The sequence below is a fragment of the Haemaphysalis longicornis genome, unplaced genomic scaffold (assembly GCF_048455015.1).
Source record: "Haemaphysalis longicornis isolate Haplotype H1 unplaced genomic scaffold, Haemaphysalis longicornis Haplotype H1 scaffold_4, whole genome shotgun sequence".
Lineage (NCBI taxonomy): Eukaryota > Metazoa > Arthropoda > Arachnida > Ixodida > Ixodidae > Haemaphysalis > Haemaphysalis longicornis.
This window is the reverse complement of record NW_027526361.1, coordinates 62,185,363-62,329,541: the sequence shown is the minus strand read 5'-3', so window position 1 is coordinate 62,329,541 and position 144,179 is coordinate 62,185,363. Positions and strand designations below refer to the sequence as shown.

Here is a 144,179-nt window from a genome sequence, read left to right as displayed (position 1 = left end):
GTGTGTGAGAGAGAGAAGTGCGCTTTTTATTTGTATGTCGTCTTACGAACGAAAAGATTTGCTTTCGACGAATTGTAGGGTCCGCTGCAAAGCTAAAGACAACGTTCCAGGCTGCTCTGCTTGAAAGTGTCTTCGCTCAAACTTCCCGAGAAAGGTAGCATATTAACCCTTCCACGCAGCTGGTCTTAATTGATAATGAATCTAAAAAACCGCCTGTAAGATGCTTCTTTGTCCGGAAAGAAAAAAAAACGCATGCTGCGCAACGCTGCCGGTTTCTGTGGGACAGGAATGGCTTCTTTCTGTGTGAAGGAAGCGGCGGATCCATGCCTCAGCCCACTTCTCGCTAACTCCAAGAACGAGCGCATGAACCTGCTCGTGACGAGGGGCAGCGCCATTCAGGACCGCGTTCTTTGCTAGCCCGGGGATTGGGATTGCGACTTCGTTCATCATTCGGGGAAGAACGCGCACTCGCGTACGCACAGATCGAAACGCAGGCCAAGTCGATCAGTACCGTTTCCAGCAGTATACGTGGTTGTCTTCACCCAGGCGTTCAACTAGCGAATGGGGAAGTTAGAACGTCACGCTCGTGCTCTGGCCATACATAAATGACGAGCCCAAACGGCACTAGACACTCTAACTTGCAATGGGTTAGGTTAGGTTAGATGCAGGGCAATAGGAACGTTATGCCAGTTGCTTCGGAAGAAGAGTTAGAAGTTTACTCTCTTTCTCCCTCTCTCGAATGAATGACTGAATGAATGAATGAATGAATGAATGAATGAATGAATGAATGAATGAATGAAGACCGAAGAGTTAGTGCTCAATTTCAGTGCGAAATAACTGGTAGCCCAGCAGCCGGATTTAGTTTCCGTCGGTGTGAAGCCTCTTCTGAGATAGCGAAATGAACAAAAGACGCTGCCCGGAGTAAATTGTGAACTGGGTTCTCTGTTGCAGAGCCGGTGCCTTATCGTCTATGCCACGCAGGCTGGTTGTTCTCCTCCACGAGAAAAGTGCTGAACGTTATGCCTAGGCATCGCTCGTTCATCAACGAGCGATGCCCAGGCATAACGTTCTGGGTTCTCTGTTCTCTGTTCTGGGTTCTCTGAACTGGGTTCTCTGTTGCAGAGCCGGTGCCTTATCGTCTATGCCACGCAGGCTGGTTGTTCTCCTCCGCGAGAAAAGTGCTGAACGTTATGCCTGGGCATCGCTCGTTGCTGCTGAGCAGTACAGGGGAGAGAGGAAACGGTTTAGTTGCAATGCTTCCTGACCGGACAAAGGAAAGCAAGGAGGCGTGTAGTTGCTTCCCGTGCACTGCAGAGCCTCTTAGGAAGAACGCCCCTTCGACACTTGCCGGCGGGATTGAATAGCCTCGCATTTTCGCCACGTCCAAAATACTTTACACCATGCCGTACTTGGCACTTTCGGAAAAGTAAAACAGTCGACTTGAAGATTTAAACCAACAAGGAACTCCAGCAGTACTGGACATACGTATCGATGAACTCACCAACCCATATCTTATGCATGGAATCTCAATCCGACTCACTCGCCGGGCCAGCCTGGTTTATTTAGCGGCTTTAGGGAGGGCTGTTCTCAGCCTCGTATACGCTACGAACCACAACCTCTACTTCTTCCTGGCCTCCAACCCTCTCGGACGACAGAATAACGCGAATGTAGAGACTAAACCGAAGAGGCCGACAACGTTACGAGCTGATATTCTTGCCATCGACAGCTGCTAGCCACCCCAGTCGCTACACCTTGACGACTGTACGCATGCACGCAGACTGTAAAGCAGTAATACGCACCCACAAGATCCTTCGGGCACTGCATTTATATAGCGCGGGGCCACCATTCATATAGCGCGGCCACCATTTACACTGCATTTATATAGCGCGGGGCCACCAGGACATGCAGGACTGGAGGGAGATGTACTGGTTAACCGGCTGCCGTGCGAAAAGGCAAGTGAAAGTAAAAGAAGCCTTCCCTGGAATTTCCCTCTAATTGCTGTTGAGCCCGGAAAAAACCTCAATACCTTGATTCTGACGAAATCGCCACGAACCATAATCAAGCCGCACGGAAGCCAGCGCTCCCAGCTTAAGTTTCGTTAGACAAGAATTTGGCCTCGCATTACCAACTTCTTTCACACCCTGGCTAACGGTCACCGTATGTATGCAGACAGCCTATACCCACGCTCGACGCAGCATATCCGCCGCGGTGGCTCAGTGGCTAAGGCGTTGCGCTGCTGAGCCCAAGGACGCGGGTTCGATTCCAGGCCGCGGCGGCCGCTTTTCTGATAGAGGCAAAAAGCAAGAACGCCCGTGTGTGCGAGATTTAGGCGCACGTTAAAGATCACCAGGTAGTCAAAATTAATCCGGAGCCCTCCACTACGGCGCGCCTCATCGCCTGCGTTGCGTCAGCACGTTAAACCCTACAATCAATCAATCAATCAATCAATCAATCAATCAATCAATCAATCAATCAATCAATCAATCAATCAATCAATCAATCAATCAATCAATCAATCAATCAATCGACGCAGAATAAACGATTTGAAAAGAAACGGTGCACCTGTCAACAATGCCACACCGGAGCTACACTCAAAGTCACTTGTTGCGAGGCTCATCCGTCCTTTTACCGTTGCCGAGCCTGAGCGCAACATGCCTTGCCATGAAATCGCGTTTGCTCTGCAGCAACACGCCTATGCTTCGCTGTTCCGAAAGCCAGTTCCCAAAGCGTTATATTGTATCCGTTGCGAATGCATTCCCCTTTGTGAGACGGAGTGTGCGCGTTGACAGCGAAGACAATTGGAAGAATCAGTGCGACGGGAGACAGACTGAGCTGCAGAACTTCGCGAGGAGCCAACTTTTCAGCGTCTGATGCGGGCGCGCGTTCAGATTTAGCACGGCATGCGAAGGGTACTGCATCTGCCCGCAATGAGTGCCACAGTGCAGCGCGGAGTTCCCAGACATTTTTGTGCGCGACACCGACCCTATCTATAGCAGTAGCTGCGAGAATCGCAGAGAGGACTTCGGAGCGGCCGAACCGAATCAGTATTTTACTGCGGAGCATTATTTAGTTATCTACACCGCGGCAATCTCTCTCTCTCTCTCTCTCTCTCTCTCTCTCTCTCTCTCTCTCTCTCTCTCTCTCTCTCTCTCTCTCTCTCTCTCTCTCTCTCTCTCTCTCTCTCTCTCTCTCTCTCTCTCTCTCTCTCTCTCTCTCTCTCTCCTTGGTAACTGGCCTTATAACAAAAGAATGAACCTTGTCAGCGTCACGTATGCGCGGAGGAGCAACAGTGCACACTTTTTCACATTCGCGTCCTCTCGAAAGGAAACAGAGAACGCATGCGCACTCTGTGCCCGCAGCAGATTGCCTGCGGCGTTAGGAGCCAAACCCGCGCTGCTTATGCACAGATCGGTAGTGCGCTCTTCGTGGCATTCGCACTTACACTATGAAGCAATCACTCAAAAACGACGCAAAAGTGGGGCGCTGCAGTCGCACCCGTGTCAACGGATGTGTCGCAAATCATTTATAAAATCTGACCTTGAGCTATCCGTCGCGTAGTGGAGATGGGATTTGGATGAAAGTCGGACCACGTGGTTTTGGTTTGAATACACTTCTCGTCCGAAAACAAGACAAGGACGTAAAAGGCGCACGTAGGACTGTCTTTAAATTCCAAGATTTCAAGTCAGCGAGCGTACAATGTACATCGCTCTTCGTCTTTGTCTTCTTTCCATTGGTGATTTAATTGTACTTAAGGCAAGATGGGGCTTTTCGGGCTACCACTACGAGCGAAGAAGCTCGCCGATAGGAAACAGCGCCTGCAGACGATATGCAACAAATCCGTACGGGGAGCGCAACGGCCTCTGCTCTTCTTCACATTTCGCGCAGGACGCTGCGCATATACTGCAGACAACCACCGCAGTGGCTACTGCAATTTTTGTTAGGCTAGAACGCACGCACGCGCGGACGCACGAACGCACACACGGCGGTTACGATGAGCGGCAATTCGAGCTGCTCAAGCCTCTTCCGCCGTGGCGTACTTTCAAATTAACCTCACCCGCGACCGGGCCTGGCGCGTCGCCCATATAACAACGTTGAATGAAGCTCTAAGCTCACACAAAGACGTAACAAGGCGCATCTAGAACGTTCTACGGTCCATCACCCATTCTTAGAACTCTTTTCCAGCGCTGCTGTTTCCCTTTCCCGGCGCACGCTCGCCAGCTCGCGCCCCGATCTTCTATACCACCGGTTTTCTGAACGTTTTTCCCTACTGCAGACGTATTAAAACATGGAGATCTAAGGATCTCACCTTAATTTTTTTTACCTTTGCAGGTCAAGAGGCACACGTTCCAAATTTGGTCCTCTTCACCCAGAGCTGCCCGGTGTCCACCTGTGTTCTGGGTGCCGATCGTACACTCCGTGGTGCGCTTTGCTCACTTGCCAACGAAAGGTAAGAGGAGCGCGTTTCTTGTTTTGTGAGGGCTCGATTTTTTTTTTTTGCCAGCAATGAATGCAAGGCTATTAAAACTCCTCTTATGATGATGCGGAGACGGGAGAGATTGCCCATGGATGTCGTTGCAGACTTCCTGGTGGCGGTAAGATAAGCACAGGCAATTAAAAAAAATCCCCTGAACTCCGAGGGTTCTGTTTCATCCGGCAGTCGATAAAAATGAGTTCATTTGGTTACAGGAAAGAACAAAACTTATTTAAAGAATCCGTGGTGACCGGACAAACCACGAAACACTTTCACCGAAGATCACGGAAAAGCCGACTTACTTTGAGATTAAACTATTCGCTGCATTTGGTGCGAGACGAATGCACTTTTACGGAGGTAGTCAGCAATTTATGGCATTGAATGCACCGTATCAGAAAGGTTGCAGTACGTTTTCTGCGCGGGCGATATTTGGCACACAGAGAGCTTTTACATTAGTACTAACAACGAAATGACTTCGTCATTAGCAACTGACCATAGAGATACGGTGGATGGCTTCCACCTTTCTGATACCTAGTGCTACCATCTCTTACACACGACATTGAACACAAAGCAGGGTATGACCTCCAGCGCTAACTTCACAAGAAAACTTTGCAAAACAATCAAGAACAATGCAGAAAGCAGCGTATGTATGTATGTATGTATGCATGTATGTATATATGCATGCATGCATGCATGCATGTATGTATGTATGTATGTATGTATGTATGTATGTATGTATGTATGTATGTATGTATGTATGTATGTATGTAAGAAAAGAAAACTTTGAACAAGGTAAAAGCACGATTGTTGCCAACGTTTCAGCAAAGAGACGTTCAGCAAAGAGACTCGCTTTCGTCAAAGCAAGTCTCTTTGCTGAAACGTTGGCAACAATCGTGCTTTTACCTTGTTCAAAGTTTTCTCTTCTTGTGTTGTCTACCATCTTCAAAAGTTCAACTGCTCCCTGTATGTATGTATGTATGTATGCATGTATGTATGTATGTATGTATGAATCTATATATACGTATGTATGTATGCATGTATGTATGTATGTATGTATGTATGTATGTATGTATGTATGTATGTATGTATGTATGTATGTATGTATGTATGTATGTATGTATGTATGTATGTATGCATGCATGCATGTATGTATGTATGTATCTATATGTATGTATGTATGTATGTATGTATGTATGTATGTATGTATGTATGTATGCTCGCATGTACGGGCCGGTTTCGCCCCTGCGAGTGTGTCATGCTTGATTTGGACTGGAATGGACTGGCCCGCACAGCACGGATGACCTTGCGAAAGGATTCAGCTACCCTTACGAGGGCACAGGGACCAAGAAGCTTACCAAAGTCTCAATAGAAAGAAAAAAAATTAAACCCAGTCCGTAACGTCCATGCAGGCGCGTTAATCAAAGAGCTGTCTGTCTTCAGCCGTACGCAATCATAAAACAAAAGGTTTCGATTAGGATACCGTGAAAAAATTTCGCCACCCATCCGCATTTTATTTTAAAAATGTTGACTTTTCGTTCCTTTTTTCGTCTTGTCCCGGCTGTAATTACTGGGCGATTCGCGTTCGCTGCCCGGCGCCGAACCACCATCATACGCAGAAGGCATCGGCTTGGAAAGGTTGACACGCAAGACTTGTGAAATTCGGCCGCGCGGGCACGTGCACATTCGTGAAATTCCAATCAAAGCTCACCGACGTGTAATGCCGGGCTGTACATATTGGCCGAGCAGTCGCCTACCATGTCGCCTGATGTAGTTGACGAAAACTCGCCGACTGGTCGTCACCGAGCGACTGCTGCTGCGGGACCGGGCGGTGCAAATCGAATCCCTCTCCCCAGTCCACGCGCCAGAACTCTCTCGGAACTGCAAAGTTTCCGCGCACAGAGAAGTCGGAACGTTTGTCTATATGCACGCTCGGACATAACCGTTTACTCTTCCAGACTGCGCACATGCATAGCCCGCGTGTTCGTCGTCGCAGAAGCGGTGGACGCACTCACAGTGCAAACAGCTCCGTCATCTCTAATTTACGCGGGGCGAGATGATTGCATAGGGGCGGCTTTCTAGCCGCGAGCTTTAATTTGAGGCCACGGGACGGGTTTTGGAGCAAAACTTTCTACCTCCAACAGCCAACAGTTCCGTCGTGCGCCACAAGAAACTCCCAACCAGGCTAAATAAAAGTACTGGCACCTCCAGGGATAGAACCTGTGCCCGAAGACAAGCGGAGCGAGTGCACGTCGTCTTAGCGGCTAAGGTACGCCCACACGTGGAGACGGGGACACAGACGCTGGTTTTAATTCAGCGGCTGAGAAGAGGGAGGGCGCTTTAGAGGCGACACAGGAAACGATAGTGACGGGGAGGCAGTGAGAGATTACGCAGTAGCCGCGCGTGCCGCCCTCACCTCATCCCTCGACAGACATTCCTCTCAGTTTTCTTTCTGTCGACTCACGGCCGGGCTAGCGCGGCGGCGTCCGCCGCTCTACAGCCCGGCCGTGGACGACGCTGCTACGTTCGGGACCCGCCCCCGCAGATCCCAGGTAACGGCTAAAGGCCTTCATTTCATCGTAGGCTGCCATGGGGAGAGTACGCAAAGTGAAAACTGCAGAAGAAGAGCGGGAACACAAAGCTCGACTAAAGGGACACCGTCTCTCGAGAGAGCGCCGTAAGCAGGATCCGACACATGCTGCTAGAGCCACGTGTGTGAATCCAAGTGATGTCGCATGACCAATTGTTGTGAGCGTCGTTTACAGCTTTGCTTTCCAACCACCTTCACAGCGTGGATTGGAGCCAGCATTGCTCATTGCTCATGTATAAGAAAGGACAGGGTGCTAGAATCGCATGCACGCTCAAGCGGTGGCGTACAAGTATAAGGGACCGCAGAACGCGCCGAGTAGCAGGCTTTCTTTTTCATACGAAAACTTTAAATGGCCCATTGAGCGAAAAACCGGCGTCCGCGTTGGCGTCGGCCTCTGTAAGAGCAAAATGGTTTGGTGGAAAGCGTTCCATAGCACGAGGCGTTCCATAGCGCTAGCTTTTAAACTCGACAGTAGCGAAAGGCGGCCGGCCACCCAGTACACCGCAGATGAAGAAAGCGGATAATGATGATGCATAAGCTTTTATTGAAGCCCAGTCCGACTTCATTTGTGGAGGCTGACCAGTGGGGAGTCTCCTTAGTCCAGGAGACCCTGGCTCTGGCTGGCTCGAGTCTGTCTCACCAGGTTAAGCTGGGAGCCGGGTTCAGAGGTGGACAGCTGCGCCGCCCACTGTGAAGGGGAGGGGTGCGGATTGGGAGGGTGGTCGGGTGTGTGGGGGGCATTGCCATACTATGTGATAGAGTGTACCCCTTTCGGGGCAAAGCTTGCACAGGGGTGAATGGGAGGTGAAGATCAAATGCCAAAGTGTCTTGTGAAGGAAAGTCCGGGGGGTTTGAAGTTGACGGAGAGCGATTTCATCAGTCTTTGTTAGACAGGGGTGAGGTGGAGGGAAGGTGCGGCGAGAGAGCTTGTAATGTGTGAGAACGTCGTTGTAGGTGAGTGGGGGGTGGGCACCCAGGGTGGGGGAGTATGGCAGGCGGCAATGGCCCGGTATACCACTTCTCGGGCCGCGTCGTGCGCCGCTTCATTGCTGGCCAACCCACAATGGTCAGGAGTCCAGGAGCGGAAAAACGCTGCCAAACGAGCGAGCATACAGGCAGCGCAATATACCCTCGTCTTCAGCTCTCCCGCTACACCGCCGCAGTAACGAGCAGTAGGGCAACATGTAAAGAGACATCGAAGCCATTCGAAAGAGTTAAGGCAAATCACGAGGTAAAGACGTCTCTATCCGCAACATTACAAAGCCCTCCGAAAACATGAGGCGTAAGCAAGACGTCTCGGACGTTCCACTGGAAATTCATGCTTTCACATTCACAATTCATAAAAAGCGCTTAAGAGTCATCGGTCCTTCTTATTTAAGGGAAACTCAACTGATCACATTCCTATGGAACTTACTAATTCGTCATTCACGGGTTAAAAAAGCATCGTGTACTACTAATAAGAAAAGTTTTACAAATTCATGGGAATGTTCCTAACGGCCTCTTTTGCTTCTTTTAGAAATATACCACATATTTACAAAATTGATTTGAGTCGAGGTGCTCATGTTAGGGCACCAGCCCGGTGGGAGGCGTCCTTAGTCCGGGAAGCCTTGGACTACCCTGGCTATCCGTGCCCTCTTCACCAATCGTCGCTGGTGTGAGAGGTCGGAGCTGGTCAGCAGCTCCACCCACTTCTCATAGGTAGGCGTGTGGGTAGGGGATTGCTGGCACTCCCATACCATGTGGTACAGGGTGCCTTTTGGGGGGCAGGATTTGCACGTGGTAGGGTACAGGGTGGTATACATGCCACGCAGAAGGGTGTTATGTGGGTAGGAGTTAGTCTGCAGTCGACTGAAATAAAAAATAAACAAGAAATACATTTTAGTTTATCTAGTTTTCATTCGATGGCGCTAGTGGTCTACCATGCAAGTTCTATTTTTTTGTTTCAGTACACAAGTGACATATATCTAAAAAAAACCGACTAGGCCGTTATGCACACTTGTATGTATTTCTAAAACGTTTCGTATCAGTGCACAAGTAGCATTAGCATGCAGTAACATGCAGTAGCACTTTCCATAGGAATGTTAACAAGGGAGTCCCCCTTAAAGCGGTCGCCTTAGGAACGTGTCACGGGTAGTTCGTTTCTTGAGCAGAGATTGGTTTATTTGTATTGTTTCAGCCTCGTGAGGTCGGGGCCCCAATTTCAAACGAAGCTCAGTCTCGCCGCATTATGTCAGGCACAGGGGAGGTCAGACTGCGACCAGCTGAGTGAGGTCGAAGGTTTTGCCTCATAGCAGCACAAACGAGCTTCCGCTTGAGTGAGGCCGACATCGGAGCTGAAGTAATTAAAGTGCTGTCGAAGGTCCGTGTGTATGCGCTTTGAACTCCCCCTTTTGGTGACTTTTTATGGCGCATTATTAGGACAAGAACTCCTTCGCGACGAGGACGCTATAGGTCTGTATCAGGAGTTCGCGATATTTATCCGTGACATTTTATAATTATCTATCTGGATAATGACTCGAGCAAATTGCCCTTATGCTATACCACCCGTGCTTTGCAGGGCCCTTGTTTACATGTCGGAGCGAAAGCCAGGGCGCAGTAAAATATGCCTAGTTACCACAATATCTGGGACAGTTTCGGTCGGAACCCGCAATGCCCCCAGGACATCTGGAACGCTTAGAAAAACGCGCGAAAATTATTGCCCGAATTACTTTACGGCAGTACGTTTCGCAAGTTGCTGCTGATGGTTCCAAATCAATTTTAATGCTTAACGATCAGTACAAAGGGTGTTTCACATCCAGAAAATGGATTGCGTTCCGAGTGTTAGTGTAAATCTTCCCTTGTAAAAATTATCACGCTATTCTAAGTTCAATGGTGCTTCGTTGGAATAAAATGGAGCACGTTTTCGAGGTAAATTTTGCAATTAACGTAGTTTTAGCACTCAACCGTTTAATATGTTTGAGCTTGATGTGGGATTGAGTTTGAATGTAGGTTGGAATGACGTCTGTGGTTTTGAACGGATGTCGAAGTTGCGACGCCTTAACGGGCCTCAACTTCTGTGATCCAGATGGGCAGCGTGGCTGAGCTCGAATTGAGGACGAGTTCAGGACGAGTTCAGGACGAGCTTAAATTGTGGCCCATGCTCTTCTCCGCTCATGAAGTGAGCGCCATCGAGAGTAGTTTCACGAGTACAGAGCGCATGCGAACGCAAGACTGCGGGCTCAAGACCGAGCCGGAAGTACCAAGCGATGTGTGATTAGAAAACCTCTTCCCTGTACTGCCCCAGCGCAGGCGTAACAAAGCACACATCCTTCCCCGAGGGGTCGCTCTACAGTAGAGCAATACCAGAAGTTCGAGAGGACACTGCAAAATAGCGGCAGCTCTGAAGCTTCCCTTCAATAACCGCGGGCAAATATTGATCGCAGTCTGCTTCCTTGTCCAACCGCCGAGGCTATAAAACGAATACAAGGGATACTAGAACTATGAAGGAATTAGAAGAAGGAATTAGAAGGGATATCTAAACTATGAGGTTGAATGAGCCCAATTTGTACACGACCAAGCGGATTACTTGAAGAGTGGGCCTCGCCTACGCCATTCGTTCAGACTCCCCGCTTAACGTAGGCGTGTAAATGTCGCTTACTCTGAGTGAGGTCGGCAGACCGACTTCTTGGCCGCACAGCTCGCTTAACATCTGCCGAACGTGCGACCCACCGCAGGTCGTCGACCCCCAGCAGGGCGAGCCGGTAGAAACGCGCCACCGATGAGTTACGATCGGCCTTGGACATGGCGGCCCCGGGACAGCACACGCCAGTGGCACATTGAGACACACGGGTTACACGACTACGGAACAGCTGCGCACGCGGTAGCGTTGCAACGTGTTTTCAAACCACTTCGGATGCGCGGCTGCGGGGGACGGGTACGGGCATATGGCGGACATTGGACACGTCGCTGCCGCCCTTCGAAGAAACGGTTAAGAACAAGCTGCGTCCCTGCTGCGCCGGCCTGTGCACCGCTTCGTTCTGCCCAGAAAATCGGCAAAGGAGGTGGTTAAATGGTAGCAGAAGCAGAACTCTTTTATTGAGAGGGAGGGACCAGGGCCATTGGGGAATGGGAGTTAGGAAAGGGTCATTCTGATCTTTTCGCGTAAATGTGGCGATGAATCTGCGGTCAAAGCCAGCCCAAGATGCACCGCTCACGCTGGGCCACTTTCGATAGAAAAGAGTAGGATCAGATGTAATGAATGTCTAACTCAATGTCGTATGTGATTGGTGAAAAGAAGCGGCATCTTTACAACAAAAGGACAAAAAAAAATAACAGTGGAACTTACCTAGGAAAGCCGTCCAGTGCATAAAATGCGGAAATGAACCACCTGGCTGTATACAAGAGGACAAGCAAGCAAGCAAGCAAGCAAGCCGGCATTTGTGGCTTGGTGCTCAGAGCTTTTTTTTTTTTTTTTTTTTTTTTCATTCTTGACCGATTCTGGACGTGGGAATCTGCCCTGTGTCGATGCGGAGCAGTTTTCTTTTTACCCCCAAGTGACCCTCCGAATTTTCTGGTAGCCGAATGACCTCAACAAATCCCGTTACCAATGTCCCGTACGTGGGTAACAGCAACAGTGTTACCTTTTGCCTCTCCTTTCTGGCTGTTCTGCATATCCTGTGGAGGGCTACAGGGTAATAAAACGTCTCGATGAGCCAACGCGGTCTACGAAAAGCCTGCTTCAAGAAATGATTGCTTTATTGCGCAGTGTTTATCAGCATTGAAGCGCTTTACTCGACTGGTTCCAGTGCTTCTATCGCTGTACGTCAATGTCGGAGTTCGATCTGATATTTTGACTTCCGCCGTAGCTTCGGTTTTGTTTTTGTACCACCTGTATTTTGTTGTCGGTGTCTTTTGATAAGTGATTCTAATTCCCTCCTGTTTTTTTTTTTATTCTGCTGGGGGCGTTTGCGTTGCATTTACTTTCACAGAATAAAATCCACGCGCGCACGCACGTACGAAAGTGTCTAAGATACCTTGGGTTTTGCAAAAGCGCTTTATACTATGCTTAAAAAGGCTATAGAAAGCAAGTGCCGGACGACAGAATTAAGCACGAAGATCAGTGGACTATAGCCTGACACCGCAAGCTTGTAATAAAAGTACGGTCACTCGATCAAAGTATTCCCGTAAATTTTTGCTTTAGTTCCCGCATTTTTTCTTCCTTTGCAGCTTCGCGATGCGCGTATACACTGTATAAATCTGCGTTCAGTAACCTCTTAATCTTGCACACGAGCGTCGCCGACTTTCACCTCACACACGGCACGACACGGGTACAGTATCGAGAGCGCGGTTGTCGCCAACGTTTCTTGTAGAGACGCAAGCTTCGCACTTTTGTGTAGCAACGACGACTCCCTTCACGGTGAATAAGCAGTTAAAAGATCGGTGAGACTGAGAGCACTGCGGTAATATTGGCCGGAAAGCACTTTCGCGGCTTCCGTGTCGCCTGGCTCCGTCGGGTTCGTCACATCCGCGCACACCGAACCTGTGTCTTACATTTTGTTTCTGTTTGGGATAATTCGGTCAACTTCGAAGTTTGCCCCCGCAGCGCGTCTCTGATCGTCCTTGCCTCCTGGACGCCTGTGCATCGAAGATCCCAGCTTCTTTGAATCGTGTACGACTTGCAGGCTGCAACTGCACCATGAACAAAATCAATGCTTTGTCTGCTTGAACAGCCTTTAATACTGCTTCATTTTCTCTCCGCCATTTTTTTTTTCGCCTCCTGCTGAGTCCGTGGAGAAGTCGACTGCACGTGTGAAAGTCTTAAGGGTTCATTTGCATGGTTTCTCCAACAGAAAAACCCAGGTTTCCCTTATTTTGTCCTCATCTTACAATACGCCGGAACTTTACACCAAATCAGCCCGAAAAGTCACCTCTTTCCAGCAAACGCTCGTGCGAAAGCCATTCGTCCAGACTCCAAGAATCCAGCCGGGGTCCCTGCTTTCCAGTCCCAAGAACAGTCTCCCCCCTTCCCCGGTGACGAATGTATGTGCTTCTTAACGCCATTGAACTGTCACTTCAAATTATGCGCCTTCCGTTTCCTTCTCGCGCGCAGGAGCAGAACACAAACAAATAACAAGAAATAAACAACGCATGCTGAAAGCCCAAACGACCGAAAGTTCTCACGGTCGCGGCTTTGCGAGAATACTGCGCGCGGTGTCACTTTGATGCAGCACCTGCGGTGGGTCCCATGACTGTTAGTCCGCACAGCGCACTACCATGACCGACTTGAGGAACCGCGATTGCTTGATAGTTTCAAGCAACCGTTAGGTGCTTCGATCCGACTTGCGAAGGGGCCAAAAAGCTTGTTGCGTGCCATGAGCTGTCAAACACTTTGTCCGTTTGTCCGCCGACGCCTTCCGTCCCGGTCGCCCCGGGCCCGTCACTCTTAAATTTCTTCGTCCAGCTGGTCTTCACTGATTTCGATGCACGAGGCGAGTGTCCTCGCCTTCGGTAAAAATGGGAAAATGTTTGAAGGGGTAGCCCGAGGCTTTCGCGGGAGCGGGAATACGACAAAGACGAGCTCGGAAATTGTTTTTGGTGTGTAGCAATACTGTTCTTAATTACTGCAAAGCACCGGCTGATTGAGGTCTATGGATTAATTCCTTTACCCTCTCCAAATACGTATCCCAAAAATTTACACTGTATCTACAGGGCGCTTTCACTTTCAGAAATGCATTTTCGTTTACTTTTTGAGCCGCTGTGGCTCAGTGACTGGGATGTTGGGTTGCTGAGCCCAAGGACGCGGGTTCGACCCCGGCCGCGGTGGCCGCTTTTCAGATGGCGACGGAAAGGTAGAACGCCCGTGTGTCGAGGTTTTGGCGTGCGTTAAAAAGCCCCCATGTGGTCAAAATTAATCCGGAGCCCTCCCCTACGGCGCACTGTCGCTTTGGCGCGTAAAACACCCAAAATTTGATTGTAACAGCGGAGCTGTTGTACAAGCCGTTAGTTCGGTGTTGCAGAAAAAAAAAATACCAAGAAAATGCAGAGCGCTCGTGAGCGCATGCGTCGCGGCGGCCGCCGAGCGTTCCCTGCAGGTGCAGTGGCTTTAGGAAAAAAGAGAGAAGAAAACCGTTAAAACCCACGAGCGATAAAATGCCGAGCGCTGGTGAGCGCTGGCCTCGTGGCGACCGCCGAGTCCCCGGCTCGCGAAGTAACTTTAGCAAGAAGAAGAAAAAAATCCAGGGGTGTCGTCAAGCGCTATACCGCGCATGTAAATGCTTGGGATGAGGAACACGACGATATCGATGCATACGACGATTACTACTAGCACAGTGGAAACAACGACGGAACATGTAAACAATTTCAAACTTGCGCAAATGCGTAGTGACGTGTCCTTCAGTTCTCACGTATAAAGAAATCCTGCAGCTTCGCTATGGTTTAAACCTTGCGCGACTTAGTGCATGCTTCGCCAGTTGAGATGGGGAAAGTCTACAATTGTGAGAATGGATTTGCATCCACAACTCGTCGCGAAGAAGACGGCGACCTCTCCGATGCATGTGACGACGATTACTAGCACCGCAACTATGCAAATAAACAATGATACTGAAACCTAACTAGGATAGCTGTGTCCGGCAATACTCACCTACAACAGCTGCGCCATTCAAGTCTTGCACGTGAGTGCAAGCTTCCCTGAATTTTGGGGGGGTAGCAGTTGAGTTTGTTCAAGCACTCCCGGCCAGTTGAACACATTTTGGTCAGGCAGGTCACAAAACATCTACGCTATAATGTATGCGAGCTGCTCTAACATATCGACGTGATGCTACTTTCGTTAATAACATTGTCTGGACGATTTAACCTTTTTTTTTCTTTTCTTTGCGTCAGCCACGGGCGCATTTCTTTCGGGCCAAAATCCTGAGGTTCTACAACAAAGACTGGAGCTCTAATGGGAAAGCCACGAGAACAGCTCACGAGACATATTCTTCCTCTGCTTTACGTCCTTGCTACGATCACGGGCTTCCGCCCCAAAGATAATGCAAGCATCCTCGAACTGAGAGGAAGACATCAGTTTGTGAAAAATGCCCGTGTAATCGCTTCCTCTGCAACGTAGAACGTTCGAAAGCGATAGCATGTGCGAAGTGTGCTTGTTTTCCTTGGTGATGCGACGATCCCAATTTTTCGCCCGATATAATTGTCAACGAGCAACAGACGCTTGTGTTCCTTTTCCGATCGATTCGACGGTCATGAATTTGAAACGATGAATTTGAAACGTAAAAGTTGTAAGCCATGAATTTGAAACGTAAGCCATGAATTTGAAACGTAAAAGTTGTAAAATAGTGCGCGACGTGACACCTGATCGTGGTTCCACGTGAGTAGAAGAAATGAAGCTTGTCGAAGTAATTTGCGCCAGAAGACAAAAAAAAAAAAAACGGAAGCGATGAAAGGGACGGAAATACGATGTAGCAGTAACAGCGACAAAAAAAAAAAAAAAACTGTAGACCCGTCACATGAAGTATGGTACATATACTCCGAGAATGCAAGCGCCTTTGGCCAGGGTGTTCCTTCACAGTACTTATTTTACAATAACGGTACACTAAAACGGACGCTGAAGGAAGGTGCAAACATCGTCTAATCGCTTTATTAGCTGACTAAATAGAGCGGGCACCACACGTTCTTAGCTTTTCTTATTCTTTTTGTTCTTCCTGATAAATGTGCGTTTAAAAGTACTGTTTCTGTTGAACCATTCGCATCAATGCATTATTATGAGATGCAAATTATGCCCCAACAAAAAATGCCCGGAATAACCATGACCCGTCTGCATGCGGCCTGATGATGCGACAGCATCAGGACGCATTCAAAAAAGGGTGCGCCATCATTGCTGAAGTTTGAGAGGTTATCACAAACGCCTTGTGGTGTAGCGCCTGCTTAAAATTTTCAAAATTAATCTAAGGCGCCGGACTTCGTCCATGAAGTTAAGTGAAATGCTGCGTGGACATAACAACGAAATGCATTCTCAAATAAGCGCTGACTTTCGCATCACCTATGCGTCACTCGAAAAAATTCACAGCGAATTAAGTTCATAGAGTCCAGCGTCACTCGCTTGAACGAGATCCTTTTAGTGAGTTTTATCAGCTCAGTATGGTTCATGACGATTTTCTTTGCTGACCTCCAGCGTGCAATAAGGCTTCAGTAGTGAGCGCATAATCGTCGTCATAGCCATCACCATCAGTTCATCAGTTCATCATTTTCATTTTTTTTTTTTCCCGTATCCGGTGTAGCAAGCTAGGCGCCTCTGCCAGGCTAACCTCACCAGTACCATTAAAGACCATTCTCTCTCTCTCTCTCCAGCGGGCTTCATAAGTATGAAAAAGTTCGTGCAAGTCATAACGAAATTGGTCAGAAAATATGAATATTTGAAACGTGGAGAAGAAACGGTGCAGATATCGTTACCATTAGGGATGTAGCTGCCACACTGCCGCGGTTCGTGATACACCAAGGAACCAAGCTGGACACTGGAGTTCGCTAAACTGGAGTCAAATGACTCATTAGGATTGGTGTTAAATCTTTCAGTGCGTGGAGACATCATATTACTTTGGATTATGCAGCTGTAAGTTTAACAGAAAATTGTTCGGGCTGTAATTAACAATTAAGCCGAAGGAACTGAAGCTACTTGTCTCCAAGGGTTCTTTGATGGCGTGCATTCGCGTTGCTTTGCCGCTTCTCGTTGAAGCGATGCGCCAGCGAGGGAGAGCAAAGAGAGCAACGCCTCCCAACGGATCGAATCCCCTTGTAGTACGTCAAGCTTACTGGCCGCAGAAAATTGACGCCAAACGCACAAAACATTATTTTCGTTCTTTATTTTTTATTTACACTAAAGATTGCCACCTGTGAATGTGGCACAGTTTCCGCAACGCCGGCTTGCACACGCCGTTCGCAATCGCCAACACACAGTTGCACATCACGGCGGAAATTCGCAAATTCACAAATTTTTTCAATTCGAAACAGCGCTTAAAAAGACGGCGCGCAACGCGGGGTTCCGCGCACGGTATTCTTAAGCGCTGTTTTGGCATCAGAATCCCTCTGTGTTGTTCAACGAACAAACGAACGAATCACTGGCACTGAGGTCTAGTTGCGGATAAAATTCTCCCGCTATAACGCATGCAATGCTTGTTCCATGCGCGCAGCGATGCATAGCAATGACACACTAACATCCTCCTTCGGGACTCCATACAGAATTAACGCTGCACAGAGCGTCCCCTTGCGCGCATTTTTTTTTCTTTTCCGTGCATCAGCTCCGTTTGCGGTACGGTTGCTATCATCGCAAATGGGTATTTCTGCGATTGTGTCGTCCCAGCAACTACGGTAGCAGAAAGTTAAAACAGCCAATATATTTACAACTGTACACAGGGCAGTTGATACTGCGGGACCTTTCGCGTGTGATTATGACACGAAAAAGATTCCGCCTTGCGTAATCTCAGGGCCACAGTTGGTCGGTCGAAATGGCGTCGCGATGGGCCCTCTACAAATGTACAAGGCTCTCAGCACACATAATATTCTACGTTGCGAGCTCAAAATATGCACACACACTCAAAATTTACATGCAGTGAACAAAACGCCAAAAATATCTCCAAGGCGTCACAAAATGAACTTCGTCGATCGAATTCGTGCATCCCGTGGAAAATACACTGAAAATACACATTTTATATATGACGTACCGCGACAAGATGGTGCCCGTGAAGCAGCTTTGTTTCAACTTCGTTTCAGCTTTGTTTCAAAGCCGCCGCGCTCAATGCACTCAGAGCGTTGCGTACACCAGAGTGCGGATCCTTTTACACAATTGGTGTTAGTTGTAAGAGCTTCCGCCACCCTCAAACCATTCTGGACACAATGTAGATGCACAGCGCGCAACGGAAAACGTCTCAGCGACTGACAGAGGCAATTGTCGCAGCGCACGGAAGAACTCCTCGTCACAGCGGGACCTGTCGCGTTCGCTCGGCACGCGAAAGCTCTCGTTGGGCGGCACATTAAAGGAGAAGAGGCACAGCGTTGGGCGACGGTTCATCTAGTGCGGACCAGTTAGCACGCAGCAGGCATTGTCTAATTCGAGGCACGGGTTCGGGATGACCGAAAGAAGGGGGGAGGTTGCGGCTCGGTTTTCACCGTATGCACTACACGAATGGCGTTCAGGGGGTGAGACTGGTTTAGTTGGGATTAAAGTAGGACCAGGAGAGGTTGCGTAGGAGGTGCCAGCCCCAAACGCTGTCTCCTTTATCGCCTCTCAACAGCAATTTTAGACAGACTCTACGAGAAGTAGTACACCCTAGTGAACACGGACGGAAGCAGTCGGCGACGGTGCACTCACCGGCAGTGGCCCTGAAGGCGGAGTTGGTGGACACGGACAGCGCGGCGCCCGTCGGCCCTCGGAGCAGGGGCCCCGACGGAGGCTGCGGCAGGGGCGGCGCTCCGGGGTCCGTGGGCAGCACGGGCTTGACGTCCTCGTCGGCCGGGATGCGTCCCAGCATCTCGTCCTGTGCCTGAGCGCGGCGCAGCGCCACTTGGGCCGCCATCACTTTTTGGCGCTCCACCGTGAGGCGGCACTTGGGGCTGTCGCACTGGCGGTACCGGCAGTAGCGCTTGTGGCCGCGGATGGCGATCTTCAGCCCGTGGTTGCGGCACCGGGCGCACGTCGGACGCCGCGTGGTCGGCACGCCGTTCGACGCCCCGTGCCGGCGCCTCCCGCCCCCTCCGCCGGCACCCGGGTCACCCGAGGGTGCCGCCGCCGTATGCGTTTGAGGCGGCGGCACGGCTTCGCCCAGGGCTACGACGCCGGAGTGGTGGCGGGGTGGGTGCCGCAAAAGTTCGTGGCTGGGGTGACGCTGGGGCTGCTGGTGGCTGTGGTGCCGGATGTTCATCATCCCCGCGTTCGACGGTAGCGGGGCCGCTCGCTGCGGCAGGTGGAAGGAGTACGCCGTCTTCGTTCGCGCGGACGGCCGAAGCACGTGGTGGTCCTCGACGGAAACGGCCGTGGTGCTGAGAGCACAGCGCCGAGGGCGCGATCACAACTTTCCCAGTGGTTTGTCTTCCCTCGTCAACAGGAGTGTCATGCGAGCGTGCGGCCAGCCTCGCGTGGGAAGTTTCGCTCTCCGTGAAGCCCACAGTCGCTGCCACGTCTTGGTCGAGAGAAGAGGGCGTGTGCGCGCGGAGCGGCGGCGTGAGGGGCTGTTGCTGCGCCTTCGCCGCCCGTCGACGGCGTGCTCTTCGCTCGCTCGGCTTGGTGGGCTCCGCGAGCGCTTTTCCAACACCGCGCGCACTGAGCGCCTGGATATCACGTGGCCGTGCGCCTCGCGCGATGGTGGCGACCACTGGGGCTGTCCGCTCAAGCTAGGAGAGCGCCGGTGCCACGCACTGGGCGGTGCGGCGGCGGGCTTTCGGCAGCCGAGGTGCGGCGGGTTAAAAGGAAGGACGTGATTAGAATCCCAGCCGTCGGTCAGCGTCGCTCGTTTCTTTCTTGTCTTTTTGAACCGAACTTGCTCGAGCTTTGTGACCGGAATGTAAACATCCGAACCCTTACTGTTTGCACCTGAATTAAATAATGCGACTCCATGGGAATAACTCTGACTCGCACCGGGATATGGGAACCTAATAAATATATAATCAAATAAACCGGTATCAAATAATTCGACTGATTGATTGATTGATTGAATATTTTTATTCCACAACGAGCCCGTAAGCCACAGAAGGGGAGAAAGGATCATATTGAAAGGCTAAGAGGGTGGCGCGTTCTCGTACCTTCCGTAATATGTGCCATCTTGGTAGGTTTGTCAGGCGGGCCTCAGATTGCTTGATGGAGAGCGCTTGTCGCGCAGTGGCCTAAGAGCAACAGTAGTTCGCTACGGGCAAGTAAATAATAAGATAATAAGATAAGTACATTCACGTACACTTAGTTAGCTCGTTAGACCACTCGGTATGAAGCAGACTTGCGCCAACCGATATGACCATCGCAGTAACCCAACGTCACACAGCTCCACTTTAAGTTGAACAGTATTTCTTTAGAGACCTACAAAAGGCATTGCATTACTTTTGCTTAATTTTTGTTGCTGGTCCCAGGTGTTTTCCACGCACTCTCGTGCCTGCAGTTTCGGCAGCTCATGAAGGGAAAAAAGAATGTTAGACTGACTGTAAAGTAACTGGGAGTAACTAAAACACCGTATACTGAGAGTAGGTAGAAGTAGGTTTAATACATGTTTAAGGTGTTTTTTATGTTCGTTATCCGGCATTTTGAGGCAATAGGCCTTAAACGAACGACACCACTGAGAACGGATATGCAGATATATATATATATATATATATATTGTAACAGAGATAGTGGCCGTTAGCAGGCGCGCCAGTGTGGCCAAAGAGGTGTGTGCTCAACGGAGACCGAGGCTGACTGTCAGGTGCCGTCAATCCCCCAACTGGGTCTATGTGCAAGGCTCAGTCATCGGAGCAGCCCCATCGAGAACGATCTTGCTGAGAGACCTGCGCGTAGACTCCCGAGCCAGCTTGGCCTCTGGCACAACCAGCCCCCGTTACCACGCTCTAGCCGTTTGCTAATAAGCCTCATTATAATACATATATATATATATATATATATATATATATATATATATATGTACAGGGTGATCACAGTTAAGTCGACAGATTTTTAAAAAATAGGCGCTTAGATGTACGTTAAGACCACCACTACAATGAGGTTATGCGCCAAGGGGGACACAAAATGAGGTGGTAACTATTGATGTCGGGGGATTAATTAACTAAAATTGAATAATTAACTTTTTAGTGGTTCAGTAAGCAGGCATGTTTGTATTGAAGAGTTAGACGCAATCTTGTTTCTACGCAGTCTCATTTTGCAGAATTCTTCTAGCGCATTCGTACTCCGAGATATCGAACTGCTAAGCTTAATTGCCGCTCGCATGATTACGCATGCTAGACAGTGAAGGCCGGCGCAAAGCCCCTCCCTTTTGTGACGTGCGTGTTGTGTACGGTGGTTAGTTTGTTAACGGGGTGGAGCCATAGGCAAAAGTGATTGCTGGCACCCTTTCAGTCTTGGCTGGCGTTATCGCAATCTGCAGTAGGCGGAACCGCTATCGAAACACAGAACAAAAGGGAGGAGCTTTGGCGTGGTCTTCAGTGTCTAGCATGCGTAATCATGAGAACGGCAATTGAACTTCGCAGCTCTATATCTCGGAGTACGAATGCGCTAGAAGAATTCTGCCAAATGAAACTGCGTCAAAACGCGATTGCGTATAACTTTTCAATACAAACATGCCTGTTTACTGGAGACACTAAAAAGTTAATTATCGATTTTAGGTAATTAAGACAGCGACATCAATAACTACGACCTAATTTTGTGTTTCCCTGGGCGAAAACCTCACTGTAGAGGTGGTCTTCACTGAAATCTACGGGCCTAATTAAAAAAAACTGTCGACCTAATTTTGATCACCTATATATATATATATATATATATATATATATATATATATATATATATATATATATATATATATATATATATATATATATATATAGTTGCAGCGCATGCTTTACCCATTGTGCTCTGCAAGTATGTATGACTGTTGGCTTAAAAATAAGCACGAAAAAATAAACGGTACTGTCGAATCAACACGCCAAGGTACATCACTTTCAGGTAGGCAATGAAGTCTTGGAAACGGTCACCGAATACGTATATCTTGGGAAAGTCATAGCTGGTGATGCAAACCATGAACGGGAAATCACCCGCAGAATAAGCATGGGGTCAGAGTTTGGTATGAACTCCAACATCCTGCCTGGTAAGCTTCCTCTGTCACTCAAAAAACTTATATTGAATGATAATAAACCCGCTCTTGCAGCAATGGCTTACGGGCAGAAACTTGGGGTCTCATCAAACGAATTGAGAAGAAACTTAGATCGGCACAACGGGCCATGGAACACCGAATGCTAGGGGTCACGTTGAAGAGCAGGGAAACAGCCGCATGGGTTAGAGAACAGACCAAGGTGGAGGACATTATAGTTCCAATTAGGCGAATGGTCATAGGCTGGTCACGTAATGCGAATGAGGGACAGCAGGTTGACCACCTGCTTGACAGAGTGGCTGGCCAATATACCACAGACGCAATATATATATATATATATATATATATATATAGTATAAGTAAAGAGTCGGATACACAGCAAGAACAATAACAAACAATGTTTACTTACGTAGCGGCAATGGGACTTGCCTTCATCAGAGTAAAGTTACATGATTATGGTGTCGCAAACATTGAACACATTTCTTATATAGGTTTGCATAAAACTGTAAGAAGGAATGGAAAATGTTTCGCAAATGGAGAGTGTGCATACAGTCAGGCTACGCCTACGTTACAACATCAACCAACAAACAACAACAACAAAAAAAAAAGTGGGGGGGGGGGGAGCAAGAGAGAGAAAAAGGGGTCGTGTTAACAATGCAGCGTTCAAGGTTGCACCATGACGGGTCAACGTATGCCGCGCGGGCTGCAAGTTCAGACAATGGGGGAAAATGGTCAACCGCGGTTTGTAAAGAAAGGGAAGAGTATACAGCAAGGTATTCAGTGGCTGGGGAGACTGGTTCTAGGGGAAGCGAAGATGGGTGTGCCCCCAGCGGATGAAGAGAATGGATAGGGGGCACAAAAGAGCATTTCACAGAAGCTAGCAATCGAACAGGAAATAGGTAGGGTCACAAAAGGTTAAACATATATATATATATATATATATATATATATATATATATATATATATATATATATATATATATATATATATATATATATATATATATATATATATATATATATATTTATATATATATATATATAGATTGCGAGAAGGGCTGTCTTTGGTTGCCGTAGCAAATAGTAAAATAGCAAATAGTCTATACATGCTGTCGATAATCTGGCTGCAGAATAATCCCCTATCTAAATTGTAAGTTTCTGTGTTGTTTAAACAAGTAATCAAGCTATTCTTATTTTATTTATTCCCTTCCTGGGGTGTCCTCACAGGCGGCATATGCCACAAACAACATCGAGGCGCCCGCCGCCGTTTACTCCAACAAAGGACCCGCGCGACTCCCGCGTGCGGTTAGGGGATTAGTTAAGCCCCTTCTCCCTGGTTCATGGTTAGGGACGTCCCTGTCGGCTGCCCGGGCAGGGCAGAAGAATAGAGCTAAGAATGATGAATGGCGCTCGCCCGTCCTGCCGGTAGGCAGAATCGTGCATGCTTTGAGCCACAGTGCGGAGATCGTACCTACACTCTTAACGAGCCTGCCTGTTTGTTTTGTAGGGTTGGCGTCACTGAGATATGTGTGCGGCTGCGACCGCTTCCTGTAAACTCTTCCCGTAAGGTCAGTGACCATTAGAATTCTGTGCCTCCCAGTGATGGTGTGAGAGCGTCCCTGTTACTGCTTTGCGCTTTCGTTTCTTAAGCAGAGCGGCCCCCCTCTGAAGCGGGCGCTACCTGTCACTCGTTCTACAAGCTGACGAACGATGGAGGACATGTTTCTTGAAAGAGTTGTGTACTCCTCTCTCTTTTCTGCATGTTTAGGTTTGTTTGTGTTTTGCGTTTTCTTTTTTTTTTTTTCTCTCTTTTTTGCAAACCTTCACCTCACCTCGCCTAGAGCGTGTTTGTTGCTACCTCTCTCCCCAAATCCCCCCTCTCTCTTTTTTCGGCGTCGTTGGACGACGAGCTTATAAATACGTGCACAGAAATACGAAATGTTGTCTTGAGAAAGATCGGCATCCGATCGAAACGTCGACCAATAAACAGTTTTGTTAGAAGCTATACCCATTTTTTACTATATATATATATATATATATATATATATATATATATATATATATATATATATATATATATATATATATATAAAACCTCGGAAAGCAAAAAAGGGGAGGATGTGGTAGGCCATTGAAACAGATAAAGAATTTGGAAAGACAGAAAGAAAGTGGACGGCGGTACTTTATCACACTCTTCCATCCCTCAGCCCAACTGCCCCTCATGTGGTATCCGTGCCAAAGTCCCCCACTCCATGTGGGGTTGCCCTCTTGACCAAGTCCCTTCAATCACCTCTGACGATTTGTGGGAGGGAGCGCTGGGTAGCTGTGACCCGGGAGTCCAAGCCTCACTCGTGGACAGAGCTGCTACTGTCGCTGCCACACTCGCACCGGCGGCCACAGCACTCCTTTAACCTATTTCCTCCAAATTAAAGTTTACTCTCTGTATCTTCTTTAAAAATGTGGTCTCACGCGAAGCGCCGCTCAGCCACGTCAGCGTTCTGAAGCACGTGCCGTTCCGCGAACGCACCTTTCGTTGTCGCCGTCATTTTTGTGGCCCCACTTTATAGCAGACGCTCTCGTGACAAGGAGGAGGAGGAATAAACTGTATTGCAGTATGCAATTTAGCGGCGGTTGGTGACTTCGGAAGCTCGTTCTACCAAGGCTTTCTGGACCCCGGGGTCTGAGCCGCCCAACGCCACCTCACATTGACCAACAGAGGGGATTAGGGGTAAGGGGTTTCGAGGGCACGCCCACATATCGTTGCAGATGGTGTCGACATCTCTGCAGTGGGGGCGTAGGGGTGATAAGGGGTATATGCGATAAAGGTGTGCGCGGCACGGAATGGTATTAGTTTGAAGGATCCGCCACAAGCGTTCTTCCATTGTAGAAAGTGAAGAGTGTGCTGGAGGGTATTTCTGGCGGAGGGGGTGGTAGTGCACGGTGATAGCCGCGTACGTAGTAAGGCTATCTCGAGTGGATTGCGCTCCGTGGTTAGGGGTAACAGAAGGGCCTGCTCGGGCAGTAAGATCTCGAGCTGCTGTATGGGCCGCCTCGTTACCCCATAAGCCAGTGTGGGCAGGTGTCCACACGAGCTCCACGGGCGTTTTGGGGGGATTACGAAGAAGAATTTTGAGAGCTTTGGCTGATATGCGCCCCTCGGGCAAAGTTCCGTATAGCAGATTGTGAATCGGACAAGATGACTTTTGGGTTAGGGCTCTGTAAAGGGTTAGCGCTATTGCCGCTTCTTCCTCCTCAGTAGGTAAGTAGGTGCGGATGGTGAGAGATGTGAGTTGGGGGGGGGGGGGGGGGGGGGAAGAGGGGGGGGGGGGGGGGGGAGGAGTTAGGACTGTTGATGATCGCCAAGGCATAGGCTGTGTGGTTTCGGTAGCTAGCGGCATCCACATAGTGGGTTGTCGGTTTGATAGGGTATTTTTCTGCCAGGTAAAAAGCGCGTTGCTCCTTTCGAGCGACGTGGTTGGTGGGGTGCATTTTGCGGGGTAGCGGCCGGGTTAGGATATTGTCTCGAATGGTAGGGGGAATCGGGTGGCCTGAATTAGTGAAGATGGGGATGCGGATGGGTAATCGGCGGAGAATTGTTGGTCCCGCAGGGGATGATGATAGACGGGAGTATTGATTCATTAGATGGGCTTCAATAAATTCCTCAGCGTTATTGTGGATACCAAGTTGTTCTAGTTTGGCAGTGGAAGTGTTGTGAGGTACCTGCAGGGCTACTCGGTAGACTTTACGCAACAGGCGGTTTACTTTGTCAAGTTCTGCACGGGTGGGATTGAGGTACGGGAGGGAGAAGGTGAGGCGACTGATAATGAAAGCTTGAATGAAGCGTAGGCGTTCCGCCTCCTTGAGGCCCTGATGCCGGGGAGTGATGCGTCGGAGAAGGCTAATGGTTTGAGTGATTTGGGCGTTTAGTTGAGAGGTATTGGGAGTTCGCGCGATTTTGTTGTATTGAGAGCCCTAGTACCTTTATCTGGGGCACCGTTGGAATTTTGCTCTGGCCGAGAGTCATAGGGATGGTAGGAGGGCTGGAGGGTTTACCGCGAGGCGGGGGGGGAGAATTGAGAGCTCGGATTTCGCTGTGCAACAAGTGAGCCCTGCTTCAGTCGTGGCAGCGAGGATCATGTTTGCACAGGTTTGAAGTGTTTCTTCAATCTGGGCATAGCTTCCTCCAGAAGTGCAAAGGGTAATGTCGTCCGCGTACAAACTGTGTCGAAGGTAAGGTATTTGAGAAATCTGCTGTGGGAGTTGGGGGAAGGCTATGTTGAAGAGCAAGGGTGACAACACTGCTCCTTGAGGGGTTCCTATGGATGGCATTTTTATTGGTGCGGAGGCGACATCTCCCAGGTGAAGCTCCGCGGTACGGTTGGTTAAAAAAAAAGCGGATGTAATTATAGGTCCGGTGACCAACTTTCAGTGCTTCAAGGTTGCTCAGGATTGAGGTATGGGAAACTTGGTCAAAAGCTTTTTGAAGATCAAGAGCTAGAATGGCGGCCGTGTCCATTCGGGAGGGAGGGGTAATGATGTCATGATGAAGTTGTAGGTGGACGTCTTGGACTGATAGCCGCGAGCGGAAGCCAAAGATTGTGGAAGGATAGGCGTTGGAATCGTCCAGGTATTGAGTAAGGCGAGCGTGAATAATATGCTCAAGGACTTTGCCTATAGACAGGAAGTGAGAAATATAGGCAGGAGATGTTTGAGTGCGAGGGGTTTGCCAGGTTTAGGTATGAAGGATATTTGAGCATGTTTCCATTCGGGAGGGAGAGTGCCGGTAATCCAGAAGTGATTATAGTATTTGGTGAGAGTCGCTATAGAGGAATCACTGAGGTTTCATAGAAGTTTATTCGTTATGCCGTCCGTGCCGGGAGCTGTGTTGGTGCAGATATTGAGGAGTGCTGCGCGTACCTCAGCTTGTGTGATTTCTCGATCTAAATCAGGGTGTGGGTGTCCAGAGTAGTGGGGCGTGATAAAAGTGGGGCCCTGTGCGATGTACGCCGCGGCCGGAATCGAACCCGTGACCTCATGCTCAGCAGCACAAGATCTTGATATTGTGAATGAACAACCTGCCAGGCTGTATGAAAAAAAAATGTTACGGTGACGTCGAGTAGGCGAGTAGAACAACCAGATTTTTCCTGGTAACGTATGACTTCAGGTATATCGCTGCCCGAGGACGCCAAAAACATCCAGTGACAAAAATCTTGGCGAATTCTTCGCACAAAAGACAGATGATTTTTCTGGGGAGTAACAGAGAATTCTCCCTGTCCAAACTTAGGCCAACCGAAAGTTGCACTGTAGCGCGTTGCTTTTGGCGCATCTTACACCATGCCGCCCCAAGTTTGGGACTCGCACGGTATCAACTGAGGAAACATTTCCCTGGCACCATCCTGGGCAAACTATTCGCACTAATTGGCGGTTGTGTACTGCGATGTAATCGCTGCAGGGCCGTTGCACAGAATTGCAGGCTGCGTTCCTTTTTCAGACAACAACACCTCGTGACGTTTCCGGAAGGTGAGTTGGCCCTTCCGGAAAGTTGAGTTTACACGGTTTTTAGAGGTGTCGAGCAAAAGGGTTATTATTCATGCCAGTTTTTGCAGACCTATGTCCTTGGGGATATTTGTTGTTAGGTTTGGTGATTTCTTGGTTAGAATTGGTTGTTTTGCGCCACAGTATTCGTTGTGGCATTAGCACCGCCCTTGTACCGTTTGTTGTATTATTGTAGCGAATGCTTTTGTACCGTTGTTTCCCTGGCTTGTTGACGTTTTGGTTGTAACGATCTCTACATTGTTTGTAGGCTAATATTTTGTTTGTAATCACCTTGAAATTGTTTGTGTGTTTCTGTAAGTTTCTGTAACTGCTAGCCTTCGGGCTCTGTTAGTTTGTAAAAACAAACGCTGCACTTGTTTAAGCTTCTGATTGTTACGTTGTATCATTGATACTAGGGTTTTTTGATAAGAAATTTATTTTTTCAACCACCTTCGTTTCAGCCTACATTGGTATAGAACAGTCGACACGAAGATGCGTGGCGGGACACTATGCGTTGCGCCGCTGAGCACGAGGTCGCGGGTTCGACTCCTGGCCGAGGCGGCCGCTTTTCTGATGGAGGCTAAAAGCAAAAACGCCCGTGTGTGCGAGGTTTAGGCTTACATTAAAAATCTCCAGGTGGTCAAAATTAATTCGGAGCCCCCCACTAAGGCGCGCCTCATCGCCTGCGTTGCGTCGGCGCGTTAAACCCTACAATCAATCAATCAATCAATCAATCAATCAATCAATCAATCAATCAATCAATCAATCAATCAATCAATCAATCAATCAATCAATAAACAAATCAATCAATCAATCAACTTCCGCCCTTCTCATTATCTAATGTCGTCTGGAGCACTGCTAAGGCTACATGATGTTGGTGGAATGAAGCAATGGTGGATGCGACAAAAAAGAATAGTGCTGTTCATAAATAAAATCATCCATACTTTGAAACGCCGGCAGCAACAAGTTCGCAGGGAGAACACAAATACAAGCTTCAATTCCAAAATATTCTGGTTTCAGTTTTTCAAGTAACACGCGTGTGCGGCGTAGGCTGGTATTTGAATAACAGAGGTCTTGCTTGCGTAACGGCGTTTCCGTGTTCGATAGATGTACGCGTAACCGTGTTGACGCCCTCGGTCCCGCGGAATCAGTGGGAGTTTTTAGGGCACGTGCTTGAGCTATAGCTGCTGTGCCTGCAGGTTGCGTACAACCTTGTCCGCTCACCAAAAGTAGGTGGATGTGAGCTGTGAGAGAGAGAGAGAGAGAGAGAGAGAGAGAGAGAGAGAGAGAGAGAGAGAGAGAGAGAGAGAGAGAGAGAGAGAGAGAGAGAGAGAGAGAGAGAGAGAGAGAGAGAGAGAGAGAGAGAGAGAGAGAGAGAGAGAGAGAGAGAGAGAGAGAGAGCATTTGCCTCGCAGCTCTCATATTTCCCGCGCTGTGAGAGCCCTGTACAATGCGCCGTATGCGGTTTGGGCCAGAATTAGCATCAAACCGAGCGCTTTCAGTCTCCATGCTCTGCAATGACCACTTTCAAGTCGAATTTAGTTAGCGCATAACAGGCTCTCCAGGCTGGCAGCATTTTGGTCTGTGAAGATGCGAAGGGCACGTTTAACAGAACGCGTTAACCACTCTAGTGTGGCTTTCGGCTACGCATCAGCGCAAACTGGCCAAGATGACTATCACATAATAAAATTTAGCCTCGAACCTTTATTTCGAAGTGTGGACGCGAACGACATGAGCCCGAAGCAATAATACGAGGCAGAAAGCGCAAATTTCTTTGTGCTGACATTCTTACTACTCTGTTGGCAGGGTCCGGGATGGGCGATAGTGATATTATCACAGTTCAGTGTTTGCAAGACCAATTGTTTCTACTGATGGCTGCTGCAGCCGCACCGTGTGCTTGCTGACACAGAGGCGCATGGGACAATAAAGGACGAGCGGTTAAACGTAACGCCGACCAGACACACAGTCGATGTCTGGCAGGGTACGTATCTTCAGTTAGCAGCGCCCGAGAACGTTCTAAAATAGCTCTTTGGGGGTGTTAGTTCCGGAATAGTCGCGTTAATCAAACGTCAAACCAGGAGGCTTCGACTTTGTTCCTATTCTTAGTGTGACGCGACGCAGCTTGAGTGCAGAGAAAACAGAGTCGTCGTCTTTCGTGGCCAGAACAGCGGGGTTCCCTTTTAGATGCAGAGCATCTGATTCACTCGCCTTGTCCCTCCGGCGTCGTCGTCGTCATAGCCGCGGCAGACGCGCTAGGGCCGGCGCATGTGCAGTACTCTCTCTTCCGCGGTTTCCTCTCCTTCGGGCGCGCTGCGCATATAACCGGTGTGCCGTTCTCCGGCGAAGCAACATCCACGCTTGGCTCAAACACCTAGAGTCCACGCCGCTTTACAAGTACGCCAACGTCGTCATCGACTGGGACCGGCTTACGCAGTCCCCTCAACGTTATGCGCGCTATAAAACGCGGTGCCTGCGCCGCTCCGCTCCATCGTTCCAGCGCCGTTCCTCCGCTGCCCAACGCTGCAACGTGAACCCCCTATGCGTCGCATCTACACAGGGGTTCCCGCAAGGGGAGGTGGGAGTTTTTATTTCTATTTGGGTATACGCCTTTCACCATGCAGGAATCAAGCTGAGGTCCTCCTAACAAGTGTTCTTAGAAGTTGGCGGGACCAGATTCCTTAGAATTGTTGAAATATATGAAATTATGATTAATTAGGTGCTCGAAATTTCCCTGCTGAGCCCAGAAGTCTCTTGCGTTGTGATTCTTTTCTGTTTTGTAATACAGCCGACTCCAGTTAATACGAAGTCTACGGAGACCGCAAAAAACTTCCGAATTTCCAATTTAACAAAAAAAAAAAAAAACATAACACCAGCATTGTTATTAGTCCGCAACACGTTCCTCTTCTTGATTTCGTTAAGAATCTCGACTGCCATCGCCAAAAGGTGACCGGCAAAAAGCGCAAAGGCTCACGGGTACGTCGCCTGCTCCCGCCACTTCCGTTTCGAGACCTCTCCTGGCCTTCCGTACGCCGGCGGCTTTCACGCGTGTGTGTGCGTGTTGTTTATCTTTCATGGTGGTCAGCGCGAACGGAAACCTTCTTGTAGGACGAATCCTTGTTATATCTCGTTGCGCGATGCATGAGAGGAGGGTTTTTTTGTTTTTTTTTTCGGTGGAAACCGAAACAACAAGCGCACACGCGCGTGAAAACCTCCTGCGCACGGGAGGCCAGGAGAGATCTCGAACCGGAAGTGGCGGGAGCAGACGACGTACCCATGAGCCTTTGCGATTTTAAAGACGACAGACTTTCTTGAACTACTTTAACGCAGAAATTTTGGTCTGTCTGTGACTCGATTCAGCCACCCGATCAAAGTGAAACGAAAGCTGCGCAACAGTCTTATATACTCACAGCCAAATCTAAACGTCGTGTTAGTGTTCAGACTTGTCAACATTGTTAAACAAGAACAAGACATTACGGTTATATAAAGCAGGAAATCAATACATGAGCGATAGTTGCAGTGTTCCTTTATTTAAAAAATTATGGACGCTGGTTTTTGCGATAGCAAATAAAATACTACATGAACGGCAGAAAGTCGCCGCCTGCTGATGCCAGCGCTACCTCCTGGCGGCATTTAAGAAATCAAACGGCAATAGCAACGAAAGGTTCCACCAGATGCGATCCACGCTTCGCTTGAAACGCTCGTGGAGTAGGGCAACGTGGTTCTATAAACGCTGTAGTAGGGCGCCTCAATTCACGTGTACCTCCGCCGTACGGCAGCGCTGGCATCGAGACACCCGACTTGGAGAAGCGGAATGCGGTAAATTTAAATTCACTTGAGCGAACCTCTAGCGCGTTTACCTTGGGAGGAGCGCGGCGGAAGAGGAACAGAATGAGAGGTGAGCGGGAAAGCGACGGGAGGCATTTACTCGTCAGGGGCGCCAGCCGACTATCGTCTTTCGTCGACGTTTGCAACAAAAGGAGCAGATACGCGGCCATTTTTTTTTACCGGTGGCCTTGGAGCCATGATTCGATCGTGCAACACGAGTTGCTATGATAGTTGAGACTTATCGCAAAAGTAGAAGCCTGAAGCGTCCAGCACGCAAACTGCTCACACGGCGCTGCGCACAACAAGGAAGGTTGAGGACCTAAAAAGAGGGGGACGCTTACGCAGGGGCGAGTCTCAACTAACGGCCGCTGTATCGACTGCGCGCTGCCTCAGTTGGGACGGCGTCGTCATAGTCCATACGGCGGCGTATTGGCGCTAAAATTTGGAATTTAATCGTGAAATGACGGTCACCTCGGCGCTTTTTAACAGCGAAGCTGTTCAGCAAACCGTAATTTTTCGTGTCCGCAGTTAAAAATACCAAGAAACTGCCGAGCGCGCGCACGTGAGCGCGGCCTCGCGGCGACCGCCGAGCGACACCGCCGCACGTTTGTCAAGCCAATCATACCCACTCAGGGAGATTAGCCAAGATTGGCCAAAAATACGACTCCGACGTTCGCCGTAATCGGGGCAACACTTTCGCTATCGTGGACTTAAACCGTCGGGATGGTCGTGAAGGTTGCGTACAGCTTCGTTACCTTCAAGTCTAACGCCTTAGTCTGAGCTTCGGTCATTTTTTATTCAAAATAACTTCCAATTACCCGATATTGGCAGTGAGATCTTTGAGTGGCGCCCCCTGGCTCTGACGTCGGCTTAGGGATTCGCGCCGCTGTCGTCTGCTACACTCCGCTTGTGAGGGGCAACAGTGCCTGGGCTCGAAATCGCCCACTTCGTTGCTGTAGTGCGTTAAAAAGCTTATTTCTAGCGACTCAGTTATTTTGCCAGCTTCTGACGCATCTGAATAATTTTAAGCTGTATCCCCGACAAGTTTGCAACACACGAAGAGATAGAGAACTTTCTTCAGCTTATCGGTCAGAAGATCGTGTGTAACTCGTTTTTTCTTGCTTATTCGCGAGGATCAGCGATCAGATCTTCTCGATAAGTATTCATAATACGTAGGCTTCCCTGCAGTGTATTTTTGAGATGCACTACGTACCAAGCAGCGGCCTGTACATGCTCATCGCACAGCAGGAAATAAAGCGGCTTTCTTCTGTTTCTTTCGTTGTTGTCTTGTATCGGATTAATGTTTCTTGCTTTTTTTTTTCTGCCCAACGCATTATTTTTCTGCGCGATCACCAACTTCTTATTAGGAGGTTCCGGGATGTTTGGGAGCCTCACAAAAGTCGTGTGGATATTTCCTTCATTTTGTATGGCATACATTTCCTTCTTCACAAATTGGCTTTCATTACGGCTGCGTGCAAGAAGGTGAATATCCGCAGCGTGCTTTGTTTATTCACAGGCAAATACAATGAGAAGGTTTGTGCTACGCCACCGCGATCGCGCCCTAAACAACGTGGTCCACAGTACTCGAAGGCGGCTTTTGTGCTCCGAATTTCTATCGTAATTATATCGTTATCATAACGAACTGACTCTCAACTCGAACAATGATGACATGATTACGGTGTTGAAGGCATGATATACTCGCTAAGTAACGTAATAAATAGTATACCTGCATATGTTACAAGACTCGAAACCGAAGAAGAATTCCAAGTAGCTCTTTATTGCTTTTCAACCCTTCCAGGCGCGAAGAACAAATCCTATTCTACTCGGGATGGCGTTTTATGGTTTGAACAAAATTACTTTTACTCTCTTGTCCTGGACTGAGGACCCGGCCCACTAACCAGATCGATTTAATTTTAAGCAAAGTTTTCCCCCCTCCCCTTTACTCCTCCTCCTCCTCTTGAGTGCAGTTTTCCTATAACGCATATCCGAATATCGGGAAGATATGGCTGTGCAAAATGTTCTGAAATATTCCTCCAGGTCTTAACAAACATATATGCGTTACTATAAATTTAACGAAGACGTGACTCGTTTTGCTCAATAAACCTCCATACTGGTTAGATGCATGGTATAGAAACAGCACGCGCGTATATACACACTGGGTTATTTGGAACTCAACCTACAGTTTTTGCAGTCTATAGTGCATGTCGGCAAACTTTCATGCCTTGACAACGTAAAGTGATGTGATAAAACGCGTTCGAGCGTTCGGCAAGGTTGAAAAAACTGTTTTACCTGACATATGATTACCGGGAATCGTGATGCCTTCTACCAAAGCCGACAGCACTGAAGGCCTAGAATTTGTTTTGGTCTTCCATTTTCGCTGTTGTCGGTTATTAGCAGCTGACTGTTCCTTTTGTTCGAATGCTTACATGAGAAGCTGACGCCTAGCTCCGACTCTTCGCGCTCCGGACAGGACTGGCTTCGCAAGGAATGGGGTGGCGCCGGCAATGTTTCTCCCGTAGCGGTATCCAAAACTATACTTTAATTGACACCATGAGCTAGTGTATGCGATTTTAAGCCTATTATTATGATAGAAAGTTACCCACACGCCAATTATGGTGCGGACAAACATCAGACGTTGACCGAGCGCAAAGAAACAGCAGGGCGAGCGATCCTGAGTGAAGCAGACGACAAATGCGAGAATCCCTAAGCTGACGTCACGGAGGCGCGCTTCGCAGCGCCGCTTGTGTTCGCGCTCACCGCCAATAATGGTTTTCAGCTTCGAATTATTGAACTATTCTCCCCATTTAATTGCATGTAAAATTGCCGATACCAGAACACCAGTTCCAATTAACCTTAAATTATATGTATGTATGTATGTATGTATGTATGTATGTATGTATGTATGTATGTATGTATGTATGTATGTATGTATGTATGTATGAAATAAGAATTGGCAGTCAAGAAGACCTCGGAAAGCAAAGGGGAGGATGTAGTAGCTCAAGATAAAGAATTTCGAAAATAAGAAAGTGGAGAAAAAATGCCCGCCAGGTGGGATCCGAACCCACGACCTCCAGAATACCGGTCTGGTATTATGGAGGAGGGGGAGGAGGAAATAACTTTATTTAGTCCAAAGAGGAGGCCTATTCAGGCCCGTGGCGCCTTAGACGACGGCCAAGATATCTTGACTCCTGGCGGCGTCTTCGGCCCTTTGGACGGCCCACTGCTGGATGTCAGCGTTTTCGCTGTGTAGCACGGTCTCCCATTGCTCTTTACTAGTTATAATAAATGTGCCTTTGGTATTGCTAAAATCTTTCTTCTGGACACTGGGGCATTCCCATAACATGTGAGTCAAGCTCGCAATTTCGGGGCAGTGCTTGCATTTGCCGTCGTGTATATCCGGATGGAAGTGCCTGTAAAGGCCTGGATTAGGATACGTGTTCGTCTGGAGGCGTCTCCACGCGACTTCTTGCTTCTTAGTAAGCGAGGGGTGGGCAGCCGGGTAGGTTCGTCTTTCCCCTTTGTAGTGTTCGAGCACACCTCGGTAAGCACAGAGGCGATCCTTGGCGTTGTCCATTGATTGTGAGCCGGGTTGCGGGGGCTCTCGGTGGGTAAGTTCTCGAGCAGCCTCGTTGGCCCGTTCATTGCCTTCTAGTGCCGCGTGTGCGGGCGTCCATATCAACGTGGTTGTGGCATTTTGGTTTGTCTCGCGGCGGGAAAGAACCCTTAGCGCCGCGCCGGAAATTCTTCCTCGTGCGAAATTGCGGATCGCTGGCTGGGAGTCGCTAACGATTTTCCGCGCTTGGGTCGTTGCTAGGGCTAGTGCAATGGCCAGTTCTTCGCCCTCCTCCGGGTGTTTGGTTCGGATGGAGCAGGCGGCTAGAACTTTGCCCGAGTGGTCAGTGACGACCGAAGCCATAGCTCCACGTTGTTCGTAAGTGGCCGCGTCTGTATAAACGACGTGCGGATCCTCCTGAAGTTGTTTCTTGAGGAAAAAAAAAAATAAAACACCTGAACATAAATACCCCAGAAAGTGGAGGCTAAAGTAGCCCCGCCGGTAGCGTAGTGGTTATCACACCAGACCGGTATTCTGGAGGTCGTGGGTTCGGATCCCACCTGGCGGCCATTTTTTTCTCCCCTTTCTTATTTTCCAAATTCTTTATCTTGAGCTACTACATCCTCCCCTTTGCTTTCCGAGGTCTTCTTGACTGCCAATTCTTATTTCTGTCTTATTTTCAACGAGCCCCTCATTTCCTATTCTGATTCGCTACATGTACGTATGTGTGTATGTATGTATGTATGTATGTATGTATGTATGTATGTATGTATGTATGTATGTATGTATGTATGTATGTATGTATGTATGTATGTATGTATGTATGTATGTATGTATGTATGTATGTATGTATGTATGTATGTATGTATGTATGTATCCGCGTATGTTCGTGTGTGCGCACGCATCGTCACGCAGTTAGGCAGAAATGGTGGTTAGGCAAAAACTTTCACGATCTACAGTTGGTACGAGCTTGATGTTACTACCTAGCAAAGCCCGGGCATAATGAAAGGAAGTGTCCGCAACAATGTCATAGAAATTTAGCGTACCTTTCCGCCGTTTACGGCTACTTTCGAACGGCTCACAGGCAGTGGAAGCCCGTGCCAGATGTCGCCTGATTTCGTAGCCGCAACTATATTATCGCCTGTTTTATGCATCCGCGTGTGCGAGCGGGAAGGGCGACATCCGTGCATGAATTCCTTTCTTATCTATTCGAAACAGGCGCCAGTAGCCCGGCCTGGCGTATGTCCCGATCGCGACCTTCGGAGGGGGGAAGACAACGTTGTACGTGCAGGCCGCATCCGCCTGGATTGCTAAACAGCGAAACGATTCGCCACTGATCAGTTACTTTTGGTCTTCCTCGTAAGAAAGTGTCACAGCTGGCCGCCATTTGGAAGGCGAAGCGGATTCACAGGGCAAGCTACGGCTGCCTCAGATCCTTAATTTCCGTCGTTGCAAACCGTTGCGACGAATGAAGAATTTCAGTTTCGATTGATTAATTGTAGGGTTTAGCGCGCCGACGGAATGTAGGCGATGAGGCGCACCGTAGTGGAGGGCTCCGGATTAATTTTGACCACGTGGCGATCTTTAACGTGTGCTGAAATCTCGTACACACGGGCGGTTTTTGCTTTTTTCCTCAATCAGAAAAGCGGCCGCCGCGGCCGGGAATCGAACTCGCGTCCTCAGGCTCAGCAGCACATCGCCTTAGCCACTGAGCCACCGCGGCGGGTGAATTTCCGTTTCACTTTCACTTTATTATCGTACATTATAATATGTGCAGCGCATGATTATTAGTATTAATGAAAGGGGTCGCGAAGCGGGGCATTGCAGAGGGACCTCTTGTAAATAAACTACGGAGTGAATACAAAGTAGCAATAAGAACAGAAGGAATTTGCAAAAGATGCAGAGTCAAAGCTGGATATAACGAAGCACGCTGGATATAAGTGCAGGTTTTCGTTACATGCCGGTTTCGAGTTAGGGCCTGCCTGAATGCAGCAGAAACAAAACCAAAATGCAAGACATCAGTGATGCTGAACTCACCCTTAAAGGATTTATTTTGCAGTGAAAAACAGCGTGATTTGTGCGTGCTGCTTTCTCACGAACTTTGTCACTACACAGGACTTCAAAGAAACTGTCACTTACCCGCGTATTCACAAACGCAACATAAGTAACACTTTTGTGTTTTCCCACTTTTCGGCGCCTTAACCCGTTTCAAGAATCAAACTTATGCTTAAAGGGACAGACAACCGATTTTTGTCGAGTAGATGTTCTTTATTTCAAATGAAAGGGCATCCTGTAAGGCACCTTAACGAGATACGGTTTTGCTGATAACGCCCCAGAACTTTTTAAATCGAAATTTTTAGATCTACGAGCCGTATGTGTCCTCCCAAAAATCATGTTGGCAACCAGTACATACAGTAGCGCGGCAACGCACTTTTGTCTGTATGCGAGATGAAAAGCGAAATTTAAAAACTTGTCCCCAGTTAAAAAAAACTGTGAATGGCAGGCTTTCTTATTCCTTTATGTGTTTTTTAAATTCACTAGTCTATTTTGCACGAAGGAGCCATCTGTTGGGATGGACGATAGCTAGAATCTGGCTTCACGCTGTGGAGGTCGGCAGTTCGATTCTCCCCGGGTGCGTCCTGTTTTTTTTTTGTTGTTGTTTTAAAGCTGCCGTTGGCGTATTTGGAAACTGAAATCGAACATTTTGGCCGAAGAAACGCCCCTGACTAAGGCAGAATCGTCAAAGCGCCTTCACTGGGTCTGTTTACTGAACGCTGCCGTTGATTCTGGGCATGAAGGCTCAGTTGGCCACAGTGAGAGCAAACCCAGCGGCGGCGGGCTGCGTGTCGTAAAAAATTTCAAAATAATGTTAAAAAAATACATATACAATTTAAACTTATACAAATATTTGTGGTCAAAGAATTTCAGTGAGTGAATAAACGCTTCAGCAGTCACAGTAGGTGCTAGGTTTGTAGGTCACGTGAACGGTACACATACTGTATAGTGTCAAGCTTCTACACTACGTAGCGCTACCCTTCTTACGATTTCAGAAAGTTTGGTTCCAAATTAAAAATTTTTCCGCCAATTTGTTCATCGATTGCTTGTGGTTACCGGGCTATAAAAAACGCTGGCTTTCATTTGGGATAGAAAACATGCACTTGACAAAAATCGGTTGTCTGTCCCTTAATAAAAGTTTTCCTCTCTCTCTCTCCCTTTAGACACCGTTTCGTTAACGTGATGCTATTTGCCGCACTCATAATTGTTGAGAGGATGCTAGCTGGGACACTTTATAGGGGTGCCGACGTTCTTTTTTCTCGCCGCAGGAGACAGCATTTAAAACTGCGAGCTTGTCTTTAGAAGACAAAACTTTTTTGTTTTCTGGCAGCACTCACCACCGACGAACCGACTCTACAGAAAGCTGTAAAGACGCGACACTACACGCCGGCAGGCACGCGTAGCACCTATAACCGACACCCGCTCACACTGGAAATGCACGGTAGTTCGCGCTGCGGCCGTAGTTCGCTAAATTGGAGCATTTCTGTAGCATAGTTTTTTTATAAAAACTGCAAGAAACAGTGGCTCATCAGCGTAGCGAATTCGTTGCATGAAGGTTACCCGCCGCAACGCCTTCGTTACATAGAGGGTTGCGCCACATGTGTTTCAATGGGGCTGAAAATGGGGGATTGAAAAACTTCGTTAACTTCAGGAATTCGCTAGATAGAGGTTCGTTACATCCAGGTTTTTAACTGTAGTGTTAAAATAATTGCAACAGTAAGCCGAAAACACAGAAGCTTGATCATAAATATAACTCCAATCACTTAGTTTTAGGCACAAGTACAAAGATTCGCGGCGAAAGAAAAATTGGCGAAGCTTCTGCAAAGTCGCGCAAGGCTTTAACCATAGCGCAGGTGGAGAATTTCTGTTTATGTAAACGCTGAAGGACACACCACCACGCATTGCATTAGGTTTGAAAGGGTTTAAATGTTCCGTCGTCTCATTTCACTGTGATAGTAGTAGTCATCGCCGTATCCATCTATATCGTCGTCTTCCTCATGCATCACTGACGAGCCCGGATCGTTTTGTCCGCAAGCTTTCACATTCCTTCCAACGTGGAACGCGAGTCAGCACGCGCTAGAACCGGCGGCAAACGAGCTTCGCGAACTAGGCGTCTGTAGCGCGAGCTGTCTTGTGCTCCCCTGGGCGGGTACGCACGCCAACTGTTTTCTTGATATTTTGGCGAGCGCCGCGTGGAAGCCTGGACGGCTCCGGGCGCTCCTCGTGAAACGCGTGCTCAAGGGCGCGGTAAATGGTGGGAGTAACTATGACCCACAGTTTTCTGATGACGCCGCACACATTACGTCCAGCAACAACAGCTCCGCTGTTAATAAAAGTATAGAGCAGAGGAAAGGGAGAACAATGTCATGTGATACAATAAGCCAAAAGGCGGGGCTATTGAAGGATAAATTTAAGAAGTGACTCTCTGAATGATGAACAAGTAAGGTATTTTTAGCGTTAGGAGGTAAATTATTCCAAATTTATTGGCAGCAAAACTAACAGTTGGTTTGGGATAGTGAGTTATGACTTTAGAGGTCAGAGTACAGGAGACCATCACTGCGCTCGCAAATGAATGTTTGCTGTTTATTTCAGTATGTTGTAACGCTTGTTTTTTGGTACTGTGAAATCGCTTCTAGGGTGCTTTTTATTTTTTCGTAGTGGTAATTTTTTGGGCTGCTAAGATCAGCGCAAAAGCACACGCACAACTTTCCTATATACTTTCCATCGTCCGCGGGAGCCGCTTTTCAGATGGAGGCGAGAAACGAAAACGCTCGTGTGTCGAGATTTCGGCGAAAGTTGAAGATTCCCAGATGGTCGATTTTAATCCGTGACCCTCCACTACGGCGCGGCTCAAAGGCTGTGTGGCGTATGTCCAAACGCTCTGCCGCACAGCTCCCCCTCCCCCGTGACGTGTGTTACGTCACGTTGCGCGACGCAGAATGTTAATTAAAGATGCTCATAAGCTGCATGCCGAATCTAACAAAGCCTAAACGATGGCAGATTACCTTAATAGAAACAGCGCATAAATTTTGATCTCAGAAAACGTTTTTCCAATTAAAGCAAGGGTTAGACCCGCCGAGGTTTGAACCCAGGCCGTCAACGCCAACACCAAGAATTCTACCCCAAGGCCGCATAGGCCGAATGGCGGCCCCTTGTTAGCAGTTGCACAATAGAATAGCGCGCGAAGGGACATGTTACATAACACGTTTCACGTGGGCTAGCGGGGCAGCGAAGCGTTTGGAATTGGGTGTTGCTACGGCGCAGTACACTTTCAATGTAAAATAAAAAAAACTTTCCATCCGACCGAGTAGTAGTAGTAGTAAATACTTTATTTCGCCCAAAAGATTTGGTGATTGCTCCACTCAGTTACTCACTCGCTCAGCGTCCACCTCTGGCATCACGGCCCTTTTTCTATCCCACAGCTAGCTTTGCGCGCAGGCGGCGACGTCTATATTGGCGTCACTTAGATGAAAAGAATCTGTTGATGCCTCCTGACCTCCTCCTAATCAGATGCTGTATGTCGAGAAGAAAAAAGACGGGCGATTTAATTTCGTTGTGTATTTTAGGGGTGAAATAAGCACCTTGGGGGCTAGGGCTGTTGGCGCCTCATGTCGTCGTTGTCAAATGTCTCATGTCTCCTGTAGTATTCTCCTGTAGTCACGGCACTAAAACACCGGGACACTCGTTTTGCGACGCATCGGGCTAGAACGTAACGCGCACTAAAGGAGCACACCAGGACACTCGTTTTTCAACACCTCGCGCTAGTTCTTGGCATACTTCTTAGCTTGCTGGCATACTTCTTAGCTTGCTGCGGCGTGTGACACGAAGACAACTTACGGCCAGTCTGTCTCTATTTTAATTGCTTAAATCCGGTTCAACGCAAGAGAGGGCGCCACCGCCTCAGCAAGCGCGCTTTTAGATGCGACTGCATCTCATTCACTCGCCTTGTCCCTCCATACGGCGTTGTTGTCCGTCCACAGCCCTCCCCCATTCTCCTCGCCGCGCGAGCTGCGCTCTCCGCCGCTCACCCCTCTCCTCTCCGATAGCGAACACTCTCTCGCGAGGGGCATTGGATTGGATTCGATTGGCTTGGCTTGGCTTAAATTGGATTGGATTGGATTTGGATTGGATTGGATTGGATTAAAGTGGATTGTGTTGGATTGTGTTGCGTCATAGCCGCGCCACGTTGCGTTATAGCCGCGGTCGTTCCAGCACCGGCGTTCCGATTTCCATCGATGCGTTGAATGGAGCCTAACAATTCTGATATCGCCCGCGCACAAGGCCGTCATCGTTAACGTTACGCCGCGTGTTAAATAAAGAATACATCATACGCGTTCCTCACACGTTTCACGCAATTAGAGAATCGACCCAACGGAAACACCAAGTGAACCCCCAAGATGCGTCGCATCTTCACAGGGTTCCCCTCGCGGGAAGGTGGGGTAATTTTTTTGATCCTCCCACCGGCGCTTCTCCGGCGCCCAATCAAGGCACGCCGTGTGGCTAGAGACAGACTTATAATCTTCGAATACACTTATACACGGCGTGCTTCGCCCCTCCCCTGGTTTTACCTTAGTGAAGATGGCCCGGGAATTTTTTAATGAACATTTCAAGTCTGAAGCCGAATTCGACAAGTAGAAGCTAGGTTTTAAGTAACGCTGCCTAGTATGGTGGCATTACAAAATATGCTACAGAAGCGTATCGTACGATCCGAACCGGAGTCACAGCTTGGCGCGTTTAGTCGAGATTGTTTCATTACCTGTCGGCGTGTTGTAACCGGGCCACTGTGAACTGGGCAAATGTGTAAAACTGCGGCAGAAAAATGTGGCACCGGTAAATGTCACATTTCGTAAGAACAAGTTGTTTTCTGGATCTGGCACTAGACACTATGGGGGTCAAGCAAAAAACACGGGCTTGAAACGTAATGCTTCCTAGGCAGAATTTTGGCAGCCGAGTTTAAAATGTCTGCAATGTCGGCTTGCTTTGATCTGTTCATCATCATCATAATCATCGTCGTCGTCGTAGTGGTATATGGCGGTGACTATTGAGCGTACGCGTCATTTTCTTTCCATCCCTCGACTAAATTCTACCACGTTTTCCACGCCACCAGTCAGGAGAGCCTAAGCGAATCTCCCTCTCTCTCTTGTTGCTCAAAAGTTCACAATATTCAGCATTATTATTTATAAAAGGATCGACATTTTGGTGAGTTGGTACTAGTTATGCATCTTGAACGGCAGCGCAAAAACAAAGACAGGAGGGAAAAGAAGAGCGTCGTCCTGTCGTCTTTCTTTCCCTGTATTTGCTAATTACGCTGCCGTTCAAAATGCATTACTGCTTATTTTGTCGGAAGACATTCGTTGTGTTCCTCTTCCGTGCATGCAACGCGAATCGGTGCTCAACACAGACGGCACGCGCAGGTCGTCTTTCATGTCTATAGGGAGCATCGTGGAAGGCAAACGCACCGAATCCCCCCCCCCCCCTCTCTCTCTCTCCCTCTCTCTCTCTCTCTCTCTCTCTCTCTCTCTCTCTCTCTCTCTCTCTCTCTCTCTCTCTCTCTCTCTCTCTCTCTCTCTCTCTCTCTCTCTCTCTCTCTCTGCAGCGATGAAGGAAACGTCCCGTATGTGGGGTCACTTGCAGTGAGACGTGCTTCTACATTCGCTCAAACGTACACACGCAGAGACGCACTCGCCCTCTCGCAAGCAGATTCCGATCCCCTCTTATACATACCATACTGGGTGCTTCGCCTAAGGCCCGAGCAGCAACCCCCGACGCGCAGAGAGCCGCGGCTGCAACCACCCTCCCCCATCTCGCTGTCTGCTTGGCTCCGTCGGCGCACGACGCCTGCCGTACGATGGACTTCGTCCTAGGTGAAGAACCGAAACTCAAGAAGGCGCTCTTTCTTCGCTACGGACGGCTTCGTTGGGGAACTCTTAAGTGGATCCCTCTCGGTAACTTGACCTCCCAACTCAACCGCTAGGAAGCGAGAACCGCAGCAGCAACATCGTCCTACGCAGTTTACGCGGGTCCCAGAAAAGATGTTTATTCTCCTGGAATTCACCTCATATATTACTCGGCGAGAGTTGCAGGCGTCGAAAGTTCGCCGGCTGGTGCACCGGCCGGGGTTCTTGGTGGTTCAGAAAGGGAAAGTGCGTGCAGCGCTCAGGGAAGAAGAAAGAGCGGTTCTCAATACGAGGATACGGTGTCTAGCAAGCACGATGTGCGCAGGACGTGAAGACCACGTACACGTATTGTCCTTATTTATATCTATCCGTCGGCTTATGCTCCTATTCCCGTTTTGCCAGTGTTTCGACGGTCTGGTAATTGTTCCTCGGGAGTGAGGAATAACTTCACCCACACCGAGCTTGGACCGTAGGCGCGAAGCACCAAAAATACAAATAAGAACTTTTTTGTTGAAGTGGTTTGCTCACTGGCAGCATAAACTGCTCGCTACGTGCTTTTCTTTTCTTTTTTTTTTTTTTTTTGAGGGGGAGGTAAGGAGGAGAAGCGTCATGGAAAAGAAGCGCACGAGGGCTATAGTAGCCACTTCTCCTTCGCTCTGTGTTTGGGGTCTTGCTTTGTTCATGAATCCACGCAAGAATTTGTCGGCGCTGATGGCCAGTGGAAAGCGAAGAAGGAGGAGGAGAGTGCACGTGGTGCCACCGAGTGGCCGTCCACGCGCCCCAGGCCCGATTCTCAGCGCGTGCTGGCCTGCTGGACGCAGTTCGTTCTCCCAGACCTCTGCAAAGCGTCTCGATCCCGTGACCGCGTCTCCCGTTCGCACCTCGACGGCATCACACGCAAACCTCGCGGAGATTTCATCCAGCGTCGCGGCCTTCAGAAATCGGCGTTTGGAGCTGCCTCATTCGTACAGGTAAGCACCGTTTACATACTGTCAGTGGTCTCCCGCAGCTGAGAACTAGCCCGTCGAAATGGCGGTGTTCCATTTAGGCATGGAAGCCGCCGAATGTGTCCACCATTTTGAGCATCGCTTTAAGCGTCGCATGCCGACTTGTTAAACACAAAGGTCCCCTTACCTGCGTTCAGCACATGAGCATTTCGAAGTATAATGAAGCCGCCAGGTTGATTTTATTGTAGTTGGCGCGCCCAAAGCTCATTTTGAGTGACAGGGTTCTTAGTACGTCTTCCAGCCGCAAGCGTAGGGGTACGGGGGGGGGGGGGGGGGGGGCACTAACACTATCACCTCCTGCTCTGCCTATCGTCCCTCCTTCCGCGACACATCATTGTGTGGGAAAACTGGACCAGGCGGCAGGCCAGCCTACATCCTAGTGGCCGTAGTACTCATGCAAATTTATTATTCGTTCGATCACTGTTAAAGCGCGAGTTTTTCGAGGCGAGCAGATGACCAAAAATATTAAGAGCCCTTCCACTTTGCGAAGGTGGATGACCAGCGGAGCTTTTTAGCACCCGACGTGGAGGTGACACATACTTTACGAGGAAAGGTATGAGCAAATTTTATTTCGCTTCAGCGTGGCCGGTGGTCATCCCTAAGAAAGTATTTGTGCGTCTCGAACGCGATACATATGTATGCAACCGTAGCCGTAAATTTTGGCGTGGTTGAACGCGGTTGAGCCAAGCTTACCCGCGTTAAGCGATAGCTCGGTTTTCGGACTAGAGTGCGCCGCGAACGCGCACACCATTGCATGGCAAGACATAACAGACGCTGTCCCTTTATGGTTGAACACCCAGTGGCGTTGCATGCAATCAGCGCCTTATTTCACGCGCAATCACTCACTCCCTCCATCCCCCTCTTCGCAACCCTCCCCTTGGAACGAACGAGCGATTAGACGTCGACATGGAGAACTGTACGTTCGCTGCTTGACTTACGCTTTCTTGAAGGTCTGACGAACGCTGCCCGGCGTTTCCTGGGTTTGTACCTAGGATGTACCCGGTGTATTAAGCTTCGCTTTAAGAAGGCGCCGCCACCAGAAACGCAGAGCATTCCGCGAGTGGCAGACGATAATGCAGACGATAGTAAGTTTTTCGTCCCCGGCCGTGCGGCCACCTGTCTGCACATTGAAAGCGTGTCAAAGTGGTCCTCTTTCTTCGTGAGTTATGAGGCATTGGTGCGATTAGTTTTATTTGTAGATGTAACAATTTTTAAGGTTGGGCATTTAATGTACGCGCCTGAATCATAGTGTTTTTTTTTTTCAGTTGTGTCCATCGTAGTTGTCTTTAATGCAACCCAAAGAGCTACTACGCTGTGCTACTTAATGGCGTTTGTGTACGGAAATTTAACTGACGGCGTGTGAAATAAAGTTGCGTAAAGGGTTCATTGGCATGTTCTTGAATCTTTGGTTTTTGCATTGTTACTTGTGCGCAAAGAGTTCTGATGAAGTGTGTAAAATATGGAATTATAGATGATCACGAGGATTTACAGAGCCTGTTACTTATAAAAAGCAAGGTCATCGTGGAACTACTTCAGAGATGGATGTACCTTTCTAGTACAAATAAACGAACATTTAAAATAAAAAAAAAATAGCTGTCCTAAAGAAACCCTGCTTGCAACAACTGCTCACTTAACTATTTGCATATAAAGAGGTTAAACGCATCGGAAATACGACAACGTTGAAAAACTAATTGATCCTTAAAGTTCTGCCCCTGAGTATGCAGATTTGGTGGAGCCGCTGCTCGTCTATGACAGCGACGATCATTGTGCAGTTCTCAGCAACCTCTACGTAACTATGTTATGTAAAGAAAAATAAAAGAAGATACATTGTAGGAAAAACGAAGAAAAAAAAATTCTAGCTTGGCATCAGCCCAGCTTTCAGTAAATGGGAGTCAAAATATCTTAGAGAACAGTATACATAAAAAGCAAGACAAAAAAAAAACTGGTTTCGAGCATACATTCGTTAGCAACAAATCCTGCAGTTTACTAAGCTGCCAACTTAAATGCAAGCTGCATAAGAGTCGAGATACATCTTTTGAATTTTGAAGAGGCGCGCATGTGCTTCGCGCTTAATACCTTTATGAAATCAAGCCCTCTTTACCCTATTTGCCCCATCGGGTCTTCTGTGTCTTCTAGGCTGTCTATTTATGACATGAACATATCGGGCAATGTGTTTGAGTAAGAAAGAACTCTGACTACAGAGAGAGCATGTAATGTTGTGATCGCAAAAGCTGGTTTTATTTTATTACAAGTGCGTCCGTAGAAAATATAGCGTGTATTCTGCATTTATAGCGCATAAATTAAGGTTCATAACTGCATGGACTTCGTAAATGTCTGATGTCATTTGAATTCATGTAACCCAATACCTGCCGCAGGTCACCATGAATCCACCCAAAAATCCACCGAACGGCGCATCGACGACTCCTTCTACGAGCCTGGCGACGAATTTTGTTCCGAGTCAGCCGTTAAATACCCAGATAAGCATGACCATGAATGCACCAATCAATATTGCCATGAATCAGCCGGTGATTCCACCCGTCAGTTTACCCATGCAGTCCCCAAGGCCCATCCAGAGACCGCTAGCACCCCGACTAACAGGGGAAAGTGCACCTCGGCCACCTGGCATGACGGCCCTTGTCGCCAGACCGGTACAAATGCCCGTGGCGAGACAGCTGCCGCCGAATACGCTCCCGTTGCAGGCGGCGAATGTCATGCGTGGGACTTTCCTAGTCAAGACCGACGATGGCCAGTTGCAAGTCGTCAACATGCCTGGTGGCGTGCAGGCTATAGCGTCCGTGGGCCAGGAGACATTCCGGCTGCCTTGCCAGCCCTGTTCACGAGGGGCCCGATACCCCCACCAGCTGCAGCAGGGTACGCATCGAGTCGCACCGACGCAGCAAGTGGTGCAGCGGCCCACCGCATTGGCCATGGCTCCTCCGGGAATCGTATGCGCCTCGCAGTCCCAGATCATGCCGCCGCCGCCGCCGCAGATGCCACCTCCGCCCGCGAGCACTCCAGTCAAGATCGCGTGTGCCCCCACCGGCGTTCGCCAACCACAGCAGCTGTCTGTGCAGACGTCCACCGGCGGTGTCCCCCCACCCGCCGCCAGCGGCTCGCTCATGTCTCCCAACACCGCCAAGCGCAAGTGCAAGAACTTCCTCTCGACACTCATACGCCTCGCCAGCGACCAGCCTGCGCAGACCGCCGCGAACGTCAAGGGCCTCATCCAGGGCCTCATCGACGGCGCCATTCCGCCCGAGGACTTCACCAAGCAGCTAGAGCAGGAGCTACATTCTTCGCCGCAGCCCTGCTTGGTGCCATTCCTGCGCAAGAGCCTCCCTTACCTCAGGCATTCCCTGATGACCAAGGAGCTGTCCATCGAGGGTGTCCGTCCACCTTCGCACGCGGCCCTCGCCTTGCCGCCTGCGGCGGCGTCCATGGCTCGCAGCTTGCAGAAGGGAACCGCGGGCAGAGCTCTGCTTCCGCGCAGTGCCGCCGCCCAGCTCCAGATGATGCCGCCCCTCGCCGCTGCCCAGCTAGGCGGGCCCATCAACCTACAGGGACTACTGGCTCAGCAACAGCGGTTCGCCGCGGCTGTGCGGCCCACGGTCGGCGCTCAGGGGGTCCCCAAAAGCATCATCATGCCCAAGCCCACCGCCTACTCTTCTTGCCTGGCCCCGGCGGTGCTGCCTTTCAACATGGCGGTATCTACTGCCGCTTCCATAAAGAGTACGATGCCAACCGGCGGAGGTGGCAGCTCCGTTAGCGTGAAGGAGAAGCGAACGGTGGGTTCGCTCGGAATCGACGATGACATCAACGATGTGGCCACCATGGGAGGCGTCGATCTCACTGAAGAGAGCCAGAAAAGCACCTCGACCGCCGTCGCTGGGGAAGCGGAGGCACGGTCGTGCAAGGACGAGAACTTCCTCTCGACCGCACCGCTCCAGCGCAAAATCGGCGCAATAGCGGCGCGCCACGGCATCAGCGAAGTTCCGGACGTCGTCGTCGCGCTCGTGTCCCACGCGACGCAGGAGCGGCTCAAGACGCTGGTGGAGAAGCTGAGCATCGTCGCCGAGCACCGTCAGGAGAACATGCGCAACGTGGCACGCTGCGAGGTGACCGGGGACGTGCGGCAGCAGCTGCGCTTCCTCGAGGCGCTCGACAAGCTCGAGAAGCAGCGGCACGACGAGGAAGAGCGCGAGATGATCATGCGGGCCGCGCGCAGTCGCTCGCGGGGCGACGACGCCGAGCAGCTGAAGCTGAGGCAGAGGGCGCGTGACCTGCAGAGGGCCGAGATGGAAGAGGCGAGGCAGCGCGAGGCCAACGCCACCGCGCTCATGGCCCTGGGACCCCGCAAAAAGCCGAAGACTGAAGGCGCAACCGTGCACACGCCCATCGTGTTGAGGCCGAGGCCGAAACGCGTCAATGCACGAGACCTGCTGTTCCTCCTCGAGCAGGAAAAATCCACCTTCAACAGCGACTTACTCTACAAGGCCTACATGAAGTTTTGAGAAGACTTTGTCTTTCCTTTCTTTCTTTCTTTCTTTCTTTCTTTCTTTCTTTCTTTCTTTCTTTCTCTTTCTTTTGCTGTGGAAGGTTTTTGCACCAGTGACCACTGTTCTATAAAGGGTTGGTGCCGTATGCGGTCTCCTGTCTTACTTCTCGTGCAATAATTTCGTACTCGCGGCTTATTCTTCTCAGCTTGTGCGTCTACAATACGAATGACGAATATGTGGAGCCGTACCGCTATGATTCTGGTAGGCACCAGGAGGAGGTTCCGGGCTCTAAAGATTTGTAAAGCGCAAAAAGAACTGCATGTCCAAAGTAAGCGGCAGACTGTCAATGCCTTGACCGTGAAATGTGTGGCTTTAAATGCGACAGCATTAGTTTCTAGGTTGGGTGAAAATCGGGCGTCGTCTAGCCAATAGATGGCGCACTAAATGGCCGACGGCTCTAAGACTAAAAAAAATGATACCAAAGTTCTCAAGGAATCTCTTATAAACAAAGCGAAGCGATTGAACTGAAAAAAAAAAAAAAAAATTTCGGGCCACATCGTGGTGTGCACAATAAACGTTTATTCCTCCTCCTCCTCCTCGGGCCACCCCACTAACGTCAAAACTGGGAAGGGGCGAAGCAAGCACTGTAAAAAGTGTATCCTTGGTGCTTTGGCGATTTTTCCCACGGAGATGAAACCGTTGGATATAGAGGTATGCAGTAAAAGTCTCGTGTATTTGAAGCACGAAGCGTCGAGGAGGAGGAGGAATCAACTTTTACTGAGCCCAAAAAGAAATCGGTGGTGCATGCTGGCACCAGACGGGGTGGTTCCCTAGTTACGGGACCCATAGGTTCCCAGCAGCTCCTGTCTGTCATTGCAAGCTGAGTCGACACGGCGGGACTGGCGAGAGCGAGGCGTACACGAGTGTTCCGGTGTTCTTTTAGTAGAGTTTCATAGAACTGTTATTGTATGAAACTCTGTGAGTGTTTAGTTCTAGCGCGAGGCGTAAACAAGTTTCCCGGTGTTTTAGTACCGTGACTACATGAAACAACGCTTACGACGACGACAAAGGCGCCAACAGCCCGAGCTCCTAAGGGGCTTCGCCCCTAAAAAAAAAAAGGGGGGGGGGGGGGGAGGGTCAATTCTCGATATTGAAGCCCGGGCGACCCGGGCGTCCGGAATGCATGCATCCCCGAACACCAGCCAAGATTGGTGACTTTAAAAGGCGGACCTAATTAACGTGTTAAAACCTTCTATGTGGCAATAAGGAGAGTAGCAAACTAATTCCTCCCAAATGTCCTCCTTACTTGGCGATGCGTGTATGTTCTGACTCGTAGTAACGGAGGAAAGAAGAAAGAAAACGCGAAAGAAAAATTGTGATGATGGTTATATTAATGAGAGAACAGGTTCGGAAATATGACAGTAACGCTTTAGCAATCACTACATCATAAGGCGCGTTTAGGACGTATTTTCTTGCTATCATGTTAGTTGTTTGCGTTTTTTTTTTGTTTGCTGACGCACTTTCTTTAAAATGGAAACGACACCCACGCCTTAGACTCAGAAGCAGTTTTCCTGCCAATGCGCCTACACTCTTAACACTGTCAATGATCGCACCCTGGTCAGGGCCAGGCCGGGCCATTTCCACTAACCGGGCCATTTCCACTAACGTGAAACCTGGGGAGGGGCGCAGCATGCAGTGTATAAGTGTATTCTTGGCGCCTTTGTGTTTTTGCCGACGGAGATGAAACCGTTCGGGGTAGAGGTATGTATACAGCTTTGGTGTAAAAGACTCCTGTCTTTGAAGCACGAATCTCTCTAGCGTGAGGTGTGAACGAGTGTCCCGGTGGTTTTTTTTTAACACGCGTTATGAAGCGCTCCAGCGCAAGACGTAAACGAGTGTCCCGGTGGTTTTTTTTTGTTTTGTTTTGTTTTGATATGCGTTACGTTCTAGTGCGAGGCGTAAACGACTTTCCCGATGTTTTAGTACCGTGACTACATGAGACGACGATTACGACGACGACGACAGGACACGCCAACAGCCCCAACCCCTAAGGGGGTTCGCCCCTAAAACATAGTTATGAGTCGTTAACTGCTCGTTACCATTCAAATAATGCCATCAAACGGAACTGAAGGCTTTATTACAATCACTCAGTCAGGTTTCTTGGCCGTGTCTTTGGTCAGCGACCACCAATCGCACAAACAAAAATTATGTGACGTCATAGAGACCTCACCAGAAGGCGGCAGAGGAGTCGCCACTGCTTCAAAAGTTTTCTTAATATCTTGATTACTTCTTTCAAGTTCGCGATAAAATTGGTATCGTTGTTGTCGGGACACAGCCGTCTTTTTAATAAACCAAACTTGTATTTCGTCTTCATGTCCCTATGAGGCAGTTTGGCACCCCTCCCAGTTTGGAAGAAATTAACGTTGTCTGTGCTTCCTAATTTTTTAAATGCACCCCCGGTGGCCTGAATAACGCGATCTCTATGCATTTAGAGTAATAGCGACGGGCTCCACTTTTCACGTTGAAAGCATAAATACCGGATGCTAAAACGAATGAACAAAACGGGAAGGGAAGAGTTATTGCTTTCCGAGCAGCTTCAACGTCTTGTTTAGCACGAAAAGAGTACGATGAACCGGCAGCAGCTGCCGTTATTCTCGATTTGGAAAGATTTGAGGCGTAAACGCGTTTTTCGTCAGCCAAAGAAATTAATTTGCGCCGGTTGCGTCATGACTTCAGTTTGGGACGATATTTATGGTGTCATTTCTCTCTACCGTTTCTCGTCTGCGCCTCGCTTTCTCAGCGTACCGTATTTTTCTCTGTGTAACATAATCAGGTGCTAGGAAGATTTCAAAGAGAAGAGAATGTGTTGGAGAGTTTTACACCGTCGTGTGCGATGAGCGGACGTACTATATTGTTTCGAGGGGGGCTGTTTCGATTTGATCGGTTCGTTCCGCGGTTCTACCCTAGTGCTTTCTTCAACCCTGATGTCCGAACTCCGGGCGGGTGCGCGATGTTTTGGAATACGCGTGAAAAGTAGGGGAGAAAATAGAAAAAAAGCCGGTAGAGTTACTTGTTCAGCAACACAGAAATGTGTCACATATTATTGAAATTATTATATTACACTTCATGTGAGTGCAAAAGAGAAAGAAAACGCAGAAACAACTTGACTCTTCACAATTTTCACGCCAGAAGGAAATACGTCCGGGCCTTAGATCCACCGCCAGATCATGCGTAACCTGTATAGGGAAGTCTTTCTATACATGATTGAACCAGAAGGTTAACCAATGGGCGCCTAAGAATGAACTATTCGCTGGCTCTGAACAAGAACATGCTATACCACATATTTGTTCTGCAATCATCACCTCACTACAGTGAAAAGGTTACTATTTTATGCCTATTCTAATAATAGACTTGTTTTTGTCCCGAAATGTGGATCACACATTTACGCCTGAATTTGGTGCCGTCCATCGTTACGCACAAAGAGCACTGCACGAAAGCCAACTTACGGAATGGATTTCAACAAAGGCACATCAGAGGCCTCAAGAAAAAACGCTTCCCGTGGTCTAAATCGGATCTCCATTCCGGCATGGTTTGGTTTGGGTCGTGTCAAGGATTGGGTTGGGGTGGATTGCCGATGTGCTTGGGTTGATTAGGGGCGGGTTTGGGTATGGTTAAGGGTTGGTTTGGGGTTTTGAGTTTAGGTTTGGTTTTTACTTTCTGGTGACAAGCTTGCCGCGCACCCATGTTATTTTTAGGGAAGGGGTTGGTTTTAGTTGAGATTAGCGCCCACCTATTTGGAGCGCGAGTTATACCCGCGGAAATACGGTATGCACCCATACTCCGTTTTCCTTCGCTCGCTCGCACTTGTTGCTCGAACCAAGGCGCTATAAGCACTCGGTTCACAACAGCTTCTCAAACAGAAGGTGTTACGATTCATTTCTTAGACTCTTTCTCTTTCAAGACAAGTTCTTTTGTCTCGGTTTATGGGCGTGCAAGAGTTTCCTGTTGCTTCTAGGGCCACTTATCTCCACATATGAGAAATCGTCTGCGCGTGCGGCGTCTTCTCTCTAGCCTTTTTCACCACCCCGCCTGTACGTTCGTTTTCTTCCTGTCTGCACAGCATGTCGGCAGCCGGGTAATGCCTCTGCCTTTCCACCGAAAGATATCGCTTTCCTTTCCATTTCAGTCGCTGCAATGCATCCGCGCTTTTCTTTTACGCTTTGGTGCGCTGTCCGTCGCTGCTTGTGCGCGTGGCTCAAGTTCGCGGGCCAGTGGAACAACGAGGCGAATGATGAAACCGTATCTCTTTTTCGCATCTTCGCTGATGCGTACACGATTTCCCACCGTCCCTCCTATCCTCACCGAATACTCGTTCGAAGCGACGCTAGATAATCAGACTGTCATTTTCTTTTCTCTTACCCTCCCTCCCCATTCCTTTCCCCATCGTGACCAGTGGTCATCCTTTTCTATTAAAGGTTGTCTCTCTCTTCCCAGGTTTAGAAAAAACTACAAATAATGTAAAAGAATGCGCACAAACTAGGGAGTGCTTGCTGCTAAACTCGAGACTTCATTTAGTGACTCAGTCCGCGCAAAATTACACCCGCTGCGATGCTGTTCCCACAATTAAATACGTTTTTTTTTTCCTTACCTCCTGCCGTCGTTTAGAATTGTCAAATGTGTGACGTTAATCGTTTATTTTCTGGTTTTTGTGGGTAGTACCAAATAAAATAGAACTGCTTACAAGTGGCTGCAGTTATTCTTTGATGGTTTTGGGGTCTTTATTTGTTGAATAAGGACAATTTGATTGTGATTTTAGCGAGTTGGTGAACGTTCGTGAATGAAGACCAGCGCTGAAAGTTGAAGATCGTTTCTGTTTATTTGTTTCTATGATTACCCGCCACGTGACAGACTGATGTATGTACATTAGCATTATTTCTTTCCAAAATAAACTACAGTAGAGTCCCGTTAAGACGAACTCGGTTAAGACGAACCCCATGCTTAAGACGAACAACACCTTTACTCTCTTGTAACGTCCACAATGCAAAAAACCTCCGCTTAACACGGATTTCTGGTAATAAGAACAAATTATCATGGTCCCTTTGAGTTCGTCTTTACGAGAGTCTACTGTAGTTGTGAGTGCAGCGCTGTCCTGCCTACTTCTCGTTCTTTCTCGTGCGGTGTTTTTTCGGCGATGATTTTCGTCATGAAGGACCATTGGATTAATTTTCACTAATTTTGATACGCCGTCGCAAAAGGTGAATTTTATTTCTGTCACTGCTGTTTCCCCTGCCCGCGTAAATACAAGCTCAAAAGTTTGTAAAGTGCAGACCTTGTTTTTCATACAGGAGTTCGCGCATGACAATTTGGTGTAAAAGAGTAAACCAACCAGAGACTCTTTATCAACCCCTGGACTTGTTCTAGTTCTGCACACACACACAAAAAAAGCAGAATAGCCAACCCGAAGATGCTAAAAAGATGCTCGAAGGGTTTTTGTCCTCATTACGACAAGTAGGTTGTCATTTGGCTTTGGCAAGGAGCAATTAACCCAAACATATTCTGCTTCACTTGTTTTAAAGGGCCTCCAACACAGCTTTCAGTCGTTTCGGTTTAAACAAACAAACAAACATACCAACAAACGAACAAACGTAGACGTTAACATCCTCTACGGGTGAACTGGCATCCCGTCGTCAAACTTCGGAACCAGGGCTGTGCCTGTTGGCACCTCGGAACTGATGTGTTCCCCGTTACCCCGAAGCTGGCTTGTATTTACTTAAATAAAAATAGGCGCCACACAGTCACCGAGAAAAGGCCACGTACTTCCTCTTTTTTTTTTGTTTTGTTTTCCAGGGCGCGACCAGTCGCCGATGTCATGTTGCCATTAGGAGATCGTGCATCGGGGATCGAAATACATTTTTACGTTCTTCGCGGATTTTCGCGTCACTTGCAAATGGAGCTACCGGGCCAGGCATCTTCGATCTGCGCTTCGTCAACCCCTCCTTCGGTTCCACACAGCCGCGCACTAGGGCAAGGCGAACGCGCTGTTCTGCGGCTTAAAAGCACGCCGCGTCTTCTCGAGCGTTGCGCACACTCATCTGCAGCTGTCGCGTACAAGGCAGTCATGCACGAAGTAAAAATAAGTGAGCTCTTATTTTATATATATATAAGTGAGCTTATATATATATAAGTGAGCTTTATATATATATAAGTGAGCTCTTATAAGTGAGCTCTCACTCTTTAGCGACAGTTTCATTAGTAGTGAACCTTGTGTGAAAAAATACATATTATGAGTGATTTCTTGTTTTTCTATTTTCTGTTCGTACTCGCTATTTTTTTTTCTATATCTATTTTTCTATTTTCTGTTCGTACCCTGTTATGACCCTCAAGCGAGGGTTGACAGTATAAATAAATAAACAAACAAGTAAATAAATAAATAAATAAATAAATAAATAAATAAATAAATAAATAAATAAATAAATAAATAAATAAATAAATAAATAAATAAATTTGTTCGCTTAGATAGGAGCGCTCTAGTTGTCGTTTATGAAACTTACGCCCGCAAATGCTTGTGTATATTTCTGTACTTGACACGGGAATGGTGAGATAGCGCAAAGAATCCTTGACAAGGATGATTCACAGATTTCCCGCTGTGCCAGGCGCTATAAAAGATGCCGAGGGTATACGCTTCAGCCAAAAGGGCCTAAAGTCTATGAGTTCCTCGTCGGATACTGGAGATCTTGAAAGCTGAGTTCCTACTTGCGTTATCGATATCTACCAGTGTCTACTTCGTTGCCGTTCGACAACTGTCAGAATCCTCCATCGATGATCTGATTATTCTGGGCTTTTTCCCATTCCAGGAACATTTGAAGGTTACGGTTTTTCGGTTTTGACCTTCCCCAAGCAGACCGTCCCGAGCGTTACCCTTGGACGTTTTCTGGGGTTGCTGCTTTCGGTACGTAGCGAGAACACGAAACTATAGTTATGACGCATCTAGAACGTGTTAGGTGATATTTTGGGAGCACAGGTGTTGATATGTAAAGACCCTGAAGGTTGGTCCATCGCGCGGTATTGTATGCGGGCTTCGTTAAAGCGTCTTTTTGGGGGGTATGTATGGCATATGGACAAAATATGTCAAAAATTAGTGTGAGTGTGACAGCTGTAACATTATCGTGTGTATTCCTTTATCAGCAGGACAATATAATCGATCCGCACTTGTTTATATGCCGTGGCTCATGTGTGAGACAAATGATTTTCTCATTCGAAAACCGACTAACACTGCGCATATTTCGCTATCCTCCAGATTAAACGGCGTTGTACGTAGTCGATCCAATAGCTCGCACTCTAACAGGCGCGCCCGAACCCACCCGTCGCGTCAACGATTAATCCTCATTTATAAATGCTTAGAGTAGAATTTGTCTACCACGTGGCTAAAACTAATGGATTACATTTTCGCTCCCCCGCTGAAACAGAAGATCTATAATACCGTTGCTCGGGTTGTCTCCCACCGTCCTCCTCGTCACTGCATTTTTTTTTTTCAGACACAAACTTTTTCCCATAAACGTTGCCTAACTCGCGTTTTCCCATAAAAAAGGTTGTCTAACTCGAAGTTGAAGCGAGCGGCAGCGCGCCTGCAAAGCTGGTCGGCGTTTTGTGGGCGAACAAAAAAAGTCTACATTCAATCTCTTGGCTCTCTCTTTATTCGCCGAAACGTTAAACTTCAAACGCAGTGAACCGGCAGCTGGGAATCGGGTGCACTGCTGAGGGTGGTTTCTGGGGAAACTCATTCATCAGCGTTATGCGTGGCTAGCGCGCGAGAAGCTCGTTACTCGCCAGGCGACTCCTTCGTCTGACTCTCTCACTGTCGATTCCAAGCAGTACAAAGCTACCAACTGCGCTGGCTCTGCCTGATATTGACTGACTCGACAAACCGCCTGTTTTACGGGAAGTCCGACAGCAGTGAAGCTATTTCATAAACTTGCAGGTTATTCCCCTTTATGCGTGTCCAGCGTCTATAACTGCAAAGTGAATTGTAGTATTGAGAAACGCGCCGAAGCCAAGCGTAGAAGTGAACAATGAGGTGAGTGAAATACGGCGTGCCTGTAGATGCCCGTTAAATCTAGTCTCTATTAAAATTTTCTCTTATAAGTGCGATTTAAGGTGTATTACTGCGAGAGAAATCAGCAACATCGGGTAGATATGATTATATATTGATAGGATGGCTCTAAGATGAGCCCCGTGTGGTTGTATATGACAGTATATCTTCAAATGCGGTACGCATTTCATGACGATGTATTTTGTACGTTGTTGAAACCTGTGTTTTCTGTTTCCCGCTTCTGTGATTACTCTATGGCTGAATGAATGAATGAATGAATGAATGAATGAATGAATGAATGAATGAATGAATGAATGAATGAATGAATGAACGATGCAGTGAGTGCCTAAGTATAGCCGAGTTGAAAAAAAAGCCGCGTAGCTTGACTGTGTTTCCAACCAAGTTTTCATCAATCCTCATACATAACCACTGATGTGGCGCTCTTTGCCCTAGTTGGCCTTGCGCCATAAAAATCCAAACGTCATCATCATAAGCTTTCATCAAACTCAAACGTACTTTGAGATCCTAATAGTGCAGTACTGATTGTGTAACTTCGTAACAAACTTGTTTCGCTGTAGTCTGGTGCTTCCATTGTAGCAGAGTATTTTCGTTTCTTTGCAGTGCACTCCAACAAATACCCATCGGTTGTACCCTGTTGTGCACCAAATGGTTGCATCCTTATAATCTGAAAACTTCGTCGTCTTCAGGTAATTAATTTTTTGTGAGGTTTCCTTCCCCCAGATTATTCGCATAGGGATATCGAGCTTTTGTTTCTAAGGGCAGTGATGTTCCGTGCGGGGAATTTTCGAGTGTAAATTTGGACAAAAAGGGAAAAGGAAATTTTTTAATAATTTTCAGGGAATTTTAGGAATCGTAGAGTAAAAAGTAAAATTAATGTCGGCAATCCGGACGTCGCATCATTTATTACTCTTTTTTTTTTCTTTTTCATTCCCTAAACACGTCGTCCGATTTGTGTTCAAATATCCGCAGTGGTGTTCCCGCAAGCCACAAGCACCTAAGACCGTTTCCAATCCAGTTCATACAACAGGAGGGAGCATAAAGGAAAAAAATATTCCATGCGGAACAGCTAGTAAAGCGTGAAGCGATGGCGGATCAAGGGCTGAAGCCGGTTCGCATGCGTTCCTGCGCAATATCCAAAAATGTATTTCGGGTATGCTTTAGTCGGCGTTCTTTCGACAAGATATGGCTCCAGCGGTGCCGGAGCTGATCTAAAATTACCTCAATTACCCAACAATGCCTCGTTCTTATTCATACGGGCAGTTCAAACTTAAAAGTTTAAAATGCAAAGTAAGGATTTGGTACAAAACGTGAAATGCATAGTCAAATGCTACTGAGCGGCAGATGTCGTGAAATGTAGTTGACGCTTAAACTCTGATTCTCTGGACGGCGTCTGTGTCCGGAAGACTACGCAAAGTAGACATAGGTGGCGATGGTTAACACCCACAACCGGGCCGGAAACCACGTAATGATTTATCTGCTGCAAAAAGAGAATGAAGGGAAACTCGCAGGGAATTATGGAGAAACCTACGGGGGAAAATGCTAAAAATAGGGAAATTCCGAACCTAAAAATGGGTATTTTTTCTCCCAAACACGGAACATCACTGTATAAGGGGGCTAGAAAGGTTGAGTGCTGTGCCATGGCGTAATTGCGCACAGCTCTTCGAGAAATGGCGATTGGGCAAGGAGCGCCGGGAGGCTCTGTACCTGGGACCACGGGAGGGGGCCAACAGGGTTAATACCCAGGAAGACAGGAACTGGGAATCAGACTAAGTGAGCGGCCCGAGTATACCGATGAAATAAGAGCGCAGGGAAGAGCAACAATGGTCAAGTATTCTACGAGAAGTCCAAGTTACTCGGGCCTTGTTGGATGAGGGAGAAGCCCTCATACGGAGTATTATTAGGGGGCTGTCGTTATATTTAAAGGGACCCTGCAACACTTTCGATAAACGCTTTCACTCTTTCGTTCGCGTCTAGAAGCACTTCCAAAGCTAGTTATCGCCGGCAAGGAGCGGCACTACGTGATTTGCTCGTCGCACCAGATACGCCTTCCGTTTCTGCTTTGTTTTTGTGGCTTTCTTTTTTAAGGTGCTATCGAAAAGCGTTCATTGCTGCAACTGAAGGAAAACTGGCCAACAGCTGCTACATGGCCTCAGTGACGTAATTCAGGCCATCGAAGAACGTCAAGACCGGGAAAGAGACAAAAATCTTTTGAGTGAGTTTCCAAGTTATCTGATGGGCATAGAGCAGCAATTTTTGGCTGAGGTACTTTGCGATCCCCTAATCTAAGTACTGGGTGTATTGGGTGACTAACGTCTGAAAGAATTTAGCATTTCAAAAAAAAAAAAAAAGTTGAAGAAAGTGTTGCAGGGCCCCTTTAAGGGTGCCCTGCGCCCAAGGGCGTTGATGGAGCGGCAGAGTTGCCCCGATCCTGGCGGCGTTTTTCCCGGTCGTCAGAAAAGTGATCCGAGAAATAGCCACACTGCTTTCCCTAGCTGTGCCATCGTTAGCGTTCTAGACTGCTGCCTTTCTCTTCTGTGTGCGGACGTATGCGTACACACACACACACACACACACGCACACGCACACGCACACACATGCACGCACACACACACGGCTTCCCGATTAAGGAGTAGAAAGGCTGCACCCAGAGATCTCGGTTTCTTCCGGCACGTATTTTTACGCCTTGATGGGCCGGCAGCGACGACAAATCCTGCGAGTGTCACGAGCGCAACGCCTTCATACTGAAGGAAATAAACGAAGTGGTGCCGGTCAAGCCCCTGCCGTGCGACTGGTTGCGGAATATCCATGCCGGGGCGCAAACATTGACCTACTCGCCGCCTCTAATACCAGTGTGAAGCCTAACCTCAAATTTGGGCAGTGTAGCAAATTGACAGAAAATAAGAAAAAGGGCAGGGAAAGACACCGAAGCGTGACGTGTTGTCGTGATGGAGACGGGAGGAGTGCGGAGGGAGAAGCAAAGCTGCGTCTCGCATAGACCAATATGCGAGATTGGCCATCCCGGAATGAGACTCGTCCCGGACAGTTCTGCGGTGTGGGGATTTTGGTAATATACAAAGCTTGCCTGTCCGTCCTGGCAGCTGGCATGAAAGCCTGTATGCAATACTCCTTTTCCGTGATAAGCGTGTTATAGGAGGAGGAGGAGGAAATAACTTTATTTGGCCCAAAGGGGAAACTTTTTTTTTTTTTTAAAGCGATAACTTTTTTAGTGGGACCGACGACGCGCTGCCACAGAAAACTAATGCATTTCCTCGTAGACCACTTGGGGGACCGAAAAGCTCCGATAATATCTCTGTACACCCGGCGTGTGCGTGAAACCGGGACTCCATTGTGTCAAAACGGCTGCTTGAAAATCGCAAAAAAGAAATGGTTGTAGATAAGACAATACACGCATCGATCATGAAGAAGGAGTGCAGTGGCATACCTTTATCTCATAAACCACGTATCGGTATACATTTAGATCGTTCGTAGATGCGTTATCTTGGTGCGCGAAAAATCGTCGCATGGGTTCGTCTTCGTTTGAGATTTGGGCCTTTTAAGTTTTGACGATCGATTAAACGTTACACTTTCAACGAACGTTCGACTCACTTTTGACGCACTTTTGATGTGAGAAAGCATTTGCGCTTTTCGCAAGGATGGGGAAGTTTTTAGTTTCTCGTGTAATGTAAGAACACACAGCTGCCCTGTAACTATAGGTTTATTGCATAAAGCTCGCTTAGGGGACCTCCCATTGGGAGTATTTACCGCAATTACCTGTGACTGCCTTTCCTTTCCTATCTACCTTCCCAGGCCATTCTTCCCAATACCCCCTGGTACCAAATTGTGCCAGCGCACGACGTGGCGTCTGAACCAAGAATAAATGCAATTTACCACCTCATCCACCAGTCCATAAGTGCCGACTGGGTGACTACAACGTTACTAGAACTATGGGTAGCTACGCGTTCATTTCGCCTTCGCAGGAGGGGGGTATCTGTAACGCGCGCCGAAATCTCTTGACACCGGCCTTTTTTCAGCGTTGGCTGCGGTGCCTCGAGCGCTGCTTTCGTGTACTAGAGCGTTCTACTACATAATATCGATCTCTGCTTAACTGCACGGCCACGAGAAATTGAAAGACGAACACTGAAATACGAACAAGAACACACAAAGAGCCCACTTACTTTGCAAGACAAATTATCGTACGGCTCAGTCGTAAGAATGAAGGGCTACAACTCAACGTCCCTTGCCGAGATCAAGCAAATATTTTACCCCCGGGAGCAATAATTCTGCACTTCAGGTGTTGTGGTTCATATTTTAGTTTATCCGTTTGATTGCTCTATGACTGTACAGTCGGCAAATCTCTAACTAGCGTTCGGGAGCGGCGACTTTTCATGTGTCCGCGGCGTATGACGGAAGCAAAGTTGCAAACAGGTGAAGATTAAGTGAATGCTCAGCAACCGCGCTCAGCTGAGCCCACCGTCTGCTAGGCTGTTCCTTCCTATTGATTGATTGAACGACATTTACTGAGCTTCAAATAAAGAATGGTGCGCGCAGGCATCAGACGGGGTGGTTCCCTATTCGCGGGACCCATATGTGTCCAGTAATTATTCTCCTCAAGCAACTAGGTGTTGCTGAATGGCGAGAGCAGAGCTGGACATTGAGGTCTCCCATCGCTCGAGCGGGTTGGGGTTGGGGGAGGGGGAAGGGTGTAGGGGGTACATACGACAGAAAACGCGTATGTACAGAGTATGATAAGGGTGTACAGAATACACGCATATCAGAGTGTACAGAGTGTACAGAGTACAGAGTATGACAGAAATGCGTGGCTGTCGATTCAAGAGCTACTGAATAAAGGCGAATGCGACCCCGCTACCTCTTGTGTCCTCTCCCTCCCTCTTCCTCTCCCCCATTTGAAGAACCGCATATATCCGTCACGTGGCTTCAGCTGCTCAGATTTGTCGATGTGGCTGGTTTGGAACGCGCATAGAGTCTATGAAGCTGTTTTATTTGGTTGCATGCCTCCCGGCCCCTAAACGTTCAGAGGGGACAAAAGTTGTGGAATTTTATTTTGCTATGCCTCGTTGCTCCTCTCAACCTTTTTGACCCCTCGCAGCCCTCGTTCACGGGTTCGTATTCAATAAGCGAGTGGTCGAGTCAACAAACAGTCAGTGAAAGCTTGATACGGGAAAAATAAAGAGCATTGACCTAAGAGACGTCGTGTAGCGGCTCACCTTTCATCGTCAGTCGTTAAGCCTAATCACGAAAAACCGTATTTTGGGTCAAACGGTCATTGTATGTATAAGTGCGGCCTGAGTTGACGTGTGAACTCATTTGACCGAGCCCGAATTCGAACAAACTAGAGCCACTAGATAAGCTTAGCTTATTTAGTGTCTCAAGAACAAACCGCTCTAACCGAAAGCGAGGTCCTTATGGAACTCTAAGCACTGAAAGGTGAATGTAGCTGATAGTTTCTCAGAAAGCAGGAAAACTACAAGAGGTTTAGGCACAGCATTCACAAAGTTGATTTGGCAATAATGAGTTGTCATGCACTACAAAATGCATACATTATTTTTGTTTGAGTCCTTACAACTGCATCTTCACGGAGGCTAGAAGCCTCAACTTTGCGCGTGCTTACGAGCCACGGAATTTAGGAGACGGCAATGCGGTAATGAAGCGCGGATAGCACCACGATGGCACGAACGAGGCGGCAGGGGCTGAGCCCTGTAACCTCGGCGTCTTGAATCGAGACCGAAGGACTGGAACAAGAACTGCGATGTTGTATTCGTTGCGCTAACACGGCTGACCACTAACGAGGCAAGGCTTACGAGGCAAACGAGGCTAAAAAAAAAACATGGAGGAAGAAAAAAACAAAAACAAAAAATTCCCCCGCATTTCCCCGAGGGGGAGAATGTGAAAGTGCGAATGCACGGTTGTCGGCCCGCTTGCGGCGCTTGCGCTCGGCCCCCGCAGCCCACCGCCTCGCCGCCTTCTCTTCCATCTCTTCCATCGGGTTTGTAGTATCACGTGTACACCACGCAGTTATCAAGCCGCTATAACGCCGCTGAGTCGCCAACGCACGCCGCTGACGACGTAGTTTGAATGCGTTAAAGATATAAGGCGCGTCACTAACACTGATATCAGCGTCGCGTCCGTGGCTTGGTCGGTAGAGCGTCGCGCTGCGGCCGCAAAGTCCTCGGATCGAAACCTGGCGCCGGATGCTGTTTCTTTTTAAAATATAGAGGAGCACTGCGGACGCCGCCGCCGCCGCCGGCGGTGGATGGTTTGGGGTCGCTTATAAAGTGCATTCGCACTTAAAACGAAATAGCCGGAATCGTGAAAAACCGATTCTCATGGCAATGGGTTTCAGAAGTTCCATTTCTGGTTCCGTTTATACGGTGACGCGGAAATTTTAGTTCCGATTACCGCGGGTTTTTTTACGTTACATGAATACAAAACCAACCAACTTACAGGCTACTGTTCCGTTTAAGCGGCAATTCCGTTTAAGCGATTTCTGTTTATCAAGATTCTACTGTATAGAAACCTAAACACCTTAACTGCCCACCTATATACTGATCCATTGCTCTCAACCTCCTCTCAAAACATATTTTACTCTGCGCTTCTCGAACTTCAAACGACGCCCAGCCCATATCTCCCTGCACTGCTTCGCTAGTTGTTTTTCCATGCGCTCCTAAGGCCATGTTCGAGGAAGGCGGGCTCTGCCGCCAAGCACACGGCGAAATTCACGGCACTACACCAACTTGTAGCACGTGCGCAAAGGGTAGCAGCGCGCTGAATAGTAACAGAACGGTAACAGTAATAGTAACAGTAACAATAACAGATTAATGGGAGAGGCCTTTGCCCTGCAGTGGGCATAGATAGGTTGGGGATGATGATGAATGGTAACAGAACGGTGGTGAAGAAGCGTTGATCTCATTTTTGGTGCAAAGTGCACGCGGCGGACGTAGCGCGTAGAATACAGCATACAGGAGTCACCTATTTGAAGATTACTTTCTCGCTGAGAATGTCGTTGATATCAACCGGTAAATTTGTTGGGAAATTTCCTCAAAACATAAGCACGTCTTTTTTCATAAGTGCAGGGGGCGCGAGAATGAACTAATGTGCGTTTACGCTTCCTTTTTGCCAAGTTGTTAATGTCAGACTGGTCTTGCTTGGAGCAGTTGCACTACCATTTAGATGCACGCAGCTCCAAGGTTTAATTAACAGCGGTCAAAAACCTGAAGTGCGACGGCAGAAGACTTCTTGTTTGCGGGGTTTACATTTGATTGACGGGAGGAGGAGGAGGAAAAACTTTATTGTGAGTATGGTGATGTGGGAGTGGCTCCTCAGTCCGGGAGACCATGGGACGACTTTGCTGTCGGGTGTAGCGACCTTTGGCAGTGCAGTTTTGTGCGGCGCCGCGATATCCAGTCGCGTCGAAGCGCTTGCTCTTCCGAAATTTCATGCTATTTTAACAGCGGATCTGTTGTTACTCACCGTAAGTTCAGGGTTTGTGCGCGCCGAAAACTCCGCGCGAGGAACGCTATCGCGCAGGTGCCGTGCACATGTTGCAATACCCACTCGACAACGGAAAAACACGTGATATCGGCCGCCCCAACACTCGAGAGGAGCGTGCACATGCGCTCAGTATCGTACAAGAGAGCCCGCGCGCAGCGTCTTCGCAGTTCTCGGCATGGCCCGGCCGCGGATTGTTGGCGTGACCTACGAAGAATCTGCGATCCGAAAGGCAGGGCGTGGCACGGAAACTGTGTGCCCGTCAATTCTCACCTACAACAGCTTCGCGATTCAAGTCTTGCGCATGACTGCAAGCGTCCCTGGATTTTTTTTTTTTTTTTCTCATTTGGGCCAATACGAAAATCCAGAGCTGTCAATACGGCGAACTTCAGGCATCGTCTCACTACGGCGAAGAGTCGCATTACGGCTGAATGTTTGTTACAGCTGAACGTCGCGATAAGACTGACAGTCACTACGGCAAAAACTACTTACGGCTACGTGTCCCAGCACGGCGGAGAGTCTCTTTACGGCTAGGTGTTGCATTACGGTGCAACGTTGCGGTACGGCGGAAGGGAGACTGTTTCCCTACGGCTGAATGGGCATTACGGCTCAATTACCGCTACGGCTGAAGAGCGCTGCGGGAAAAGTTTAACAAATCCGGACCACTCGTTATGTCAAACTGGAGCATTACCCGAGAGTCAATTACATGTTCTGGGAACGGTACCGGTGGATTTCAAGAGGCGATCGCTTGTTTGTCCGAGAGAGAGAGAGAGAGAGAGAGAGAGAGAGAGAGAGAGAGAGAGAGAGAGAGAGAGAGAGAGAGAGAGAGAGAGAATAAACGTTTATTTAAATCAACAGGTGGGATAGCACTGAAGCTCGAAGGAGGCGTCGTCAGTCCAGGATGCCTTGAGCGCGGGCAGCATCGACAGCCCTTTGAGCCAGCCGAAGCTGGTCGTCCAGGCCTGTGCTCGTCGAGGCGCTCTCCCAAAGCTCACTCTAAAACTGGAACTTCGGGCTGAAGTTTTTGTGTACCACCATCTAGTTTTCTGTTCTATGATAATGCCGAATTTAATAGTGCAGTAAAACTTAAGATGGGTTTATTTAACCTGGCTTTGGGGACACAAGCGTGCTTTCTGATTCGCAGAGTTCCCTAACAAGAATTTTGTTGCAAAAAGTAGTCGTAACTTTCATTCTAATAAATTCATTTACAACCATATTACATAACCTTTTGGCGCTTAAAATGCATAATGACAAGTAAAATTTATGCAGTTTAGTGTGTCAGAAGTGCATTTACTGCAACTATATCAAATGTTTTGCTCAGTACAGTAAATTAGCTGGCAATAGTCATAGTGCCCAAAGTTGGTTTGGAATCAGGCCACTTAACGATCCCTCTGTACCCACCGGAGTGGCTCCGTGCCTAAGAAGGAGGAGGAGGAGCAGGAGAAAACTTTAATAGTGTGATCGAGATGGTCAGTGGGCGGGGTCCTCAGTCCAGGGCCCGTTTGCCCGTACGCATAAGTTCTCGATTAAGTTCCCGCTTACGAATAAGACGCCAATAAGTTAAAGTCGGCCACGGCAAATAAGCCGGTTGCCAAAAAACCCGACGGAAACGCTACCTTAACCGAGCGTTTATATCAGCTTCGGGCAAACGACATATTACCTAGACATGGCTAAAGTCGTAGTTGAGAACTTATTTCCACACTTATCGCGTTTGGGCAAACGGGCCCAGGACTCCGTTGGTGCGGCCGTCTTCGCCGTTTCAGCGAGCCAAAGCTGCTTACTTAGGTCCGAGCTGGCAAGTTCACTCTCCCACTGCTCGTACGTAGGATGAGGAATTGGTGCAAGGTCTGGGTTTAAAGGGCATGCCCAAACCATATGGTAGAGCGGTGTTGGGCTGCCTCAGTGCCTGCACAGGGGTTAGTATAATCTGGGGTGAATGGCGTGCAGTTGTATGGGGTGTGTAAATGTGTTTGTTTGGAGTTGCGGGAGGGTGACTTCTTGTTTTTTTGTTGTTGTTGTTATTGTTGACTCTTCTGCCGGTGGCGGGAAAGTTCGTCGTGTGAGCATGTAGTGTTGGGTTATGTCGTTGAAAGAGAGAGATAGAGAACGATCTTTAATTAAGTCTGGCGATGTTAGCCGGGCTGAAATGGCTAACTTGCTACGTCAGTTGATGACGGGAAGAAGAGGATGGCGATGATGTTGGAGAACTTTATGCGCACAGAGGCATTGAATTATTTAGCGACATTGCTCTAAGCCCAGGTGTTGCAGGTACGTGATCAGAGCTTTTGTAGCCCGTGAAGCACGTTTGGGACATGCCCACAGTCCTAAAACGTCTTTTAATTGAATGTCCACGGAAAGCGGCAGTCCCAAAGACACTGCGAGGGACACTCTTTGCGCACTAAATCGAACACATTCACAGAGCAAGAGCTCGGGGGTTTCTCGCACATCGCAGTGAGGGCAGACTGAAACTTTAGTCCAAAGTTTCAGTTTTATAGTGCTCCGTACAAACAAACACCTCTTGAAATCCACCGGTACCTTTTATTATGACCTTCCCGGAACTTGTAATTGACTCTCCGCTAATGCTCTAGTTTGACACAGCAGTGGCTCGACAATGTTAACTTTTCCTGCTGGACTATGCAGCCATAGTACACATTCCGCCGTAATATACATTCAGCCGAAGTGAAGCAGTCTCCCTTTCGCCGTACCAGGACGTTCCGCCTTCATGCACCAGTTAGCCGTAAAGAGACTCTCCGCCGTGTTGGGACACTTAGCCGTAAGGCACTTTTCGCCGTAGTGAGACTCTCAGTAGTATTGCGACTTTCAGCCGTAACACGCATTCAGCCATAATGCGAATGTCCGCCGAAGTGAGGCGATGCCCACGGCAACACGGCGCTGCCGATGGTGGCGCTGACACAACGGAGCAGCGCGCCTTCTTTAGGTGTCGCACGCCCCCTATAAGATCGGACAGTGACACGTTACCCCTGCCTCGCGTCAGTGGGAAGTTCAAGGAGCGGGATCGTTCATGATAAGCGGCAGTGACGGGTCAGTACACGGCAGAGCGCACCTTTATTTGTTCTCTTTCAAGTTTTACGCCATTGCGAACTCGGGTGATACTTTATGTGTTGCTACCTGGGATGGAAGCGGGATTCCTTACTCTGCGAAAAAAAAAAAATATTCCTTTACTTTTGGTCGAAGGAAACGTTAAACCGAACCTTTTAGGGTGCAGGCACCTTGGGCTTTGGTAATGCACTATAAAAAGAAGAAAACTGGCGCCAGCGCGAAAACGACGTTGTCGGAACTATCAATCACTTGTTGTGTTTCGGACTATCAGTACTCAACCTAGTCCCTCTACGTCTAAGAGCCCCTTCATTTTGTAGTTAAGAGTAACATCAGTATGGCATTTGATGTTGGCTTGAGTTGTGTCGGATTAATTTTCTCTGCTGTCTTTTCTTGGGTGCATGCTGGAAATTCCGTTCCAATATGCGCCGTCGAAACTAGCCCTCAAGCTATTTTTTGCAGTCTACTATTCAAGCAGAAATAAATCTTAAGAGGCGAATGAATCAGTGCGGGGACATTTCTGGTCCTGATTAGGAATGACTGCTCTAATTTATCTGTTCAGCGCGTTTTCGATCTCCCAGTGGGATTTTTCTTGAGAAGAAAACTGCATTTTGGGAACATAAACATTTTTGAGACTGGCAAATTTCCGGTGAGAAATCGGGTTTAGCCCGAATTAGTAATACAGAAGTTTCGGCTGGTTGCTTGAATATCATGACTGCAGTGGGGAAGGGCACAATCAAGAGAAATGAAGGGGATGTACGGAGCGCTGGATTCCAACTGAATGTTTATTAAACACGGGAGCTCTTATATAAAGGTAAAAAACCACAAACCGGTGTTTTACGTCTATATAATGGTTCCTGTGTTTATTAATTTAATAAAAATTTAGTTATAACTAAGCGCCGCGTATGTCCCCTTTCTTGTCCTTGTGTGTGTCATTCTGCGCTGTTTAGCCCAATGGATTAATAAAAGTCGCTTAGGGGAAAGGAGAAAATATTGTAGGTACCAAGGTGTTGAAGTTACCATACCTAAGCCAGGATATTTTGGCGTGCCGTGATTTGTGCTCCGGGGTAGGCAGGCTGGAATAACTATCCTTATATAGAAAAGAAACTCGGCGAAATTTCTCACTCGGATGCAGATCTAGTGCGACAGTTCTTATTTGGTAAATGCATGCTGCTGAGAGCCATGTAGCGTATGACTAGACACTAACATGCATCGTATTGTTACTTTTAATGTATACGTAGGCGCTGAACTCCGCTGAACTGTCATCGGAAATCTCCATTGACCAATTGAAACTTTGGCGCAGCGTCTTGTGTTAGCTTTCACCCAACAGTTCTAGCCGCATCGGACGGATACACTCAACACTGCAATTCTGCGTTTAAAAAGAAAAGAAAAAGCCAATTTGTACCTTCGTGTTCAACAGAGGCACAAAAAGCGACTCGTTCGTAGAGCTTATGAGAAACTGCGAGCAGGCTTGCACCAACAGCAAAATGTGAAGACGGTGCCTTCAGCGAGCTGTTATGAATCGTCTCCCTGTCACATCGCCATCACTCAGATGGACGTTGGAATGTCGCTTTCGATTTTTGAGCGCTCAAGTTTGCCGCCGGAAAAGAAGGTAGTCAAGGTCGTCGGGACACGGAATAAACGCTCGCAACCAACTCAGCCGAGAGCACAGCTCCTGGCGCCACCTCCCGATAACAATGCAAAGCATGCGCCTCCTCGCCAGTTCATATTTTGTTTTAATCCTTACAGAAGCCACCTTACGATTACACAAGGAAAAAGTGTGAGCATTAGAACGGCATGCCAGGCCGGCCACATCTTTTTCCTTAGAGCACACTGTCAGGAGCAAAAAAGACTAAGTTCTGCCACGTAGCAATCAGCCAGCGACGAACCGAAGGAGGGCGTTGCCTATGGGACGGCTGCGTATACAGCAAATCGATATTAACTGATTGAACGTTGTTCGACGAGGTATTTGTCTTACAGCAATGAAAAGAAGAGGAAAGGGGGCACGGCGGCGAAATCACGATCTCAAAAAGAAATTGCACAAGCCACCCTCTATAGCTTTAAAAGAGGGGTAGGAGTTTTCGCGACAAGAAAATACCTATGTTTTGATTATTTATTTCCTGCTTTATGGGTACAGCGGCGCTGTTATACTTTTTCGCAGGTCCACTAAAGATGACAGAAAGATATAATCTCATACAAACTGTTTTTCAAAGGTAATTTAAGACCCATCGCTGGCCTTTCAGTGGCTGCTCGGGAAAATCCTTCGTAAATGCACCTTTTCACCTGTCGGTCACAGAATGCGTCACGGCCCTATTCATCACAGCGTTTCACAAGAGCTAATGCATACCCCCACCCCAAGGGCGACATGCATATCTCACACACGGGACTACTTTATCATGAAAATCTTTACCTCTATGGTGATTTTTTCCCACTGGTTACGCCATTATGAGTATTACTAGCACGCTCTCCTTTTGTGTCAAACATGTTTAAATGGGTTTCCTACCCGTGAGATGTGCAATCAAGTTGCTGCGTAAATAGCGCGTTAGAGGTCACAGGGGCGTCAAAAACAAAATAATGCACTTGCAAAATTTTTGTGGAAAAAGTGTCTCCCTCTTTACTTGATTTATTTTTTTTCCTTCCATGCTGCTATTGATGAAGTTAGAAATTACGAGTCACAAGAACCCAGTCGTGTTTCCATGGCGAGTTCTAGAGGACTCCGTCTTGTCTTTTCTAGATCGTGCGCATCGCTTTCACTCGAGGATTAAAGATTTTAGAGGACCGTAAGAAAGTCGTCACACCATTTTCGGAGCCTTAGCCCCATTCTGTTTCACTGTAGCACATGCTAGGAAAATTTATAGCTGAACGTAGAACTGAACTGATGCAGTTACTTTTGTGGGAGCAACCTTTGAAAGGACTCCCGCACATCACGTCGTGCCATCGCGTAGACATCTTAATGTGCTCATTTCCCTCTCTGTCGCGCCGTGTCGTCGCCACGCGCAGAGGTCTGATTAAAAGTTGCACAACCAAGGTTACGACCGCGCTAAATTTGACCTGATTCGCGTTACAACACGCCGCCTCGAGAAGCCCCACAGATGCAGTGCAGTCTCGCGCGAGAAATGCAGTGGTGGGCTGCAGACGGCGATCGTGGGATCGAAAAGGGAAACCTCCAAGATCGATCTTCGGCAGCCAGCAGCGTTAGTCCCAGTATAGTTGAGTTAGTCTTTCCTTGTGCCTGCAAAGGGAAAGTTAGTCTTTCCTTGTGCCTGCAAAGGGAAGAGCGCAGCCCGCGCGCCCACTTTGCCCATTTTTTCTGAAGCTTTCAGTAGAGGCAGTCACCGCGTTCCAAAAGATGCGTGCACAAGCGCAGGCCGCAGGACCGAATTCTTCCTCGGAAAAGACTGCATGAAATACAAAAACCTTGTTTTTACCTGGCTCTACTAACGAGCGTCGGTGGGAATGAAAAATGGTCAAAATAAGCTGGTCTTCTTTCTCGACTACTTTCTTTGCATACTCTTTCGGAACCCTCCTGTTCATTACTCACCTGTACGATGAACGCCGAGAGCTTTTGTACAAAACTGTTGGTCGCAGTAAGGACGCATTAAGCAAAAAGTATACAGAAAGCACTCACCTGATGAGCTACTGTCTGCTGATAGCAAGCGCTCTGTCTTGCCACATTTGTGGAAACTTGCCTTCGAAAGTTCAATTTCGAAACATGGCGAGGCCATGGTTTGCGCAACCGTGCTCGTTATATTTTGGTGACACATAGGACAGGCTCGGTAGTTGTGTCCTCCAGTTTTATGTAAGCAGCAATGTGTGCTGACTTGAAGCTGTTACAATCGCCATGATGTCGCCAAGCTGTTACTTGAAGCTCTTACAATCGCCATGATGTGACAGTCTATACGTACAGTTTTCGTCTCACACATCTATAGAAATTAAACGGCGCCATTTCTCGCTCACTCCTTTGCTGAAGTTTATTCAATATTAACTTTCAGGTCACGCGAGCTAAATGCATTTTATAATTCGTTCCGTCTGCTGCAGTGCTTGACTACAAAGTTTCAAAGTTAGACCATTATTCGAGAAACTACGAAGTATTGCGAGAAAGGTGTGTAAACCTTCTTTTCCTCAGCTTCGTTTCTTTTTTTCCCCTTTGCGTTTCAAATCTTTGCTTGCCAACTTGGTTCCAATCGAATATTTCTTATTCTGCTCATGTTCGTGTTTTCTGTCTCTGTTTTTAAAGCTATATCTGTCTCGCCATGAAAATAAAAATCTGTTGGAAGTTAGCGCGTGGCCTCATTTGTCATGTCCATCGTCTGAAAATTTTCACGCTTAACGGTGGTTGAATATGAAGTAAACACTGGCTAGAAGCCACACGTTTTGAATCTTTCTTGTCGCTTAATTCTCCAGAAACGAAAGCAAAAATGTGTACCTAATTGCAGCAAATTAAACGCGACGGCAGTTGTCGTGACGCCCCTGGCGAACTTTCTAAGCCTCCTCCACGCTTTGGGAAAACCCGCCGCGAATTTAAGAGGACCGTTGCAAAACCCGGCACTCCGGCATGTTAGCCAACGGGCACTCCGTGAAGCACGCACGCTGGTATACGGGGGAACACTCCTGCGGGCGCTCCTCTGAAACCGATAACCACTCGTATTTTGTAAAAGAGTAACAGAGTAGAGTAACAGAACTACTCTGGAAGACATTGTCCCGCCTAGCCTTGTGGGAGTTTTGAAACAAGGCTGTTGTTCCACCCGTAAAAGGGAGATTTGAAACATGGTGTTTGGTGGCGTCGGCTTTCTTAAAGAAACAACACTAGCGCCACCTACATAGTCACATGGCACCTCTTAGCCGTGTTTGGGGCGCGTTCGGTTTCCTCGACTGTGAGGCCGTCGGTTTGGAATCAAAGAATGCTACCTCGAATGTGCCGCGAGAGATACAGGCAGACAATGTGCGCGTCGTGACCTGTGAGTGTTTAAGTCTCCAGTGCACTGTAGAGTATTACACGGTAGCATTCGTAACGCGATGTCGGCTAGCCGGGAATCAAATAGCTTATGCACTTGTGAGCGACGTGAAGTCATCAGATGTGAACGCGTCGCAGCGCGCACGAGTAAGGAATCAGTATCAAAAGCAACGTGTCGACTGGTCAGCACATTTTTCTCCTTTTCCTCGCAATTTTTTTTTGGGTTCGTTTGACTTTTTTTTTTTCTCCGACCTTTATCGTTATCCATATTACAAATACACAGGTAGCACAATACACGCCGTCTTCCGAGGACTTGAGAGCAGAGGCACGACGTACATGGGGAGGGAGATAGATGGCGAGTCATGTACGCACGGCACAAACGGGACAACGACGAGCTACAACAGCAACAACAGACAGAATCAACAGCACCACCAACGACCACTGGTACAACAGAGAAGCACCGACGAACAACGAACGCCGTTCGAGAAAGATAACCCAAACGCGCGAAAAGTTCGCTTAAGCACCCGAGAGAGGACGGTATCGAACTCTGCGTTAAGAAAATATTACCACAGCACGTTGAAATACTCGCGCACAGACTGCGAGGTGTCTCCCTCCTCTTCGTTTAATGACGGCCCTCTGGAGGGGACGCTGGCAGGGTTAGAGCGCGGACAACCTAAACGAGACATTAGAAAACTATAGCATGAAAGTGTGTTTTCTTGTGTTCGTTTTTTTTTTTCCTTCTGAAAACGAGGTAGCGGTAACTCGCCAATAAAGTGTGAGTAACCTTAACCCATGTGGAGGCGGGGTACAGGTCTTGTTGCGTAAGTTGCGTGTTTGTGACCAAACATACGTCAGAATCGAAATTCAATTTTCGCTTTCGTTACGAAGATTAACCGCATCGCCGCTAGTATGAGCCCTTGATTCGTTGGTAGGTAAGTCGATAGTTATGCCTGGAATTTGCGCACACATCCACGGTCGACGGGAGCATAATGAGTATACTCTTTAAATACTTTCGCTCGACGCAGCAGACAGATATAAACTATCTACCTGTCCCGGATGTGCGCGGGTTATTGTGGGAAAGCGCAAGTAAAGCGAACATGTGAACTCCGTCGCGGGGTTTGGACACCCGCCCGCCATGTCGGAGGTCCACTGTTCACTAATGATTACGGCAAACCTAGATTAGTAGAATTTGTGGTCATCGCATGTGGGTACTATCAGTTTGTTCTTGTTGGCTTGCGAATACTCAATTTGACTGGTGCAGAAGTTCCGGGCTTCTGAAGTCAGGTTGTTTCTCGCATTTGTAATTCAGCCGAAACGTCAGACAGAATTGGAGCATTTACCACTCACGAGAAGCAACAAGACTGACACGCTATTGTGCAATAGAAAGAATAAAACGATACTGTTATAAAAAATGGTGCACGGCATTCATGGCCACTTTGAATGTTAACATATACAGCCGATCGCTGATAGCATTTTCTTTAACGAGATGTCATTAGAAGCCAGCTCGAATCGCCGAAGGCGGCGTACGACTGAAAAGATGAAGACAGTTCACTGAGTTTGCTGCCCATGTAAAATGATCTTTATGGAGGTGCAATCGTTACTTTAAGGTCAGCGGCGCGTAAAAACTTCGACTTTACACTGGCACCTTGAGCGGGCAAAGTGTTGTGAAGAATGCAGAGTCCTTGCTTTGTTTTGATTAGCAATTGAGTAACCCTAGACAAGTCACACACAAAGTTCTTGCCGTGTTTCTTTTGATTAGAAATTGAGTAACCATAGACCGGCAATATTCTGAAGTGCCAACCAACGCCAGTTGAAAATGGCTGAGCCGCCTTCAAGTTGATAATTATAGCTGTACCCCAGTCATTCCTACGCACTGGCGGCGTTCATATCGAAAGCTGTGGCCTAATGTCCGGTAACCCTTATGTGGTGGGGCTCGACTAGACGGTTGTGCTCGGCTGTTTTCTTTTATTGCGCCCTCCATATCCTGGGAGAAAGCCGCCCGCTCACTTTTCACACCCCCTTCATTCTAAAATAAGTGAAGGCGTTATTAAATAGTTAAATTTATTAACTCACCATCTCACTTCTCCCACCTCTTTATGTGCTTCCAGGTGCTTTGAAAGGTTTAAGAAGGGCTGATCTAACTGGGCGGGCAGTTTTTGTTCGCATGGAAAAAAAAAAACTAGTGTCACTAGATAAGATACCGAGTACCTTCACTGAGGCAAGCATGTGAGCAACGGCGGCCATTTTGGTGGTTATCAGTGTTGCCAGATTGCCGCTTCTGCGGATATTTTTGGCGAGGTCATTTGTAAACAACACTGCTGAAGACGCAGCAACACGGCAGCTTCGGGCACACTTCTGCAGCTGAAATGCTGCAGAGCACCTTATCTTTGATTCGCGTTCGGAACGCAGCCGCAGAGCAGGGAGGATAAGCTGAGACTACCCCAGTTGACCGACAGAAAACGCGTAAGAAACAAAATGGCGGTGCCCATGAACCGTCCCAGGTTAAACAAACGTCACGTGATACGAACTGACCAATGTTCATGGCGGCAGCACGGAACAATAGGAGAAAAGAGTGCCGATACTCTGTAACCTTATCTAGCGACACTAGAAAAAAGAATTCGTCACCCGACGAAAAGTTGACGCGCGTGCGCAGATCTTGTCGAAACGCGAAGGGCTGCTGCTTAGAATCTGGCTCTCGTAAACTTGTTGAAGGACTCGCACGTTATCTGTGGAGTCTAGACTAGCCGCGTCGGCGCTATGATGTTGCACAAACTTTCACTATTTGTAGTACCCTGTAGTATGGCGCAGAGGGGGTCTGGAAGCACAATCAGCGCTTCTTTACCAGCACGCATCTTTAATCATAGTTGTAGAGCATGGTGGCAGAGCTTCCATCTGAATACGGCGTAAAATGAACTTGGCGAAAGAACAGAAACACTCTTAGACAGTTTATGCTCAATTTAAAGCTCTTTTTCTCCAAATTCGTTTAACAAAGGGATAAAATTGTATGTCATGAACAGTGTATTCGGCAAACCACAGACTAAAACTATGGAGATCGAAGGTAAAAATGTATGGCTAATATCTCATATGCCTCTGCTCACAACTTTATAGACTTACTACCTTCATCGTTTTTTCCCTACTGCTTGAACACGCAAGCGCACGACATCGGATACTATTACAGCTGTGAGCCAACGAAAACCGTTTCGCGTATGTGCTACAATGCGTGCAATGCTCTTTTTAGAGCGTGTAATTGACGCGGGATAACTCCACGTCACCCGCTCTGCGCGCTCGCAAGTATTCGTCGTGACCTTCTTAGACTACCCTGGATAGCAAACAATGGGAAGGGCTCATGTACTTCAGGTCAAAGAGAGAAAAGTGTACAGAACTATCTTCATTGCGGATTTCGCTCGAAAGGGGAGTAATACTTACCTCAAGTTACAACCCTGCGCGTCACGCATTGACACATACATTTGCGTTATTGCACTTTGTACAAAATACAGACACTCCAACTAATGCTGCCGACTTGGTAATAAAATGATTACCGTGCAAGCACAGAACAAAATAAGAGCGGTTACACAAAACATCTAGAGCACCCCAAGTATGCCAAAAAAAGAAAAAGAACCCAACTCCGGAACAGAAAAAAAAATCTCGTAGACAGCATTTATGTTTCACAACATTATACAAACAGCAACCCATCAATGTTACACCTTAAAGTAGCCAGTGGTAAGATTCGGTCCTGCAATGTTTAGCACCACGTCAGGTATTCGTTCAACCACCGTTAACGTGCAACGCAAAGTCCAAAATTGCACCGTTATCGGCTTGGACGGCCGTGAGAGCTAAAAACACCACGACAACACGTATTAGGGCAGACAAAGAAAAAGCACTTTAATCATTGAGCCATCAAATACTCGACCCAACAATTTGATAATCATAGCTCTTGCTAGCGATTACTGTGACACATTTAAAGTATTGTGCGTTAGACGAAATGGCCACTACTGACTGAAATTGTAGACCTCGCGCGAAGGCAACCGAGAGGTTGATACACAGCCGATACTTGACATCTGCGTCACCTTTGTAAACGAGAACGGTGTAAATAAGCTCGACGGAAAGTAACTAAAAAACTGAGCGGCGCAAACGGGGGACGTCACAGGACGTGCCTTCCACGAGCTGCAGCCGGTACCTGTCGTTTGTACTATAAGGACGAAAATATAAACAAAATCGCTGCGTAACAGAAGTGGCGATCACACGCTCACCTACTAAGCAAGCGCTGCAGGAAGAGCTAGGTAATAGCAATTTGCAAAGTAACCGATTAAAAAAGGACATGCATGATAGGGAAATGCTTTCGTCATACTCCTCGGCATATGTTTTTATGCCTTTTCCGTGACTTGTGCAAAAATTTCAACTGAATGAGACGTGAGCGTCGTGGGAGGTGAGTCACTGATTCTTCTCAGAATATCCTAGACTTTGGCGCGAAATTCAAAGCTTGCACACCAAATTGGCTACCCGCAGACATTTGAACTTGCGTCACAATGCACATTGTGACATGGCTTGTACAGTTGTATGTGCACATTCTCACAGTGCAGTGTCCACGTTGACATGATCAAGCAAGGTGTTTGGCTTATCCAAGAGAAATGTCAAGAGCCAGAGCCAGAAGAAAGAGAAGAAAGAACGAGGAAAATAACTTGTTGTTTGAATACAAAACATCCAAATAAAACCCCTGCTGACGTAAAGTAGTGGGGCGCAGCGTTTGAAATGGCCCGGTATGAGTTGGAAATGAGCATGTGTGTAGCTTGCGCATAGGTGGTTTAGCTGTAATTCACGGCGTTTGAAAAAACAACGCCGCTGCTGCGTGGGCTTTATTACAGTGCAAAGGAGATACCGGCCACCAACAAAAAATGATGCGCTGCCAGATTTGCAGGCTGCCATCTCTTTGAAGTTAGAAAGGCAGCCTAGAAGTAGTCTAAGCGGCCTTCATTCTGGTATTTCTGAGGGCTGCGCTAACATCATCGTTTATTCGGCGCATTCAGCTGGTTTGAGATCGAAAATGGTCAAAACTAAATAAAAACAAAAGGTTACCGTCGTTATTACTTGTCCAATAATACTGGCTTGCCATGGGGGTATTTTAACATGCACTCAAACACCGATGCTTTTAATTTCTCACTGTCTTTATTCAACGGTTAGTCAATTAATTAGTGTTTGAACAACAACTCAATACAAAACCAAGCAGATCACCTTATTACGGCGCACAGTGCTGGGAACTATTGCACGTCACACACAGTTTGTCATTTTTACACGGCGGCTTGCAGGAGATAACGGAGGTGTCGACAATACGCTAAGACGGCTGCAGTTGCTACAATTTCTTAAGAAGCGAAGCACGGATTTAAACGCAGTACTAGACAGCAAGCCACCAAAGTGTACGGCGCCAACCCGAGGGACCTCCGTACAGCTACTCCTATGTAAAGTTCGACGACGAGTGCAGGCGACAGAGGTCACTCGCAACGGCTATTCAGCCCGTGTCACCCCTTCTCCTCCTCCTGACGACGTAAAAGTCAATGTGCGTATAGCAGCGTTGGCTGAAAGGCATCACGCAACCCGGGGAAGTACACACAAAAGAGTGTACTGAAAAATACGACGAGCAAGCGGTCCGCCGCTCCCTCCGATCTGCACTCCGTTGCTTCGTCACGTGTAAGGTTTCCGTTGGAGCAGTCCACACGCTCCACGCCCACTGTCTGCTTACGTCCCCAACTGCGCATGCGCCGAGATATTGTAAGTTTTTCAGCGGAACTCCGGAGGAAATGAGGAAAGCGAAAGTACTGTCGCAACAACAAAGAACACCACTCAGTCGCGCAGGCTAGGCTACGATATAACCGTTTTTTGTTTCTCTGACGATTTAATGGACACAGTGTAAGTTAAACGGATGCACAGCTCGACCAAAACTTAAATTCGCAACAATCATTAGAACTACACTTCACAGCACCCTACGGAAGCTACATAGACGAACTCTAATAATCATTGTCTTGGGCCGACACCTGGCGGCGGTCACCAAAGCACCCTGGCAGTGCCACGAAAACTTCGGCGTTCGGTTCGTTGTTAGCTTAAAGGTGCTGCACGGGCTGGCAGCTCTCCTAATAATCACATGCGCTCGGGCGATTCCACGTTTACCATTTGTTTCGCCCTCGCATAACAAGGTGAAGGGACCACGCGCAGTGCGGTTACGAAATACCGTATTTCCTCGATTCTAACCACGCCGAATCTAAGCCCTCCTCCGCGCTTTAGCAAATGTAAAATATAAGCTGAGTTGTCGTCTTCAGGGCGATCGTGCTCCGAACCTAAGCACCATGGGTTCGAGAAAGAAGTGGGCGGCTTAGAAACGGTAAAATACGGTAGGTGGATTTCCCTGCCAGGTCCAGCGTGCTTGCACAGGTTCTGCCTTTTGTATTATTGCACAAATCGAGGACGGACAAAAAAAAACACAACAAACCTGCGGACCTATTCGCCATCGGTACTGCAAATCCGCACAGTCAACGAAACAGAAACAGCACTTATTTTAGAAATGGGGTGTTATTTCTGTGTCTTGTCAAGATAGCGCAGTTTGTGCTTCCTCGTCATCATGCTCCAGCTCGCCCAAGCCTCAATCCTCAGACGCGTTTAGTCAGTGACTTGGAATTCGTTGGTTAGTGCTGTAGTTATGCAACCGGCTTAGCAGCATTGAAACCGCAGCAGCCATAGACGCGGACAACCATCTTTGACAGACACACACAGTTACACATCGCGGTTTTTCATCCTGTAGAGAATGGGCGGAGACTACAGGATGGGCGCAGGGGCCCGAAATTTCCCTGAACTTTTACAGAGGGAGGGGGGGGGGGGGGGAGCATTATCATGTCCCGTCTATGTTTCCCGGGGCTTCCCAGAGCTCCCTTCGAGGCGCGATGTCTCAAGAACAGGGCTGTTACAGGCGCTGACTATTTTGTTTGTTCCCGAATGAGTTCGTTTGTTGTTATTGTCTGACTGCTCAAAATATCTTGCTTTTGTTGAAGTTGCCGGTACTTGCACATTTTCCCTTGCTTCTGTCGATACGATCAAATTGGGTTTAATTCATTGAATCATGTTTGCATGACATAAATTCGTCAAATGGCGTTTTGTTTTCTCAAGCATATTTTGTATGTGGCATTTGGAGCTGCGTTGGCGTGTTTGGTAAAAAAATAAACAGTTCTGGCAAATGCAAGATGTGAATTGACAGCAATGTTGACGTATTTGCCTGTTTTGATGGGAATAATAATAATAAAAAATCTCGCGACTGCCTGAGCGCCTACACGTTGGGAAACTGCTGCGATTCAGCGTCTTCGCACTGAATGAGAGAGGGAGATAAGATAAATTTGTGGGAGAGGGGCGGAAAAGAGGACAATCAAGAAGGAGGGCTGTGCAGAGACAGAAGGCGATAACAAATACCCCCTCCCCCCCTCCGTTCCCGGGAAATTCAAAAACTAGCCTCCCATTCTGTAGGGCGAATACAAAGTGTGGGCACACAATACACACCACGGCTAAGGTGTAGCAACAGCTGAGGTTTCTTTTTCTTTTTTTGCTTTTTTCGTCTATTACTTTTATATAGAAGTAGGTAAAGGCATTGGTAGTCTTGGACAGTGATTGTGCAACTAAGTTTCTCGCCCATTTCTGACGCGCTTTCGTAGGAGAAAGAGTTTCTTCTTTCTTTCTTTCTTATTTCCTTCGGGGAAGTGCCTGAAACTTGAAACAGTTAAGGCTTATTCCGCGACTGACGATCAAGTGCAAGGTGCGTAGTGGTATCTTTCTAACAACATTTAACACGACATTTACGAACAAAACGGCAAGTGCCACGAGACAGGTACCAACCACTTAGTTGAATACCACGGCTATTCGTCTTCTTTTCGCGCTAACACTATTCGTGGTTCTGAGAAAGCAACCTCCTCGTTACGGTGTCTTTCTTTCCCGCCCAGGCCTCCCGGAGGACAGTGGAGATATGCCTCCAGTTCGGAGCTGAACAGAAGGAACTTGAGGCGATTTCAGAAGGCCGTCTGCCGTGTTACGGACTGGTAAGAGGTACGAGTTATTGTGTCACGGTACCCGGTCAGACATGCGGCAAATGTTAAACAATAACGCCTTTTTTTTTTCAATTCTGAGCTCGTCTCTTGTATATGCCTACCGACAACCTGCAGAAACATACCGAATAGAGCGTCGATGATCGGAAGCCTCCTGTCGCCATCGTTATAACTGGCGTTTCGGAAAATACTTTGCCTTTTGTTCGTGTTGGCGCAAATGACGGATTATAAACGCCACCAACACCCACAGGGCCTCAGACTTCGTGTTTTGTCTCCAAGGGAAAACGTTCTGGTGCACGCTAGCCTGCGCAGTAGCCTGAAATGTCAGCATTGCGAATACATTTTTCTTGCTCCTACCCTGTTCAAAGTGAAGCAGCTTTGTATAGTTGTTACGACCGGCGCTTAGACGGCCCCTTACGGACCCTGAACGTCCCAATATAACGAGCCGCCTCTACACCAAGACTGCTTTACAGTAGCGAAAAAAAACCACTAGGACATTACATTTAAATTAATTAATCGCTTAGAAGCCTGAATGTTTGACAATAAGCTGCCGCACGATGTGGCGCACGTTTCACAGAGCTTAAAAAAAGACCGTCGATTCTGTACTCTTTTAAACATGTGTGCCAGTGTTGAGTCAGCCGGCTAGAAGTTGCAACCTTCAAAAAACAACTGCAGTGCCATGTCTGGCAGAGGAAGATAATTGTGCTACGTGTTCGGCCAATGACAAACAGCTTGAATATTCGCAGGCGCGCCGCGAAATCTGGCACGAAAGGAGACGACTGTGCCGCTCCGATTTCAGGCAATGATCAGGTTAGCGCACTGCTGGTCAGTGGGGGAAACTCAGTGTCATGTTAATGCCTAAGCTCTGTCAGCTCCTCAATTTGCGTAGAATCCGCCACCATTTTGAAGTGTGCTCAAATCTCCCTAGTTAACATTAACCGCGAGAACGTGGCTTGGTGTGATGCCCCCAGAAACTTGCACTACAAAATAGGCTCTGGAGTACTGATTATGCAGCCTTCAATACCTCACATGAAAATCAAGACTGAAATTGCGGCCAAAAAAAAAAGCGAATAAAAGGTGGGACAGAAACAAATTATTCGCCAGCACTTTTTTGTGCACCTTATTCACAAGTTCTGATTGCGGGAATAAACATAAGTAAACGATATCAGTAAGATAAGCCTTAAATATTTATAACAGTTCAAAGACTGCATCGAATACAGTTAATCTATTCAGGACGCGTACGGGCTGGTGTAACTCAGGCAATCTACGAAGTTACTTTTGATGGCGGTAAGGGTAACGTAATTTACCATTAAGAATTGGGGAGCATGACATGATGTCACCATCTCTTGTTCTTGTTTCGTTTACTTGTGACGTGCAGACATATATCTTTCGTAAGTTTGAAATACTGTAAGTAAGCACTGTAAGTCGTCGTACAAGAAACGATTTCCAGCGGTCGAACGTCGTTAGTTAAGAATGGCTGGTGGGGCAACAAATGTGCAGTCTCTGTAAGGTAAAGCGTCAGGCGTGGCTGTTTTGATAGATTCTGCGCTCGGAAAGTAAATTTTGATTCGGCTTACTGGAAAGGTGCAACGTAGAACGCTACGTCCATGCTTCAAGGAACTTACACAGAAACCAGGTGGCGGTAAATACAAAACGCAATAACTCGTCGCATCCACTGGAATCAACTGTGTTCCTATAACAGTTTCACTGAAGGCTGTAGTCTCGGTAAACGTCTCAATCTGTAGGGATTAGAATGATGCGGCACGTGACCTACAACGTCTATGTAGCCCGTGTCCTCTAAGTAGGGTTGCTTGAGGTCACGGTACCGTTTAAGTTCTGCCTTGGACACGGCGCCATGGATACTATAAAACGTGAGAAAAAAAAAGCCTGGGTACTTATGTATTCATGCTGGAGGTGCGCAGACGTCAAGGTTTTAACGGTCCGCAGTAAAGACCCGGTAAAGCCCAGAAGCCGCAGTAACGGATCGTAGAACAATATCGAACTGTGTCCCGAGTCAGCCGTCATCCAGAGACGATTTGTTTTTGCAATTGTACCAACCTTATTGAATCCCCGGCTTTACAATAGTACAATACCGATGATACAAAAAAATGGTACACCTTGCCTTAACAACGCGACCACCGTAAAAAGCCTATGACATCGGAAGGCGTCAACGATACACGCGCAGCAGGTATACAAAGAGTGTTGTCTTATGCAGTCTTGGTGCCGAACTGCAATTTAGGCCTTTCACGAACGAAATTTCGGCTGCGCAGAAACCTTTTTTTGTTAACGTCATTGCAGTTGCTAACCGGCAGATCTCGCCAACGTGCAAAAGTGCTAGCAGTTACCCCCTGGTTAGCTTGCGAACTGCCTGGACTAACACTAGTTTGAGGGCCATCTGTTTCGCACATCTCTTGCGTAGTCATGCGGATTTCCCTGTTATACTTTCGCACTGCATATTTCACTTAAAAATATCAACATGCAAAACAAATTCGGGGGACGACGTCCAGTTAAGTTGGTTTCAGCTTCTCACAATGCGTTCACTGACGTCTCCTTTCCAACTCATTTCTTTTACAGTGCACAGTCTGTATCAAACGTTTTACTGAAACAGAAGCTTTCCGTTCACCTGTCACTCCTCCGTATTTCTCCCTTGGCATTCAAGGACAGTGTTAAGCGAAAAAAAAACAGTAAGTTATCAACAGCACAAGAAAGAACCGGCGTCCTCCGGGAAGCAAGATGTCAGTGACAGCGTTTCGCGTCAACGCAGCAGCGTGGGGGATGAGAGAGAGTCGTGAAACCAAACGAGTAGAAAAAGTCGGAAGGTGTTATCCGTGCGTTGAGTAACAGAGGGGGAGGCTGCCGTTTCCTCACGTGCTCGTTAGCCGCGCCTTATCACAGACAACGAAACGACGTAAAGATGAACCGTGGCGAAACGAAAGGCCTCAGGATCTGTCACGCGTGAGGTCTTCGGGCACGTCACCTGCACGGAAGAAAAATAAGGCGTTAGGACGGAAAACAAAAATGAGGGAGAGCGAGAGAACGATCTTTTGAGGGGCCATGAAGACAAAATGCAAGTTCGTTTGATTTGAAAGAATTACTTTTTAGTAATTACCTTCACGCCTGTCGTCAGGTTTACACAATTTATTTATTTATTTCTAAATACTGCATTCTCTCTCGAGACTTTTCCAGGGTGGGTACAAGTAAGTAAAAAAAATGCATAAAAACAAGGGAACAAACATTAGAACATAAAATGCACAATAAAATACATATCTTATTACAAACGCTTTTTAAATGAAGTCAATGACTGCAGTGTAACCGTTCCGTTAGTAAGATCGTTCCATTCAACAATAGTTCGAGGAAAAAAGGAACATTTGTAACGGTCATTTCGAGGGTTCAATGGGGTTATAGATCAATGGGGTCATACCATAAATTCAGCTTTGAGCGTATCTATGGAAAAACGCTTCCATTCAATTCATCGGCTCTACCTGGTGCCATATCTCATTGGAATGATCTTCCTGACGCTATCGCATCTACATCAAACCTTGACAGATTCCGTGAACAACTAAATGCGCATTTTTCTTAATATTTTTGTTTCATATTTGTGCTTCCGACATACTTGATAACGATGCCTTTGTATCTCTGTTTATTCCTTCCTTGAATTTTGCTCTTTGTTGGTTGCTTATGAATTTTTCAGGGTATATTTTTCTTAAGAAATTGAAAGTTCTTATAATCTAATCTTGGTTATATTTTCCTTTCCCGTGTGTTGGCTATATGCCCCCAAGTTCCTCTTCTCTGTATAGCACCCCTTACCCCATGCTCCACCTGGAGTATGTACGGTTTTTATAAATAAATAAATAAATAAATAAATAAATAAATAAATAAATAAATAAATAAATAAATAATCTCTGTTGCGGCCACGAATGACGTTTTTCTAACCGAAAGAAACGCAGGAAATATTGAAAAACTTTCGAATTTCCCGCTAGAGTGACGTAGCATAGGGAGGAGTGACGTTATATGGGCCAGCACTAAAAGCATAGTTATCAGTGTGTGTTAACTTCTCGTTAGTGTTTGAGGGACACGATCAAACGGAACTATAGAGGCCCCTCTGCAATCACCGAGTCATGTCTTTTTCGGCGGTGGCTTATGTCGGAGGCCGTAAATCATACGAACAAGGTTGTGTGACGTCATAGAGGACTCACCGGAAAGTGGCTGAAGAGGAACCACTACTTCATATGTATTCCTTAATATACCGATTATTTTTTCAAGTTCGCCAAAAAATTGGCGTCATTGTTATCCGGATAAAGCGGTCTTTTTAATGAACCAGACGTGTATATTCTTTTAATGGCCGCTTTAATGCTACTAGCGAATCACCCAAGAGCACAAACAAGTGCGAGTCCACGTGGCCGGCTTCGGCCTTTCAGGATGGCACTGGGTTCAACGCGGCAGAGCTCCGTAAAAGAGTATTCTTTTTCGCGTTCGTGCTGTGAGGTTTATAGAACGAGCTGCGAGCTCGCGTTTCGCCATGGCTATGTGCATGGAGATTGCTGCGTTCGCTACATCGCAACCCGTAAACCGAGAAAGCATGCCGCAAAATCCCCCGGCATGCATTGAGAAGCATGCCGGGAGTACCATACTTCTTTACACCATGTGGGGTCGCAGTCGCCGGCCATGAAGATAACGGTAGTAAGGTCGAAACCAGGGATGGTACACCATTGCCAGTTACAACGTCACTGAAGACGTTTACCCACGGTTGTGACGAAATTTCCAGTGTGACCTTATTCCCTCTCAACTCAGCATACTCGCGACAGTTATCCATCAGCAAAAGCGGTAAGGGCTGGAAATCAGCCGCACTCTTTGGTAGATTGCAAAGTCCGAGAGGGTGCGCAGGTGTGGTGGGGGGCCCTGTAGTTGCTGCAGGGAGGGAAGCACTGCCCAATGCACGAATGGGGTTCCTTGCAAAGAAGAGAAATATTCCCTCTATTAAAACCCTCGTCTTCCGAAGGCACTTATTTCTCCGTGCTGCCATCCCCCCGACGAAACTGTTCAGCGCCCTGTGCTGTACACCTGCCCTGTATTCCTGGAACACGCAGCTGTGTTCACGCAGAAAACTCTTCCTCCATTGCGGCGATGAAGCAATCTTGAGGGCACGTGCAGTGTAGACGTCGTAGTTAGCCATCCATATTTTTAAGTTTAGTTCATAATTCTGTTCGGGAAAACTAGCGTACTTTTTCCAACAACGACGAACGCTTAAGGGGGGCTTTACAGTTCCGTTTTGCCTTAGTTTTGTTCCGGACAAAACGTTCTTTTTTTGTAATGACAGATGCAATGGTCTGCCACAGAAACACCGTAACGTCAATAAACTATAACTGGAATTTGCTGACTAGACGATGATCCTCATGAGCGTTTGGCAGTGGGAAGAAGCAAAGCGCAAGAATTCCTCCGGCTATGATCAGCGGTAGTCATGAGGCGGAAATTACGTGCACTGTATGTTTAACATAAGTAGTTCAGAACACGTTTGGAGGGAGTCCCATACCCGTACCCCTCGGTCCTTTGGGGTGGGACAGTTGCCGGTTTCACGGCGTAAAAGTCCCGGGTTCCTCTCTCACCACATTTCTTTTTCTTTAGGCGGGCATTCCCGTCACCTGCTGGTGTGCCTCTTGCCTCCTCGCCACCTTCCCTCACACTTCTTGGCCTAGCATTTCCCCCTCTCCACTTCGCCGATGACTATAGTTTTCAGTTAACGATCCGCGCGGGCAAAGTTCAAGCCTAAGCAGTTTCGCTGTTATAAGATCGCCTCAGTAGCTGTTCGATAAGAGCCGAGCTACGTTTTGTCGTAGCCGGGATATGGCTCGCTGGGTTCCTAACAGTATGAAGCAGCCACGCCAGTGATGCAGTTGCAGTACAACGTCCGGAGTGTGAAAGGAAAGCAATCGGCATCAGAAGTTGTCCAACGCGCTCCAAACTTCCGTGAGGTTGTTCGAACAATGTCGAACCACCAACAACGTTCGCTCACAGGGAAGGAAACCTTAACCAAATCTCTTCTCACTGCAGCACCTCACTTTTAGTAATGCACGTTCTTCCAGAAAGAAGTTAGTCGCATGGGAAGGCACGCACTTCGTTTCAGAGGCAGAGTATGGACTCCTAGCACAGTCCTCATAGAACTAACACCCGGAATTCTGAGCCAGAGGCCGCCGAGCCGGAGGCCACCGAGTTGCCCGCCACTCGCAAGACACAGAGGGGCGCTTTTTCTAAGACCGCTGTTGCGACCGGGAAGGCAGACTGCAGCTGGGAAGAGGTCCAGAGCCGACATGCTAACGTAAACTGTTTACTTCATAGCAAGAGGTGGGCCGAAGCCAAAGAACAATGCCCCGACGGGCGAGGTTACAATACAGGACTCGAGCAGAGCGACAACATCGATTCGCTGCTCTAACAGGAATGGTTTACAACGCTTGCGGGGGTCTATTTATACCCAAAAGCGGTAACGGTCAAAACGCAAACAAGCTGGAACACGCCACGAACGTCACAGACACACACAACGCTCTTTCCAGAGTTCGTAAGTCGTTCATAGCCTCGGCGCGCGTTGAGTCCGGGAGAGGGGAGAGAGGAGGACTTCGCTGAGTTCGCGGGGCCTCTGTGCATGGAGGAAAGAAAAGTTTAGGAGGGAGCATCACGTGACAATCGTGAAGCCTAGTCATAAAAAATAAAAAGGAAAGACTGATGGGAGGTGTTCTATTCACGTGACAGGCAAGCGGTAGTTCTTTGCGCCTCATGTGGCCCTTCGCCGACGCTGCGTGCGTGCGTCTATCCGTTTGGTTGCCGGGCCGTCCGCGTATTCGAGTTTCGGCGACGAATCGTTGCGCGCAGCTCTGCCTGCAACCCGAAACGCGCAGCGGCCTGATCGTGCGGGCAAAGTGGTCGGACGGGAGAGGCAGAAAACATTTGTTTACTGAGCTTTCGGACCCGTCGAAGTTCACGCCGCAGTCGGGTTGTGTGCCGCCGCCGCGTGCAGAAGTGGAGATGATCTTTTCAACTTTTCAAGCGGTAGTTCTTTGCGCCTCATGTGGCCCTTCGCCGACGCTGCGTGCGTGCGTCTATCCGTTTGGTTGCCGGGCCGTCCGCGTATTCGAGTTTCGGCGACGAGTCGTTGCGCGCAGCGCTGCCTGCAACCCTAAACGCGCAGCGGGCTGATCGTGCACGCAAAGTGTTCGGACGGGAGAGACAGAAAACATCTTTATTTATTGAGCTCTGGGATCCGTCGAAGTGCACCGCAGTCGAAGTGTCGTGTTCCGCCGCAGTGCAAAAGCGGAGATGTCAGAGTACGACATCCGTGCCTCACATTTTATTTCACAAACACAACTCACTTCCTTGATTCTGGTAATTTTATATTTTCACCTCCCAGGCGTAATTTAGCGTTCGTTAGCCATATACCTATCGCACGGATTGAGCAGTACTCGGACAACCAGCCCGCGTTCTGCCTGCGACGCGAGGCGGAAAATTATGTTTTTCCCGCGCCTGCACCCAACGTCAGTGGTTCTGCACCTTTTCTTTTCTAATGCACTGAAGGAGACAGCAACGCAAAACAGACATCGTCACGACAATTGTGGCATGTACAACGTGCCACCATGCCGGAGCACCGATAAGGCGAATGTATGCAAATGCGCACGCGAGCGAAACCAAAGCTTCTCGCACAACCTCTCAGCTGATGGGACACTCGTTACAGCTCTATGATGTAAAGGAAAGGTGGCGCGATAACTCCCAGCAAAATTGGAAACGCAATCGTCAAAGCACACCTGGCGAACACCACGCACCCGTAAGCCGCTCCGTGCTTGTGAATGTTTACAGCGGCGCGTTCGAGCAAAGGCGGTCGTGGTTCCAGCGGTAAGCGTCAAATTCGGCTCGCAGCTCGTGAAGGTGCTCCGTGAGCATGGGATCTACGTATCGTGTCGCTTTGAACAGCGACAGTACTTCCACGATACGAGGGATACAAGGGTGGGAGCGCAACGCTGGCGAAAAATCGCGTACGGCGCCTTCGGCAACGCCACTCGCCTCCTCCTCCACCGGCAGCCAGCCGGAGCCACTAAATGCTACCGCGGGCCTGAGAGTGGTGCTTCTTCCATAATGAATTGCGCGGGAGGAGCCCGAGGAGAGGAGAATGCGGCGTCAGAGAAGGTTGGCTTGCCAAAGCTGTGCCGCCTGACGTCATGCTCCCTCCTAACATTTTTCTTCCTCCATGCCTCTGTGTCCTTGAAGAGCGTGGAGACGAGCCTCGCCGCCAGCCGCCGAAGTTTTGAAATGCGCCGAGAGCAAAGCGTCTGACGCGGCTTGTCGCAACTTGCCACTGACATGGTAGCGCGTGTTTTCAAAGGCGCACAGTGGCTTCGCCGCACAGCCGAGGAGTGATGCGGGGAAGTACTGCGGCGCTGGCCGATTCGTAACACCGCACATGTACGCACTGCCGGAATGATTTACAATGCACGCAACGCAGTGCGGCGCCCTGGGCAGTGGCTGGCGCTCGGGGCCGCTGAGTTACGAGATCTTCCCCCCTGCTCCGCACAAGCGACCTTGCCCCAGCCTTGACCATCTGGCGCGTCCCTCCCTGCCGGAGGTGTCACTCAGCATCGGGGCATCCTTCGGCAGGTCGCTGCTCCTCGTAAAACAAACGTCGTGCAAAGCCGCACGTAGTGGTGAACTGATATGGACAGGCTGAAGAACCCAAACTGCCACCATGATGTGGGCATAGTGTATACGGGCAAGGTTAGACGCTCTCAAGAAAATACAGCAGCCCACCTATTTTTAGGACCTGGTGGGGATCGAAAAATAGTCGTAATAAAAGAGCAGTCCGAAAAATCCGTGAGTCATTACTCGTATGGGACAACTGGCGATTCTTCGGTAAAGTCCGAAATATCCAGCAATTCCGAATTTTAGGAGTCCGAAAAAAAAAAAAACGGTCGGCTACTATAGTAGCCGACCGTTTTTTATAGTAGCCGACTATAGTAGCCGACCGTCCGACCGGCTACTGTAGTAGCCGAACGGACGCGCGTGCTATATATAGCATGCGCGTCCGTTCTTGTTGTCTAACTACCCGGCGTAGGATGTCTGCTACCCAAGCGTTCCTGGCGACGTGTATGCCTCTTCATAACATTACTTCCGCGTGTATGTTGTACTCAGTAATCTTCCTAGACATAAAATTACGGATGGTGCTTAGAACTTAGATAATTAAGAATGTGAAGGCGGAAGCCTAGTTGGACCTTCTGCTGAACCGCTGCTAAACTTTTGCTGAACTTTCATGATGCCCTCGTCGGGCCACTGGAACAGTTTCATTCATAGCCGCTTCCTCCCTATACGGTGGTTACGACGAGCGGCATTTGAACTTGGTTTAGCCTCTACTGCCGCGGCGTGCTTTCTCAATCTTACCTTCCCGCGACTATGTATACAGCTTGGGCGTCACCCATAGCGACGTGGAATGAAGCTTCAAGCCTTCGCGGCGACGTACACACGGCGTGTTGAGAACGTTCTGACGTCGCTGCTGTTTTCTTATCCTGACGCGTGCTCTTCGGATCGCGCTCTAATTTCCCGTACCTCAGATTTTCTGCACAGAATTCTGTGACTAACTGTTCCATGACACACAAAGGTTTTTTCCGATCTCTTTTCCAGTGACCACTCGCTCTGCTATTTTTGTGCTTGCGTGATGGAACGCGGAAAAAATGTTTAGCGCAGATTTGGAAAAGCGCGTGCAAGTGTAAGCACAGAGAATTCGAACCCAGGCCCAGCGGGTTTGCAGGTGGGAAACATAACTACGCGGTCAAAACGGTTTGATTTTTAAAGCGCAGCTTTAGTGTTTCCACTGATGGCATCTGTAACGCGAAAACGCCGATGTGAAAAAAAAAAAAAAAAACGCTTCCAGTGGCCGGAATGGAACCTGGGTCAACTGCGTCATGAAGCCGGCGTCTATCCGATTGGCTCCATTTCGACAGGGTTGAAGCGGTTTGGAAAACTTATACGACAACCCAAGCATTAGTCACGAGAAAGGTTCGCGTGCAACCATCGTCGTCGTTTGACGACGATGGTTACTGATTTTCTTCTTTTTCTTCTTTTTTTCATAGGAAATGACCGCCTTTCCCTTCCCACTTCCCTAAATCTGTCTAGCAACTGACTGGCCGTCTTCAATCCCAACTGCACTAATGGAAAGAATGAAGTTTTGGGGCGCGATATGCTTTTCTGTCGTTATTGTCTAAAATTTTTGTCTTTTATACTTTCTAAGTGTCCACAAAGAGCCAACAAGGGCACGTAATGGGACGGGAAATGATACGAGTCACTAACCAGTTAAATACAAATCACCTTCAGTAAAACACAAGCAGCGAACCGAGCGAACAAACATGCAAGACGAAATTAAAGCAAAAAGAAAAAAAAATGGCGCAGCTTGCACTGGTGGTGCGAGGCTGGAAAACCAGCAGAGCTGGATGCCCCTCTCCCTTCGTCAGAGACCCGGCTGTGGCACCTCGTATGAATTTCCGAACTTGCCGCTGAAAGTTCTCCATGACTGGCAGGCCGGGTCATTTTGTCCACAGGCTTTGACATTTCTTCCAACGAGGACCACGTTAGCACGCGCTATAATCCGCGGCAACCGGCTTCGCGAACTCGGCGTCTGTGCTGCCCACTTCAGGCGCGAACGCACGTGAACTGGCAAGAAGAACAGCACGCGAGGGATCACGCCACGAACGCTGGGCAGAGTATTCTCGAAGGTCGAACTGGCCGATACCGGACGCTCCTCACGAGATGCCCCTCACCCCAAGTTGAATAGGGCGCAAGCCGTTTCCCTTATACTATTACAGACCGGCACATATCCGTGTCTGGCAGTTCTACACGAAGTTTACCCCGACGTATATCGCGACGACGCCTGCCCGTCTTGCGGACAGACCTCTACTCTAGCTCACATGCTCTGGGAGTGCGGGTCCGCTTACCCCAAGTTCAGCAAGGAGGAGTGGGACTCTCTTATGCGTAGCCCCGCTAGACAAGCAAATCCTGGCAGTCCGGCGTGCCCGCGACCGGACCGGTGGGCTAGACCTGCCGGTCCCGACGTGGGACTAGCCGGGTGCGCGACGAGCTCGCGTCATCGCCGGACCCCCAATAAAGTTCTTCCACTCACTCACGCTCACGTGCGCTCGGCGGCGCTGAGTTTTCTGCTAACCCTCCACGGTTGAAGTAAAAGTTTAAGCAGCTCTGCTATTAAAATTCCATGCGCGGCAGAACGAATGCTTCTCCTGGTGGCTCTCAGGACAGTGTACTGTATTCAGAGAGATAGGACACAGTTTAATGAAGCTGGCGACGTTTGCGTCGCGGAATGTTGACATATGCTACGGCGGAACGTCGAGCACTCCGCCGCATACTTGGGTGTTGCGACGTACCAATTTAAATGCGGCTCTCGTGGCTGCCTTCACGACAGGCCGGCCGTGGCCGTTCCCTGGACGTCGATGTACTCGTCGCTGAGGTCCCCGTGCGCCGAGTAGTCCAGCGCCACTGGACTGCCCGCCGCGGGCAGCGGCGGCTGCAGCTCCGGCGTGAGCGGCCTGCTGCTGCTGCTGGCGCCGCTGGCTGCGGCCGCCGCCATGGCCGACGCGTCGTACAGGGGCGCCGAGGCCACCAGGGTGGCCAGCGGCGGCGGAGGGTGCTTGGCCGCGGCCACCACGCTGGGTGGCTCGTACAGGGACGTGGCCAGACCCAGGGCGGCGTGAGGCGGGGCCGCGGCCGTGGGCAGGACGTACGGCGCCGGTGGAGCCGGTGGCAGGGCGAACGACGGCTGCGAAGTGCAAAGGGAGGCTTGTTATACCGTAGAACTCACGAAAGTTTAACACGAAAGTGTTTTATTCCGGGATACACAAAGGTTTCGCTGACGTCATATCCGTCACGGAAATGACGCCAGCACAACGAAGCAAGCGGCCTGTAAAGAATACACCCCTGCGCACAGGGTCTTCTTGCGGGGAAGCAACTTTTAGCACTAACGAGTAAGTTATACTTAGGGTTGTTCGTTTTCGGGTTTTATATTTTAGCACGAAAGTGTTTTATGCCGGCATACACCAAGATTTCACTGACGTCATATCCATCACGGAAATGACGCCAGTACAACGAAGCAAGCGGCCTGTAAAGGATACACCCCTGCAATCAGGGTCTTCTTGCGAGGAAGAAACCTTTAGTACCAAGAAGTACGTTACACCAGAGTCCTTCAATTATTTTCTGGTCATGAAACTCCCGGCCAAGTTTCGTACGGGGACAAAGGCTACCGCGAGGGGCGCCACCGCAGATCGGAGGGCATCGGGTGGACGCCGCTGCTCTGTAGCCAGACCGGCAGGCAGGAACGCGCAGTAGCAGCATGCCCGTTCGCACCAAATTTTTTCGCCACTCACAAAATGATAAATCCATTTGAGCGGCCCACGACACGTAAAGCGACATCGCACTGCTGATAAGGCGGCGAGCGTCTGTTTTATATTACTCCGTGGTCCGTTCCCTGCCAAACGCGCTCTGACCACGCTCCCGGCTGCCCTCCGATCAACACCAGCGCCGCGGCGCGGCAGCGTACGAAGCTCTCCCATAGCGTGACGGCGAAGTTTCATGACCAGAAAGGCATTGAAGGACTCTGGTTATACTTAGAGTTGTTCGTTTTCGGGTTTTATATTTTAACACGACAGTGTTTTATGTCGGGATACACCAAGATTTCACTGACGTCATATCCGTCACGGAAATGACGCCAGTACATCTTTGCCGAAGCGGCCCAGCAGCAGAACGTCACTCGCCAAGCACACCCTCAAGACAGCCGCCGATCCGTAAACCATGCTCAGCTGCAGATTTCGTTGCACATTTCACTTTCGCGTTTTACCGATTCCTATGACAGAAGAATCAACTACTGTTTTTTCTCTATTCAAAGTGTACCGGAAGATGGCTAGTTCGGGATATACCGATGATTAGATATACACAACGTACGACGTGTACTAGATTCAAATGCACACAAAGGCGTTCTGTTTACACAATAATTAGACATATCAGAGCTCAATACAAGTATTTCGACCAAGCCTCAACCTTTTTAAAGGTTTGGCTGCACAGTCGAACGCCGATATGTGGAGTTACAAGAGCATCGAAAAACAAATAGTTCGATACAATCGGTTAATCGGTATGCAAAACATGTTATGTATTCCAAACATTTGCAACGGGTGTTTGGTACAAGTACAAGTAACATTCGTTGTATCCTAGTTCGACATAGAGGGGTTTGACTGCAGATAACATAAACCGGGGTTCGAAGACGCACGCTCGTCAAAGGAGATCCTATTCCGTCTGGATATCATTGGTGGGCTTTTACTCCGACGGAATTGAACTAAGGGAAGATAGCAGGACTTTGCCAAATTTTGAATTCAAGACATATCGTCCGAACTTTGAAAATGCCCTGACGGCCGAAAGGTCACCGACTTGGATTATTAAATGTACACTCGCCCCAGCTGTGCTGTGCCAACGCACTCATATAACATCAGCAAGCAAGCACTACCCAAGGCGAAATGCCTCTGATGTGTTGAACAATGCCCGCGATGTGCCTACCAATCCCTGTAGTGCGCCAAGAATTGACGCAGTACTGGGAGGATGGACAGTGCCCGCATGTTTTTGTGCCATCATTTTGGAGATAGTCTCCGAAAATAAGCTTGCTGCTTTCTCCTTTTTCTTACACCATTTTCACACCCTTTCTGATAGAGCCAACGCCCGGATGATGCCAGAAGTTTTTGGTACGCATATGTCACAAAAATCAAAACACACTCGCAACAAGAACTACAACAATAAAATAAGCAGCACACGCACCGACGGCGCCATGTGCGTGAATGCGCGCGCTTCTCCGTGTCCAATGGTCGACGAAATTCGTCTTAGTTTCGCCTTGGTTTCGCCAAGCGAAACGCACATTTTTTTTCTTCACAGAGCTGTTGCCTTTTAGACCATCTGGGGAATTCATTTATAGTTGAATTTGAGTCTCCAAAATGAGGTTCGTTCTCTCTCTCTCTCTCTCTCTCTCTCTCTCTCTCTCTCTCTCTCTCTCTCTCTCTCTCTCTATCTATCTATCTATCTATCTATCTATCTATCTATCTATCTATCTATCTATCTATCTATCTATCTTTCATTCTTTCTTTCTTTCTTTCTTTTCTGACAGTCGAGCAAGCGCCTTGTATGCAGGATGCGTTGCGCCGACAGCATGTGCAACACCGGGAGACTTCTCACCTTCCGGCCCACTTATGCCATCCCGAGTGCAGGCAAATACCAGGTAGTCCCCACTTGTCGTCGGCCTGAGCACTTAGTGCCGGCGCCGGGCAGGCTCGCTAGCATCAAGGTGGCGCTAGATGCCTGGCGCTGCCCAGAAAGGCACGCCACGCCAGGCAGACGCAGAGCGCGAGTTAAAAGTGTGTCGGAGCGAACGGGGCACTCCGCAGTGAGAAAGAACGTACGTGGGCCGCAGTCTGCCTGTGCGGGTCCGCGTAGGGCCCCTGGGCGTAGGGCAGGGGGAAGGAGGGGAACACTGGCGGCGGGGGCCGGGCGGACGGGTGCTGCGCCGAGGACAGCCCCGGTGGCACGCTCACCAGCCGCAGGTTGCTCGGGTGCAGCCGGGGCAGCGTCGTGTTCCAGAAGGACTCGCCCGGAAGGCCCGTCACTGCCGGCAAGAAGAGGACGAACATTTGAAGATAAAAGCAGTTGAATCACGGTGAACTTTCTCTCTTCGAATGAGTTGGTAGAAACACAGACTGTATGACCACGAACGCGCAAGAACACACGTCAATGTCATCTCTCCAGTGAGGAGCCGATGGCACTACACTGTTTCTCTTGAGCGGGTTGATTGTGATTCTGCTGCTGATTCTGCCAGATGTCACATCGCCGTCCTTCATGAGAGTGATAATGACCCTGCAGAGTAACCACGGGGAGTCATGTCGCCCTTTTGTTTATCGATACACCGGTCTCATGAAAACTATCATCATAAATCGTTCTCACTCTGCTCTTCGCCGAAAATTACCCCGTACCGGCAACTCTCCCAGCACATGCTGCGCATCCTACACACACCTTCCCCCACCGAACACAACTGATGCACCCTCACCACTCTGTCCAGCCTAAGGGGCACTACTCGAAACTCACTACCATTCCCTCTGCGAATGCCCGGGGACCCATTCCCTCTCCTTCCCACCTCTGGGAGCAGATGTTGCGCGACCAGGTGGAGTCAGGCCAAGTCCTAACCACCTCCAGGGCCCTGGCCGTCGCGGCGGACCTGTGGGCTTTCCCCACGACCTAATACCTGATCCCGAAGAACCAATCAAGTCTCTCCCTCTCTATCTATAGCTACCGCGAGGAGGAAGTCATGGTGAAGACAACTAGAGCACGTCATAACATGCGCACAGACAAACGTTTTGGTTGGAACCATAGACGTTAGAGTATATGATAAATGTGTGGGACTGAGTTACCAAACGGAAACATTTGGCTGCGGGTAGGCCCCCCTAACTTCATTTGCGAAAAAAATGCTCCAATCGCGTTAAGAAGCGTTAGGCGCTCTTAACCAAACCAGGGAAGGCGGCATAAGCGTAATATTAATATTACCGGAGAAATGAGGCAACCTAATTGGCGACTGAGTGCGTGAGTAATCGATAAGGCCTGTGGAAGGCGTTTGCGAATTTTGTCCACACGTTCAGATGGCCAACGCAGTGAACGAGTCGATAGTTTCGATGCACTCTTTTTGCAGGATTCATTGCCACAATTCACGTGGTGACGTTAGGCACCTCTTAAATCCATTGGCATCGCACACAAACCTTGCCAAAGATGCGCTCCTGCTGCAGTGTATAGATAGAAAGTGCACGTGAGCGAAAAAGAGGTCTTACCAGTATGCCAGTGCCTTTTGTACTGCTTATATGTTTATGGCGCGAAACTTACACATGAGAACAAGTGGCGGTGTCAACTGATCCGCGTTCGTACGTTTGCCTTCGTCGTGTTCTTGCATTGGATGATTTTACATCCTTAAATTATGTTTCTAAACGACCTCGAAGGTGTTGTAACTTTCATTGGCTAGGACGGCAGAAGCCGTGGCTGAGGGAGGGGTTGGGGTAACACGCAGCGAATTATTGCCTTCGCGAAACGTGAAAATGATGGTGTCTTAGGCACACTGCAAGAGGTTCTCGAGGGAATTGAAGAAGGAGATGCTGACTTCAGATGCTGAGGCTCCAGGAGAAGCCTGGAGCGTGAGTGTGTTCCCGTCGAGAGTACGTGGGGGCGATACAGATAGTAGAATCGTGAGCGAGTGGTGAGAAAGCTTCTATATCGAAATAATTTGGTGCAGTGCCAATAAAGACGATGGAGATTCGCGGCATGACATTTCGGTGTCAAGGAGGGTACATACTACTTGCGGAATATTTCCAGAAATAGAAGGCATGGGCTAGAAGCCTGTTTATGAACACTTCTGCCGATCTTGGGAGGACTAGAAGCGACTTTAAGAATCGGATCTGGATACGTTGAATATGTTGGAGTCCTCCTGTATTTTCATATCGAATAAGTTTCAACTCCGGTGGTTGTAGAGGTGTGGAAGGAGGAGGCGACCCCGAGGGAAAATCAGCGGAGGTGTGCGACCGTAAACTCTCTTCGGCGGGAGTAGTCTGATGTCCGGGTGTCTGGTCGATGCGAGCGTAAATGCAATTAGGGGAAACTGTAGGCGTTCGTACAGTGCCCCAGCTGGCGTCATGCCGTCGCCGTGTCATTGTGACTATTTTGACGGCAGTGGCTGGCGACGCCAGCGCCCCCTCGCTATTGTACCGTCGCGTTGGGAAGTAGGTCGGTGACAGAGAGCTACGCTAGAAGATATCCTAGGTGATGCAGACTCTGGCCTGCGAAATATTCTAAAGTACTAATCAAAAACCAAACGTTTTCAGCTGTGCACGACACTAATTAGACATATGCGCCGTGAAAATAGCGCTAGCCATTGTTACAGCGGACTACTAACACGCCGGTCACATTGTTAAAGGAAGGTAAACCATAGCCTAATGCTCTGAAGCCAACTGGTGTGCTTAACATTAACTTTCCCTGGGACAAGTCGTGCGCTTTACCAATCATCAGAATTTAGCACTGATAGATGGCTAACAAAGGGTACGAGGGCAGGAGAAATAACGCTACTCGTTCCCTCAAAAGAAAAAAAAAAAAAAAAAGGAAGAGATCGATAGCCTTGAAAATGAGCTAGAAGTGTCTCTTTATTCTGTTTCTTATCATTTCCTTCAAACTTCGTCCTTCTTTTCTCTTACCATTTAAACGCTCCTTTGCCGTTTGCCATTTCCTTTGCCATTTAAACTCGCCACGAGTTAGTTTTACAGCGGAATAGTTTACGATAGCAATGAGTTAAACATTTGAACAAACAGATAAAGAACGGAGCCAGTTAATTTTTACGAAAAATAACAGAGGAATAAACCTTTCTTAATATTATTGCTTGCACTAGTCGCTTCTTTTCTTCTTGTTTGCTAGCTTCAATGACACACCTTTTCTTTGTCGTGACTCAGTGACCACCAACCCAGGAGGACATTTTACAGACAACTTTTAGTACTCACGAAAGTGTGGTGCACAGTGGAATAGTATAGCCGGGTCTACGACCCTGTATTGGTGAAATGGAGTAGCCGGGAGCAGATCCGCTTCCAACCTCTCCACTCAATAAACCAGTTAAACCACCACCACCTTTTCTTTCTCCATTTTTTTAAAATGATTTCATCCCCGATCAGCATCTCAAATTTTCTTGTCATATTACAATTAAAGCATTTCGTGCAAGCAAGAACCGTACCTAAAAAGAATGGTTTGCCACTGTCAACCTAGGCTTACTTGCTGTTTTACAAAACTTTGGGAGCGCCTATACCAAAATAAAAACGCGGTGCGCGCACTATTTGCTCTCTAGCGCATTCCGCACATATAAACAGCTTCGCGTACACACACAAAAAAAGCAGTAATAAGTGCAGGTGCTGCCACCGGAGACATTTAAGCATAAATGAACGGAAATGTCACGGAACAATGCACTCGACGAGAAAAAAAAGACTGGTGAAGTAGTTAATAAAAGTAGTTTTATTGACTGTAGCGGAAAGTGAGTTCTCCGTCACGAGAGAGGACATTTTTCGGCATGCGATAAAGCCGGTGATGTAAAAAAAAAAAAAAAAAAAGGGCAGACGAGAAGCCGGATCAACGGCGCATTGCCCGCCAGCCGCGCAGCTGCGGCAAAATGTTCAATCCTTTTCTTTTCACGTTTTGCTAGTTCACGAGAGAAGACAATGCTGAGAGGAGGTTGTTGAATCTGTTGTACATGTAAGAAAAGTGGTAACGTAAGGACATACTTTTCGTCTCGTCTTTCTCATGCCGCAATGCGGCTAGCGCTAGCGAATCGATGACCGGTTTTGAAGAACATCGGACAGCTAGAATTAGCTGACACCAGGCCAATGCAAAGTCGCAGCGTCTCACAAGAACACGTTCCGAAAGAAGAGAATATAGCTACCGAAAACAAAACACCAATCCCCGCTGTCTCAGCGAACAACCAACAAAAATATCGCTGCGGGAGCAGCCGGTATTTTCGCTACGGCTTGAGATCATTACCCCCAGACGGCGTTTTTCTCTGCCTTTGCGTCAAGTATAGTTGCCAACTCTTTTTCGGTTACGTCGAGCAACGTTTGCAGAAGGAACTAAAGGGCGAGGGCGAAGCGCGCGAGGAGAGAGGACCCGCGGAGAGTGCAGATGGCTGCTCGGCGGCGACCCAGGGTGGATAACCTCGTTGATACTTTTTAGGTGCGTTTGCCTCATGCGCCGCTGTTTACAAACGTCAGCCCTACGGCTCTCTCGTTTCAATGGTTAGCCGGAAAAGCGGTAGCGCGCCGTTTTGTGCACAGAAAGCGAAGTGAGAGCGGAGAAAGCGTACGCTAAGCGGGGTGCAAGCTCAAACTTAACCCATTTGGCGGGAAAGCAGTTCGCCTGCAGCAGCTAGCAGACGACCTAGCAATACGAGCGTCGTCTGCTACTGCGCCTGAGACTTCAACTAAAGGGCGCAGCTTTGAAAAAAACAAACGGCGAGTGGTCGCGCATGCGCCAACGGAAGTCACGTGACTCGTTGCGTGCGCGCGGAAATGAAAACACTACGTTCAAGGCCGCAGACGTGGAGAGAGAAGCGAGACATGGAGCGAGAAAGCGTTGGAAAGGGCACCGTTTACGGCCAGGCTTTCCCCGGACGGAGGCGCGCCAGACATTTGCACAAAATGTACAAAGGAGAGCGCTTTCGATCGCCCAGACATCACATGGCCGCCTGGCGGCGGAGGCGGCGGTGTCGTCCCAGGATGCGGCCACGAGGGTAATGGCCGACCGAACAGTCCGCTGCGAGAATTTTTTTCATCTCTCTCTCGCTCTCCCACTCCCTCTCTGGTTCTATGGGAGAATTCGGGCGTTTTTGTTCGGAACAGAGGTGATGTGACGTCTCCGGCTGGCGAGTTCGAAAGAACGTGCCGTGAAAATGCGAAATAGGGAAGACAATGCGAAGTCGACGTTGACCCACATTGCACGATGTGCGAAGCCGGTGCTTCGAAGCTTGGACGTTTTACAAGCGCTGATATTAGGCTAGGATTATAACGCCAGCAGAAACATGGGAGGGGCCGTAGTAATGCCGTGGACAGAAGCAGGCTGATGATGATGGCGAGGAGGAAAAGGATTACTAATGCAAGCTCTGGTTTAAACGGTGGCTTTGTACCACTGCATTGTCAATGCTGTTAATTCATTTTGCATCACCTGTGAGCTCAAAGCTAAGCTTCACAGCCACATAAATTGCTTCGCTATAATGGTTGAATTAAACGCAGTGAGGAATCCAGAAACACAATTACGCACAGCTCTGTCGTGTGTTGGTCCCCCCGGTCGTCATCCCGTTCCACAATTTTTTTTTGCAACGCCATATAATATCGGACAGGTGTAAATTGACCAGATTTTAGGGGAAATAACCAAGGTGGAGTAAGTTGCTGCGAAGGAAAGTTTGACATCCACCTCAATGCAGCCATACGGATACAAAGGAAAGCTATACAGTTTTCTCAGAAACTTCGCAGTTGAAGAAAAATTCGTCATGGTCCGGAATTCGAACCCGGGACCACCACTTAACCGGAGCAGTCGCTCTACCAACTGAGCTAACAAGGAGCCTAGTCGTTTATAGCGCGAGAGCGAATTGATAAGCAACTCGAAGTGATGGACAGGCAACTAGCCTCCCCGTTAGCTCAGTTTGTAGAGCGACTGCTCCGGTTAAGTGGTGGTCCGAGGTTCGAATCCTGGACAAGGACGATTTTTTCTTTAACTGAGAAGTTTCTGAGAAAGCTGTACAGCTTTCCTTTGTAGCCGTGCGGCTGCGTTGAGGTGGATGTCAAACTTTCCTTCACCATGAACAATGACGTTTTTGCCATAGCTCTGGCACAAACAAACAAAAATACAATATGGCTTTCAGTGACGACAACCAATCTTGTTTCAAAGAGTAATAAAGTGGGCTCGGTTGAAGGTTTTTAGCTCAGAGGTAGCTCCTTAGTGTTAGTTGTTTCTTATTTTCTCACAGCTTGTTTGCGTCCGCCATTGGTGAGTTTACAGAAAACGGCCGGTGACCTCGCAGAAAAACTCCTGGGCGTTGTTGCACCGTCACCCAAACACTCCTCTCGTTCAGCCCCTGCGATTGGTGACATCTAGAAACGTCAGCAAGGCGAGTCGTCCCGATGAAACGGGTTGCCGAGAAAAGCAGACTCTATGAAACGGCCTTCCAGGCATTCCGTCTGGACCGACGCGATCCTTGGCGCGTCCGGCCTGCGTCGCTATAACAGGTTACGCTGCTGGTGTGTTTGTTCTGCCGCCGGAGTGCCAGGGAAGCACGGGGGCGTGCGAGCGAAGCGTTGGCCCGGCCCAGTCCGGTTTCGTATGGTCTGGCCTCCAGGTCTAAAAGGTCGCCGAAGCCTTTTCTCGTTCCGGGAGCGGTTCCCCCGCCCTGTCTTCGCCGCCATGCCATGAAATATTATTGGGTGAACAAGAGTTGACGCAAGTTGGCAGAATTTTCGCCTCGCTCTGTTCATTTTCACATGGCTCCGCCAGCATGGCGAGCGATGGAAGCGCTCAGAACAACGGAGTGGCGACGGCAAGTCGAAGTGCGGCTCGCCAGCTACCTCTGCTTCGACAGGTCTTGTGACTGTTGTGGACGAGATGCTCACGCATTTTTAAATGTCCACCAATAGATCTTCAACTAATTTTTATTTCATAAAAGATACCTTCATCGACAAATTGTGTTAGGTGCGCCAACCGACATCGGCAGCTCACCGAGTAAAAATATAAGGCATTGAAATTTTTGCGGTCGGGGTTCTCGGCAAAGGCCATCAGAGCCAGTGGCTCGTTTGAAATGTGCCAAGTCGTCACGACCTGCACGTCAATTGCGAATTGCTCTTACTCGCACCTTGAGAGCGATCCACGATCGTATCTTTGTATCTGAAACTCCCGCAGCCAACACTATTGGACAACACACCGGGCATGTCGCACTCATTGCGCGAACGTGACTGAGCTCTGGCTAGCGACTCGTTCGAACTACGAGTGGAGAGATCTGCGCACACCCACGCCCGTAAACTTACCACAGTTTAGTTTTAGAGTGCATTTAAGTTTCCATTTTTTTCTCAAAAGAACTTTTCGGGGTTTATAGACTAATCAACACGGCGAAAAAGCATACGTCATATGTTCATGCAAAAAACGAAAGAAAAGAAAAACAAACAAAAATGGACAACGTAACAAAGGCAAACAAAAACAGCACCCAGAAGCGATTTCAAGTACGAAAAGCCGGTAGTTATAATCGATTGCGCTGTAATATATAATTAATACAGTTTGGGTGTTTTACGCGCGAAAGCTACACGGGGCAATGAGGCACGCTGTCGTGGAAAGCTCCGGAGCAATTTAGACCACCTGGGGCTTTTTAATGTGCACCGAAATCTCGACACATGGGCGTTTTGTTTTTAGCCACCACCAGAAAACACTGATAACTCTAATTAGGCCTATTACAAGTATGCCCCCTTACTTCGAAAGACTACGCTGTGTTAGGCTTAAACATTGTCAGCTATGCTACGGTTTCAAACAATGCCGGAGTAACAAAGAAGCTGTGAACAATGCCGACCATTGCACAATAAATGCGAATGTCGGACGCATGGAAACTTAAATCCCAAATTTCTTCAGCGAGACGGTTAAGAACAAAATTCCCAGTTTGTACAATATACTTTTTTGCAACAACGAATATGCGACAAGATCTTGTGCACTGTTGCATAGAGATGTGATTTTCATGCGGAACAATACCCGGGCATATCAGGTGCGTGTTATGCAAGACGCGTTTGCGAGGATCGCGCATGCATAAGCGCGCACACGAACGCGAACGGACGCGCACATACACTCAGATATATCGAAACACAGGTAGCAATGGCAGTAGAAAATATGGAGAGGGAAAGATGAAAAAATTAATCCGGGAGGACGAACATGCTGTGGCTTTTCCTTGAACATCCAATGCAAATAAGTCGCGAAGATTGCATTCTGCCGTACAAGAAAGTTTATTCATACATGAAAGCGTACTCACCAAAATTTGTTGCTCCGTACGTGAAACAAGCACAAGGAAACTGTGAAGATGCATAAAGCAGTGTTGTGTCAATGATGTTTTTTTTTCTTGTTGTTACGTTTACCTCTGACTTAAGGCGCTCAGTAAATTCACCTTCGCGGCTGTGTGGAAGTCATGCTGCCTTACAGTGTCACTGGCTGTCTATGACAGAGCTCTGTACGCGACGACGAAAAATAATCCAAACAACTTAGATGATGAAATGCTGCGTGAGGTACAAAGGGACCGTACCCTAGACAGGATTGTGCATGCAAACGAAATTGTAGTACGCACGGCATGAGACTAATCATCAATTCATACATTGTTATGATCGAACGAGAGGCACGCAGAAGATAAAACTGTCCCGGAACCAGTTATTTGTATGCAATTTTTCATTCTTCAACCAGCCGAACGCATGCATACATGTCTCCACTGAAGCTATCTGGACACTACTGCGCAAAATCCATCACAGCTTGTTTAATGATTGTGGCACAGAAGCTTCTGTCATCGAGCCCCGCGAAAAAAAAAAAAAAAAGAGTGAAGGTGGGTGTCTTTGCATAGTTCTGAGCATAGTCACTGCACGCTTGGTTGCGCGTAAAAAAAAAAAAAAGAAAAAGCATCTACTATGGGTCTATCGATCCGCATGGCGCCGGGTGAAATTCTCGGAAAGCTTTCTGCCTTCTTCTGTGACGTAACAAGGGCACGGGATTTCTGCTTGCACGGCAGCTTTGAGGTTTCAGTCGCCCGGACACGTTCAAGGCCGCGAAGAGCTCTGGTGGCGCGGGGGCGCGCGAACTGTCGGGGCCATGTGGCGAGCAAATGTGAGCTTCACGCTGACAGCGGGAGTGGCCGCCCAGCCTCCTTGGCAGGCTCAGACGCTACCCCTTTACAGTTAGTCGAAAAAATAATTCAGCTAGATTGTTTCTTTGAATAGCGGCGCCGTTAACGCTAACGTCACAAAGATATATCAGCTAACTTTATTTCTCGGTGCTGGAAGCATTGCGTTTTCTTGCGGAGAGCGGAGTACAATCAAGATGGGCTCCTGAATCGCCCGCTGGAGCGGGATTTAAAAACCTCTCTTTCACGAGGGACGGCGCTGGGGACTTCACTCTGCTCGCCGTTGAGGTTCTGCATAGTATTAAGCCTAAATTTCGCTAGCGGAGTCCCAACATCGTTCCTATTTCTCTTTCAGCTAGGCGCGAAATTAGGATCAATCTCTCATTATGATCTTCATTTGTGAAACGACATCGTCTTTCACGCGGAAAGGGACCATCGTCCCCGTTCCTGATGCCGATAGCACTTGTGGTGCCTAATTCCGTTTAGTCCTGATCCGTTCAAACGTGAGAAGCGGAGAAAGGAAGAACTGGATAGTGATTACGCTCTCCGATGTTGACGGTGGCTTTTATCACCGTCGCAATTACCGTGATCCTCCCTGTCCACCAATCCTCGGCGGTGAAACGCCCCGACCTCTTGTACACGAGCAGCCAAAAGGCACAAGTAACCAAAACCTATGCTTGGCGTCGATCGGCCGCTTCTGGACACGCCTAGGACGAGAAAATAATCGCGATGTGTTTGCCAAAACTAAGTTGCCAAGTTATAAGAAGTGCAAAACAATGAGCTACCCGAATCAAAGAAACCGTTTGTTATTTCCCTTCCGTCCAATAACTTCCATGTAACGACGGAAATAGCCACTTAAATGACGAATGTCTCTGTATGTTTTAAGGGAAAAGAAACAATTATTACGGCTGAACACCTCACAGGAAATACAGCGCCCTCTATCACGCCTGCCACTGATGGCAACATGGCCTACAACGTTTAGACGCCACCGCGGTCAGACACCCAGAGTCCCCGAGCCGGCGTATACGTGTTCCGTGAAAACAAGCGGCCAACCTGTTATGTAGCAGCGAGAGCGCTTTCCAGCCATTCGTGGACGACCCCTCTGCCGCCGCCTCGAATCTCGCGAGAAGAATGCGTTCCTCGGCCGCCGAATGCATGCCCCTGGCGCGTACGCGCGGGCTCCATGCTAATTCCGTCGAAAGGCGAGCGCTGTCTGACGCCCGCTCGACTCACTCGTGCGCCGGCGTCCCTTGACCTTTCCGAGGTGCGGGCAGCTGTTTCCAACGGCTGCGCCGCTCCCAAGGACGACGTGGGCACGGGCTGCTAGCCTCCGTGTCGTCGTGGACGCTCCAGTGGCTCGCAAACGGCGGCGACGATTTGTCCATTGCATGTCAACATGCATGTTCCTAGCATGTGTACGTGTGCTTTGCTATACGAACAGCACATCACGCATTTTTCTGCCTTGGAGCTTTAGAGTGGCGAAATCTCCTTTGTGCGCGCATGTGTGCACGCGCGCACGCACACGCACACGCACCCCCCCCCCCCCCCACACACACACACACAGATATATATGTATATACACGTATACAGGGTAATCAAAGTTAAATCTACAGGTTTTTTTTTTAAGCTCTTAGATTTACGTGAAGGCCACCTTCACAGTGAGGTTATGCGCCCAGGGGGACATAGAATAAGGTGGTAATTATTGATGACGGTGGCCTAATTAACTAAAATTGAATCATTAACTTTTTAGTGGCCGCAGTAAGCAGGTATGTCTGTATTGAAAAGTTAGACGCAGTCGTGTTTCTAAGCAGTTTCATTTGGCAAAATTCTTCTAGCGCATTCGTACTCCGAGATATCGAACTGCGAAGTTTAACTGCCGTTCGCATGATTACGCATTCTCAACAGCGAAGACCGGCGCGAAGCTCCTCCCTTTTCTGACGTACCTGCTGTGTACGGGGTTTAGTTTGACAACGGTGTGGAGGCATAACTGGCACCCTTCCAATTATATATATATATTTCTAATTCTAACATTTTCTATATATTTCTATTTCTAACAGCAGTGAATATAGTAAAAAAAAAAACAACCAAGAGTACTATACACATCTATATACAGACGACATCCACGACGCGACACAGATAGTTTCGCCAATATACATAACACCCTTGTGTGTTTCCACACCCATTTCAGAGCGTTTCAGAGGAATGTGCACGCATTTAATAGTGTTCACACATCTTCGTCATTTGAAAAAATTCCCTTAAGGCAAGGAAGGCTTTCGTTTGGTTGCGTACATTGTCCCACGGACCCAACAGTTTCGGCAAGGATAGGGGTGTCCGAGATAGCAGGCTAAGATTACACAGCCTTTACAATTTCCTCATTACAATAAACACCTAACTAGAATAATTGAAAATGTTAAAAAAGTATAGTTAATTATTTCGGTAAATAGCACTTCGAAACCGTTAGATAGGGTCCGCCATGGCCTCTGACCCCTTCACGCAAGAAAAAGAATTTACATCCAAAACCCTATTATTTCAAATTACTTAGTCCTCCCTCTAACACCGTATATATATATATATATATATATATATATATATATATGTGTGTGTGTGTGTGTGTGTGTGTGTGTGTGTACGGAGAGAGAGAGAGCGATGAGAAAATCCGATCGGCCAGTATACAAGTAATGAAAAACGTCTGTAAGTCCAGTTTTTTGCACTAAATAGCAGCGTGGTTTGCTTTGACCGTAATTGAAATAAGAAGCTTCGATTATGCAACCATTTTTGTTTAAATAAAATAAGTTCGCAATAGTGTCCGGATTTCATGACAGCGACAATGGTAAATTCGAAACAGCATACATAATAACCTGATTCGTAAAGATGACCAGAAAACATTTCGCATAGAACTCCAGTTCAGCGAACCCATTCCCCATTAAATGACCCTACTAAACCAGTTGTTCGATGCCTAATCTGAAAATGTATTTTTAATTATGCGTACGAGAACGTCTTTAATGTGTAAAGATTGTACAGCAGGCCGTACATTTTTACACTTTTTGTGCATAGCCTCGAGCTTTCTATTCCCAAATTTAACTTGCTTTTATCACCCAAATCTTGTCAGTTTTCCCGGTTCTGTTTAGGAAGTCAGTCCACGCCGTGAAAGCTTTTTTTTTCAAGGCGTTTATCTAAATCCAAAGCATTGAACACTGTCATGTGAGGCCGCATACCTCAAATGTGCCGACGACGTTTCTGTAATGACTTCGCTCGAGTCGAACGGCAATAAACGAGCTATAGCGGTCATCCACAGGGACATTAATCACTACAAACACGGGCAGCGATTCGCGCTCTGCCGCTTGTTAGACGTGTTTCGTTACGGCCAAAAGAAACACGTTCTTGCATGATTTATGCCTTAACGCGCTCTTGAGACTCCTCCACCAGCTTGCTTGAACTTCACGTAAACTGCGATAACGCATGCGAGTGCTAAATTAATTTATGTATCGCCGCCGGGTTGCCACCTTTAGAGCACCGTGCTCTAGAGACGTGTCTCACGGCTTCTGTGTCGACGGTGCGTGCTTCGTTGGATATGCACGCATGGTCGATGTTGGAGCAAACGCCTTAAAGAAGAATCTTCCGTGACATATGCAAAGTTTCGAGGCGTGTTCTACATGTTACGATGCGTATCGGAGGAAACCGCCTTTTCGTTTCTGTCATGCCGCTGTCCGTAGACGGTTGCAAAATAGGGAGGGGGTGGGGTACGATAGCCGGCGCTTGGTTTAGCAGGATGCAAATTGCAGGGTGATTGTGCCCCACCACGAATGTGACCTGGTGTTATTCACCTCGGGTGCAACCATCCAACCTGTTCCAATTCTGTTTTTTAGTTATGTGTTAGGGCGGGTACAGCTCTTTCGATGGAGGACGGCAGTTAACCGCTCAAGCAAAGTAAAGAACAACACACGCTTTAAAACTGACAACTGGCACCCGTACTTTGGCCCGCGCGCTGTGTGGCTTTCGTTAAAGTCCGTTATCCTGCAAAAGTAAGCACATAATTCCTTGGATAAACGGCATATATGCATGCATATATATATTAATCCAGAAGATTGGCAATGTTCCCCGGAAGCATCAGGACCACCGGCAATCCCCTGCGGGGGATGTGCGCCACCATATCATGATCGGTAGCAGAAGCGGAATGTGGAAGCCTCACCGTCATCGCCTAGAGCGACGGGGCCCTCCTTATCTTTCGCCTGAACAACCTTTGTCAATAAACCTCATTTCAATATATATATATATATATATATATATATATATATATATATATATATATATATATATATATATATATAGAATCAGAATAGAAAATTAGGGGCTCGTTGAATTAAGACATAACTAAGGGTTGGCAGTCAAGAAAACCTCGGAAAGGAAAGGGGAGAATGCGGTAGGTCATAGAAGCAAATCCAGCATATCCTAACTGCCAACCCTTATTTATGTCTTAATTCAACGAGCCTATATATATATATATATATATATATATATATATATATATATATATATATATATATATATATATATATATATATATATATATATATATATATATATATATATATATATATATGTATATATATATATAAGAGTTGGCAGTCAAGAAAACCTCGGAAAGCAAACGGGAGGATGTGGTAGGTCATTGACACAGATAAAGAATTTGGAAAGACAGAAAGAAAGTGGAGAAAAAATGCCCGCCAGGTGGGATCCGAACCCATGACCTCCAGAATACCGGTCTGGTGCGGTAACCACTACGCTACCGGCGGGGCGATTTTCCCCTCCACTTTCTGGGGTATTTATGTTTAGGTATTTTTGTTTGCTGTGCTGGGGTGGTGGTAGCCAGCGCCACTCGGACTACTGGGGGTAAAGGGGACCTTCTTTTTAAACCCCGGGCCGTGACTCGAGTGTCTACGACATGTCGAGAGTGGTCGACCAGCGTTGAACCCTCTTAAGCTGGCTATGGCACCAAGACTGCCAAAACAGAGCCCCTCGCTATGCATGTAGCGAATCAGAATAGGAAATGAGGGGCTCGTTGAAAATAACACAGAAATAAGAGTTGGCAGTCAAGAAAACGTCGGAAAGCAAAGGGGAGGATGTGGTAGGCCATTGAAACAGATAAAGAATTTGCAAAGAAAGAAAAAAAGTGCAGAAAAAATGTCCGCCAGGTGGGATCCGAACCCACGACCTCCAGAATACCGGTGTGGTGCGATAACCACTACGCAACCGGCGGGGCGATTTTCCCCTCCACTTTCTGGGGTATTTATGTTTAGGTATTTTTGTTTCCTGTGCTTGGGGATGGTAGCCAGCGCCACTCGGACTACTCGGGGTGAAGGGGACCTTCTTTTTAACCCCCGGGCCGTGACTCGAGTGTCTACGACATGTCGAGAGTGGTCCACCAGCGTTGAACTATCTTAAGCTTCCTACTGCACCAAGACTGCCAGAACAGAGGCCCTCGCTATGCATGTAGCGAATCAGAATAGGAAATGAGGGGCTCTTTGAAAATAACACAGAAATAAGAGTTGGCAGTCAAGAAAACCTTGGAAAGCCAAGGGGAGGATGTGGTAGGTCATTGAAAAAGAGGAAGAATTTGGACCACATCCTCCACTTTCTTTCTTTCTTTCCAAATTCTTTATCTGTTTCATCTATTTCGGAAAGCCAAGGGGAGGATGTGGTAGGTCATTGAAACAGATAAAGAATTTGGACCACATCCTCCACTTTCTTTCTTTCTTCGCACTGCAGCGGTGCCAATTCTTCAGTTTAAATTTCTCACCCCACCCTAGATTTCAACCCCTAATTTTTTTCTCATCTCAAAAATGCAGTCACCGAGCTCTCAATTGGCGTACTTATTCCGTTATGTCTGCACTACGAATTCCTATCCCGAACTTTCAGCATTATCTTATAGACTGCTGAGAGCATGCGACGGAGGTTAGCTTTGTTTAAAGAACTTCGATGGAGAGCCGCTCCGCACGCCTCTTCATGATATTTTTCCTATACGCCATTGGATCACCAGGAGAGACGTTTTGCGCCTGATCATCGGGTTTTTATGGCACACGCGCTTCAGTGACTCCTGCTGATTTTCCGCGCTTAGCAGCGGCAAAAAGGTGCCGATGAAGTGATTCCTGGTGATTTCCAGCGCATAGCGGCAAGGTGTTGATTGGGGGAGCGATTGCCGGCATATCACGCAAGGATAGAGCCATCCGTTAATAAACATGATCATCCCCACCACCACCACAAATACAATGAAAACGCATATTAAAAATTCACTTCAATATCTCAGTTAGTCATTTTTGGAGTTTCCAGCATATATTTTTACGAGTTCGTTCCCTGTGATACCATTTCCATTAATGGTCCATTCGCTCACTGGTTATTGTTCTCCGCACTAAGTGACAAAGCTACAACATGGAGCAAAAGTTGACTTGAATCTCTCGCCAACAAATTTTGAATATGTATGGGGAGCACGCCCCTTCCCTTCCCTTCGTTTCCGTTTTCTTTGCTGGAGTTCTTGGGTGCTTGCTTTTACCTCAGTTATGATCATGATCACCTTCTTTCCACGTTATGAGTGGCTGATTGTCCAAGTAAATTATACCGCAGTTACAACTTGATTGTGGTCATTAATAAATACGGGCATTGCTTTCTCCTTACGTCACTGAATTAGTCGAGCTCGATTTTCGCGTTTCAGGTTTCTGCTTAAATGTACCCCAACCCAACGATCTGGGGCGATTGCATTGTATTAACCTGCCGTGAGTGGATTAATTGACAGCGTTGCCGTTTCCCATACATGAGACGTGGATTCGATTCCCGCCATGAGGGTGCTGAAATTTCGTTTCTGGTTCTTCGTTCCTGTCTGTTCGTTTCGTGTCGTGCTGAAGTTGTTTGTCGGTCTGACAGACAGACAGACAGACAGACAGACAGACAGACAGACAGACAGACAAAATAAAGGGCTATAAAGTAAAATAAAAGCCCAACCCGTACCACATACGTATCTCGGGAGACGCCAAATAAAAATAAACAAACTGGACCGAAGTCAAAAGAGTTTTTAAGAGACAGGAAAAGAAGAAAGAAAGAAGAGAGATCTATCATGCTAAACCAAGCCAAGGGAGAGGAGGCAATCAGAGGTATTTTTTTAAACGAATATGAATCAACATCTCGTTCTTCATACATGTGATTTTGATATCTAAACATATATGCAGTTTAAGTGCTTCCTCGATGGTGAAATCTCATGCTCAATACAGACAGACAGACAAATTTCAGGCTTTGGCCTACTAAGAAAGGCTAACGCTTTTAACAAGAATCCATCCGAGCCAATTCGATTATGCCAGGCTGCACGCACTACACTGGTGTTTTGAGAGGGGATCATGCTGTCCTCTAACGTGGGAAGGAGCAGTGGCGCTTGATCCCGCTTGTCGCGAACACGGAGCACAGGATCAGGAGTGGGATTCTCCCCCATTTCGGATGGAGATGCACGGGCACCCTCACTCACGCGTCACATTCTTACACAAATGCCCCGCGTTCGGCATAAAGAGAACTGCGGGTCGAACTTTGGTTTCGAAGTTTGCATTGCGTTATCATTTCACGGGCACGTAGAGACAGAAAAGTAGTGCATGTCGAGGCCGTGTGGAAAGAGGGCCATACACACCAGCAGTCTATGAGTACGAAACGGACACGGCCTCAAGTCGTTCTGTATTACTTTCTCTCCACCTCCTGTCTAGTGATGATACAGATGCGAGGAGGGAGGGGGTTGCGAGGGTTGCCGCATCCTTTCTTGTGAAGAGAACGGGCAGCGGTGGAACAGAGAGGCTGTGGGCCGGCCGATGAGGCTGCATTGTCAGCTGCAACATTTCCGGCGACTCCGCAGTGAGCAGGAAGCCATTGCAGTTCTACGCTGCGCCACTTTTGTGTTCCTTGGAGGTGCAGATAATGTGTCTTCCATGCCATTTGATTTTTCGGCAGTGATGCTAAGTGCACTAGAGCGGACCAGGAATCAGTAATAAAAGTCCATTTAGTGGCTGGCTGCTTTAGGATGCACTGAAAAGCAGGCCGATGACCAGCAAGCTCGGTAGCCATCGTTGATGTCTTGAGGCTAGGTGGGACGAAAATTATTGTTCGCGACGAGGGAATCAAGAACCCAATCGCCGAAGAGGTACCCGTCACCAATCCATCCGTGAACACATGCGTATGGGCTCTATTAATGAGCTCCAAGGCAAAACCTTTCAAAGCTGGGGCCGGTATGTGTGCCTTTCTCTTGAAGCCAGGCACAGTGGTTAGGATTTTCATAGGAGGGAACATCCAGGGTGGGCGAAGAAAAGGGGCTGGAGCCAGGTAATGTGAAGGTAGGACCTCCCGCACCCTGGACACAGACGGCTGCTAGCGGATGCCCACACTGCCTCGTTACATTGCGCAGGTGCGTTCGACATAGCTCCAGTGCCTGCAGAGAAGGAAACGGAAGGCGTCTACTTTCTGTCATGGCTCCCACTGTAGATGTGGTATTCGGAACCTCAAGACAGAGTATTTTGGCCCGTAAGTCCTCTAGGCCTCTACAGTTCCATTTTGGGAGTGGGGTCAGTGCTGGGAGGCTGTAGCGGAGGAGGCCTTCACAGAGAGCGTCATTTAGCCTTAAAAGAGAGCTCACGTGGCATGCACCAGCGCTGTTGGACAGCATACCAATAATGCTCGCAAATTATGTAAGCTTCTCTTTTAAGCTGCGAACGTGTAGTGTTTGTCAGATTGTGGTTAAAAGTGACAACAAGGAACTTGCGGTGGTTGGCGTATGGTATTTGTATGCCAGCGGCCGTTAAATGGTATACTTTGATGCATCTCGTTTAGTGAAGGCTATCACGCACTTGGCGGGTGATATCTCAAGGCCGCGTACTGCAAGAAACTTCGCAATCGAGCTCTAATCACACGTCGGTTGTGGCCTGAGCACCAAATGCGTATATCGTCTGCTTACATTGAGAGTTTCCCCGATCGCGCCAGACACCTCTCAAGACCTACAGGGGTAGAGTAAAAAAGATCTCGTGACGCCGCCCTGGGGAACACCGCGAGTTACTTTGTGCGATGACGTGTCACCGTCTGCTACGCGCATGTAGATGCTTCTGCCGGAGACGTAATCACCGATCCAATCGTACATGCGTCCCGCAATACCTGCAGACCTCATTGCTGTACAGATAGCTCCATGGAGCACACAGTAATACGCTGATTTTATATCTACAAAGACTGCGATGGTTAATTGCCGTCGAGCCTTTGCCTGCTTAACATGTGCTGCAAGGACAATCACGTTATCGATGCTGCTCCGGCCCTTGCGGAGGCCTGATATCTGCGACAGATATATTGCCTCTCTCAGTGAGATCCCAGTCCAAGCGCTGCAGCACCAGTTTCTGCATCAGTTTACCAATACAGCTGAGGAGCTCAATTGGCCGACACGAGTCAGTGTGCGTGGGCATCTTGCCAGGTTTTAAGATTGGTACTATGCGGGCGCGCTTCCACTGTGGTGTGACGTTGCAGGTCTCCCAAGAATGGTTAAACACTAAGAGAAGCCACCGCTTCGCATTAGCGCCTGGATGGCTCAAAACTGCGTAGCTAATGCCGTCAGAACGTGGGGAAGAAGCTTTCGTAACTGGGGCCAGAGTGGCTTTGAGCTCTGCCACGCAAAACGGTGTGTTTAGATAGGATGTGTTCGCTGATGGAGGGCTTATTGCTCCTACGGTGCTTGTAGGAAGTGACCCTTGCGCGGCAGTGATTTTCACACAGAAGGCTTCGGCCAAATCCAGGTCAGCTATCTTCATTCTCAAGGATATTGAGGCGAAGGGATGTAACTGAGCCCGTGGTGCACGAAGGATACGAACTAGACCCCATATCCTCGTGAGGGGATTCCTGGGATGTAACTTGGAGCAAAATAAAATCCCTTCACGCTTGGCGAGCTTTTGCAAATGTCTCTAAAATGAGCTTTTGCATGCGTATTGTCGCTCGTACGTCTTCGATCATAAGGTTTTATGCGCTCGTCTTTCCGCCCTTCTACGGATCACCCGAAGGTTGCCATATTCAGCGTCAGCCACGGTATACTCCTTTGGAAGCCTCCCGGCTTTGCTGCACAACCTCCGGGCTTTCGTGATGTCATCGATAGCGTGATCGTAGGACGAGAAAGTTCCAACGCTGTCTTTACTGTGGTGGTGAAACCTTTCCAGTTAGCAAATTGAACCGCAGGTTTATGACGACCAGCAGGCGGCAAGCCACCCTGAGGGATGTACGTTGGTATGCGGTCGCTTCCGTGAGACTCAATGTCTGCAAACCAGCTCGTGGTTGTTAGCAACGCCGAGGAAACGATGATGACGTCAAAAACGCTTGACGTCCTTTCACGATGCATGATATGCTGGGTCCCCAGCATTAACTACACATAAACCAAGGCGGTCAGCAACGGTCAAAAGGAGACGTCCTTTGGCCGTGGTTTTTTTGCTTCCCCACTAGGGATTTTGTGCATTGAAGTCCCCTGTCAGGATGTATGGAGGTGACGTATTGCGAATAATGTCTTCCAGACGCTTGGTGTTCAGCGATGCCTTTGCAGGGATATACGCTGCAATGACAGTGAAAGAGATGCTAGCATGTAGCACCGTCACGGCTGCGAATTCATTCAATGCGTCAGGTGGCAGGTTGTGTTCGAAGAGTGTAAGGTCGTTACGCTCCCTAAATAAAGCCCTCGTCTTTGCTGCTCCAGTTGATGAGGGCAAAAGCACGTATCCCGATAAGCGTACATCTGCGGTTAGCCGAGACTCTGATATGGCGATGAGTGGGCATTGTTATTCCGCGCGCGTTCCACTGGAACATCGTTACTTTTTCTCTAATTTGTTGCACTAAGGGGGCCTGTATCATGGTCACCGCTACCGCCATTGTGCGAGGAGAGGGGAGACCAGATCGAACTTTGGCCAGCGGTGAGGAAAGAGGGCCGACAAACAAGCGCAGAGCCTCCACGATAGTGGAGATTGAAGGACCGAGGCATCCGGAGCTTCTCTGGGCTCTCGATCCGCGCCGTCCTTTGAGTGTGGCACGAGAGGTAGTTCTAGATGACCGAGCAGCACGAGTGGGTGGCGGAACCTGTGTTCGGTGGAACCCCCAAATTTGTTGGCTTAAGTTCCGGCGCTTTTCGAGGAGCTGGTAGACGGACACCTGTTGGATCCGAACGAGGGTCATGTGCAGGGTCCGGAGCGGCAACGCCCGTTGTCTCCGGATGAATTGAAACTGCAGATGCAGTCGCCTCGAGGGTCACGGCTGTTTTGGATTTTTGCGGTTCCTTGCTATGGAGGCAGGGTAGGGCCGGGAAGACTTTTCCGACGTCCATGGAGAAGTGTTTGCCTCCCATCTGCACATGCCTCGTTGAAGCTTTTTTTTTTTTTTTTTGCGTCCAGTGATGAGCTGCTCTTATACGGCAGCTTTGGCAGACTTGCAGTCAGTTTTGAATGAATGAAACCACGTTTATTCCACATTATAATGTGCCGAGGGCACTGCGGTGGAAAGTACTACGGTGTTATAGAAGAGGGAGAGGGTTGGGCTGCCTCCGTTTTTTTAACGGACGCATTGGAGGCAGCTAAGTGGGGGCCGCTTGAATCTTGTGGCTGTCGAGGAGCCGATCACCAACTGGTGGCGCCGCCGGGTCTTGAAGAAACAGGAGGAGTGCTCGCCAGAGCTCGGTGGCTCGATCCGGAGGCTTGGGATCCGGACAGGCCCATGTCCGGAGAGAACAAGGCCAGGGTCCCCGTTTTATGGTGGTCAGGGCACGAAGCCTAGCTGGAATGTAGAGGGGGCCCTCCCAACACAGGTGGTCGAGATCAGCGCGGCAGTTGCACGTGGAGCAGGTGCCAGTTACAAGCGGTGGTGTGTCTCCTCTGTGGAAACGGTTCAACAAAAAAGGAGTAAGGAGTGTGCCTATCTGATGAATTCTTCGAAGCAGGACAGACTCTCGCCGTGTGAATATCCGAGGGGAGCGGTGGTATCAAGAGTGGATTGCCAACTGCTATGAGGTAGGCCGCACGTTGTTGTTTTGTCAAATACTTGTCTGCCATCGGATCTGCTAGTTCGCGTAGGGTAGCTAGGAGAGGAAAAGGAGTGGTATTGTATTTGTATATTGTTTCTTCATCAAGGCGGGCCTTTAGCGCTTCCCAGACATCGCTTCGTGTTCTTTCCCGCACTTAGCGCAATGAAGGTTCTCGGATTCGCACGTGGCACGGTCGTGGCTGCAACCACATCGAGTGCAGCAGGCGTGTGCTAGCTTACAACGCTAAGAAGAAGTAATGTATTGACGCTGCGGAGGTGTTTCTTTCTTTTCTTTTGCGGCAACTGCTGGTACATCGACTGGTAGTATCGCACTACAAGCAGGCGCTGAGAAACTGAAAGTTGCGGCGTAAAATCTCACCCGAAGCGTCCCTGCTTTCTTTCGTCTTGATAGCAGTAGAATAGCTGGGTGCGGAAGAACTCAGGCTCGACCAAAGAGATGTATTGGAGAATTCTGTTCCTACTTCTGCTGCTTTAGATGCGACGCATTACACGTTCCCAGTATAAGTATTAAAATTATCAATATAAAGAAACTGCGCATGCTGATCGTACTCAATGCCTATAAATTTAGTATGTAGCTTTGCGATACGCGCATGCTGGGGGAAAATGAAGCATAAGAAAGGAAAGAAAAAGAAAAAAAGAAAAGGACCTGTAGCATAGGGGTAGTGAGTGTCAGGAAAGAACAACGAGTGACGGCTATTCAATAGAAGAAAAAACCTGCTCTCACCATCAGTGTCCATTTCTACAACGTCGTATAGTTTCCGTCGTCTCATGTACACGTACCGCGGGGCAATTTAACCTAACGTCAGCTAACGTAAACGCTGGCGTGTGCGCGATAATTTACGAGTGAAGCTTTTTTTGCAGTCACATCGTGCAATACAGTGCTCGAGTTGACGAAACAACGTCCAACTGTTGCAACCCCTTCTTGCCGCTTTTATCTGTTTCTGTTTTCGACTAGTATGGATGTGCAGTTTAGAAACGCGCCACCTCGGCGCGCCATTATATTGCTATTTGGAAGTAACGCAACAGGCATTGCTTACGCTGCAGGGACGTTCTCGTTTCCACCGCGCTGCAGTTTCCCTTGTAGGTTAGAAGCAAGCTAAGCTGTTCATGCCTGTACTTACGAGGAAAGCCAGGGCGACCAACAGCGCTAAGGATTTGTGTTACTGCCCCTAGCAGTTAAGAAGCAGGGCAGTTTGAAAACGTTCACTGTAAGTTTCTATCGTAGCCACATAAGAGTGGACCCACAGAAAACCGCTGTTCATACGGTATATAGTAGCACACATAGTACAAAAACCTAAAAAAAACGGAATCATTGTGTTCTTGCATTCGCTAGTACGCGTGAGGAAGAGGTGAGCGCCTCATTTATTCGTGTACTTTTGGCTTTATTCTAATTGTCCTAGTAATATTTATGAACTCTCAGTTATGTCATGCTGTACAAAACGTTTACATAATTTTCTTTACGTCGTCAAGGCGTGGCTTAGAAGAAAAATGCTGATCGAGCTGCCATATTTTTGTACAGGAGTCGTGGCGTCCCATCGTATTCTGAGTGGTAAACACATAATTTCGGCATAGTTTGCTTGCAAAAAATAAAATTTTGAACCTCGGCGTTACGAATTTCTTGCGACAGAGGCAGGCAGATTTGAGAGTAAAGCTAGAACTTTACGCAAACAAAAATGCCTTACTCCGTACCTGGAGCACAGCATACTCCCTCCCCCCCCCCCCCCAAAAAAAAAAAAAGAAAACTAAATTAAACCTTGGTGCTACGTTTCTTTTCTAAACGCAAGTGGTTTTTCGGTTTGCTTTACTAGAACTAAATCTTCTGCCCTTTGTTGTTTGTGTTAGTGGAGTGCAAGCTAAAAAACGGAAACATGACTTTTCAGAACTGTCCGACAAATGGGGCCTTATAAGATCAATATCTTATTTTCAAACAATAGTTTGCAAATGTTTTACGACCCACTACCTATATCCATGCCCAAGAGTTATTTCCTGTCTTCGTGATAGTTTTATGTTACCCTTTAATTAAAACCTGAAGCAACAGGCAATGCCTCAATTAAAGCTGACATTCTTGTATTTCATGACGTGCCATTTTTTATTTAACTTTTATTTTCTCTCTGATTTGTTGCCTTTCCAATCTCTCACATTCACTTCACTGCATTGTAATCATCCCCATCTGGCGTAGCAAGCACTGCCGCTAACAGAGCTGACCTCTCCAGCCCACATTAAAGAGTTCTCTCTCTCTCTCTCTCTCTCTCTCTCTCTCTCTCTCTCTCTCTCTCTCTCTCTCTCTCTCTCTCTCTCTCTCTCTCTCGGCAAACATTAGCAAGCCTATGTTTCTTCCTCTTTGCACATAATTGGTAAGAACAAAAAATATTATGATAGTTGATGGGTGCATTCAGGGCACACAATTATCCATAAAAAGAACGTAGCCTGGTCACTGGGAGCGGCTTATGATGATGAAAATGAAGCGTAATGAGTACCTGAGGACACATTTATGCTTTAACCTGGGCTTGTACATGCGATAATAAACGAAGTAACGATCCACATAGGCCCTTTGTACGCAGTCTCTGGGCACCGCGACCGTGGGTGAAGCGAAAGAACGGTTGCTCTCATGCGGGCGAAAGGGAAGTGGCGAGTTCCAGACGGCGATATCGATTCGCTCCCGTTTCTCGTCTTTGTGATATTGTTCAGCGTCAGGGTCCGCCGTCTGGGTTAGCGCCCTCGTCAATCTCAGACGCGCATTTCCTTCCAGACGGCGGAACCAGGAAGGCGGAGGAACCGGAACAACACGGAAAAGGGGCACGAACAAGAGGAACAGGGCTGGCCGCCAGAGTGAGTGCTGGACCCGGATAATGACGTTACATCCGCGAAAAGAATCAAGGCGCGTGAGGTGGCATGCAGCGCTCACGATGTGCGGCTGCTGCGCGCCGCAATGTCCACGTTTGACTTCCGAATTTTCATGGAGATGAAATACACATTTAAATCTCCTTGTACGAGACCTTCAGCGCGCGTTGCGCGACCTTGCGCGGGATAAGTTAGTGCGGTACATAATAACCCGGATGAAGACTGTATACACAGCACGTCGATTTTTTTGGTTTATCTCAGGACGTTATGTATACAGTAAGAGCGCGTTAATTCGAACTCTAAGGGGACCATAAAACTGTTGTAATTAAGTGGAGTTTGAATAATCGGGTGGGCGTTTGAATGAATGGACATCGCGCACGCTGCGCGGGCGGAACACAACGAAGGCACCTCTGTGCCAGTTATCAAGTATTAGGCGCTACTGCACGTTCGTGGCTGGTGATTTCGTAAATAATGTTCACGGAGCTCGAACAGCGAGCGAAATTAATTGATGAGTCAGTTATTTTTTCGGTTTCATTGTTTTGCATGTCCAGAAATTGGGTTTGGTTTGGATTTGCAGCACATTGTAATCACTCTGGGCCGACTTCTTCTGTGAGGAGCGATAGAAACCAGGGGATCCCAGTTCGAATTAACCGTTCTGCAGATACCGACGCTTACGAATTACCTGGGAGTTTTCGCCCATCGAAATATACGGGGCTGTGCCGGGACCAGGGCGTCAGTTGTAATTAACTGTAAGTTCGAATTAATCGATGTCGAATGAACGAGCTTTTACTGTACCTGGTTTTGGCAAGAATTTGTCGGTACGAATAGAACGCACTTTTTGTGAAACGTTTATAGGCCATGTAAGAGTTCAACGGGCACTTCACTGATAACATTGCGGCCATCGTCGTCAACAGCATAGTGGTGTGCACTTCAGTACGAAGGTCTCTCACAAAAACTTCCAACCACCCCTTTTCGGTGTTTTTCGAGTCCATTCCCTCACCCCCCATCAACCCCCCGAATTTCTTATCTCATCGCAGCATTACCCCTCTCCGATAGATAATGAAACACCAGATTAAGTGGATAATTACAACTATCTTGGGCAAACTGTCGGTGCTGACCCAAATCACGAGAGTATTTGGGTCAGCACCGACAGTAAGCTGCGTTCAGCCCTGAAACGACTGGTACAGAACCACTGCGTACTTCCAGTGATGACTAAAGGGGCTGAAACTTGGGCTCTTACTAAGCGCGTCTTAAAAGCAAACTTATACCGGCCCAATGAGCTATGGAACAAAAAATGCTAGGTGTAACGCTCAGAGATAAGAAAACAGCAGTCTGGATGGGAGAACAAACTAAACTCGGATGACGGACAGCGGGTGGACCATCCGTTTAACGAAACGGTTGCCAAGGGAGGGTAAACTAAACAAATGAAGGCCAAAGATTCGATGGAGGGGTGAACCTTGAAAATTCGGGGGAAAAGAACGGACTCGGCAAACTCGCAAAAAAAGTGGCTGGAAATCTTTGGGAGAGGCCTTTGTCCTGTAGTGGATTCAAAATGGCTGCTGCTGCTAATGATGATCTTGATGAGGACGATGACGTTGATGACGGTGGTGGTGAGGGTGGTGGCCCAATCGTAAAGTTTTTTCGCTTCCCACACCTCGTCCCCCTCCCACCGCTGTGGGTCAGTGGATTTTTTTAATCTTGTCGGTCTTCAGCACACGTATACAATACAAAATTAACCACACGTTGCAAGTGGTGCTACACACACCGACATAAAGCTACCAGCCGTCACTCCGGCTTGGCTTTGTCATTTGATCATCACTGTAGTTAGGATCAAATGACAAAGCCACAGTCAAATGATGATCAACGGCTCTACAAACTTCAACTAATCGGGAAAAGAAAAGTAGTTCATTTTTAACTGGAAACGTTTGGCGGCACACACATACGCTTGACACGATCTGAAACACTGCTCTTGTGGTCGGACAATTTCCGCTTGTGCAATCAACCAGATACTATTGACCACTTTTTTGTGTGGTGCCTTGACTCGATGTTTTTCTTGGAAGTTTTACGGCGGACTCTTAAAGAGGGCATTGACATCATTCCGTACAGAATTCGCTTCTTGCCTTCTCGAGATGCTAATCGTGTGCCCTATGACGTTTTTCTTCTGCTAGCATTATCCATCTTGTGGAAGTGCCGCTTGATTGACCGGCATGCGCAATCCCTGAAGTCAACCAAGTGCATTTTTATGGAACAGGCAGCGTTGGCGCAGAGCGGCTATGCAGCGCTGAGTGATCCACCGGAGTTGCTGCATGTTTTGGATGCCTGCGTCTGCTTGCCTGATCTTTGAAACGGTGCCGACATCTTTTAGACCGTTGTGCTTATTCTTCTCTGTCTCTTAGCATTTATATTGCGTGTTAGTTGTCGTTCGTGAGTTTGGCTAAATTTCCCGTGCATTAAAGAAGAAAAAAGGAAAATTAGTTCAATGGCTAAGGTGCCCGCAAACAAGGGGTTAATCCCCTCGTTTGTTTGTTTGTTGGAAAGAAACGAAAAGCCACGTGTTTACATTGCTGCGCCCGTCAAATATTCCTGAGTGGTTTAAATTAATTTGCTGCCTCGCACTACGGCGCGCCTCGTATCCCAGTTGTAGTTGGGGGCGCGAAACCTAAAAAATCTCTGATTTCTTTAGGATTTCCGTTCTCCGTCTCGGTATAGACATTATGCAAAACTGATGGTCCGGATGTTGTCCGTCACCCCCGTTCCATGACCAGCCCAAGTCAATTTCTTTCCCTTAATTTGAACTAGGATGTATTCCACCCAGGTTTGTTCCCTCATCCAAGGCGCTTGTTTCCTGCCCCTGAGCGTTAATCCCATATATCCTTCGTTCCATGGCCCGCTTGCTTTAATCTAAACACTCAGTTTCTGCCTTATAAGTCCCGACTGGCGGTATACGTGTTGGTTGTATATCATTCTTGCCAGTGACAGAGGTAGCCTTTGGTTCATTATTGGACAGTCCTTGCTTAATTCCCGCAAGCTCATATCACTTCTATGCTGGATTTCTTTCTCGTGGTTGGAATCTCCACTGGCGACTTGTCTGAGGCAGTTATACTCATCCACGCAAACCTCCAAACATTTCATAACCCAGGCTCAAAAGGGCGCTTTCTGCATGTCTGCTTACCTTAACACCCCGTATAGTCATAATTATATTTAACAATACGGTTACGCTGTCTGAGTGCAGGCAGGTCCTGAACATTTTTGCAGGTTTTTTTTAAGACTCACTGAACAAGACAATGTCGCCCGCAAATCTTGAGTGGCGCAAATATTCGCCATTTTCTCGTGTCCCTTACCTCTCCCAATTCGGTTTCTTAAATGTCCCCTCTAGACAGGCCACGAACTACTCCTGAGAGATAGTGTCTACTTGTCTTGCTCCGTTCCTCATCAGGAACTCTTCACTCTTACTGTGAATGATTTTCCTGCCCGCGTATCTCTTGTATATGATATGCCCGGACAGACTTAGGCCTATCTTTTATTCCTTCTTGATTCTTTCTCTATCTCTTTAACACTCTGCTCTATCCTTTCACTCCCCTCTACTTCTCTTCCCCCGCACTGAATTGTATGCGGGTGACCTCCCTGCCGAGCTAATCTCTTCATCGATTTAATTTTTTTTATACATCTGGTGTAGCAAGCTAGGCGCCTTGGCCAGGCTAACCTCACCAGTATCATTAAAGACTATTCTCTCTCTCTCTCTCTCTCTCTCTCTCTCTCTCTCTCTCTCTCTCTCTCTCTCTCTCTCTCTCTCTCTCTCTCAGAAATATCCCCCGTGCACTTTTTTTTCCTTTTTCTTTCTTCCAAACCACAAACAACATAATGTAAGCACCTCGTGTGAGCCTCCTGTATTCCCTAGTCTCTCACTTTTTCCAATACTACGCTGGAATCAACGGTATCGAATAGTTTTTCACTAGATATAACCGCCACGTGACGGGATTAGTCTTCTCTGCGGATACGAAAGCCCTACAAGCTGTTTAAACCAGCTGGCACTGGAAAAAATTCTCGAGCGTCGTTTCGACAAGTTTCAGTGCACAATTACAAAAATGAGAGAGAGGACAAAATGAAAGAATGAAAGTTGGAAGGGAAAAAAATTAACTGTCAATGATAACAACTGTCAGTGCTTTGTCGGGAATTCAGGAGTGATCATTATCCTGGTTTGCTGTACTGTCACCCACTACTGGCTACATTTCAAGCCGAATGGCTGTTGGTCAGCGGCACTGATGGGCGCTTCTGAGAAAAGCATAAGATTCAATGCCAATTGTATTTATGAGTACGTAACTGCATTCGGTCATGTGTACTTACAAGAAGCTGTTAGCACCAGTGCTAACTAGAAACCGGAGAATCAGTGATATTGCGAATATCCCCCTTGGTTTTTGCGTCCTCACCAGAGATAGGGTGCTGCCAGGCGAAGCAGCAGCCTTAGATGAAGAGACCATCTTTTAATGAACACACGTTGGTGCTAATCAGCGAAGCAGTTACTGGGAAACAGCTATAAATTCCATAGCAGACGCGACTGCTTGAGTCCGCGCTGTCACATAGCTGGATTGTTTCTTTTCCATCACGTCAAATCCTCCTCCATGGACCGTTTCATATTTTTTGTTAATAACCGCACCTGCGTGACTCGCGGAGTAAGTAGGGGGGGAGTACTGCTATACCAGCAATGCCCTCTCATTTCTAGCGCATGTATGGCGCGCTGGAAAGGAGAGGGCAGTACTGGTATGAAAAGAGGGAAAAAATGAGGCTTTCGTTGTGCTGTCAGACTACGAAGGCGTCCCTGGATCAGCTTCATACAAGCCCATCTGCTCAACCCCGTTTTGAAAGTTGTAGCGTGCATTCGCTTTTTATTCTTTTTTTTTTGCACGATAGCGCAATTCGGCTGACGACTACACTTTTGCCTGGAAAAATAATCGCTTTTACCTTCAATGAAGCAGGAGTTTGCAAAACTTTGTCTAAATAAATAAAACCAATTATGTGACGTCTAGTTGTTGCATCAGCGCGATTCTGAAGCCTTGACACGCCCATAACCACACGACTGTCACGTTTCAGAACATTTTATTTTACACTCAGGTGTGCTTTCAGGTTCAATTAGTCTTACGGAACTTGCTTTTACTTCACGTTCCGCTTCTTGGACAATCCGTCGGGGCTGTACATGCCATCAGAATGTTCCACCAACCATCACATCTCAGCGTTACTTTTGCGACAATGCAACGTTCTTTTGTGTTGAAAGGCTCACATAAAAATGGCTTTTGGTATACTTGCATTCAGATTTTCAGCAATATTCCGCGCGCGCACGTGTCAGAAGTATTTTCTTCTTACGACAAATACCGACTGTCTTCTGGTTAACGTTGAACCCAATAATCAGAATGTTCCAGCAACCATCCCATCTCAGCGTTACTTTTGCGACAATGTAACGTTCTTTCGTGTTGAAAGGCTCACATAGGAATGACTTTTGTTATACTTGCATTCAGATTTTCAGCAATATTCCGCGCGCGCACGTGTCATAAGTATTTTCTTCTAACGACAAATACCGACTGTCTTCTGGTTAACGTTGAACCCAATGATATCCTTTTTTTGAAGTTGACTTAGCTTCATTGTACAAGTGGTTGCAGTCAAGCACCCTTTGAAGGCGTTTCCCGGACGTGCGCTGGACTGCGCGAAACCGGGTTGGTCGTCCGGATGTATACAGCTTCCACGTGCACGTTAGTCGATAATGGGCTTGATGACATGCGAATGTTCACAAACTTTTTTCTTGGTTAGTTGCATGCGCTTGGCTGAGGAAGTCGAGACAGTGTCTATGAGCGAGAAAAACCGGCGGGCCAGTACCGCAAAGAATCCAAGTACGGAATGTGCGGTAGTGTTCCTATCGTACTTATTGTTTATTTGTGTGGTTCTGCCGATGGAACGTTGTGACTGCCCAGCAAGCCTCGCCCCTACATGTTTGCACATTTAGAAATGATTACAACAACGACTACTACTCACAGTACTACTTCTAATAATATTAATGAGAAGAATAACGATAATAGTTATAATGATGGCAAAAATTACGAATAACACTTCTCCGAAAAGAGAGGTAAGAACACAAATGCTGACAGGTGATTTGCGCATTCATAAAATCGCTCCCTCCCTCCCTCCCTCCCTCCCTCCCTCCCTCCCTCCCTCCCTCCCTCCCTCCCTCCCTCCCTCACTCACTCACTCACTCACTCACTCACTCACTCACTCACTCACTCACTTACTCACTCACTCACTCACTCACTCACTCACTCACTCACTCACTCAATCAATCACTCACTCACTCATGTTTCTCCTTCCACTGCGCAACCCAGGTAAAAGGGGGATAATTAAAGTGCCTTGCTCCCGCCTGAGCAAACTCCCTTAGATTGTTTCTACCACTGCACAGCCATAGCGCTCACGAGGAAGCCAGGGCCTGCGAATTTTCCAAGAATTCATTTAGCCGCGTACAAAAACATCAAATTTAGCGCACATGTTCCAATAACGACGAAAGTGGAAGTCCGGAAAAGTGATTTTTGATGTTTCACTTTAAAGCGACCACTTCTGGAGACATGAAAGAAAATTTATAACCAAATATCAGCTTACAGGTTTCTAATTTACACTTCGTTCGCAACGGAAGATGAGGCAGTTTCTGACGCAAGACAGCAAGCTGCATGCACTCATGCTAGCTCCAGGTGATCATATTGTAAAAGCCACAGCATATATGAAGGGCCAAGGTTAAGGTCATGGTCAAGCTTATTGGTATTGTCATTGTAATATCCACATTAAAATATAGCCGGCGCGTACATGCATCGTCGTTTGCGGGCGAAATAACATTTCTTGTATTTCCTATTTTGAATTGTAAATCTTTCTACTGACATGTTCGTGCTAAGTTCAAACTTAAATGTTAAGACTGCATTATTAATGTACCCATGCAATGCTTTAACAAGCACCACAGTGAAGCGTTGGCATAAGTATCGATCGGCGGAGTTCTTGTGCATGGGCTCTCGATTTCGCGTTTCTTCGAAATGCACCAATCACGACGGAGAATGGAAACCGCGATTTGTTCCCGGCTGAGGAATGCTTTATCCAGATACCGTACTGATGCAGGCTGAGTTGTTTTCTCTTATTTCTTAAGCATTTATTATTCTATGTCATTACGAATTTTCTGTAAAACAAAGCAGCACTAAAAGCTTCTGCAAGCGACGGAAAATCTCCAGCCGTGGCGTCAATGAATCGCTCTGCACCGCGCGGTGCGGACCCCAGGCAGAAATGAACCGCCAAACAGCGGAAACAGGAACCTCTGACAGTGGATGCGAACTAAACTTACTATGATCTTCCCGACACAGATAGCAGAGTGAAATGGGCAGGGGGGGGGTGGGAGGGGGGGGTGGGTTGGGGGGGGGGGGGGTTAGGTACTTCCCCCAAATACGTTCTAAACTAACAATATTAAACCTACAGTTCACGTAATTTCCACGTCACTACCGCTGGTCATAGCTGGATGAACATCTGCAATTTGCTTCTTTCCATACCCAAATGCTCATAAGGATCGCCGTCTAGTCAGCAAATTGAAGTTATGGTTTACTACCAGCGAAGCTGTTCAGCGAATCGTAATTTTTCGTGTCGGCAGTTAAAAATACTCAAATTGCCGAGCGCGCACACGTGAGCGGGGGCCCGCGGCGACCGCCAAGCGTCCGTTGCGCACGTTTGTCGATCCAAGCATACCCACTTAGGGAGACTGACCAAGATTGACCAAAAAAACTCCAGAGTTCACCGTAATCATGGCCACACCTGCCCGTAACGAGATAGACACGTCATACCGTACACCCCTCCATGATGAAGCCCAATGATTATCACTTGCAAAAAAAAAAGAAAATGCAAGAAGCACACACTTATAGCAACAATGATAGCGTAAATGTCGTTGTGGCAGCGAAGAAGCAGGTCGGTTGCAGTCGTGGACGTAAATCTTCATGATGGTTGTGAAGGTTGCGTACAGCTTCGCTAGCTTCAAGTATTACACGTTAGTGTGAGCTTCCTTCATTTTTTGACCTTACGGTTCCCGTCGTCGTGTCCCGAACAAACTGTAAGCAAAGCGGAACTATAATAAAGCCCCCTTAAGCGTCCCTCGTTGTTGGAAAGTACGCTAGTTTTCCCGAACAGAATTTTGAAATAAACTTAAAAGTATGGACGGCGAACTACGAAGTCTGTAAAGTGCACGTGCCCTCAAGATTGCTGCAACGTTGCAATGGAGGAAGAGTTTCCTGCGTGAACACAGCTGCGTATTCCAGGAGCACGGGGCAGGTGCACAAGCGTCGTGAACTCCCCATTTCCTGGCGCCACATGACATGGTGATATTCATGAAGGCTTGCACGCGCGGAAATTGATTACCACCTTTCCTTTCAAGCAGCTACGCAGGTTAGGCTGTGCCGTCATGCATTTCCGTTCACAAGAAAAATGTATTTTGTGCTTGCGTTAAGTATATTTCGTCTCATTGAGCAGTTATATGTATTAAAGCGTCGTGAATACGTTTGGAAAACTACAACAATTACGTAAAGACCAGCGAGGTCACCTAAGCAGTCCTTGTGATGCAGAGGAATATAAAGCCTGAAATAGGAAAACGGAGACGGTGAATCGCGTCAGGTTACCAACGGCACCTCGAAGTGTTCGCGGGTATTCACGTAGTCGAAGCACCTAACCAAATGTAAACATTAAAATTTGAAGGCGGTTCATTAAAATGGTATCTTCTCATCCTCTGTTCAGTGCGCGGTGCTATGCCGAATCCCCGCAAGTCGGGCCAAGTTGTATGATATTTTATACCGCCACTTACCGTATAAAGTACCATGGGACCTATACAAACGAGTAATAAAACACGCAGCGTCATAAAAGCACACGTGCTACTTTCCCCGTGACTCGCGTGCGGCGCACGGGTCACGATTCCTATAAATCTCAGATGTCACTTCTGCAACACGCGAACGTTTAACTACAGCGGCGTTTATGCAGAGGTGAGAATGTGGCTTCATTTATTAATTGCTTGGTACAATAGCGAGGCAGGTGTAGAACCGCTTAAGGTTTCTGTCGGGAACAGTTGTACGGCTAATTAAAGGGACCCTGCAGCACTTATAACTTTTTCTAAATCCTAAGTGCTTTCAGAACGTAGTCAACAAACACATCCAGCACTTAGAATAGGAGATCACAAAGTACCTCAGCCAAAAATTACTGCTCTACGCCCAATAGACGACTTAGAAACTTGCTAAAGAAAATTTTCTCTCTCCCAGTCTTGGCGTTCTTTGAGCGCTCGAATTACGTCATTACAGCTGTGTAGCGGCTATTGGCCGGTTGTCCTTCAGTTGCAGCAATAACTACATTAGATGACCACTTAAAAAAAAAAAAACCGCTAAAGCAAAGCAGAAACGGAAGGCGGATCTGTTGTGACGAACAAATCACGCAGTGCCGCTCCGTACTCGATAACTATAGCTTTCACAATGCTTCCAGACCCGAAGGAAAGAGTGAATGCGTTTATCGGAAGTGCTGCAGAGTCCCTTTAAAGTACCGAAAAATTGGCCGCGCATCAGCGCGCGTCGCTGCAAATGTCGTCGAAAGACGATAGTCTTCTCTTGTCCCCGCCACGTAAATTCCCCTCCTGTCTCATTCACAATCCTCTCACGCTGTTGCCCTCCTGCCTGGGTCCACTCATTGGACGTTTGCGGAGTTCAGTTTTGCCCCGTCTGTTGGGACTGTTCGGCGTTAGCGCTCGAGCCACGAGCGCGAGGCTTGGGCGCCAGCCTCGTTTGTATTTTGTGGTGACTGTCCCTGCTAGGCGCATCACCGTGGAAAGTTAGCCACGTCGTTGGTCCGGTTAGGCAATTGGGCATTGTCTGAGGACGTCTGCTGGCACCCTGGCCAGAACTGCAGTGTTCAAACAAGGCCTTCAGAGCAGTGCTGCAATTCTTAGAAAGCAGCGTTTTGTCAGCTAGGCTGTAGCCCAATCCCGTTGTGGTGAACTATTGAACATGTATAGGCATTTTGTATATATACTTATACTATCACCTCTAAGTCAATCATCATACATGTCAGCCTATATCCATGCTCTTTTTCCCCCTTCCGCCACCCTCACACAAGTAAGCAGGTCAGGCCGACCTCTTTGTTTCTCCATCCATTCGTTAAATTACTCTCTTCTTTTAGTGAAAACATTGTTTTTAGCGCGTTTTTAGTTTAATTTGCTCGCGCGCAAAAATCGAGCATACATCTACATTTAATCAAAACAACACTGCAAACACCAGTTATGTATTGACGTCCTTTCTCAAATAAGCCTAACATTATCTTTTTGCTGAACACTCCTGAGAAATATAAAGCATCTTTCCAGATTTATTAGATCGGAAATGCTTTGCCTATATAAACGGCTCACTCAAAAATCCTTTCAACGTTGGCCGGCCGGCTTACTCGAGGGATAGACAGGCATACAGACGGACAGACCAAAATTTCCGCGTTTGAGCAGCCCAAGAAAGACTATCACCTTTAATGATATGAAAATAGTGAGGTCTATGAAAATACAGCTATGTTCGTAGTAAGGCCAACTGTCTGTGTGTTTTAGATATGTCGCCATGGAACACTACGTATTCGCGAAGCCGCGCTATAGACAGAGAAGCTCTTTATTAAAAAAGAAAATGAAGCGAGGTTTGCCGACAGCATTCGCCGAGGGGAAGGAGTTAAATATAATAGATTAGCAAGACAAACAGTAGTAGAGGAAATAAGAAAAAAAAAATGGCGCAGCTTGCGCTAGTAGTGCAGGTCTGGGGAAACAGCTTAGTTGGCGGCCCCTCCCCCTTCGTCGGAGACCCGGCATGGATTTCCGAACTTGCCGATGAAAGCTCTCCATGACTGGCAAGCGCGGATTGTTTCGTCCGCAGCCTTTCGCATCTCTCCCAGCGTGGACCGCGATAGCACGCGCTAGAACCCGTGGCAATCGGCTCCGCGAACTCGACGTCTGTGCTCCCCAATTCAGGCGCAAACGAACGCGAACTGGCGAGGAGGACAGCACGCGAGATACCGCGTTACGAACGCTGAGCAGAGTATTCTCGAAGGTGAGCTGGCCGGCACCGGGCGCTCCTCATGAGGCACACGCTCCCGTGCGCTCGGCTGGGCTGTTTCTGGTAACGCTCGACGCCGAAACTAAAAGCTTACACAGCTCTTCTGCTAAGGAAAGAGATAGCGTCATGTATAGGGGCATTGGATATAGCATGGACTGTCCGCGCTAAGGGAGCCTATACTGTCGCACCGACGCTAATATATTCAAGGTAGTCAAATAATGCGCCCAGGACTTTCCGCTGAGAGAAGGGAGAGGGCGATGGTCCAAGTTCCAGTCTTTAATTCGCCCAGGGTGGCGACATTCCATCTTCTGCTATGCGCTATGCAAACCGTACCGTCATAGCATATGAATGCTATGACGGTACAGTTTATGAAAAGTTAAACTTGAAATGATTAACTATGATGAGTTAATTCAGTAGACACTCGGGTTCGGTTCGAATGAGTTGCGACAATTTGTTCTGAGCGAAACTACAACCCAAAGTAAACGTGCACGTCTCTGCGAGCATAAATAATATTGCGGACTGGGAATATAAGGAAAGCACGCGTACAGGCAGTCAGTGAAATTTCGTAAGTAATTTTAAAACTGTGTTTTACAAGTATGTTGCTAGCTTTGCGGACGCTACGTAAAAACCTGTGAGGTCGATTGATATTTATTTCAATACTACGCATTGGCCATACAATGAGGCTGAAAACGGACACCCAAGGAAGTACACGGGGTGTATATTAAGCGGATGAACACACTTTTTATTGTGCGTAAGTTGACTTCGATTTTTTCGAGGTAATTTAGGGCTATAAAAATTGTGGAGCCGCTCTGCTCCGTGAAGGTGGCATGGCCAGCGAAGCTGTACAGAAACACCACAATCCCTCGACTTTCACATATTTCAGAGACTCCGGCAGAGAACGATTTCACCAGCTGCGGGGATTTACGTATACGATGTAGAAACAAGAGAGGAAGCCTTAACCTACACCGTACCGCTATGGCCGAAGACACCGAAATCCGACATTAAAAACTTCGTGTGCACTCACTTTGCTGGGTGAATTGCGATCCACACACTCCGGTGCTAGTTATCGATGATTTCAAACTGTATGTCTTCAAACCAGACAAAAATAAGCACATCCAGCTTATGTTCGATGAGCTTATACAAGAGGGGGCCGGAATTCGAAACATGGCGCGTGGAGTCATTATCTATTTTCGGCCAATCCCCCACAAGTGTATGTTGCATAAGAGGGTATGCGCCGGGGGATTTGTTTTTGACGGACGGACACGAATATCCTATCATGAATTCCTGGTTAATCCTTGGCCAATCCCCCGCAAGTGTATGTTGCTTAAGAGGGTATATGCCGGGGGGGGGGGGGGGGGGGGTTGTGATGCACGAACATGAGATATCCTGCCATCGAGTCCTTATTAATTCTGGACCAATCCCCTACCGGTGTATGTCGCATAAGAGGGTATGCGCGAGGGATGCGTTTCATGACAGACGGACATGAATATCATACCATGGAGTCCTGATCAGTTCTTGGCCAATCCCCCACAAGTGTATGATGCATAAGAGGGTACGTGCAATGGGGGGAAGGGGGGGGGGTGTTTGTTGATGGACGAACATGAAATATCTTGCCATGGAGTCCTTATTCATTCTTGATCAATCCCCGACCAGGAGGGCATGCGCGACGGTGCATTCGTTGACATATGGACACCTAAAATTTTGCCGTCTTCGTCATATGCAGCTTCGCTGCAAAATGACCTGCATAGCAATATTTTTAGAACCAGAATAAGTTATAAAAATATTTTAGAACTATAAGTACACCTAAAAACCTACGACACCCTTGTTCCGTTCACCGGCAAAAAGTTCGCCTTTCTTAATTGCTATGGTTACTATTATTTCTTTCAGTTCAACAAGCCGATAAATGAATCCCTCACTATAGTTTGAAATGGTTCACCCTGTCCCACGATATGCCATACACTATGCCATAAAGTTGCCTGGCAATTTCACGGGCCGTAATAGCCGGGATAATAGCGCGAAGTCTGAACGCAAATACGCTGAGCCTCGGAAAAATGGCCATGCAAGTGTTTTTCGTCGGAAGTCAAAGTCCATGAATGCGAATCGTGGCTACATGAGACATCCATTACGCAATTTGTGGTCAAAATATAGGCACAGTATAATGTCTCTATGTGAGTATAGTGAGTATGATATAGTATGATATGATGATATAGTGAGTATGATTAGTGTGACTATAGTGAGTATAACATAAAAACTGCGGTTGATTCCTCTGTCATAGGAATCAGTAAAACACGAAAGTGAAATGTGCAGCGAAATCTGCAGGTGAGCATGATTTCCCGGTCGGCGGCAGTCTTGCGGGGGTGTGCTTGGCGAGCGACGTCCTGCTGTCGGGTCGCTTCGGCAAAGGTGCACTGGCGTCATTCCCGTGACGGATATGACGTCAGTTAAATCTTGGGGTATCGCGGCATAAAACACTTTCGTGTTAAAATATGAAACCCGAAAACGAACAACCCCAAGTATAACGTACTCTTTAGTACTAAAGGTTGCTTCTCCGCAAGAAGACCCTGTGTGCAGGGGTGCACCCTTTACAGGCCGCTTGCTTCGTTGTGCTGGCGTCACTTCCCCGACGGATATGACGTCAGCGAAATCTTTGTGTATCCGGGAATAAACCACTTTTATGTTAAAAAAACAAGCACTGAATGAAATGAAATTGTAGCAACAATTCCGAATGAAGGCCGCTGTTGTGCAGGTATAGAGGTCATCAAATGACTCACCTTTTCTTTTTGCGCCGGGCAAGTGTAGCCGTAACTTAGTTGCACTTGAAAAGAGCCTTGTAGTAGCGATTAAGACGTGACTAGCTATTTGGGCCGCACGACACTATTCGTAGTACCTATGCCAGCAGAGCATGCATGTTGGGCACGAAGCCTACACATGAGCTCTACGGACCAGCGTGCAACGAGCAAACATCGATTGCGTACTGGGGACGACAGCACATGATTAAGGCGCTGAGCCTTACCTCCTGTTGTGAGAACTTCGGTGCCGCAGGGGTGACGGGCGGCGTAGTCTGCAAGAAGCGTTACTATTTGTAAGTCACACAGAATTTCCCCTATTATCTTTTTTGAGACAGGAGCACATTTTAGCAAAATTGTCTTGCGTATAAACTGTCGCAGATTAGTGAAAATCGTCAAGTTGGCCATCACAAAAGGCAATCACTTATGCAATTGTTACCTGGTTATTATATTTCCGAAATTTTTTTGAGAAGCTTCAAAGTTCGCGTTGTTGGATATCATTCGAGGTGCCAGCAACATTTTGTTTGTGGTTAAAACCTAGGGCGGTTGTATTATTTGGGCGTACTATCTGGCGCACTTGAGCGTGCGTGCGGGTGGAGAGGTGAGAGAGAATAGAGACAGCTGATGTGGCAAGATATTACAATGTGACATATATGGACTGTGTTTCTATGTTGTTCTATATGTTTTTAACGGGGGATAGCAAATTTGCATTGACGTTCAGAGCGCAAAATGGACACAGCGGGGAAGTTAACAAACAGGCACTCAGGTGTACTACATTTTCTGATTTGCTAAGCCTAAGTCTTTGGAATATCACCCTTACGTGTGACCAGAACTTCAATGAATAAGTTTGATTGTATGCAATTCGCTGCGACTATTCCTGTCTTACCCTACACATCTTTTTCAGGGTCCAGCTGTGGCACGAAATCACACACACGGGTTTCGTGGAAATGAAATGCAACCTGTTTTTAATGTGTAACGACTTGTATTTAATAAGTCACTCAAAGCTATCCCACCCCGAAAGACGTTTTTCAACCAAAAATATAACATTGCAAACCTTTCAAATTTCCCGCTACACGATGTAAGCAGTGATGTAATAGGGCTAGTACTAAAAATGAAGTTATCAGTGGGTTAGCTGCACGTTGGAATCCGGGTGGTACATTTAAAACGAACTAGAGACACCACTACTATTGCACAATCCTGTTTTGGGTGACCTTGGTCGGGGGCCGCCAAGCGCACGTGCAAGCCCTTGTGACGTCATAATTAAAACTGGCCGCGAAAATGGCTGGTGAGTTGCCACTTCATTTATTTCCCTTAATAACTAGTTTTTTTTTTTAATGCGTAAGCATTTGCCGAGTATCCTACAGCCCTAACTGTGTTTGCCACCCTGGGTATCCACAAAAATGCTGAGTTAGAGAAGCTAACACAACTAATCGTAATAATAGTGCAAGTGAAGAGAATTGGCCAATGAAAATTCTCTAGAACCAACAAATACAAAAAGTATAAAATATAAAAATAACCGAACAAAATAAACAAACGTGTATATTATGCGCCGCCTTCACATGACGAAAACAAAACGGAAATAAAAAAAGCCCCCCACCCCCGAAAAAAAAAAGGGAACACACATAAAAACCGCGAAAAGGCGCCAACCGTGTAACGCCCTGCATGTGAGCTAAAAATCCATAACTGGCAAAGTTAACACATTTAATTGCTATAATAGTGTATAAAACATATTTGCTGGAAACAAACGTCCAGAAGCAAATAATGCAAAATCAAAAGCTTGGAAGTGATAAGAAAGAAGGAACAAAACCAAGAATGCGTGTCTCATACACCATTTTTACACAAGGAAGACAAAACTAAAAAGCCTCGAAAAAACAAACCCGAACCCAAAAAGAATCGTGAGAAAGTACCAAAGCCTCGTATTTGCACAAAACTGCATAATTGGAGAAAAAATTTGGAGAGAAGCTGCGTAATAATACTTACGCATTGCTAAACAGTTACCGGTATTTCTATAGATTTATCTGAAGTTTTACGTTAAAATTCGGATCATTGGTTTTGGGACAAAGCAGTTTTTTTTAATTTGAATGAACCAAGCTAGTATTGTGTCTTCTTGGCCCCTTTTTACCTCTGTATGCGAGTACGGATAAATTTTCGTTTTCTTGCTTAAGATATGGCCGTCTAGGCCACCCTAGCAGTCAAAGTTGCTTTAGAATGGCTACTGCTGAGCAGCACCGCAACGCCGTCAGATGAGGGTGAAATTAACGAAGGGTGGCTTTGATTTCTTCACCTTTTTTTTTGTTAGCCACCCGGCCACATCATTAGCAGGAGGCAGCCATGAAATATTCCCTGACCGTTTACCCCTATGGGAAAGTAATAAACAAGAGCGTTTCTACTTGGGCTAATGGATTGCCCAATTCTCCTATCTGCTCCCATCCCGTTCGGGGACATTTAGCAACAAAGCGTAACTAGCCCGACGCGAACAATTTTAACGCAACTGGACACTACGAGCAAACGCTAATTATTTTGTTTCCAGACGCGACAGCCACAATTTACTGTGCACCAGAAGCAGTAAAATTTGTTTAAATGACAATGTTCTAACCTTTAATTAGAATTTATTTAAGTTTTTGAATATAGAGTGAAGCCTCGTTAAACCGTACCTGACGGGGACGCGAAGAAAATACGCGCTAACCGGCACTACGGTTTATCCGAATGCATTAGGCTAAAGGGAAACCAAGTCGGGGATTCGGCTTAACTACGTATAAAAAGACACTACGACTTATACGGATACGCTTTAACGAGATTCCACTGTAGTACGTCAATGTCGGTTAAGAGCAACTACGCTTGGGCGATGCGAATAGGTTGACGGAAAAAGTAATGTAAATTATATGACAAGTCACCAGAGCGCGTTGTTAATATTAATATCAAATGATTTTGGATGAAAGTGTGTTCGCTGGTGAACCACTTCAACTGTTATTTACGATGGCCATGGCTCCACTTATGTTACGCTTCGGGTTTCTGAAGACCTGTAAGAAGTGATTTTTAACATCTCTGATATCATGTCTTTATAAAGCACGTTTGTGCTATTGCATTTAGAAGCTGCCAGATTAAGCATTGGGTTATCACAGGATAAGCACGAAGTACTTCCTTATCTGAGAATAATGAAGCACAAAGGGAAAGCAAGTCTTAGGGATTAAAGGTTTGTTTCAGACCTGATCTCATAAAACAGCTATCAAACTTTCGGGCAAATAAACTCACGCACTTGCGTACACCCGAGGAAAACATCAATTAAGAAACCGTCAAACTCAATCCAGAAACTCCAAGTAAGGAGAACGTCTCAAACTCCACCCTTTACTTTTTTTTTTAAATTGCAGAAACCATACACAAACTTCTGGTGCACTTGTCGTGAATAAAGCAGTAATTGTGCCTCGGATCTCTTGTCCTACCTAATTATCAAGCCATAAGTTTGACCGGGACGCAAACTCGGTTTACCTCCGACATTCTTAAACTTAGTAGCGGGAAGACTTCACGCCGGGGTTATAGACGAGAACGCAGACCGCGAATACTCGTTTATAAGGTAACAATTTGAAAGTGCTTTTAATTTTCCCAAATCGAATATTTTTCAGTGTCCAAGTTGCACAAAGCAACAAACCGCTGCAGAATAGTTATCCTAACTTTTTATCACCCTCTGCAGTGTTCCAAGCCTTTCAAGGTCATCCCTACAACCAACACTTTCACGCGCATACCAGAAAAACCAATTACACATCAGAATTGTGAAGACTCGTGAAAAGTGCGAAATTTTCATATCTGGCAACAACTAAACACCACACAACATTGCAGGGCCCACGACACTTCAAATTTGTAGAATACGCATGATGCTGTGAAAGAGTGGCTTAGGAGGTTAGGAACGGAGAACCACGAAAAAACAGTCACACAAACGACGTGGCAGCGAAACATAACTCCAGGCAAAATAACGTATGCACATGACAGGAATGGTGCCAGGTACAGCTCCATTCGGTTTTAAGAAACTGTACCGAAATGATTACAAAGCAGACAATAAATGGCATCATGGTGGCGCCAAAACATTACTGTGCTGGGACACTATGGGCATGCACAAACAAATTGTTCCATTCCCATATTAATTGTTCCATTCCCATATTAATGGAAACTGACCAATAGTTATAAAATGCGGTGCACGTCATCAGCATACTTTCGTAGAGCAACAGCAGAGGCACCTGCGCAACACTTACACATTTAAAAGCACAGCCCAGTTTACAAGCAAACCAGACGTGGAAGTGAAGGACAGCAATAGTTGAAGCAGTAGTGGGCTAAAGTAAACTAGGACACTACCAACAAACATTGCTTATGCACTGCTCCGATTCAACGACTGCAAAGTCTGGTTCATGCAACCAGAATTTGGTGTCTCTAAAATAAACTAAGACACTACCAGCCAAATATTGCGTATGCGCGGTTCCGACTGCACGACTGCGAAGTCTGGTTCGTGCAACCAGAGTTCGGTGCCTCTAAAGTAAACTGAGACACTACCAGCAAAACATTGCTTATGGGCCACTCCGTCTGGACGACTGCGAAGTCTGGTTCATGAAACCAGAATTCGGTGTCTCTAGGACAAACTAAGACACTACCAGAGAAATATTGCTTATCATATACACTACTCCGACTGTACGATGGCGATGTCTGGTTCGTGCAACCAGGTTTCGGTGCCTCTAAAATGAACTAAGACACTAACAGCAAAAATATTGCTTATGCAATGCTCCGACTGGAAGACTGCGAAGTCCGGTTCTGGCAACCAGAATTCGGTGTCTAAAATAAACTAAGACACTACCAGCAAAAATATTGTTTATTCAATGCTCCGACTGGACGGCAGCGAAGTCTGGTTCTGGCAAACAGAATTCGGTGTCTAAAATAAAGACACTACGACCAAAATATTCCTTGTGCAATGCTCCGACTTAGAGACTGCGAAGCCTGTTTCGGGCAACCAGAATTCGGTGTCTAAAATAAACTAAGGCACTACCAGCAAAAATATTGCTTATGCAATGCTCCGACTGGAAGACTGCGAAGTCCGGTTCTGGCAACCAGAATTCGGTGTCTAAAATAAACTAAGACACTACCAGCAAAAATATTGTTTATTCAATGCTCCGACTGGACGGCAGCGAAGTCTGGTTCTGGCAAACAGAATTCGGTGTCTAAAATAAAGACACTACGACCAAAATATTCCTTGTGCAATGCTCCGACTTAGAGACTGCGAAGCCTGTTTCGGGCAACCAGAATTCGGTGTCTAAAATAAACTAAGGCACTACCAGCAAAAATATTGCTTATGCAATGCTCCGACTGGAAGACTGCGAAGTCTGGTTCTGGCAACCAGAATTCGGTGTCTAAAATAAACTAAGACGCTACCAGCAAAAACATTGTTTATTCAATGCTCCGACTGGACGACAGCGAAGTCTGGTTCTGGCAACCAGAATTCGGTGTCTAAAATAAAGACACTACGACGAAAATATTCCTTGTGCACTGCTCCGTTTGGGCGACTGCAAAGTCTGGTCCTGGCAACCAGAATTGGGTGTCTAAAATAAACTAATACACTACCAGCAAAAAATATTGCTTATGCAATGCTCCGACTGGAGGACAGCGAAGTCTGGTTCTGGCAACCAGAATTCGGTGTCTAAAATAAACTAATACACTACCAGCAAAAAATATTGCTTATGCACTGCTCCGAATGGACGACTGCGAAGTCTGGTTCGTGCAACCAGAATTCGGTGTCTCTAAAACAAACTAAGACACTATCAGCAAAAATATTGCTTCTGCACTGCTCCGACAGTACGGAAGCGAAGTGTGGTTTGTGCCACCATTACTGGTTGTCTCGAAAATAAAGTAAGACACTACTAACAAAATATTGCTCATGCCCTGCTCCGACTGAGCGACTTCGAAGTCTGGTTCAGGAAGTCAGAATTCCGTGTCTTTAAAACAAACTAAGACAACACAGGCAAAATATTTCTTATGCACTGCTCCGTTTAGACGACTGCGAAGTCTGGTGCGTGAAACCAGAATTCGGTGTCTGTAAAACAAACTAAGACAGAACTACCAAAATATTGCGTATGCACTGTTTCGACTGCACGAGTGCGAAGTCTGGTTCGTGCAACCGGTATTTGGTGTTCCCAAAGTAAACTAAGACACTACCAGCAAAATATTCCTTATGCACTGCTCCCACTGGACAACTACGAAGTCTGGTTCGTGCAACCAGAATTCGGTGTCTTTTAAATAAACTAAGACACTAACGGCAAAAATATTGTTTATGCACTGCTCCGACTGGACGGCTGTGAAGTCGGGTTCGTGCAACCAGAATTCGTTGTTTATGAAATAAACTAAGACACTACCAGCAAAATATTGGTTATCCTTTGCACTTCTCCGGCTGGACGACTGCAAAGTCTGGTTCGTGCTACTAGAATTCGTTATCTCTAAAATAAAGTGAGACACTACTAACAAAATATTTTTCATGCACTTCTCCGACTGAACGACTTCGAAGTCTGGTTCGGGAAGCCAGAATTCGGTGTCTCTAAAAGAAACTAAGACAACACCAGCAAAATATTTCTTATGCACTGCTCCGTTTGGACGACTGCGAAGGCTGGTGCGTGAAACCAGAATTTGGTGTCTTTAAAACAAACGAAGACACTGCTACCAAAATATTGCTTATGCACTGTTCCGACTGCACGAGTGCGAAGTCTGGTTCGTGCAACCGGAATTCGATATCCATCGACAGCGTTTCCCATCGACACGCAATTGTCGTTACGCTCAACTCTGATCAGCTACGAAAATTATTGAACTTTTCTAAGCTACAAACAAAAAATTTAATAATTCAGCAATGCGATGTAAAACAACAAACAACCAACAAAGGAACTAAGGTCATTCCTGTTCGAAGAACGCCGCCGCCTTTGATAACGAAAGAGCAGAGAGAGAGAGAGAGAGAGAGAGAGAGAGAGAGAGAGAGAGAGAGAGAGAGAGAGAGAGAGAGAGAGAGAGAGAGAGAGAGAGAGAGAGAGAGAGAGGGTTGGACGAAGAATAAGAATGCAAGGGGAAGTGAGGGGCTCCTTGGACCACACCTATGACTACATCGCAGGTCACATACAGGAAACTACTTTTTTTGTCACAATTTTTCTGCATTGCACTAATCGGACGCAAGAGAAGCTTACAGTAGCGAGCACGCGTCGAGTGCGCCCCTGTTAGCTAATCCCGACTCTCCTACCCGGCAGTTTGGACGGACTGTTACCAGTCGGCTGCTCGGCACGGAAACCGCGCTCACGCGTGGCCTGCCCGTCAGGACGCTTCCGCCATCGAGGACGAATTCGCCTGGCCCGCCACGAGGATACGTCAGTTCAAGACGTCACGCCGGAGACATGGCGGGGAGGGGGGAGATGGGAAGGATAGCAACGGCGCCGATTGGTCGCCCCAGATTCTGCCACGTGTGTCTTTCATCCCACCTAACTACAAGGCCAAACCACATTTTTCCCGCTTTTTCGTCTTCGCGTCGCCTCGCGGGCGATCTCGGAGGCGCAAGATTAGTGCTGACCGGTGCTAAACGCCTGGCAGTGGCCGCTGCCGGGACGATCGGACGGCGCATCGCGACGAACCCTAAAACCGGAACCAGCGTCGTTGCAGTGCGCGCGAACAGTGTAGGTGCGTGCCGCTGCTGCACGGCACGCAACTTGCGCAATCGTGGCAGCCGCCATTGCGCTCGTAGAAGAAGTCTTGAGACTTTTCTTTCTCTGAGAGCGGCAAAGACGACAAGAGCGGCAGATTATCGCGACCGACCTGGCCGCTGGGCTGCGCGAAGGGGCAGGCACCGGAATGCGACTCTCTCTCCGTCCTCTTTCACTCCTCCGAAAAGAAACTCCACTGGTTGAGCCTAGTTAACCCTTTCGGCGGCGCGCGATCGGCCAGGGCGAGGCATAGGGCACCCACCGTTGGCGGCGAAGGAAGTGCTGGCGGTGGTGACCAGGGACGGCGGTTTGACCACGTCCTTGGGCGGCGGCTGGTCGAGCAGGCTCTTGGGGTCGACCTCCTCGAAGACTGCTCGGCCGCTCGCCTCGTCCTGGACCTGGGCCCGGCGGAGCGCCACTTGCTGCGCCATGACCACCTGGCGCTCGGCAATCAGCCTGCACTTTGGGCAGACGCAGATACGGTACGGGCAGTACCGCTTGTGGCCGCGCACGGCCACTTTGCGGTTGTGGTTCCGGCACCGGGCGCACTGGGGACTCCGGGTCGTTGCCGAAGTCGTGGTCGACGAAGTCGTGCTGGCTGAAGTCGCTGAGGAGGTGGAGGATGCGCCCGGCAGCTTGCTGGGGACGTTCCCGGGGCCGTCGGCGGGCGCCCGAGACTCCATGAGGATCATTTCCCTAGCAGGCCGCCCGGGGAATTCCCTGGTGTCTGGTGGACGGGGAACGCAGACTCCGATCTGGCTACGACTGCGTCGGCGCCAGCGCCGAACATCGGCCCGTCTCGCGCTAGCTGGGGGCAGCCGCGCCGCACGACCGAGGCGACGCGCGGCGGATAAAGTACAAATCGCACGAAGCAAAGCCCCCTCCGCCGCCGGCTGCACCCTCTCCTGACTTGACTCAACCTCACAAACGTAAACGTCGAGGTAACGCCACGTGACGCGTTCGCGAGCGCCCCTGGCGCGATCTGACGGACGCGAGGTGAACCGCGCCGACGACGAAAGACTATTTTTTTTCCCCTCCCTCCGGTGCAGTCGCGCGGCGCGCTCGGCCTTAACTACTCGGCCAACTTTGACGACAGGGTTCCCCAGACGGAGAGAACGTTGCTCCCTGCACCGGCGTCAGCCCCGCCGCAGACGAAGCTCTCGCCGGGGCTCCCCGTCAAAACAAGCGGATTCCATTGATCAGCAGCTCGGTCACGCCCTGCCATCTCTCCGACACTGGTCGTCCACAAGTAGGGGGCCGCTGAGCAGCGCTTTGATGAACAGGCTTTGGTGGCAATTACCTCTCAGACGTTTTTTTCCCCTTTATGTTCGACTCTCCTCCTCAGCTATACGCATCTTCTTTTTCAGATGCTTCTGACGCCACCACGCCCCCACATTGCTTGCGAAAAAGGTTTTCGTGTGTCAGAGATAAATGAGCTTCGTAATTCCAATGCGGGCCTGGCACTCATTGGTAGGAAGTGTGTAAAGGAAGGCTAGTGTTTCGCAAACCACCAACATTTATGCTGGCACTACCAGCGTCATGCATTAGTGAGTGCGCGATGGGAATGGTACAGTGCCTAGAAATGTTGTGCCATAAACATTTTGTGCGCATATTCCAGAAGTTCTATACATAACCCTCCGTGTTCGTGCAAGGGACGGAAGAGGAAAGAAATATAAACTATTGCAGCACCGGACACTACGCCTGTAAATAACCTGTATGGGTATTGTGTTTGTATATGTATACCACACTCGAACTTCGCACTGGATATCTACTTTAGTGCTATTCTTATTGGTGTTTCCGAAACATTCCAATCCTGGAAAACCACTCAAATACTAATATGAAGATGAACATCTATTTATTTCTTTGTGTTGGAATTGAAGATAAACATCCTTTGAAGGTAAGTTGGGCTTGTTGTGAACGCGGAGACCGACACGGAAAAAAAAGTACACTTTCAAAACAAGACGAAGCGCCGTCTTCTCGTGAAAGTGTACGTTTTTTTCACGTGTCTATCCCTGTGTTCACAACAAGCGCAACTTACCTTCGAAAGCATGTCACACCAACTAGCCCGACATCAAGCTTTACTGAAAATAACCAATGAAGCCTAGTTTGTAGGGCCCCAATGAGTTCGAACCAGTACCAAAATCAAAATAAAACAGGGACAGTTATGCCTTTATTGAGAAACTCTCAAAGCGCCCCTTCGCCGTTTCAATTAGTTGAAGCATGTAGGTATTAAGATAGATACAAAACGAATCTTGCTTGGGATGTTTTGTATCCTAGTCTCCGCCATCAACTGAGCAATCCGACTGTACGTGAGTCACACATCCTGGTTAAAATGTAAACACAGCTTGTTTATGCGCTTTTTTTATATCGTGCTGCTCGTACGCAGACTCCAGTGCAGCCGAATGTATACAGACTGTGGCGTCACACTCGGGCTATTCAGATTGTTCTGCCTCCGTGAAGCAAACCAGTCTTACGACTACGCTGCTGTCCACCTGCGCTCGTGTCTCAAGGGCTTCCGGTCCCGAGTAGGCTTCGGAATCACAGGGAAAAACCGGTTGACACGGTAGAAGGCATGGACAGTGGAAAAGGAGCGCTGAAGAAGCCCCTCCTGTACCGTTAGTTCTCTTCGCTGTCTGTCCTACATATATCCCCATTTTTTTTCGGGCTACACCACACCTGTGCTATCGGTTATTAACGGCTTTCACTGGAAACAAACCATTTTTTTAACTACCGACATTATCCTGCCTTTTAGCCTGGACATTCTATTTCTTTCGTTTTTTTTTTTTTCGTCGAAAAGGCAGGGACGATGGCGACTTTCCACCCTTCACACCGCTGCCCTTTATTTACGAAGTGGGTGGGGCGAAATATATTACGTCTTGACAGGCAGAGTTTTCTAACAGCATGCCTCCCTTCGCGGCTAGGTTCTTCACGCTCAGACCCCTAATTTCGTGCACAAAGCATGACAGAGTTAACTTTACGAAAAGATGAAAACAGCGCAGGGCAGAAGTTTTCAATCAGTTCTTCGATTGAAGAAAATGAGGCAACAAACAAGAGGTGTATTCATGGACACGCAAACACGCTACAGTTTTTGTCGAATGCTCCCTACAGAGGTAGCGTAACCATTTGTCGAAAGTAGTACGTTTTTGCGGGAGAAGGCAAGTACTCAAAGATTCGAGGCACAGTCACACATGATAGATTTGGATGCAATGTAGGATTCTAGCAGGCCGCTGATTAAAAGTTATTTTTGGCATATCACTTTCGCGCTGGCTAGGTTTATCGAACAACGTTTTGACAGATGATGCTGGTACTGCTGATTGATATGGCAGCACGGTTTAAATAGACAAGTTGGTGTCACTCACTCACTCACTCACTCACTCACTCACTCACTCACTCACTCACTCACTCACTCACTCACTCACTCACTCACTCACTCACTCACTCACTCACTCACTCACTCACTCAATCAATCAATCAATCAATCAATCAATCAATCAATCAATCAATCAATCAATCAATCAATCAATCAATCAATCAATCAATCAATCAATCAATCAATCAATCAATCAATGCGTAGGGCAAACGGCTGGACCTAGTGGTTTTAAATTTGGAGGACATTCCCTTCCTAACGTTGAGGTTCACTAAGGCAGGGTTTTGTTCAAACGTCCAAAGAGTCTTTCTTTGTCCTTTTCTTGCGATGCGTAAATTTTAACACTGCCAAGATTGTGCGATGTGAAGGCACAACCGAAGCGGCGAGGGGCACCTCTTGACACCCCTGCGTCCCCTTGTATCTCGTCAAAAGATCCAATGAGTCAGGTGTCCTGAAGAGGCGCATATTCGATGGACATGTGCCAACCAAGCCAAGGTATTCATTGAGTCTGATGTACGACGTGGGTATGTGGTAATAACAGATCAAAAGATCCAATTAGGTGGAGTCCCACTGAGCTATGAGGTACACCAAGTTAACATGCTTTGTAGTTCAAGAATATTGTGTTTTTCTTCAAGAATATTGTTCAAGAATATTGTTCAAAAATACATTCTTCAAGAATATTGTATTGCCAACTCTGATTGTACAAGTAAATGTGTGAATTTGATTTCGTTTCATCGGATATCGTAAACTGTCTTTCATCTAATGGTTACATTGAAAGAAAAATGATTACTCTTCAGAGAGATAAAATGAGTCTATGTTGTCATACAATAGTTTTGACGTCGAGGGACCTTCACAACCTTATTGCGTGAGATTTAATAACGTAACTCT

General features: G+C 47.8%; 3 protein-coding genes across 4 annotated transcripts; 1 reads left to right on the top strand and 2 right to left on the bottom strand.

The window, feature by feature from the left end:
• Positions 1-16,366: 16,366 nt before the first annotated feature.
• Positions 16,367-19,651, bottom strand: LOC144178833 (uncharacterized). Its single transcript, XM_077706963.1, has one exon. It carries the CDS (start codon positions 18,944-18,946, stop codon positions 18,233-18,235), a length of 714 nt encoding a protein of 237 aa, XP_077563089.1. The 5' UTR covers positions 18,947-19,651; the 3' UTR covers positions 16,367-18,232.
• Positions 19,652-43,319: 23,668 nt separating this feature from the next.
• LOC144178831 (transcription initiation factor TFIID subunit 4-like) lies at positions 43,320-48,317 on the top strand. The gene is made up of 2 exons (XM_077706960.1): positions 43,320-43,698; positions 46,110-48,317. The coding sequence occupies exon 2, from the start codon at positions 46,116-46,118 to the stop codon at positions 48,243-48,245; it is 2,130 nt and encodes a 709-aa protein (XP_077563086.1). The 5' UTR covers positions 43,320-43,698; positions 46,110-46,115; the 3' UTR covers positions 48,246-48,317.
• Positions 48,318-75,813: 27,496 nt separating this feature from the next.
• On the bottom strand, positions 75,814-140,929 carry LOC144178832 (uncharacterized). 2 transcript variants are annotated; one of them, XM_077706961.1, is made up of 5 exons: positions 140,187-140,929; positions 132,446-132,493; positions 94,398-94,600; positions 91,332-91,723; positions 75,814-82,906 (listed from the first exon to the last, which is right to left on the bottom strand). In XM_077706961.1, exons 1-4 carry the CDS (start codon positions 140,614-140,616, stop codon positions 91,361-91,363), a joined length of 1,044 nt encoding a protein of 347 aa, XP_077563087.1. In that variant the 5' UTR covers positions 140,617-140,929; the 3' UTR covers positions 75,814-82,906; positions 91,332-91,360. The 2 variants fall into 2 exon arrangements, with proteins under 2 accessions (XP_077563087.1, XP_077563088.1); XM_077706962.1 differs by lacking the exon at positions 132,446-132,493.
• Between the last annotated feature and the right edge of the window lie 3,250 nt (positions 140,930-144,179).

What these genes read in the sequence shown, in the direction of transcription:
- LOC144178831 (XM_077706960.1), top strand. Translation starts at nt 46,116, where the DNA reads ATGAATCCACCCAAAAATCCACCGAACGGCGCATCGACGACTCCTTCT.
- LOC144178833 (XM_077706963.1), bottom strand. Translation starts at nt 18,946, where the DNA reads ATGATGAACATCCGGCACCACAGCCACCAGCAGCCCCAGCGTCACCCC.
- LOC144178832 (XM_077706961.1), bottom strand. Translation starts at nt 140,616, where the DNA reads ATGATCCTCATGGAGTCTCGGGCGCCCGCCGACGGCCCCGGGAACGTC. An exon ending in CACTTCCTTCGCCGCCAACG is followed by an intron (nt 132,494 to 140,186) that starts GTGGGTGCCCTA and finishes CGCTTCTTGCAG; the next exon opens with ACTACGCCGCCCGTCACCCC. An exon ending in CGAAGTTCTCACAACAGGAG is followed by an intron (nt 94,601 to 132,445) that starts GTAAGGCTCAGC and finishes TCTTGCCGGCAG; the next exon opens with TGACGGGCCTTCCGGGCGAG.